Genomic DNA, 144,179 nt, shown 5'->3' on the forward strand with positions numbered 1-144,179 from the left:
CTTAGGTATTTAAAAATGTATGTTTATGTGTATTAGTGTTATGTATTTGTGTATACTGTGTGTACATATATTCTTTTAATACAGTAGTATCAATGAGCTTCTCTCAGAAAGAGAAGAAATGCTCCCTCTCCAAGCACTCACACATTGTACCTGAGATAAGAGATGTGAGTGGACACTACTGCCACAATTGTATATTTGAAGATAAATAATTATCAGTTAAAGCAAGTCAATCTGATTTCCTGTTCACATGGGTTATTTTATGTGCAAATGACTTTATATCACTATTATATAGGGGAATCTGTTACTGCTCAAACTGCCTGTGAGTGTGGGTGTAGGCATACATTGTACTTCCTTTTCTGTAAGCCCCTCCGGTTAAAGGGTTCTTTAAGGAGAGGTATTCAGAAAAGGGAACATGCAGAAAACGAGGCATTATTAGGGTGGGCACAGAAATGGGGGCACTATCAGGAGGGGATTTCAAAAAAGAGGGCACTAAAATGCGGGGTCTGCAGGAAAGTGGGCAATATTAGGGAACAGCTGCAGAAAACATGGTGGAGGGGGGAGGCACTATAAGAGGTGGGGCAGTAGAAAAGCCTGCATATTATAGAGGTTAGGTATAAGATAAGGGCAGGACATACGATTTTTTTCAGGGACCATGAGGGGAAGAAGCTTGCCCCTACTGGCCTTGCAGTCAGTCCTCATTATAAAAGTGTGGGGGACCACTGTATTAGGAACTTCTGTGCTATTACCATATAAAATGTACAAATTGTTGCAATGTGCTATGCTGTATTTTAAAACAGTACAGCAGTACACTACTAGAGTATTTACTGCTGCAATACTTCCATGTATAGCACAAGGAACTAAAGGTGACATTAGGGCGGGCACCTTTCACAGTTTAAAATGTTCAAGGGTATAAAGACCATCAAGAAGACCGGACTCATGAGATCTTTGCCCTAGGCATATATTTTTTTTAATCTGTTCTGTGTTTCTGTGTCTGTTCTGAAACAACTTTGATTTTTTTCCTAATGTACTGGACACTGAGCAAGATATAGTCTCAGTATTTGACAGAATATCTTTAGAGAGAAGTCATTGCATTTTTTCTTCCTTGTTTTAGAAATAGCCTGATAAGAGGAAGTCTTTTATCGACGTGATTCAAGAAGCCTATCCTCGCTTGTAAGTTCTGAAAATATCCCTGTTTGCAAGATAACAGCGTTGCCTTCTGGAAGATGGGAAAGGAAGTCTTTATGTCTACTCTTTACCACTCAGACACAAAGAAAATGCCAGAGTCCAAGAATAGCATTGTGTTCATTACTAGCTCAAAAGTTGAACTCAGGGAAAATCAGTAACTTGTAATTCTCTTAAGGCGATCAACTTTTGCTTTCCTCTATACTTTTGCCTTCCGAAAGACCTGAGGCTGTCTCATTTTAACCCATTCATTACAATGTGCGATTTGCACATTGTAATGAATGAGGAAGAAAATCAATCAGACACCCTAAGGTTAAAGTACCCTAGGGGGCCAAAAAATTGTAAAAATAAAATTATGATAGGAAAACCTAAAAATTTAAATCACACCCCTTTCCCATATAAGTCATATAAATATAAATAAACAAAAAAATCATAAATACATTAGGTATCGCTGCGTTAGAAAATGCCAGATCTATCAAAATATACTAATGATATTTCACTGTGTTTAACCCCGTTACGGAAAATAGTGCACAAATTCGTTATTTCCACTTTTTTGCCATTTTGAAAAATAAAAAAAAAAGTTCAATAAGAAGTGATCAAAAGGTTATAAAAAGTCATAAAAAATGACACCTTTCACAGCTCTGTACACCAAATAAGTATGGAAGAGTTATTAGTGCCAGAAGATGGCAAAATGAAAAATAAGATTTATTGTACAGGTTTTCATTTTTGTAAATGTATGAAAACATTATAAAACCTATACAAATCTGATATCCCCGTGATCGTGACAACCAAAAAAATAAAGCAGACATATGATTCGGGGCGCACAGTGAACCCTGTAAAATCCAAGCCCACAGGGATACGGCAAAAATGCTTTTTTTCACCATTTTCACTGCATTTGGAATTTTTTTCCCACTTCCTAGTACATGGCATTAAATATTAAATACCATCACTATGAAGTGCACTTTGTTATGCAGAAAAACAAGCTTTCACAGAGTTTTTTACGTGTAAAAATAAAAAAGTAATAGATGTTTGAAAGTGGGGAGTGAAAAATTAAAAAAAAAACAAAAAAGGGCCAGGTTGTTAAGGGGTTAATGCCAGTTGTCATGTTAAATCCATCTCTAGCAGCAGAGACACCGAGACTGATCACAAAAAATTGTGCAGGTTTCTGGCTACCTTAGGCTCCAATGTATTAGCTTTTTCACACCTAAACCTTTACAGTATGTCTTTTCTCCGTCTTCTGCTCCTATTAGCTTTGTTTCCCCCAATTTGAAGTCCTCTCTGAAAAACAACTCTGGTGCAAAGGTTATCAAACTAATAATAATTATTATCATAATCACCATCATATTCTGTAGCACTTTACAACTCATATGGACATATACAAATAAAAGTCATATGTACAAACAGTCATATGGAACAATAGGAGTGAGGGCCCTTTATTAATAAAAAAAACTGCTGCTGCTTGAACTAGCCATCAGCCGCCATCTTACAAACATAGTCCAAAGTCAATGGGACTGCAGAGAAGCCTGGTGCTTAGTATCTATCTGTTGTTTGCCGGATAAAAGGCAGGAGATAGGAAAAAGAATGAATTAGTAAAGGGAGAGTTGAGGTTTCATGCAGTTATCGAGTGTGATAGGCTTGCCTAAAGAGATGGGCTTTAAGAGCACGTTTGAAACTTTTGGATGGATATTAGTCTGGTTGTATATTATTCTAAAAGTGCAGGGATGAGCATTGCAGAGAATTTATGCAATTTGGGAGAAGTCCTAGAGACGTTAGTGAGAGGTTCGAATTAATGTTGAGATTAATCTAAGAATACTGACAGATCAAAGAGCACAGTTTGGAGGATAGACTGAGATGACATTGGAAAGTTAGGGAGGTGCAGCATCATGCAGAGCTTTGTGGATGAGGGTTATTATTTTAAACTGTTCCTGTCAAGTTTTCTTATGGTCAGCCACATACAGCAGTAGCTCTTGACAGTTTTTATAAGGCATCTATCCAAAACCTGATAAACTATGTTTAAGTCGGGAGGATATAGGACATTGGTGCTACTTAGGGAGGGAAAAATGCTACTAAGGGAGAATATATTCTTTTATTCATATTTTAGTTTAATGATAGGTGCACCTTAAAGGGAATCTATCACCAAGTTTAGCAATGTAATACTACAGACAGTGTTAGGCTCCATGCACTAATAATGCATAAAAAGAATGCATTAGTTGTGCTCCTATTTTGAAATAGCATGATATTCAGTCATGACGACCTTAATATTATAGGAGTATTGGCTTACAGCGGGAATATGGAGCATAAACACATCAAAGTTAAATGCACAAGCAGCTGCTGTAAATTTTCCCTATCAGAGTTTCAAGACAAATGTTGATCATTATCACAGCAAAGTGCCGAAAATACCAATTCCGCCCCAGCTAATATGAAATGATTTTTCAAGTTTCCCTAAGGCAATGTTAATTCACTGTTTCAGGTATCTCCTTCGAAGTGTTTAGAGTGTGGAATAGTTATACTATGGGAAAAGAAGAAAAGAAAAAAGCAAATAGATGGCCTGTTGTGCCACAGTTGAGACAAGATGGTATTTTCAGTTGTATCCTTGTATTCAGCAGTTACGCCGCAAGGATATTTGCTACATAATTAATGTGTCTGCATTGTTATTGATTCCTAACAAGCTGGTAATCTCTGAATAATTGTGTTCTGTAGTTTAACTATATGTAGATTATATCCAGATGTAATGTCAGTGTAAACACAGGGAGAGCCCTGTCTTCTAATTACCGCCACCAACTGATCATTTTACATACAGTTCTTGATCCTGTCATTGTTTTCCACTGTAAATATTAACTCCTTCAGTTATAATATGATGTTTAAATTAATTAAGCCAAACTTGTTGCTGCGGTTTTAGAAATCAAACCCTGTAGGGTACCTTACATATCACTGAATATCTTAACAAGTTAATTTTTAATACAAAGAAAGAAAGAAAAAGAATGCATTCTCTGTAAGTAGACGGTTTGCTTTTAGGGTCAGAGAGCTTGCAAAAATAAATTAAAGCACTCCACACCTCCCCTCATCTTCTCTGCTGCCTTGCTGTTTCTAACTCTCAAGAAAGTAAGAATGTCTCTCAGGATGCTGCAATGCAGACCATGCACATGCACAATTTGGTTACTTTAGGTTACCAAGGCCAGGTTCCACCATGGCATTTAAAGGTACTCTGTCACCAGCTTTTACCTCATAACTCTACCAGCATCCTCGGGTGAGGTGTGAAATATTCTTTCTAATGTCCCCTCTTTTATTTTAAAATCTCCAAAGTCATATGCAAATGTGCTGAAGAGAGTAAAACAATTATTCTTTCATTATCTTTTACAATTAATTTGTTTTGTTGGCACATATACTAGTCAGCAGCACGGTTACTAGTTGCTTTTGATACATTAAACGTGAAACCGGTGACCTTATGTTTTTAAAAAACTGACAATCTATCAACGCTGCAAAAATGTTCATTAAAGAATTATGAACAAAGTTGTCCATCAGACAACGGACGTCGGACAACCCGACTGATTTGAAGAAAAGCGCGGAATTTAAAAACCAAATTGTGTCGCAAGATCAGCACTCACATGCACCAGGAAGAAGAAGGTGAACTCCGGCGGACCTCAGTGGGGGAAGCGACACATGCGGGAAATTGGACGCACGATCTTAGTGAATTGTGACAGACCCGAATCCTCGTTGGACATTCCGGATCGGTGTCGTCAACGGGACGGGTAAGTAAATGTGTCCCAATGCATATTAGCAGTTTGTTAACACATTGGGGCTTATTTACTAAGGGTCCCACAGATCACACTTTCACCGGATTTTAGAAATTTTGGGGGATTGCACCTCTGGGACAGGTATTTAGGAGGGGATTGTGTCGCACGTGATCAGATTTTGGCGTATCAGTGCCGGCTTTCACGTGACAGAAATCGGGGGGGGGGGCATCGGACAATCTGATCTGACTGATTCGGACTGAGTGCGGGATTCAATATTCAAATTGTGTTGCAACCAATGCACTTGCATACACCAGGAAGAAGAAGATGGTGAACTCCGGCGGACATGATCGGGAAGCGACAGATGCAGGAAATTGGGCGAAATGGGGCACATTTACTTACCCGGCCGACGGAGTTCTCGAAATATAGAGAGTCGGACTCCAATAGACTCTGGTGAGATTCACAAAGATTGTGTGCCCGATGCGGAACAATTTGATTGCGAGCGAAACAATCCCATTAAACAATCAACATTAAATAGCTGTCCCAGTGGCGCAATCCCAAAAAATTTCTAAAATCCAACAAAAGTGCGATCCGCAGGACCCTTAGTAAATAAGCCCCAATGTGGGAACACAGCATCTACATTGACATAGAGAGATCACACACTGTCACTCCACCGATTGGACAGTAAAAGAGAAGATTAGCATTACACATGCCCCCTCCTCCAGCACCTGCTCCTCCTTTTTGACAGAACAAATATTAGAATGGTCAGATAATGTGACTGATATCTCCACATCAGAGGTGGATAGAAAGAAAATCTAAAGAGCCCCTGAGTTTGTGTAGCATCCCCGACAAAGTAGTGTGCTACTCTCCTAATGTGTAAGCTGATGAGAGGTCCTCTTTAATTGAGAATTTTTGCTTTAATCTTTACTAATTTTGCTTGTGCTGGAAGATTTACTTTAACCTAATAGATTTAATATTATATATTCATTAAATTGATGCAAATCTTTACAGAAGTATATACTAGCCCATATCTATCCGTGGTGCATTTCTTAACATATAACACCAACACATATAAGTGCACCTCATTCCAGTGATCTTCAGTTTAGGAACCTGAACAATCACAAGTCTCTCAGCCTATGGCAGGCAGTGACATATTTGGTCACTGTGGTCTCTACTCCCATCAGGATGGAAATCTTCTCTTCCTCCTTCATGGAATAGAAGTCCAGGAGCAGATCTGAGAGTCTCCTGAAGTAATGAAGTATTTGGAGCAGTGTAGCAGGAAGTGGACCTAATCCTTGGTCCTGACACTACTGGCACAGTCTGCTCTCCCAGGACACGAATATCTTGTCTGTGCTGTCTGGACTCCACAGCCAGTTTGTGGCGTGCAGTCTGTTGCGGCTCAGGCTTAAAGGTCTCTGGGGTTTGGTAGCTTCTTCGGGTGTGGGGCTAGTCTTTAGTCTTTCTGTAGACTCTGATAGATGGTCAGCTTATGGGATGACTGTATAATGGTCCTCTCCAAGCAGCTTCCCCATCTGTTTTTGTAATATAATGTCCTAAAATAGATAATCTTATGCACATGATTCTCAACATAAAATGTGGTCCAGTATCTGACAAAAAAATAGATTACAAACACTTGAGCTGCCACCTACTTTTATAGGCTTATGATTTGAACATACAGTATAAGCATACTCCATTGTCTTAGTACAATTGGAGTTCCGATACCAGCCAGAAAGATTAACTAGAATGAATGCAGCAAAGGAAAATTCTATATTCAGCCCCCAGGAGATGCACACACTTCTTGGAACCATTGTAATATATGCACAGTATACGCTGCATAATCATGTTTTCTACCTGTAATAAATCTACATTGTTGGAGGTAAAGCATCTTCTAGTTACCTTTAATTAATGCAGTGTGATACCTTCGTAATATGTTCTCTAGAAGCAATAAAAATACTTGTTATGTGATTCCCCATACCCTATTATTACTGTAGTTTTTATCACAGAATAACAGACAAATCTGATTGCCCTAGTGTACACCTATATTTAGAGGCCAAAGCCTTTTCCATATATCAGACACATGCAGGGGGTAAGGTTACCCTCATATGATGCACCAGCCATGTTAAATCCCTCCATGTGCACCGCTGAGGTGTTCATATGTTGTACCTAATAGGATAATTGCTTACATTCCTTATATTCCAATGTTTAAGGTATGGGAGCAGCTGACCTTTTGATCAAATTTTATTTAAATTTTTATGTGAAATGGCGAAAAAGTGATGATTCTGACATTTGGATCTATTTTCCAGGGTTCGGCATAACGAATAACTCTTTTTATATTTTCATAGATTGGGGCTTTTGGGATGCAGCAATACCTGACATCTTTATATTTGTTTATTTTTATTTGCATTGTAGGGAAAACTTTAGGGTGATTTGAACTTTTTGGGTTTTTCAAATGTTGTAAAACTTTTTTAAACTGTATTTCTAGACCCCCTATTACTGTATTGCAGTATATTTTAAAATCCTTTACAGATACTGCTATGACAGGTGCATAGTCCTGTCCTGACTGTGGTAACAACAGAAGGTGACCACTGTGGACATGGGGGGGAGAGGGGAGGGACAGTCAGATCAAAGTGTTTAAGTGTAGCATCACATTTAAACATACCTATTCATTCCCAGCAAAGCTAGATTGTGAAACAAATGTATACATATGATATGTTACACACAAATAAACCTAATGTGCTCACTAGGTGTAAACTCAGCTCGTACGTGTTTAGCATTGACAGAGGTACCGTACATCCACCCATTTTTCTACGATTGATATGGATGACGGCTCTTGCATCCTTCACAGATATTTCAAATTCTCAAACTTGCACTTTACAGCAGGAGCTGGCTCATACACATTGGGAACCCCCTGTTGTGAGTTACGGTTTTCATTACATTTTTACACGTGCACTGGTTCCAATTTACACTTCATACTAATTTGCATATGATTCCATAGACTTTATAACTTCTTATGAGTTATCTGTAATTAACAGCAGGTGACATCCTGCAATAAAGCTCACATTTAGAGATAACTCCAAGTGCAGGTGTTGACCCTTGAGATGCCTTATGTATTTGTTATTGCTGTATCCGTAAGACCTAGTTTTATGAACTTTAGAAAAGTTAAGAGCTGCGTTCTTCTATCTCTGACCATAGTGTATAACAGATATGGTGCTGATTGTAGGTGTTATACCCCTACTGCTTAACTCTTATTGCACACAAACCAAGAAGGTGAACACACCTACCTTGAGATCCTTTTATTGTTTTGCCCTGTCCTGTGCACTATGGATTTCTCGCTTAAAGTTTAAAAAAATTTTTATGGCCGGGCTGGGGAGGGCTAGTTAAACATAATAAACATGTACTTACCTCCTCCGGCGCCGCCAATGTCCCGCGCCGCAGTCCCTTCGATCCGTGCCCCTGTTTGTTTACAGGGGCACGGAAGCTGCGCACAGGGAGCTTCCGGTCCGCGATGTGGACGGCTCCTCCCATCCGTCCCTATCTCTCAGAGTTGTAAGCGCTGGGAGATGGTGCGCATGGGAGCTTCCGGCCAGCCGGAAGCTCCCTGTGCGCCCTTGTACTGAAACCGGTGCACGGAGAAGACGGGCCGCGGTGCGGGACATGGGCAGCACCGGAGGAGGTAAGTACATGTTTATTGTGTTTAAATAGCCCTCCCCAGTCCGGCCATAAGAAATTTTTTAAACCCGGATAACCCCTTTAATGAAATTTGAAAGGCTTCACTTCCTTTGGTTCAAACACAATCATCATTTTTCTTTTATTTCTATACAATGATATGATATTCACAACAAATTTTATAAGAACTATACTAACATATGCTTACTAGTTACTGATTAATACATCTGTTAGAAAATAAAGTAACTCAAAGAAAAGAAACCTCGAGAACTGTCTTAAGCATCAGAGACTTACTTACCCCTTTACATTCAGAGGAATGCCGTATTTAAAGTGGTCATTGATATAGGGTAACATTGTTTCCATTGACTGGTGAATGAATGTCTTGTCTTTACTGCTTATTGATCCATCCTGCCCAGAGCAATATATTTTTACCTATTCCGATATATTACATTACACATATTATCAGATATTTTTATTTGTACTGTTAAAACATTAGATAAGTCATTGGTTAATGGATTGTCTGATCAATGTACTTTACTCAGGAGTGGTTATTTTTCTATGCTGGAGTATACTGTACCATACTTATCTAACCAACGGCTTGGGGTGTAAGACAGCCATCCCCTGACACATTGCTACAAATTTTTGGACTGAGAGCTATCATTTATATTACAGTATTAATGACCTCTAATGAATGATCACATTGAAAGACTCTCAATAAAGTCTGAGAACTGTAGACCTGTGGAGCCATGAATTACTTTTATATGTTTGAATTGTACCTGTTATAGATCAAGAAAAAATGCACTAGATTTTAATATTGCTTTTCATTAGAAAAATTGTTTTAGGCTTTAGACTTTGTTTGTTTAATGTCTTTTTTTTTGCAATAAAGGGCGATTCAAGCCACCTGCTTAGCGTGATTTACCAGCTAAAATTATCAGCATTCTTGCTGTATGAGGGTTTGCTTTTTTGCAGGTTGAGTAGAATATTTTAAGCACAACATTTTGTGCTACATATGAATTATTGCTGACCTTTTATTAACTCTTAATTGGTATCATTGATATTTTGTCTTTTCTGACTTTTACCATTCAGAATAAGAGACCCTGATTTGGGTACCTTCATTAGATGCCATCCAATATTGCAGTCTGGGGCTCTGGTCGAGGTAAGTGAGTTACTTATTTCTACCATAGAAGTTCTTTAGTTGCCATCGTTACTATGCACAAATCTTGCAAAACGTTAAACACAGGTTCACTCTCTAACCCCGCTCCCTGCACACTTTGAAATTTGAAACACTGAAAGGAGAGGAAGAGGGGGGCACAATATTATGGGGAGATGAGGGTGGCCAAAGAATGAAACCGGAGATGAGGAACCACAATGGGGGGGGGGGGGTGAGGCCATAATATGAGGGGGAGATGAGGGGCCAACAATTTGATGGGGGGTTAGGATGGCCACTGTATGAGGGGGAGATATGGGGCCACAATATGAGAGGAAGATGAGGGGCCCACAATATGACGAGGAGATGATGGGGCCGTAGTGTGAGGGAAAGATAAGAGGCCCCAGATGTCCTTTATAATGCTGGTTCTTAAATATATGTTCATACAGTGTGCTACAATTTCATTTAAGATTCATTTCAAGTACCTCTGGAGTATCTCCTGCCAGAACACAGATGTGTTTACACATAGATCCTTGTGTATTATAAAATACTTGTTGCTACTTACCAGAAGCAGGCATTTAGGTCTATTAACATTTATGTTCAGTGAAGAGATACAATGAAGGTCCTTGAAATTCATTTTAAATATAATTCAAGTGCATTGTGTGAACATAGACTTAGGCTGCATTCACACTTTGCATTGCATTTTAAAACACATTACAAACAGAATTTGAAAACTCAACGTCATTACAGATGCAGCGCTGGTTAACATGACTTAAAGTGTGTTAACACTACTGCGGCCGAATGTACAGGTTATATTTCCGCGTGGGCCTCTAGAATCGATTTCAGTGGTGCGCTCTAGGTCTCCCAGTACAATACTGAGTAGGGAGCCGGGTGGAAAATGATTATGCTACAGATGGACTCTGTTTCACTGATCTGTGTGGAATCTCACATTTCCTTGAGAATGAAGGACTCAGTGAATCTGTTGGCAGAGAAACAGTATCTTAAGCAATATATTATACAAACTTAGCTGTCAAGTTACTAAATGAGCCAATCCACTGACCATATGGCTGCAACCAATAAATTCCAACATTACCCTTGAAATTTGAAGTTGTTTTTTTTTTACCTTAACTTATCTATCAATCACAATGTTTGGTATTTAAAATGAATCATTTATACAGAAAATACATTCTTATCTTTGTTAGAGCAAGTGTAGCTGAGAAGATTTGTAAATAGTTTTGTTCCAAAGATTTCAGAAGAGTGTATCATTTATTTACTTATATATCTGCTATTACAAGTTTAGTCCAGTGGGTAATCCCATCTTCCCTGTAAGAGACAGATTTCCCAGCATGAGTTTGTATAAAATCAGCAATTAGGACCCCACTGGACTATAGGCCCAGAATGAGCAGTTTCTGAAGAATATGCAGAAAGCAATTGTCACGATGCGCGAGGATTTTACTGTCTGAAAGTCTCATTGGAAGGATTCTGTTGACCCTCTGGACCACCGCGGGAGTTGTTATGGGCCCCGCGGTGGCAGCCAAGGTATTAAATGCAGGAAACAGTCACAACCTAAGATGACAGCAGGAACGCAGAGGAGCACTGGTAATGCTGGTACGGAGTGAGGACACCGCTGGGCTGGGACCTTGGATGGCACGGCAGAAGCACAGGAAGGCAGGAGGTCACCACTGTGCTGAAACCCTGGATGGTAAAGCAGGAGCACAGTCGTACGGGAATGGACCACAGCATAAGGACCACAGGATACGGAGCACCGGACACAGACCACAGGATACGGACCACTGGACATGGACCACAGGATATGGACCACCGGACACAGGACACAGGATATGGACCACAGGACATGGACCACAGGATATTGACCACAGGATGAGGACCACCAGACATGGACCACAGGATACATACTTAGGATGCGGACCACCAGACACAGACCACAGGATACGGACCTCAGAATAGGGACCACCGGACACGGACCACAGGATAGGGACCACCGGACACAGACAACAGGATACGGACCACCGAACACAGACCGCAGGATGCGGACCACTGGACACAGACCACATGGTAATCACAGGAACAGGACCTCGGGAAACACACAGGAACGGGACCTCGGGATACACACAGGAACGGGATCTCGGGATACACACAGGAGGCTTTCACTTCAGTTGGGAAGACTTGAAGATCTGGCAGGGAGTGAAGGAAACCGCCGGGTTACCCTAGGTCACCCTAGGAGAGGGAGCACGCACCCAGGAAGGCAAGAGACGTGCGGCCTGCATGCTGAGGACCAGGAGCCAGGAAAGGGAAGTCCGGGATGGGGCAGAGATGCCGCCATGGAGGGGAGCGCAGGTGTGCCCGCGATCCGTGACCAGGATCTCAGGGACACCTGTGACAGTACCTTTAGGGGCCCCTCCTCCTCTTCTTCGGTCCTCTACCAGAGCACAGGTACAGCAGGAGCACAGTTGTATGGGAATGGACCACAGGATAAGGACCACAGGAAGCGGACCACAAAATACAGACCACAGGATAGGGACCTCAGGATGCGGACCACAGGATACGCACCACCGGACATGGACCACAGGATACGGACCTCACGATGTGGCCCACCAGACACGGACCACAGGATACGGACCACAAGATGCGGACCACCGGACATAGTCCACAGGATGCGGACCACCGGACCGGGACCACAAGATAAACACAGGAACAGGACCTCGGGAAACACACAGGAACGGGACCTCGGGATACACACAGGAACGGGATCTCGGGATACACACAGGAGGCTTTCACTTCAGTTGGGAAGACTTGAAGATCCGGCGGGGGGTGAAGGAAACCGCCGGGTTATATAGAAACCCGGAAGTGACCAGCGCCAATGGAAAGAACTCTGGCTCTTTATGTTCAGAAGAGTCACTGCGCGCGTGCCCTAGTAGCGTGAGCACGCGCCCAGGAAGGCAAGAGACGTGCGGCCTGCACACTGAAGACCAGGAGCCAGGAAAGGTAAGTCCGGGGATGTGGCAGAAATACCGCCACGGAGGGGAGCGCAGGTGTGCTCGCAGGTGTGCTGGTCTCGGATCACGGGGACACCTGTGACAGCAATTAACTGCAGAACAAGTAGAATTGAGGCTGTTAAAGGCCCTGATCCATATGAATACTAATAACTGTGAGGCAAAATAGAACTCATATTGTAGTTATTTGAGTATTGAATAGAAAACAGGTTTCTTACGGAGAGAGGGGTTACATCATGCAAAAATCAATTGCTATGATTAGCTAAAGTTAGAAAGCAATTAAAAGTTGTGCTACCTCCCATACCAAAAACACGCGCTAGGTCAGTGGTTTATGAATGCATTTTAAGTAATACTGTAGTGTTTGAGTGTACTCTTATCTTATAAAGAATCAAAACCCACAGCCACACAGGCAGTGATAGGATAAATTACAGAAAATCTGTTTTTGTCATTTATTACAGCTGCTGGTACAGGATCTGTCTTAAATCTTACACAAGAAAAGATCATGTCACTTCCACAATTCCCAAGAAGTTCTATTCTCCACAATATTGTTATACTCACTACCAAAGGCATAAAGTCTGTCCAGAACAGCTGTCTATCATAGTAGCAAATGACAGGTTTGTTAGTAAGAGATGCTAGAAGTGGTTTACACTTTAACAGAATGGTCATTAAGGGTAGGGATGACTGACTTCTCCTTGGAAAGGGACATTACCTCTTGTTGCTCTTGGTAACAGCAAATTGATTTTTATTTTAACAAGGGGTTCTAAAGAGAATATGCAGCTGTTTTAAAACTAAAGTGAAAATAAAACTGCCAGATTTAGTATCAATCAACAGTACTTTGCTTTTTTATGAGTTTTTAATATAGTTTACCACGTAGATGTATACTGAACATTTTATGTGCTAGAAGCTGACATAGCAACCTTTTTCAGAACTTTGCCTTTATAATTTCCAAAATGGGCGAAGTGTCTCTACAATGCACCCCTAAATTACAAAGCCGGAAGGCATTTAATGACCACATACAGTTTGTTGTAATGCTTAAAGGGGTTGTCCGGCATGTTTAAAAAAATTCTATGTGACAGGAAGAGGGCTGCATGAAAAAATAAACATTTACTTACCTCCACAGTCCCTCCCGGTGTCCTGTGCCACTGTCTCACCAGGCCATGTCCTTCTTTGTTTACAGGGACATGGAAACTCAGCTGATTTTGGCTTCCAGCTGGCTAGGTGGCTTACCGAGCCCACCTGTCCCTATTCCCAATGTGTATCATGCGCTGAGATATGGGGATGGGTGGGTGTGGCCAGGCCCCTCTGCCAGCCGGGAGCTGAAGTTAGCCGGCGAGAGGCACCATGGGAAACTGGAGAGACCGTGGAGGTAGTTAAATGTTTATTTTTTATGCAGCCCCCTTTTGGCCACATATATTTTTTTTTAATGCAGGCGGTGAGTACAGCATTGTTTTTTTTTATAAAATCCCTCCCAAGCCCGCCTCCAGAATTTTGAAAACTATGGTACAACACCTTTAACAGCCATGTCGCAGCGCATATTCAGCATGAATCTGGTGCCTCCTCCGCTGTTCTGGAAATGAACACTATGATTTTTGGTGCACTTTTTCATGCTGCAGAATTGTGGTGCAGACACAATTGTGGCGCACGTCGGTCAGAATTTTGGTGCACGGTCCGACTTAGCACTAACACGCCCCTTTTGGTGCTCAGTTTTTCTGTCTTGTTGGACACAAAACTTGCGCAGACACTTTATTAATACATGTGCAATGTGCAAACTGCTTAATGTTTGCTCCAGTATTGTGTAATATTTAGCAACTAAAATGGGTGCACAGTCGGACCATACAAAACATTTATCACTTTGACTCGACAGAATTGTGTTGTGCGCTTTATGTTGAAGGTGCACAAAAAAAAGTTTTGGCACAACTTCTGAGCAGTGCAGTGTGCAGACCATGTGCCAGTATTCTATAATTTGGCATACTCTGCAAATTAGAGAGGCAAACTGCACTCAGTGCAGGTTGCACTACTTTTGATAAATGTGGCCCACAGTGTTTTTATTTATATTACTATAATTCTGTAACTGTTTCATCAAAAATTCTTACCATACCAACAACTTTTATTTTAGCTTTCTGGCTCCTCTCTGATGCACCACAAACTATACCAATGTGTATTGAAATAGAAACCTTGTAATATATTAATTATAAACAGGTTTTAAAATACCAAGTTAATGGGATTTATGTTTGAAGAAGAGTTTAGGAAAATATGCCAACAGATGCATTAAACTCAATATTAGAAGACTCCTGACTGTTTTGCAATGACTTATGACATACTAAAAGCTGTAAAGGAAAGGATAGTGGAAATGTTTGGCCATATTATTTTTAACAGCAGTTCAACATTGTTGACTATCTCATGTGAACTATTTTTTTAAACTCTGCTTTAGATCTTAGTTTTCAAATTTTTGAAATCATGCTCCTATATGTAGTAAAAATGACCTTCTTAGGTCACTGGAGCAGTGGGAGAATATTCAGGGACCCATTTTAGATAGCTGGTGAACTCAAGCGCGTTCCGATGCTTTTCAGCACAGCAGCGCCACCTGGTGGACGTTGGAGGAACTACCTTAATAAATCCCGTCCGGACCCGAATCCAGCGCAGAGAACGCGTCGCTGGATCGCGAATGGGCCGGGAAAGTAAATCTGCCCCATTGTGTTGGGGTTTTCCATTTAGCTATTTTAAGAATTCTAGCACCTAAAGCTATAAACTGTATCAAATAATAAGCTTTGATATATACCCCACAGGGGCATGGTTTGGTAGCTGACCTTAATGCACATGTTGGGAGCTAGCTCCAGCTGAGACCTCCATATTTATCAACATACAGAGAAAGAGAGTGATCCAAAAGTCGACCTAGCCGACTGGGAGTCTCAATATGACCAGGAAGCAAGGCAACATTCCAGGAAGCAGAGCCCCGGAAACTGATAGAATTCTTGTTTTGCTGGGTGCCAGAACAGGCCCAAGATGATGCAGACTGGGCACGTACATATTTTCCCTGCATGCAGCTCAACACTGCTACTGCATGAAATGATAAACTAACCCTTTTTCAGACAAGTCAACCTCTTCTTCTGCATCTCCTATATTGGAGGGAAAACAGCGTGGCTCCCGAGTGGCACCAGCCTGTCACTTAATACACAGCATTGGCACAATAACATAGCAGACACTGCAAAGTTTTCTGCATTCTCCTTCTTCCCCATGTCAAAGCCCTGCCAAACAAAAGTTGCGGGTGCGTGGATACTCCAACTCTGCCGGTGGGGAAAACATGCCTATGGATGACAGGGAGCCGGCTAGCGAAAGCTGTGATGCCTTCTATAATGTACCTGTCTCACTAATAACTGGTAATAATTGAATTGGTTATGAAGGACATACTAATATCCATATACCACCAAGGAGACATGCCAGATATTATTAAAGCTATAAAATCTGAGCTAAATAATATGGGCACTAGGGTGAAATATATTGAGGCTAAGATGAGCAAATGTGCTACCTTCCATAACACCCTAATGAATGCCCACAGTATTTTTGAAAGCACTGATTTCATAAGCAGATTTTGTCTAGATATTTGGAGGATCTTATGAAGGTTCTCCTCCATGAGGGACTTCAGAAGAGCTGGAGCTGGGTAGAGCTTATAGGCTACATCTGCCTTAGTATTTAGACAATTTCATTCTACGAGATGTGCTAGCTAGATTGCATTTTTTCAATACCAAGGAGAAGTCGATGAAAGACTCTAAGAAAAAGATCCATTATAAATGGGGATTCCTAGTACGTATCCTGGTTTTTCAGATTGTCAGGGTCCATGCCATCAAAGAGAAGGAAGAAGGTAAAGACCTTCTGCATTGTTAGGCATTGAGATTCCCAAGACAAGCTTGGATAATAAAAAGCTTCCCTGGATCACATTGAAGAGGACTGGCATGCTTCTGTGGCATACAAACAGATCATCCAATATGTGGACAGTCTTGGAATCAATAAAACACATTGTGCATACCGCTCACTCACGTGGACCTTGAAGAGCCGCAGGAAACACCTTTGTGAAGTCCGGTGCACAGATCCCAAATGGGCTTATCGGAACGCCCCGATGCAATCAGAAAACAGGAAAAGGTAGAGATCGGCACTCCAGGCTTTCTAAAACATCATTCTTCTTTATTCAAAATCCATAAAAATACATGAGGTAGTCATAGTGCATAGTCCATAAAACCTTATGGACTATGCACTATGACTACCTTGTGTATTTATATGGATTTTGAATAAAAAAGAATGATGTTTTAGAAAGCCTGGAGTGCCGATCTCTACCTTTTCCTGTTTTCAGTCTTGGAATCATGCTGTCATTAGTTCTGTTTATTTTTGGTTTCATTAAATTTTCCACCTCCTCATGGGTAGCTGCTTTACTAGGTATAGGTAATTTTTTTGGGAAGTGTGAACATTGTTATTATTATAAAGCCTATGTGCAACTCATCTCAGCATCTTACTACATGAATGCTTAATGTGGATGAAAATAATATCTACCAATGTTAAGGGGTTTAACAGCCCATTTGAAAGGAGTTACCTGTAAAAAGTCCATGGCCTTGACCCCTTCAAAAAAATTCCAAAGGTGGTGGAATTGGAATTAAAACACAAGCCATATTCTGATGGACTTTATTTGTACAGATTTCAATGTGCAGTGGAGATGACACCTCTCCATTATTCTTTGGATCAGTACGATTGCAAAGAAACCAAATGTATATAGTTTGATTTATTTTTTAAAAAAAACCTTGCATTAATAAAAAAAACCCTTGCTTCTCCATATTCTAAAACTTGTAAATGTTTCATACTTCAGTATACGGGTGGTGTAAAGTGTCATTGTTTGCGTGTCAGTCCATAATGGTTTTTATATTTTAATAGATTGGACATTTTAGGACATGGGGATAACTAATATGTTTATGATTTTACTTGTTTATTTATTTTATATGTGTTCTAAGGAAAGGGGAATGATTTCAATGTTTAGGTTTTTTATTTTTTAAATATTTTTTTAAATTTTCTTTTAACTATTATTTTGGCCCCCTAGGGTACTTGAACCCTGGGGGTCTGTTCACTGATCACTGTCACAGATAGACTGTAATATAGATATCTAAGCAGAAAACAACAAGAAGAAAAATGCCACTTTACAAGATAAAAAATATACTTTTAGTAACATTGCTGGGCAGTAGAATATATTTTTAAAGAATATAAAGCTAAAGTGCATACAATATGGCAAGTGGCTGCTCAATAGAAGTAATAGCAGTCTAAAAAATAAAGTGCATATGCTTTATTTAGATAGAACAAGGAAACATACCTACGGAATCAGTATGTCACTGAAGAAACACGCTGCCTAGCACCAGCCCCGACACATGTTTTGGCCAATAGACTTTTGTCAAGGGGTGGTGCTAGGAATTTCCGCCTATAAAAATGGTGAGCATGTCTCCAATGCTGCATCGCTCCAGGGTCCCCTGAAAGGGAAGAATTATGGGGCCCAAAGGAAAGCTCCAATGCTAATCCAGCTCTGTCCACACCTTCTTATTCTTCCAGTAGTCTTAAACAGCCTTGGCTTCCTCAATCTGCGAGAGGAGGCCTTGAGTCCTGTCTGGCTAACTCAGTGAGGGGGAACAGCCTGAGTGCTAAAAGAGAGGCCTCTGACTGCCACCTCAACCAACCGTGCCATAGGTTTGCCACCACTGTAAAAGCTTAATCTTTAGCATATGAACTTTATTTGTTAGACTGGTATTCCTTGTATTGTGTTGCCACTTGCCATATTGTATAAACGTTGGCTCCATATTAATAAAAAATCTTATTCTGTTGCCCAGCACCATTTGTTGTGTACTAATTTATGAATTCATCATGAATTTGTATTTTTATCTAATGTTAATAAAAGTATATTTTTTATCTTGTGTGGCATTTTATAATTTGTTGTTTTCTGATTAGGTATTTATGTGCTTATTTGAGAGGTCGCTTAACATTGCATTATAGAGCTGTCAAACACTAAGATGTGCACACTAATGACAGCTATGGGAGCCTTTCTTAGTACCAACCGTGGCAATTTCTGACAATTGTCAGCTGTGCAATACAGCTGACACCTGCCGCATATGGAGAGGGCTCCTTCCGTAGTCCATAAACCCTCTCCATACTCCTCTTCACAACTGCCTGACCTAAACATCCATCTTTTTTGCGTATATATTTTTCTCACTATGACAAGTAGTGCAGGGGTATATTGATAGCAGTTAAGAACACAGTAGCATCTCAGGATATCAAAATTGTAATAGTTACAGCAGGCAGGTAAACTATACTAGTATGTCACATTAACATTAATGTTTTGTTCAATTTATTATCAGTCTTTTCTCCTGAATAAGATTTACGAATAAGATCCTTAGGATTGCTTCCAAGTATAAGCAAAGTGATCTCATTCTTGGAGGCGATTTAAATATCACAGCTAATCCCCATATTGATTGGTCTTCCTCTTTGACACACCCACCCCAAGATCTCCCTAAGATTATGTGTCTGCATGACTGTCATGATATAAGGCAGATCCGACATGGATTGGAGCTAAATTTTTCATGCCATTCAACGGTCCTGACGCACTCCCCGAAAGTGCATTGTCAGGCCGGAATGCTCTCTGCCGTGATTCACTAAGATCATGCACTCGATATCCTGGATGTGTCGCTTCCCCGCTCAGGTCCGCCGGAGTTCAACTTTTTCTTCCTGGTGCATGAAGGTGCTTGATCTTGTGACACAATTTGGAAGTTAAATCCGGCGCTCAATCCCCAGTTAAATACTTGTCTCAGTGGTGCAAATCCCAAAAACATTGGAAAATCTGACAAAAGTGCGGCTGTGGCCCATTAGTAAATAAGCTCCCATAACTCTTTTTAAAGAATAGATATGTTCCTATTACCTAGTAACAATACTGAAGGGGAGAGAGACAGGGAGCCTCCAAATAGAGTTTAAATTAAGTTCCGAACTTCTTGAAACAGTAGGGCACATTTACTTACCCGGTCCTGTCGCAATCCCGTGGTGTGTTGTCCGACGAGGATTCGGGTCCGGCTCAATTCACTACGGTCCATGCGTCCAATTTCCTGCAGGTGTTGCTTCTGCCCCGAGGGCCGCCGGAGTTCACTTTCTTCTTCCTTATGCATGTGAGTGCTTGATCTTTTGCGACACATTTTGTTTTTTAAATTCCGCGTTTTTTCTGAATCCATCGGGTTGTCCGATGGCCACACCCCCCATTTCAGGCGGGTGCAAGCTGGCACCGTTACGCCACAATCCCATCGCGTGTGCCAAAAACCCGGGGCAATTCTGCGCAAAACAGAAATATTTGGGAAAACCCGATGTAATCGCGGTCCGTGGACCCTTAGTAAATGTTTCCATCAGTGTTTGAAAACAGTGCATTCCCACCAAATGTTATAGATACTCCCCCTATCAGGGAGAGTAACTCTGGACTTGACCCATAGGTCAAGAGACTGGGTACATAGACTCAAAATGGTTCCCAAAATTGGATTCCTTTTCCGTAAATTAATAATGAAAACCATCTCTATATCTACAGTGTCAGAAGGAAAGATCTAGAACAATTTGCAATATGAATAATGTTCAGGTTCAACTGGATCCCTGTATACCAGCTCTGTTCCATGCTATATTTTTAATTCCAGATTAAAGAGAGATATCACTAGTTTTTAAGTTAAAGCAGGTGACAATTTGGTTTAGGTATAAAAGTGATGGGGGCTTGATAGGACTCTGCCACAATCTGCTCACTGTGTAAGTATGAAGAATGAGTGGGAGTAGGGTATGGAGAAATCTTTTATAATAGGCTGATAATAGGTCATCAGGCCCAGTTGTATTCCCTGGTTTCCTAGGCAACTACTTTAAAGTGTCAGAATGCAGTACAGAAGCAGTGTGCAATATTAACTGAGATTCATAGACTTGCATCATTCATTCTGTAGTGAATGATTCTTTTTATATTTTATAACAACTAACAGTATTTTTGCTTAAGACCAAATTCACTCGTGATATTTTTAGCCGCTATAAAAGGCAGGGGATGTCATGTAAATACCTGTCTTAGGATGGTGTCAGAACCATTCTGTTTATATATATGATGATTGTATTCAGGGTCCTCGACAATTAGGAATTGATGCATATGTTCCAGCACTGGCAAATTATTGTCTTTTTCCTCTAAATTTTCATCATTTTAAATACATGATTACAAAGACATTTGCCTTTCTAATGTATATTCACTGGTGTAAGCATATTAAAATATTATGTGCCATAATTCTCCTTATGTATAAACATAAAGCCAATGTGCCATGGAAGTAGCAACATTAGATTATGAAGCTGTGAGTTTTGAATTGCTATTGGCTCACATAAGTCTCTGTAAATAGTATTTACCATTGAAAAAGACAGATACCCAATTTGTTCCAAAATATTTGTAAGCATTGGCATAAATAGGATGACACAATCAAATCATGTGAAATCACCATAACATAAAGTTATTTATGCTTTATGATATTTTAACTGAATGAATAAAATAAAAAGGTTACATTTTAGTCTTGGACTCTTTTTGCCTTGAGAAAAATCTGGCTACTCTCCATTTCTCCAGCAGTGTCAGAGAAATGAGCCATTAAATGTCCCTCATTGATATCAATTGTATGTCTTTGTAATGCAGACACAAGCCAGAACCTCAAGAGATAAACACACAAATGTGACAGCTCTCTTTTCTAATCAATTAGGGGGAAGACAAATGAGGTAATTTTTGTGTTGAATTCCTTTGCAAATGAAGCATATGCATAATATTTTTTTGTTAAGCACATACCATCAGTGACTTCTCCAATGACTATCCCAGAACAGTGCTATACTTATTGCATTGCAATAATTGGAAAACTTAGTTTTAAGTCTAGATAACCCCAAGTGTAGTAACATTGTATGTTTATAAATACCCCTCAATTGGCAATAGGCCATCACACATTTTTTTTTGGTTGAAAAGAGATCTCAGATCAAATGTAATCTTATACTTTTTCATATTTGGTGGATATTGCTTAATGGGATTTTGAAGGAATCATTTTTTTATTTCTTCAAATTCTGGCACAAACAGTGCCATCCTGACCAATGGTGCATGCTGCTGTATGAGTTTCATTGCGGAGGTGAATATAAGCTCTTTGTTTTTTTTAAATGTATTCCTGGACAACCCAATTAAGTAGTTAATGTGTTGGACTCATCAAGGGCATCTGCATTCCTTGTGAGGTGAGCCCCAACATTCTACTCCTTGCAGAAAGGGAGCAGAGAATCCCCAATCAGGCACTGAAATTTGATTCATTCATTCTTTTTATAGGTATGATGGCCTGTAAAATAAATACTAATCCCCTTCCCATCTGTCTCTACCTACTTGCCAAGACTTACATAACTGGCAAGGTACAACTGGAAGTGCATAATATAGAAATGACAACAAGACAAAACAAACAAAGAAAAATCGTCACCAAAGCCGGGTCACACAGTGCAGAAGTGCAAGGCAGAAAGACAGTCTGATTACAAAAACATTTGAATAATTAATACAGAAATACAGGATACCACCCAGAGCTTGATGTGGGTTGCTGCCTTTCAGTGGTTTTAAAGCATATAACCATATTTAACCTCATTTCCTAATATTTATTTAGTAGTCCGGTGTTCAAGATCTATCCCTAATAATCTATTCTAATATACAACTCTAACACTATTTGATCTGCTCAGGCAGGGATAGTGAATGAGAGACAGGCAGGGAGAGTGAGAAAATGACATAGAGATAGTAAGGGAGAGTGACTGAGAGGGAAACAGGCAGGGAGAGTAAGTGACAGATAGACAAGTATGGAGAGTCGATGAGAGACAGACAGGGAGAGTGAGTGGAAGACAGGCAGAGAGATTGAGTGAGAGACAGGCAGGGAGATTAAGAGATAGGCAGGGAGAGTGAGCGATTGACAGAGAGACAGGGAGAGAGAGTGAGTGACAGAGACAGGCAGGGAGAGTGAGTGAGGGACAGGTAGGGAGAGTGAGTGAGAGACAGAAAGGGATAGTGAGTAAGTGATAGGCAGGGAGAGTGAGTGAGAGATAGGCAGAGAGAATGAGTTATAAGTAGAAAGAGAGAGTGAGGGATAGACAGGTAGAAAGAGTAAGTGAGTGAATGAAGTCAAGCAGAGAGAGTGAGTGAGAGACAGGCAGGGAGAATGAGTGAGAAAAAGAGAGACAGGCAGTAAGAGTGAGTGAGGAACAGACAGGAAGAGACAAATACATAGATATAAAATATTATTTAGTAAAAAGATTGTATTTTGTTATAGCGGAGATCAGTTTTAATTGTGCTACCTGCAAGGGGCATGTACAATTAGGACAAATCTATCCATAAGGCAGTCGTGAAGGTTAAAGCATGCAATTTTATTATCATGAAGGAGAAAATCCTTTGTGGTAATGGCACATTTCCTCATTTCCAAGCATGAGACTTATATTTTTCTACCTGATCTTCAAACCTGCTTTTAGGGCAGATCTATCTATCTAAATGTTGCAAGTTTATGTACAATGGGCAATTTGAGTATTTTTGTGACATTTGAGGATGTTTTGGTGCATGCTAGTGGACAAGTCACAAAAATTGTGCAAAAGCTTATCTGCTTGGCTGGAAGAAACAGAACAACTCTTTTTTGTGCTCGTTTAGCATATACATCAAGTAAAATATCAGTCTAGATCAGATGGGTCTGAGGAAAACTACTGCTATATAGATTAAATCTACCATTTTTTGGCACGTCTTATAGTCCAGTGCGCCTTATATATGCCTTGAACTGTGCACAGGTCTGCCACCTGCTGGTCATTCATCCTTATAATCAGGTGTGCCTTATAATCCGGTGCGCCTTATATATGAACCTAGACGGTTTAGCAGGTATGTATTCATGGTGCGAGGTGTTTGGCGTTTTTTACACTGTTACATGCGCGCTTTTTAACTCCACTTTGTGAGTATATACAATAAAATATCCTTCTTAAACCTTGGGATTCTGCACTATTTGTTCGTTTATCTTCTGGCACAGGACTAAGAGTGCACCACGGACACGGGAGTGGTTCAGGGGTGCATTGGAATCCAGTGTTCAGGAGAACGAAGAAAAGGCAGGAGAAACCTAGGAGATCCTCAATTTCTAACTGAAGGGAAGGTGGTGAGATTACCTACTGAATGTGAATTGTGACTTAGAAGAGTTGAGCACTGACCTTTTTTATCTATGTATTCATGGTGCGCCTTATAATACAATGAGCCTTATAGTCCAAAAAATATGGTATATACATTAAAAATTACAAGTGTGCCGGAATTTGTGGAGTGACACTTTTTAAAGAGTGCAAAGAGTTGGTGGAGGTGGTAAAAGGATTAATGTCTGATCTATTAGAAAGGAACTTGACGTAAAGTGTAATAGACATAATTTCCTTTTGGGGACTGCATCTGTGAGATAGAAACTCCAATCTGATACTCAACAGTGTGTGTGACTACTACAAATGACTGAGCATGAGTGAAAAGGGACCGTAGGTTAATTTCTAAATGCATCATGGCCACACCAAAGAGACTGTGTCAGTTGGCGAGTCCAATTGGTGGTAACATAAAACAGATGAGGACCAGAAGGAAAGGGGTTGACTCCTTATACAGACACAGATGATCTTTACTTCATGGATATCACCATAAAACAGTAAAAAAAGATTTTTGGTTTATCCCCAAAGCATGTTATTCTGCAATGCCCCATATGCATTCGCTGTCTGCTCTGGGTACATTAGGGAGGCCTGGTAAGTTAATCTAATGTATGTGGCTACCTTTAATTACAAAAAATCCCACCCACTGGAGTTATAAAATATGGAGGACACTCCAATTACAGTAAATCAAAGAATTTCATTGTTCCATCTTCTTAGATCCTATGCTAATTATCCAAAACAGAGCGCCTTTCCTACGATAAATATTAAGTAATTATATTCCCAGAAATTAAACATAGAAATGTTCTATGCTCTTCTAAAAATATTCACAGCCAGTAAAACAATTAAAATACAAAAAAAAAAATCAATAAATCATATCTAATTTATAAAAGAAATGAACCCACAAATAATAAACAGCTTGAAATATATTTTATTTTAAAGACAGAAATGAAATCTCTAGGCACAGTATTAGGCATTAAAAGAACACAGAGGCAATAGGTTAGTGTGTACTGTTCTGTACAAAAATACAGTCTGAATAAATTACATTGCTAGATATAAGATTGGACTTCACTGACCAGTCATTTCATTGCATGTTTAATATTATACAGTCACATGCTATTCCGTATATATATCAGTTTTAAACACATAATTCTCTCTATATTTTTATCTTTACTTACAAAATTTGAACATAGTTGTGCAAGAGTTTAAAGCAGAATATGCAATACTGGCACATAAACATGCCATAGAAATGTTCATCATTTATGGAGCCCTGATGGCATACTTGTGACAATTTGCATGAACTGTATAAAACTAATTAAGAATCTGATGTGTTTTAAACTCTAAAAATCATTTTTCATTTTTTTGTCAAAAACAAGAACAAGACCGATAAACATACCAACTGGAAAAGTTACAAGGAAGCATAAAGCTAATCTAGTGTAGCACATACAGTGGCTGAAAGGTCAAGATACAACAGTAGTTACATAGGGGGGTTCACCAGCCACTCTTGTCTTTGCATACTATCTAGGTTTCCTCAATCGAAAACAAGTTATCATTTTTCCAAATATCTTACTTCCCTTATGTTTTCGACTCTATATCACATAGATTGAAGGTTTAAAAAACAAACTATCTTCACTTTATATTTTATTAAGTACCATATTACTTGAAAAACTAAGTAAATGTACCAGGTATATGAATAATTTATAATTTTTTTTATAAAAAATGATACACAGTAGTGCTATAAGCATTTAAGTGAATGATGCCTTGAATTTATAACAACAAAATATTTGATGATTTGTGTCTATATCGAAATTTGAAGTTTTCCCTAATAGCTTTTTGTTCTCCTGTGTAATGGAGTTGAAAATGGCTCTACGACAGTAAGTAGTAAAGAGGAGAATAAAACAACTCTGTATAAGTAAACAATGAGCAGAAGATGAATTATGATAACAACATATAAAACTATAAGATGTTACCCAGATGTGAGGTAAATTGACTGTGGTTTGTTTGATTTAACATAGTATAATATAATAATTGTGAAGCTACAATAAGAAAAGCAATCGAGAAACAAGACTGAAGTGTGTAATCTATTTGCTACATCCTACAAATCTGACACATTTTACACATATTTATCATCCTTACAACCCTTTACACATACAACACTTTCTCAGAATTGCAATATATTTTTCCAGTATTCCTTGAAAAGGGTCATAATTACTCTATATATCTTGTAGTGAGAGTTATGTCCTCTGTCCTATCTCATATTATATACTCGTCCCATATCTATAGATTTCTTATAGCAGTTCGTAACATCAGATTTATTTCTATAGCTTTGCTAAAGTGCCTTTTACAGCCAATACTGTATGTGAAAGATATTTAGTAATATGTTAAATGGGTGAGCTATGCTAATATAGAAATGAATAATTTGCTCTAGCCTTAACTAGTTCTGTGTGAACCCACAAATGGAGCTCAAATGCACAATGTAAGCATCTAGTGGTTTTTAGCTGCATAAACTTTGTAACTTTGTAACATTATGTAACATTACAGTGTTCTTTATGTTGCCTTGACCTCCAATATCTTCTCTTAGGGGCTAATAAATATGTGTTAAAAAATATTACCTAACACAACTCAATTCCCAGATAAATATTCTGATTAAATACTAATAAAAGTTTAGCACATTACACATTAACTACTTTTGTTATTGTTTTATATGTAGGGAAATAAGTGTTATGGTTTAAGATCATTTTAAGTAGATAGAAAATCTATATTAATTGGGTTTTTTACTCTTTTTTTAGCTACCCTATCTTTACAAAAAATAAACATTCCAATATATAACATTATGCAATATTCTTGTGAACGTTTCACTGTATTTGCCCCATGTATTTAATGGCACAAAAATAAAAGCTAATTGTATGAAACTAGAAGCTAAGCTATAGCTATATGTGCTTTGTCTATTTTAACCTATATTTTTTCCATAGTCTCTGTATTTGGTTATTCCTACTGTACAACAACATGACTAAAATGTCAAAATAGTCTGTGCTTATTCATCTAGGGACCCATATAAAAGGAAACATGGGGGAAACAATGGGAGATTTATTAATCTTTATATGACAGAATTCTCTAGCAGTTTGCACTAAAAAACTGAACCTGAACATTTATAAAGGGTTTTAGACAGTTTTATGGCTCTCCTACGACTAGTTCAACAAAACGAATGTGGTGTGTGAAAAGGGGGCATGATTTTGCGCCAAAAAGGTTCAGCATTAGACACTCTAGTGTCTAGTGTAACTCTGCACTGTCTAACCTTAGGACACTTTATATAAATCTGGCCTATGTTTGATATATATGGCATAACACTTACCATAGCCTCCAAACCCACATCCTCCAGATACAAGTGTTTCTAAAAAATAAACATAACATTTGCTACAAGTATATGTGTACTGAGGCTTTTTGATGCCACCCCACAACTTAAATAAATAATATTATTCATGAGTTTTACAGATGACAATGCCGAAATGTTTTTATTACTTATGCCTAAAATGAAAGCAACCAAAGACTAAAGGGAAATGTTGTCAGATCTGGAGATAAGTTATTCTCTATAATGTAATTTTAGATTTTCTAGTGCAAAAATTGAATTTATATTGCAAACTCAATGTAAATTGTAAAATCTTTTGAGACCTCATTGACATTTCAGAAGTAATATTTGTTGGGGATCTTTGACCAAAGGCTTTTATTGGCTTTTACAATGTTGTGTTATTTAATTGACTGTAAACTAGAACATACTGTGCCCTTGTTTGCAAAATTTCATTTGTAAATGACAAAAGTTCAAATATAAGTGACTACACACGCTGAAATAATGTATGACCAGATAGTTATTTGGCAGAAGTTCTTATAAAACATTTTCCATATATCTATGAGGTAAAAAAAATAATTATTTTGAAAGAAAGAAATAGGTAGCTAATATAATAAGTATATATGTGGAAGGACTCTACTTAAAGCCAAGGTGTCAGGTAGTTTCTGTTGCCCTACCTAAATGTTCATAGGGTAGATATGAAGGATGGAAGGTCCATATCTTCTGAGCAGGATTTGAGAGTAGGTTTAAGATTAAACCCTGCCAGGACTAATAAGACAGTAAAAGTGCTGTTCATTCCATGCACACAGCATTACTGACTGCTTTCAGAAACGGACAGCTTTTAGATGTTTTAGAAGCTGTGTCTCAGTGGAGAAATCAAGACTCACACTGTTTCTCTTAGGAGTCCTTTCAGGATTTAAAGAGGACCTGTCACCCATAAGAAAAGCACAAGGAGCTAGCAAACACTGCTGTGAAGTATAGAAATGACGTATTCATGATGGAGCGGGACTAGGGGCGGTGACTGCCACATGACGCTCGGCAGTCACCGTCGGCTTATGGAGTGGGTGGAGAGGTCCTGGGAAGAGGCAAGGCCTCCAGCATTTCTATTGTACTTTGCTAGCGTTATCGGTGGTTTTCAATAACGCTATCAGTGTAACACTTTAGTAAACAGCTTCTAGAGCTTTTGTTATGGGTGACAGGTCCTCTTTAAGCAGCTCTTTACTCAAAACCCCTGCAGAAATACATATACCTATATACATTACAGCTCAGCTTCTCTCTCTCTATCTCATTTTATGTTCAGGTAAGGCAGCAGACACTTGTCACCCGATAAATCTAGCAGGTGGCAGGTTCATGTTAATATTTATCACATACATTATTTAGAATCATTTGACAAACAAGAGTTATATTCATCTTCAACCTCAAATTTACAGAAGTTGTTAATTTCTGTGTTTTCCTTTGATGATTAGAAAGATATATTAATTTTTCAAGTAGGAAAAATGTTGAGTTAATTTGAGTACAAAAGCTATAATGAAACTGATTTGTCAAGGCATCCAGTTTTTAAACAACTTTATAAAGATGTAAAGAATGCATAGGAAAGCAACTAAAATAAAATGTTGTATCATTACTTGAAATTTTTGTTCTATTCAATAAAGGTGGAATTTCAACCCATTCTAATTTGACAAAAAAGTTAATATGGATACTAAAAATGGGGATATCCTACTCTGACTTTTAATGAGTACCCTACACACATTAGGCTGCTGACAGGGAATGGTTTAGCTCATTTGCCTATCGCTGATTGATTAATTTACATGAATCCTTACATTATAAGGATTTATATGGTTATCGTAAACAAAACTTAACTCCAAAAGAGTTAAGAAAATGGTTTTCATTTACACTTAAAGTAAATGACTCATTCTACAACATTATTTCCTAATGAAAACATGGTCAAAGCAGAACTTACTAAGGTCTTATGAAATTGACTCAATCTTTATTTACTTTTGCGCACAGTATTCAAGTTCACGTCTGAAAACTGTTTAGAAGCTCCATTTCAGATTTTGTTATTGTGTGCAAAGCCCATTACCCCCATTATATGTCACATGATGGACCTGTCTTTTTCAGTCTGTGAATGGTAAGGCAGGTGTGAACTCAACACTTGTTCTCTATTTAGCTTTCATGTTTTTCGAAATTTACTGATTTGAACATTCACTTAGAAAAGATCTCTTTAAAGTGTATTTGGAAAAAGCAGAGCATGTACTAACATAAAATTGATTCATTCAGAAGGTTTAATGGTAGGATACGATATGGTTAGTTTTCTCATTAGCATTAAAGCCTAAATTGGGGTTTCTAGTAATTATAAACAGTGTGCTCTAATTGAATTAATAAATTATATATGGTTTAAGAATATTAACATATATTCTTTTAGGAAAATGGTACATCAAAAAATGGTAAAAGCTAACAACTTCCAGCTATCCTTGAAGGCTTAGCTATAATCCTACTATCATATTCACAGTTCAAAAGAAGCTTCTAAATCTAGTTTTATTTTATTTTCATGGAAAACAGATGTCCATTTTGAATACTCTGTGTGAAGATGAATTTCAGCCACTAGTTACAAGTATGTTCCTTCAGATGTCATTGTGGCCAAGCAGTGTAGGGCTATTCGGTAAAACCTTCCAACTGGTGTACTCTGATTCTAAGTTTATTCTGCCCTCTGTAACTTCACAGCAGTCCAATAAAAGGGTGATCTCAGCAGGATGACATGGGAATATAATTCTTCTTTTCTCTTTCTGTTGCATTCCAGGGAAAATCAGGCATCCATATCCACATTCATTTCCTCATACAATTTAAGCAGTACTTACACTTGTGCAGTTTTGTTACTTTACCTAACGAGTTAATATTGGAACAAAATGCAGCAAGTAGATATAGTTTTATTGATATCACTTATTCTAACCTTTTAAACTTTCTTTATTCTGCAGTTTTTTTTCCTTAGAATGGATGTAAAGCTGGCTATATTATTGGCAGCCAAAAGGCATAGGGAGATCAAATTAATCAAGCTAACTGTTTGATGCTCCATGTGTCTTCTAGAAAAGGGTGGTACAAAAACTTAGGTAAATCTATTGTTTCTCCAGACAGCTAGTAATAGTCCTCGTAGTTCTTCGGGTTCAAACAGTAAAGAATTGCGCCTCCAAATGAAAATATTGTTGCTCCCCAGGCCAAGCCATAGCCCCAGTTGAATTCATGATATATTTTTAGCGTGACGGTTTCAATGAATTTGATTGGATAAAGCACAAGACCACACACTTGAAGGACAACTGAAAACAAAAGAAAACAAACATTTGTGTTAATACAAATACATATTATACAATGTAAACTTTCAACATTTTCTATTATAAATACACTTTATATAAATAGAAAAAGCATTTTATCTCTTTAGGTTCCCAAGTTTGTTCAAGGTCCATTTGTTGTGACACAGATCCTATATACAATACATCTATAAAATGCTATACTAAAAGAACATCTCGTGGTTGCATGTGTATGAGCAACAATAGTGACTAAAATACATAAAGGGACAAAACTCCTCATAACAATGCAACACTAGACTAATGTATATACTTTATAGCACATTTAGTAATAGTTTAATACAGTATTTATGACAAATGTTGGCTTCACTGCAAATGGGGATTGTTTTGAGGTGTAATATTGTGCAACATTTTTTGGTGTGAAGTAACAATTTGTGAGCCAACAATTTTGTGCTGTAGTCTTGGACTAGTCACCTGTTCCAAAGATATCTTCATTTAAGATGCATAAAAAAGCAAAATATGACACAGACATTCAGGTATAAATGACCATTGGTACTGAAAGGGTTAAGAACCCACAAAGATTCCTTTTCCAATTCCCTTCTTGTTCATGTCTATTGACCATTTCATTACCATTGCAGTGAAGTGTGGTTTCTGCCATGTTTTTCAATGAAGTTGTTTTTCAAGGCTGCACCTAATACTCCTGATGTATCTTCTATAGAGAGGATTTGATCACAATGTTTTCATCTATTGTACCAAATTAATCTGACATATGCTTTACAAATGATCATGTGTTAATAGAATTTCTCTGGCGCTGTATAGGAAGTGACATACATCAAAATAAGTTGATCATTATTGGTCCTCATATGTTTTTGGACAAATCCATTATTAGTATTGTATAAGCTATGACTAAAGGTATTTAGCCTGAACCACTAAACACATATGACATTTTTCTAGGCTATTTTCAATTATGGAATGAAATAAGGAATTTTCTCTTACTTGTGGATGAGTAAAGAGGTTGGTAAGAAGCATTTTTGCTTTTTGTCTATATATGCATCAGGTTACTTAGTCTCATAATATCAAATGCCAATCCTTTATTCTTTTTAATACATCACTACCAGTTCATAATCATCTACAATGAATAATTGTTACTCAATTTAAACTAGAACAGTAACAATGGCCCGATATTTCATTAAAAACCTAGTGAGCAATGATTTACCACAAATCCAGCATCTTATTGCAGGAATTCACGATGAACCAAGTTGTAAAGTCTGGACAGTCTGGTTTTGCCATATTATTGCTCTATTGAAGTTCTCAACTATTTTCAATTCAAATTTGAGAAGATGACAAAAAACTTTATAACTAAAACGAGTCTCAACCTGAAGTGGAAACTTTTATCGAAAAAAATATACTTATGGCCTACAGAAGCTGAACTTTGCAATGCAGAATGGATTAAAATAGATAAGCTCTGACTTTCCTTGTATGTTGACATATGATTTTAATTTGATATGGCATTCTAATAACTCACTCCTCTGCTTCTCAGCGTTATCTAAAGAAGCTTACCGAAGTTGTGGGTATTAAAGTAATCTCCCAGTGTCCCACATCAGTTTTCACTTCTTCACTGATCAGCTCTAAAGTTCTTCATGTGCTTATTATAGGTAATAAAAGTTCTATATTGAGTAACATGCTGACATCTATGTAATTTATTAATCTCGATTTTATTTCAACTTTTTGCTTAAAATGAAGGATTGATGTTTCAAAAGACAAGAGGCATAACTATAAGCACATCATCACAAAAAAGTAGGCTAAGTATAATCTTCACGTAAAAACTGGTAAAAAGACTAATATTCAAATGCTCTATTAGGGAAATAAGTGACACTGAGGTTTCTGGTATAAAATTTTCATCTACTAGGAAGAACTGCTAAAAACTTCACAAGTCCTGATACACGCAACTGTATCTGTGTGTCGTGAACTAGTCACACAAATGGCTCACCCACCAATATCAGACAGGATGCAAGCAATGAAACACAACCCGTTCCTTGCTGCCTAGAAATTGCACATGGTCATGTACATGAGGCCTAAGTGACCAAGGACACTTTCCCCTATATATTTAGTTAATTATGTTTTAATATGTAGACATATATATGGTTGAAGGAAAAAAAACCCTTTCTCAATTGTTTCGATCTTTTACAACATGGGAAACCAACTTACAATGTTCTCGCTGAAAACAAAGGGGGAGATTTATCTGAAGTGTCTGAGGTAAAACTGTTCTAGTTTCCCATAGAAACCAATCAGAGCTGAACTTTCATTTCCCACAGGTGTCTATAAAATGAAAGCTGAGCTCTGATTGGTTACCATGAGCAACTAGAACAGTTGTGCTCTTAGACAATTCTGATAAATCTCCCCCTTTGTTTTCAGTGAGAACATTGTAATAGTTGTAGTTGTAAAGTTTGTTTCCCGCAATCATGTTTTAATTTGTAGACAAGTATAATTTTAACATTTTGCATATTTAACTAAATATATAGGGGATGTCTGTAAGCCAGGTGACCTTAAATGAGGCACTGTTTGTATGGTACACTTGTTCTAAGTTCTGAAGTTTGAATAACTAACTGGGTACAAGGGTGTTCCAAGGTCACAGAAACATATATCTAAAGATGAGTGTTAAAAAGTATTTTCTAAGCAATCTTGTAAATAGGATTTTTAATGATATGAGGTAATCCAAGAGTACTTTACTGGGATTAAAAGAGAAATGTAATAAAAGAAACAAAATCATGTTACCTCTATCCAACTGTGAGGAACATTTTAAAACCGCTTGAAAAACAAATTTATCATGGCTTGTGACTGTCAACATGGTTTAAACTCACCATGAACGAGAAAATTATAAGTCTGACTGATAAGAACTGAGTGACACAAAAGCATTTCATGTAAAATCTATTAAAGACAGCTTTTTATTCACACCTGCAAGTTCACATTAAACATAATTGTCTTGTTTGGGACTTTTCTTGTTAGCAAAATACTACACATGCTATTTTTTTGTTTACCTATTCCTTAACCACTTAGTGAAGCGCCTTGAAAAGGCTCTAGTGATCAGGCATTTTTAGCAAATTTTCATAAGTGCCATAACTTTTTTGCCTGCTACCTTAAATTTTTTTTGCAGTGCTTCTTTTTTTGGGGACACATAAAGCTAGGTAAAAAGGTAAAAAAGCTTAAACATTTTTTCATTTTTATTTGCGGCTAAAAGTGGAAAAAATGCTTTTTTGTAATTTATAGCTTATTTTTTTAATTTTCAAATTAACTCAAAATGAACATTATTAATGAATCCAGGTTTTATGCCAGCCTCTGCCCAGTTCCTCTTATAGTGTACACATTTACTATTTCCACTTTGTCCGGGTTCAGACTGTTTCTGTTGGTCTCCGTGTCTTACCATCCATTTATGCACTGTATCTTGTGGACACCCTTACATTGGGACCACTATTTTGTCTTACAGTTTGTAATTTTTATTATATATTCTGGCACTAATAAAGATTATTATTGTAATTGCAAGTGTGCTGTGATTTCAGTTGTGCCCTCCTTCCCTTCAAATGAAGGGTAACTTTGGTTTCTCAATGCTTTTTGTAGTGTAGCATTTTTTTAATTGTATGGTGAAATGTAATTGTATTTTAATGAATATTTATTAATATTTTGTGTGTGTGTATTTTTACTTTATATGTCCCCCACAAGGTCATAAAAGACCCCTGTGCGAAATTTTCACTTCTTTTTTTTTTCTAATTTTACTATTTTTGATTCTTTACAAGATTTCCCCTGTAACTGACACGTAGAACAGTAGTGACCACACACTTAATATGGGGGTGGTGCTCAATGTAGGATTATCAATCCACATTCAATATATATGGAGAACATGGCACACACCAGTTTTTGGTCTTTTCAAATGTTTTTTATTTTAGTAAATATATAACATAGCAAAGCCTTCACTGTAGTGTATGCAAATACAAGAGTAATTTTTCACAGATCATAAATATTTAACACAACATTTCGGTCATCTCAACCTATGTCAAGTAGGATCTGACCTAAAGTAGAAACATATGAGATAAAGATAAGGCTATAGCATGTAGTATAAAGGGTGAGGAAGGTATATTATAAATATTTACATATATACATAACGTCCTGGTATAAAGATCATCAAGAAATGTGAAGCTGACATAGCATAAGATGTAAAAGAGGCAGAGAGTACTAGGGGCATATTATATGGCTCAGGGTATTATATGTTAGAAACGGGTAGAGGTAAGGAGAGAGTGGTGGTAAATGGGTGTTAGAGGTAGAGAATTTCATCGCTACCCTAATTTAACTGCTTTTACACCTCCCCTTTACTATCTCCAGGGCTACTAGAGACGCGACACATCACAACCAGTGCCACTTCCGGTACCACGATGTGCTGACGTCTCTCTCTGCCTCAAGCGTTCCGTCGCTATGGCAATTCTGACGTCACTTCCGGTCATGCGCACATCGCTCCATATGACGCTCAGACACTATTTAAGCCGAACCGCAGTGATACACGGAGGCAGCCTCACCATCTCTCCACTTAACAAGCTCCTTATGTGAGTATACCTGGCCCATCCCCTCTTTATCTGCCCAGACCCTTCCTCCTTTACCTCTACCTAGTATCCTCTACCTCTAACATCCTTTTACCACCACTCTCTCCTTACCTCTACCCGTTTCTAACATATAATACCCTGAGCCATATAATATGCCCCTATTACTCTCTGCCTCTTTTACATCTTATGCTATGTCACATTTCTTGATGATCTTTATACCATTTTGATTTTGCTGCAATCTTACTATTCAGGACGTTATGTATACAGGCAGTCCCCGGGTTACATACAAGATAGGGTCTGGAGGTTTGTTCTTAAGTTGAATTTGTATGTAAGTCGAAACTGTATATTTTATAATGGAAGTTTTATACAATTTTTTTTCTTTTGCCCCAGTGACAATTGGAGTTTCAAAATTTTTGGTGTAATTGGACCAAGAATTATCAATAAAGCTTCATTACAGACATCTTACAGCTGATCATTGCAGTCTGGGACTATAGTAAAGCATCCAGAGAGCTTCACCAGAGGTCACATGGGGCAGAGGGGTCCGTCTGTAACTATGGGTTGTCTGTAAGTCGGGTGTCCTTAAGTAGGGGACCGCCTGTATATGTAAATATTTATACCTTCCTCACCCTTTATACTACATGCTATAGCCTTATCTTTATCTCATATGTTTCTACTTTAAGTCAGATCCTACTTGACAAAGGTCGAGATGACCAAAACGTTGTGTTAAATATTTATGATCTGTGAAAAATTACTCTTGTATTTGCATACACTACGGTGAAGGCTTTGCTATGTGATATATTCACTGAAATAAAAATCATTTGAAAAGACCAAAAACTGGTGTGTGCCATGTTCCCCTGTAACTGAGGCATCTATAAGAGCCTCAGTTACAAGGGAAATGGCCACCTGTGAGTGAAGATTCTGATCAGAGCTGGACTGGGTCTAATTAGACCCAGCACCTCCGTTTAACCCCTTTAGATCCAACGGTCACATTTAAAGACGTCGCTGCAAACTATGGATCTGTGCCAGCTGACGTCTAAAGTCAGCGGGCAGTCCGAGAGGAGTAAAATTGATAATGGTGCAGACTATTTTTAATATTTTTTTTCTATTCATAAACTTTTCATTTTCATAAGAGAAAGCTACATGCAGGCTTGTTTTCTGTGATGGCCTCATTTTGAGGTACATTTACTGTTTAGCTAGAACTCTTTTCGAACAAGCTTTTTTATATTTTTTATTACTGTTTGTAGTACTGTGATATGACTTATCAATTACATTTTGGGGTAGTTAAGGTGAGAGCATAGAGCATTCTAATCTTTTTTTTTAAGTGCTCACTATAAAACATGGATAATTTATCTCTGTAGTTCAGATGTTTTTATATTTTGAAAAAAGTTAGCAATATGACAATAGTAATATAATGCTCAAAACCCTTTTTAAATTTACAATGCACTTAATTCTAGGCAATAAAAGCTAATTATTCATACAAAACAGTTTTAAGCGATTGTCTGATAAAAATATGTTGGTGCTTGACTGCATGACAGAATGAGAAGAAAGTTATTTACCTATCAGTTCCCCTGCAGGTCTGATCGATTAGTTGTGGAGTAGGCCATCAATGGTTAAACCACTAACCTCAGTGATGGTCGAACCATGAATGGTAAATCTGAGGAAAATTATTGGTACTTAAATGGTCCTTATGGAGGACCTAGAGGAAACAGCTAGGTTTTTATCAGTATTTTTTAATTTGCTGGAATACATTTCAGCAGCAATGTCTTAGTTGAAAACTAATTTTAAACACCAAATATGGTGTATGTTACAGTATAGCATTAAGCTACACCTTAATGACATGGGTTTCACACAGTTTCACACCTTAAAAGGCTATTCCCATTTGGGTGTTCACATTAAAATTTTATTTATATGCCATGTATATATATAACATTTCTTCAATTGTATGTTATTTAAAAATGTACCTTTGTGAAGATAACTCCCATATGTAGCCATGTTGTCCCTTAGAAACTAGATAGCTGTCCTTGGATATGACCTCCCCGTTCTCTTCCAGAAGTGGCCAGAAATGCATTATTTAGGCGGCCAATCACCAGGATTCAGCATTCATTACCACCAGGGGTGCACCTCCCATGAGGCGAGTTGAGATTCTCGCCTCAGGCGGCGCACCTCCTGGTGGAGACAGGGGGAGTCGTCGGGCTTCCGCCACGTTCACCTGTCGCTGGCCTACACATAACCCCGCTAACCTGCACATCATCTTGCCCTCTACATTCACCCGGCTGGCACTTCCATCCATCAGCGGGTACAGGTACCGGTGGGCACAGCTCCCCAGTCACCGCTCCCAGCTCCCCAGTCTCCACTCTCTGCTCTCCACTCCCAGCTCTCTGGTCTCCGGTCTCCACTATTCGCTCCCCAGGCTCCACTCCACGCTGTCTGCTCTCTGCTCCGGCTCACCACCCCCTGGCTCCGATTCCCCCCAACTCTGGCAAACATCCCCCACCCCCCATGCCAGAGGACAAGGCCGAACCTGCCAGAACAAGAGAAAAAGAAAAAAGTAAGACAACTTCTATGTATATAAGTGTGTATGTATGTACATATAGGTGTGTGTGTGTATGTATGTATGTATGTATAGATTTGTGTGTGTGTATGTATGTATAGATGTGTGTGTATATTTGCTCTATATACTGTTTATATATGTGTTTTTGCTGTATGTATACTCATTATGTGTGTAGATGTTGTATATACTGTATGTGTGTGAATATATGTTTTATGCAGTATTGGTGATATTTATCAGGGCTTCTGCGCCATGTCAATTTTAGTTTTATACTACATGGCGGAACGCTGTATGCATATAACTCTACATGGCGGTGCACTGTATCTATTTTATACCACATGGCGCACGCTGTATTCATTTTACACTACACGGCAGCACGCTGTATGCATTTTACACTACATGGTGGTATGCTGTATGCATTTAATACTACATGGCGGCACGCTGTATGCATTTTATACTACATGGCGGCACTCTATATGCATTTTACACTACATGGCGGCACTCTGTATGCATTTTACACTACATGGTGGTACGCTGTATGCATTTTACACTACATGGTGGTACGCTGTATGCATTTAATACTACATGGCAGCACGCTGTATGCATTTTATACTACATGGCGGCACGCTGTATGCATTTTATACTACATGGCGGCACGCTGTATGCATTTTATACTACATGGCAGCACTCTGTATGCATTTTATACTACATTGCGGCATGCTGTATGCATTTTATACTACATGGCGGCGCACTGTATCTTATTTTAATGCTGTATCTGATATATCACATATATGGGGGCGTCACCCTCAGACAGCAGAAAGGCTTGGTTCACCCCTGATTACCACAGGGTGTGTGGGACATGCAGTAGATCACAGCTATGTCATATGACTGAAGCAGAGGTGGTCATATCAAGGACAACAATCATTTTTCTTAGGGATAACATGGCAACATTTATGGGATATTATCTTAACACATATAGACTTTTTTAACAGAATCAAATTGACATAGATGTATATATATGGCAGATGAATTAATTCAAATGTCCATGCCCAGATAAGAATACACCTTAAGGTTGTGTCCCTAATCTCCAGACATCATCCCTAGACATCATTTGGGAGTGACAGTCAATGACAGCTGGGAGTCTCTAATATGAGTAACAAGTATCTTCTAAAAAAATTAATGTAATTATCTCATATGTTGGGTCCCTTTTAATAAAAACTACAAATCTTTAACACAATGCTTTTCGACAGTAAATTAAAAAGTTGTGGACTTTCGAATGAGAAGAATACAAATTGCAAATGCAGAAATGGAAATGGCTGTGGTGTTAGACTCTAGCACACATGTTTTTAATCATGGGCTGGAAGCCAATCTAAAAAATGTAAGCAATTGATACTAATCTAAAGTATAATGCATTCATCTTGGTGTAAAGAAGCTAAGAAAGATTTAGCTAAACCAAAGCATGGAAGCATCAAGATATGTTTATCAATTCATTTTATCATCGCTGTCCATGTGTAACTGGCAATTGCCTTGTTACATTGCATCATGTTATTTCAGAAACATCATAAAAGAGAATATACACAGAAATATTCTGAATCTGTGAATCCAAAACATTTCAGGCATGATAAAGGCCAATGTTAGTAATCCCTTCAAGGAAAATAACCAGTCTTTTATTACAATATGCATTTAATACACAATTTCACTGGACAGATACATTTACAGATACACATTTGCTCAACATGCATAAAACTGAATATTTCTTCACTTAGCAGTGTATTGTGCCACTTTCTGACATTTGATTTTCTATCGGGAAAGCAAAAGATAAGTAGAAGAAACTGTGTTCATTCTTAATAAACTATGACATATTTGCATAAATACATTTATCTGCAAATATTGCAGATAAATATTGCTCTCTAATATCATTAATACATCTCAGGCATGGTAGCATTTTCTTTTATGACCCCAAAATCTCCTTGGCAACAACCAACAAAGCCTTTCCATATATAAATTAATTTCCTTAAGAATAGCTTACATTAAATGGTCAAGTACATTTTTGTATGGTGAAATCTAACTGCTACTATGCTACTAGGATTACACATACAGATGTCCCCTACTTAAGAACATCCGACTTACAGATGTGCCCTAGTTACAAACAGACCACTGGTAATTGGTAATTTACTGTACTTTAGCCCTGGGCTACAATAAACAGCTATAACATTTATCAATGGTGTCTACAATTAAGCTTTATTGTTAATCTTGCTTCTTATGACAAATTTTTAAATCCAATTGTCAAAGAGACCCCAAAAAATTTGTCTGGAGTTACAATTATAAAATATACAGTTACATACAAATTCAACTTGAGAACAAACCTACAGAACCTATGTTGTTCGTAACCCGGGGACTGCCTGTCAAAGTGATTTAATAGCCAGAACAAGAGGTCAGATTTTCTCAAACAGTATAAAAAAGAATGTAAAATACTTGCATTTTTGTGGACAGTTTGACAGAACCTACTTGCGGGTAACTATGACTTAGCCAGCCTCTATCTCAACTCCCTCATTCCCCCTCCCTAATTCCTTTTTTTTAATTGATCTAAAAAAGATTAGAGCTTTTTAAAATAAAAACTGAATGAAAAACTGTGAGAAGACATCTGTGGGAGATTGTCATTACAATAGTATTGTACTAATGCTACTGAGCAACAGAGGTGATAAAAAAAAAACATTTTATTTGCTTCAGCAGCTTCTGTCTTGCCTACTTCTCTGCTTGCCCCTACCCTCTTCAAAGACTTCTTTAGTTTTCCTAAGTTCTCAGAGAAAATAAACATGGCTGGGTGCAGGAGAGAGGATGGGTGAGTGTTCCTCACCCTTTCCCTCTCCATAACACTGCTTTTTAGTGGGTATGGTATTTTCTGTAATCTCAATTTTCTACAAGCTCTGTCTCTAATTGTGCTCCCTGAGTTGGAGTATGGTGACTAGTTGCTATGGTGTCTTCCATGCCCTGTACATTGGACATTGCTGTGTAAGGATCATAAGGCCACTACCTTTGGTGGAAGTCTTGATATGAATATCTGCTGGTCCAAGTGGGTCTGTAGACGCTGGTGCAAAGCACCAGGAGTCCGGAAGACACAGTTACAAACAGTCCAATATTTCAAATATTTGTGATCAAAACAGAAATCAAGCAGAATCCAGGTGACAAGCCCAAGGTCAAGGACAAAGACAATTAGTCTGAGTACAGAGAACAAGCCAGAGTTCAGGACAGGAAGATATGCATCAGACTAAGGTCACTATGGGGCACATGGAGCAGAAACTGAGTCAGGATAAAGAGACTAGGTAAAAAATGGAGAATCCAATACACAGCACACATATGCATGGATCAGTAGAGCCACAATGCTCAATGGCCAGCAGTGGAGGTTACTTTTTTTTCATCACAGTTTTGAACTGGGAGACAGGTTAGATGTGTACGTAATGTCTCTTTAAAAACTCAGGCACTGACCAGGTGGTGATGACCAGGGGTAGGATGGTGAGTGAGGGCCAGAACACGCCAAGAAGCAAGGCAAGCAGTAAGAACAGCAACTGGGCAGTGTATAAAGAATATCCAGGCACTAAAAGTTTAAGTTAATGAACAAAGCTTTATTGCGATAATCCCAAGTATAACTGCATGGTATTGCACGTCTGTGCTTGTGGATGACGCTTGAGAGAGCACAGGATCGGGGAGCTGGAGCAAAGTATGTATACTTTTTCTAACACCAGCTCCGACCCCCAGGGATTTTTTGAAAGTTGTGCCTAATATTGGACTCAACTGAACTATTCTAAGGCCCTACTAAGGAATACAGTACATGTTGAGCAAAATATACAATGATGTGGAGTTTAGCACATCATATAGTTATGTTGTTCCTTAACAATTTTGCTTTTAAGTGGAAAAAGATTGTGTTTTGCTACAATCACAACAAGTGAGGATTTGGATGTTGAGTAAATAACAAATGATTTATATAGATCAATTTTCTTGCTAAGGAGCACCTGCAGTGATTTATATCAAATGAAATTAATCAGAAGCACAGACGACAACCATGCGCTTGTTCAAAGAATAATTGAAGACATTTTACCACCAGCTGCCTTGTAGTGCTTACTAAGTGACATCATGTATATATCTTGCTGTTTTATAGCTATTACAGCTTTTGAAGGACTGCATATCAATACAAAGCACAAGTATGTATAGGATCCATTTACTTCTTTTTTATATAAAAAACATCTCTGAATTATGAATTACAGGTCATTTTTGTTTGTGATAATTTTATCTATTCAACATTCCAATGTCATTATAAGTGTTTTCATACTATACTAGATGTTAAAGTCGTTCAACATCCCCTGGTTATTAGCTTATATGTACATGCACAAGGTTTTATATAATATTAGTCTACAAGTCTAGTCCATCTATTCCTAGCTGGATCACTGAACGGAATTTATAACCTTAGATATGTGGCTTGCTTAATCACTGGAGATAATAAATACATGTATACAGGAAAAAGGGTTAAATAACAGAATATTTATGAATATTTATGAACTGAACTAGAACAGAATTGAGGGTTATCTAAAGTTCCATATTGAACATTACTCTGCTTGTCTGATTTCAAATCCTGGGCTAAAGAATTGTAAATTGTGGACTATGCTCAATCCGTATAACTAAGCATGGTTTACTTAATATATAATTCATTACCTAACAATCCATGTCAGCAAGTCATTCAAGGACAAACCCGAATTTATTTATGCTGTGTGAAATAAGAACATGCCGCAGAACAGACATTTGTGTCTTTTCATCATTGAATTTCCCATGAAACAGTTTAGGGAAAAAAAATGTCATTGTACTGCAAAGAAACAGGTTTAAGAGCAGATTGGAAAGAGATATTGCCGTGCTATAAGATTCCTCAGGCAACACAAAAAACACTTAAACCTTTAATATAAAGGTAGATTGGATCCTTTATGAGACTGTAATTATCTTCATTAACGTAACTGGCAATGTAATTGACCAGTGAATAAACAATAAGATAATGGGATATGAATCTATAGGAACATTATTTTTTAAATGACGCTTTTGCAGCAAATTATACAATAAGCTAATTTGTAAAATTACCGTATATAGTTGAGTATAAGCCGACCAAAGTATAAGCCGAGGCCCCTAATTGTACCACAAAAACCTGGTAAAACCTATATTTTTAACTTGAGTATAAGCCGAGTTTGTATACTATATACACAAGTCAGTCACAATACACATCTGACAAGTAAAATTAATAACACTATTTTGTTTCAACGGCACCTGCTATAGGAAGCCAGGGTTCAGCGATGCAAAAAAGGTCTTATTACATAGATGCTGTTTTGGTGGCAAAAGGTACATCTAAAACAATTTTACTATAGAAAAACATGTGCAGATAGCACCCTAACAGGTGTGTGTTCAGCTCACCCCACAGTGTGATGGTCCACAGTCCTCTGGTATTAGCCTTGGTGCACGAAAAAGGAAAGACCACCGCCGGGTCCCAAAACCGCAAAAGGTACAAGGAATCTCAGCACTCACATGAAGCCACCAGGTTTGGTTTAAATAAATTTCTTCCTCTTTGTTCACATCTCCGGAACAACATGAAGTTACAGATTAAAAGATCGACGCGTTTCGACGCTTGTGCATCTTAGTCATGATCAGTTTCTATATTACTGTTCACTAAGCATTAAATTCTTCCTCTGTTTTTAGAATTCCTGTTTTTAACTTAAACATTTTGTTTACGTAAAGTTTAATGTAACGTTTATGTAAAGTTTAGCTCACCAAGGGTTAAGGTCATTTGGAGAGTGATTGGGGAGTATCCACCCCTTTATGGGCAGTCCTGGGATGACGCCATGATTCCAGGTAATTTAATGCTTAGTGAACAGTAATATGGAAACTGATCATGACTAAGACGCACAAGCGTCGAAACGCGTCAATCTTTTAAGCTGTAACTGCATGTTGTTCTGGAAATGTTATATTTTGCTTTAATTTTATGTTTCAGATATATTTTCTATATCCTGGACCCCATATAGCAGTGAAACATTGTATACAATTTTATTTTATTCAAAATGCAAATAAACATTACCAGCACCAGCTGATTTACCACTCTTTCAGGAATTACATCACAGCTCAGTGTAAATCCATTGTCCAAGCAGTATAAAGCCAATCCTGGATAAGTGTGATTAATACTTGAAATGTCTAGGAAGCAGCTAGAAAAGAATGAATGGATGTTCTTTATGTAGGAAGGAGGAAGAAGGCTATTTTTAGAGCCAGTTCTGCTTGGCATTGTTGCTTCAAGGGCTTGCACTTACAAATTCATTTCTCTGTCTCAAGTGGTTAAAGAAGTCACAACAAAAGCAGAAAATATGTGAATATAAAATGAGAAATACTGTCAGCTACAGAAATGTCAAGTTAAGTAGAGCAGTATATGTATCTCCAGTATGTAGAAATCTGCAGGATTTCTTTTTGATAGTCTTGGGTTATATGAGGTTGCCTTTTAAATTGCAGCAAACCCTGTTATTAAGTTTAATTAGTTTGCCCATAGCTGTTACATTAAGCAAAATAAAATTGCTTATATTTTCAGACTATTAATCTGATATTGTTTTTAAAAAAGGGGCAGTTACAAGAAAACTACGCACTGCTAATGTGATAATTTCAGTAGACTTGCTTTCAACACAATACTTACATATGGTACTAAAGTTGAAAATATATCACTTATATATTACCATAAAGGTGTCAAATATGTGAAATGGAAATTGATAAAAATGTAATATTTTATGTAACTATGCAGCAGTATAAAAAATGCGAAAAAATACACAATCTCAGATAATAAAAAATATAAAATAATGGGAGAAACTGAAAGTTTTATTCTAAATATTTATCTTATATATAAAATTATTATGAATTATTCTGATGTAATCATTATAAATGGTTGCATTTCAGTGCTTTCTGTTCCATGAGATGTAGTTTTACCCCACCATAAACACCCAGCAATTACCTTCCAATGAACGGAAGGATCTTCACTTATAATTTACAGAATTCGCTGCAATATTAATAGCAAAAGGTTGTCTAACAGGCATATCTCCATTAATTTATCTTTTTTTAAAAATCGTATAATATTTTGAGAATTGTGCAAAAGAATAAGAGAAATGAACACATTGTACTTATATTTTTTGTTGTTTTAACTTAAGTATGACTGTTTTTTGTTCTGTATTTATTTAATTAGTACATAGGAAAATGGAAAGTGATTCCCAGCACTGAACCTATCAAACTGCCCCTGCATACATAATAACCACCCTAAATGATCACCCATTTCCCTATAATAAGTAGTGTGCAGGGAATGGAGAAAGTACTACAACAATCATCTAGCCAAGGTCAGTAACAGGATTGTACATCAACAGACAAAAAACTAATCAGGTCCAAACTAAATGTAACAACAAAAGGTTTATGCCATAGCCAAATTAAGTCCAAAAGAATAGTCAAAAATAGCCAAAAGGACAAATAGAAATCAAATCCAAACAACACATACTCAAAGCTTAAGAAAAAGGTCAGGAGGGAATTTATCTGGCCAGTTATAAGCTGAGGGCAGGTGTAAGGCACATCTCAGTTTTAAACCCTTACTGCCTCTCATCCACACACTGTCACCACAAAACATGACACTTCACAACATGTTATGGTGTTAATATAGAAAATATATGCAGTCACACTTTAAACTTTGTATTACATAGAAATATCCATTGCAGCAAACAATTCAGAACACTGATAACTGCTGACACATGGGCTGTAAACAATGGTCCACGGTTCTGTTGCTTTTGTCCAGTTAATCTGCACTTGTCGTCTGCAGGTAGCATAAAGTTACATGTGTAATTCTTGTGCCACAGGAGAAACTTCTGACTATCCGGGGCATGCCCAATTATCAACAATTATATGCTCTTGTAAAACTACGTTATTTCATGTTATTTTAAATTCAATACATCCAACATTTGGTTATATACTATGTTTTAATGAAGGTCATTTTAACCATTTTATCAATATTATCTATGCTAAATAAATAAAGTACTTTTGTTAAGTCAACCGTGTCACAAACTTACCTGCAGCAAACAACATGACAGCAACTGGTCTGTAGAACCGCCTACGGGAACCCACACAGATGGAGACTAAGCCAATAAGGAACGCAATAAGTATAATGGCAGCACCACCAAGTAGTAAGGCAAGGGTTGCGATCTGCCAATCTAGAGAAAAGAGAAATGTAAAGAATGGTTAGAACAATGTTAAAAGTGTTAACAATACTATTCCATAACATTTGGTTTAAATGTAACCTGCCACTATATAACTGCAGTCTTTTCTGTATGCTGTATGGTTATGAACAGGAGAAGATGAGCAGATCAATACACAACTCTATGGAAAACGTCTTAGTACAATTTCATTTATCTATTTATTTCCTAGGTTTTTTCTTTAAAAGAGCACAGTTAGCATTAACTTTCTGTATTGCAGTCTACAAACACTCCCTTCCCTATTTTGGGATGCATACTATGTACTCTGCCACTTTGTAAGATTTTGTACTGATTACAAGTGTTATAATCTTATATTTTATTGACACTTTCCTGACTTGTCTAAAAGGTGAATGTGTGTTTAAAAATACAGGCGGTCCCCTACTTAAGGACACGCGACTTACAGACAACCCATAGTTACAGACAGACCCCTCTGACCTCTGGTGAAGCTCTCTGAATGCTTTACTATAGTCCCAAACTTCAATGATCAGCTGCAAGGTGTCTGTAATGAAGCTTTATTGATAATCCTTGGTCCCATTACAGCAAAACATTTTTTTAACTTCAATTGTCACTGGGGCCAAAATTTTTTTTTGTCTGGATCTACAATTATAAAATATACAGTTTCGACTTACATACAAATTCAACTTAAGAACAAACCTCCAGACCCTATCTTGTACGTAACCCGGGGACTGCCTGTACCAGAAAATAGTCATAAATGTACAATAACCCTAAATGTGATGCTTCACTTTATAAACACTCTATAAACTGCACATTAAATAAATACACAGTAAAAAATATATATGATCTATATAGTTCACTTTTACTGTATGGAGACACAACGCATAGCTATTACTTGCTTTTACTGTTTCAATTTTCAGTATGATGGAGCAGAAAAATGAAAACTATTAGACCTCATTTCTGGGAAAGAATTTACCATGTAAACTATGCCAATTTTGCTCTGAATAGAAGTAAATCAATTTTAAGCAGAGGTGCATTCTGGCAGCCTCAGACAACTGGTGCTTGTATGAGTTATAACAGGCAGAAAACAAAACAACAGAGGCATTATTCCTACTGAAACAGAATTCTAAGAAAGAAAGAAGAGTCCCTGAAAAGTGTTAAAGGCTTTAGTCTACAAATCCCCTGCTGAGAACATGTGCTGCATGGCTTCCTGAGAGACAGAATAAGTGGCGAAGTCTGCTTTTAACTGCAATCAACAAAACTGTAATTTAGAGTATGGGAAAAAACTATCCAGTATTATATTTAACCCCTTCCCGCCAAGGCCCTTTTTCGTTATTCCGTTTTCATTTTTCCCTCCACACCTTTAAAAATCCATAACTTTTTAATTTTTCCATTTAAAGAGCTGTGTGAGGACTTGTTTTCTGTGTAACAAATTGCACTTCATAGTGATGGTATTTAATATTGAATGCCGTGTACTGGGAAGCGGGAGAAAAATTCCAAATGCAGTGAAAATGGTGAAAAACGGTTTGTAATTTTTTTGGCAAATTAATGTATTTTTGTAAACATATATACATACACATTCAAGGATAATGCTGTACATTAGTACAGGGTCCTTGGGCAGGCCACACATTACACCCAGGTGTTGCAGTAGGATGGATCCCCTTTGCAAATGGCGTGGGGTCTGATCCTGATGGAAATCTGCCAGAATGCAATTACACACTGTGGGTTTGCTACACTGCGGTGTGTAAGGGGTTAATTAATATTATTTAGAATTATTTCCCTTGGCTTTGCATTAGTACCATTAAACAAAAGCATACCAAATAAAATAGATTGCCTCCTAAATGATTTTTTTTAAATAAATGCATTCCAGTCTCATCGTCAAATAACAGGTGCTTATAATGGAAAGTAGCTTATAAAGGAAAATAGTTACCGTATTTTTCGGCCTATAAGGCGCACCGGACTATAAGGCGCACCTCTAATAAATGCCTGCTAAGACATCTAGGTTCATATATAAGGCGCACTGGAGTATAAGGCGCAGGATCAAATGCAGTACCTAAAAATGACCAGCAGGGGGGACAGACCTGTGCACAGTTCAAGCCAGCTACACTTCCCGGGAAACTTGTCTTCAGCATGTCAGAGAGCTCCGATCTCAGAGGTATGGGCTGCTGGGGGTTAATGCAGGGTGATGCAGCAGGGGTTAAGCGGTCTCCCTCTGCCCCTTCTCCTTCCCTCCTCAGCCAGGGTGTTATTCCTGTGGGGTTCCTTGTGGCTCCTTCTCTTTCCCCTGTTACAGGGCTGTCAGGTATGGGGGATTGTTTACTGATGATGATGATTGCCTCGTGGTCGGCACTATGGCAGCTCCGCTCTCTCCGTGCTAGGGGAGGGCAGGATGGGCACAATGTTAGTTGTGGTGCCAGGGCACTTCAGGAGCTAGGGACCCTGTATACTGTGTGGGAAGGTGCAGGAAATTTCTGGGGATGGAGCTATTAAACACTGGTAAATGTACAGTACATCTTGTCTGTAGTACCTTTCTGTATAAGTTCATATATAAGGCGCACTGGCCTTTAAGGCGCACCTTTGATTTCTGAGAAAATGAAAGGATTTTTGGTGCGCCTTATAGGCCGAAAAATACGGTATATTACAGTATTAATCATGTCACATCAAAGTTGGTTGAAACAAACCATTAACTGAGACAAATCAATCTCTAAATACCAAGGAATTATACAAATTGCAATTATTTAACATACAATCTTGCAAACACAAGGTATCTGGTACGTCACTGAAAATCCTTCAACGGTATATAGGATTTGCTAACAGCAGTCTTCATTCTGCTTCTAGAGCAGCACATACAGTGGATATGGAAAGTATTCAGTCACCTTTACATTTTTTACTCTATGTTCATTGCAGCCAATTGTTAAGATGAAAAAGTTATTTTTTTCTCATTAATGGACACTCTGCACCCCATCTCGAAATGTTATTTTTTCTAATTTATTAAACATGAAAAGCTGAACTATAAAATGAGATGGTTCTACTCCTTCATTGGAGTCCAGCTGTGTCTAATTAAAATGATCTGACTTCATTAGGAAATGCACACGCCTGTCTATATAAGAACTCACAGCTCACAGAGCATGTCAGAGCACATGAGAATCATGAGGTCTAAAGAACGGCCCAAGGTGCTCAGAGACGGAATGGTGGCAAGGTACACATGTGGCCAGGGTTACAAATGAATTTCTATAGCACTCAAGGTTCCTAAGTGCATGTGTCCTAAGACCACAGCTCTTCCTCCACCTGCTGCCCAGCCAAACTAAGTAATAGTGGGAGAAGAACCTTGGTGAGAGAGGTAAAGAAAAAACACAAGATCACTGAGATTGAGCTTCAGAGATTCATTAATGAGATGGGAGAACCCTGGGTTCTCAACCCTGGGTTTTGCCTGCACAGCTTCTTCCAGGGCTGGTTTTAATTCTAAGTGGTACAAATGGAGAAAACCAGGCACTGTTCATCCCTTGCCAAATACAATCCCAACAGTGAAACATGGTGGTAGCAGAATCATACTGTGGTTACAGGACGACTGGTAGCAATTGAAGGAAAGATGAATACGGCCAAGTGCAGAGAAATTCAGCCAAAGGTTCACCTTACAACAAGACATTGGGGCATATTTATCATACGCTAGTGCTCGTGCGGCATGCATGCCTCTCGATGTATCGGGGCAGCCGTCTGCGCAGCGTTTATCCTACGCAAGTCGCCGGCAGCTGCGAGTGCGCAGGCATGGGGACAGTAACGCCCTGCGCCGGCCCACTCCCAGCCAGCAATGCCCTCCACTCGGCCGGCCGCACCCCCCTCCCTTCACGCCCTACTGGCAAATAATCACAAAAGCTAGCAATAAGCTAGCATTTGCGATTATTTCAGGGCCTCTGCGCCATTGGCGTTGCGCAGAGGTCCTGATAAATATGCCCCAATGACCCTAAGCACATAGCTAAAATAACAAAGCAGTGGCTTCAGAACAACTCAGTGACCATTCTTTACTGGCCCAGCTAGAGCCCTGACCTAAACCCAATTAAGCAACCAATGTTAACCATCCAATCTGAGGGAACTGGAGAGGATCTGCAAGGAATAATAGCAGAGGGTCCCCAAATCTAGGTGTGAAAAACTTGTTGCATCATTCCCAAGAAGACTCATGGCTGTACTAGTTCAAAAGGTACTCAATGCTGAGCCAATGGGCTGATTACTTATGACCATGTGATTTCAGTTTTTTTTGTTTGATAAATTAGCAAAAATATCTATATTTCTTTTCTGTCCAGATGAAGTGCAGAGTGTACACTCATGAGCAAGAAAAATAACTTTTTTTTAATCTTGCCAACTGTCTGAAATGAAACAAAGAGTGAAAAATGTAAAGGGGTCTCAATAATTTCCACTGTAATATAACAGATAACCTATATCTGCTGGGGAAATAGTTGCTTACAGTTTATCACTATAATGTGATCTTTCTGTCTGTTGATGAGGGTGTTTTCCATGATAAGTGCACATGCAGGAAATATTATATATTCAAGGGTCTAGTCATCTCACTTTACACTTCATGTTGCATTCTGCTGGTTCAGTTGCTAGTTTACTTGGTTATACAGTTTAGTCGGGTAAGATCACACTAGACCTGGGATGATCTTCTAAGAGATATTGGTTTACAATTGGGAGGAGTGAAGATGAAATGGGAGTTGGTCTGAGAGAGGGTATAATGTTCTGAAAAGGGGACGCAGTGAGATAGTTGGGAATTGCTTTGTTAATGTATATAACATATTATTCTCAGGGGGAGAGACAATCCTCGGCAAGATGATGATGACGCCCATGCGCCACCATCTTTTTCGGCGGCGATCGGTGATAACACCCGCGATCGGTGCAATATGCAGAAAATACTTAGCCCTCTCCATGCACTGCCACCCGACGTGGGCCGTACTATTATGGCGCGTGTCGGTATGATGTTAAAGCCCCCAGCACTCAATACCAATACACTGATAATATCCACTTTAACTAAGGAATGTAATTTTACATAAACCTAATTCAACAAGATTTCTTAACATAATAAAAAAAAAATTCTTGAATTAGTGCACACCTCCCCCTAACCTGCAAGGGAAATACTGAAGTAGACTAATCATCACAAACTTTTGTGTTAAAGGGAACCTATGAGTCAAATCAACTCCCCAAAACTATATATAAACTGCCATTAGAAAGCATTGCCCCTATATTGTCCCTCTCCATGCCTGCAAACTTAAAACATTCCTAAAGCTGTATGCAAATGACCGGAGGTGATTCCGATCAGCATCTTCCCTGAAGCCGAGTCCTGCTTATTCATGGCTCTTCTGCACAGCCCAGTACTTTATTAACAGCCCATATAATGGTCTGCTGCCGATGAGGGAAGGAAGTCACAGGCCTTCCCCTCCCCTGTGACTTTTGAGAGAAGCAGAGATTCAGATGCTGACAGTGTTAGGGAAGATAACAAAATGCAGCCCTCTGTACAAGTTTGTTTAGCAGCTGCCTACATCCAGCTCACATCTCCATTCACTTCTTTGGGCTCATGCATAAGGCTGTGGATTCCCTGGGCCCTGTGCATGCATCCACTATCTAAGATGCCAAAAATAGAGCAGGTCCTATTCAGATTTGTGTATGCGCCCCATGGGGTCTTTTTCAATTGTCATTGCCGCATGAATGCCACTTACCCGCTGGGACTGTTGTTTTCGTGCCATATATCTGTATGTCCTGTGTGCAGAAAGCCCTACACAATATCATAAAACCAGTTAATGGATTGATGTATAGTATTCCAAGTGTCTCTTTAGTCGGCTTTGTGCAGGTGATCTGCTTTTGCAGAACAAAATTCTATCCATTGTAGAAAAACAAACTGAAACATATATGTACAAATTTTCAGCCCTTATTTACAATTTTTAATCGTAAGATCAACCAAACATGCCATACTGTGCATAGAATTTTATTTAGGGATCAATGTTGTTAAATTGTCAGAACCATTAAGAGTTTGAATACTGCTGTACTGCTTGAATACTATGTACATCTTTAGGGTGGGGGAGTGCTAAGTGAGTTTTCACACTGTTTATAATGGTATCCCTGCTGAAGAGACTATGCTCATGTCACTTTAGATGTGTGCTCGAAAATACACAGGATCTTAGGAAAACACTGAAGGGAATTCATAAACCCCCTTCACCACATTTCTATCTAAAAGCCAATATAAAAGTAGAAATCGACTAATAAACTGTGATAGATTAATCAACACTATGATGAATTTGGCGAAGCACTGGACTAGTATTGTTGAGGTCTGCACTGTTGGAGCCTGTGACACATTAATAAATTCACCCATTTGTTTCCAGGATATCAAAAATATTTTTTGCATAATATCAAAAACCCTTGATTTAGGTTACCCACACTTATCGGTGTGTATCTGTTTATACCAGCCTAATAACTACGGCCCTGTCTTATAACCACAGCTCAGAAAAGAAAATACATCCTGTGTACCCTTTCTATGTGCTTACAAAAACCTAGAAGCAAAATGTTTTCTGATAACCACCTCCTGGAGAATTCATTTTATTGATCTACTTATATGAAATTAATTATCTATCTAGGAAATTTTATATATAAATGTCAAGTAAAAATATTTTATTTGCTAATGCAAGTAAAACAGAATTTAAAAAGATTTGTAATATAACATCTATTCAACATCTATTTTTCCCACTAAATAGCTCAATAGCCCCAATGTGGCTCCATGTTATTTTCATTGTACAATAACTATAATTGAGCAGAATAATGGAAATTTAATTTGGGTGTGAATAGAGCCTTAACCCCTTACCGACATTAGACATAGTACTACGTCAGGAGTGCCTTCCCTCCATACAGCAGGTTACCACCACATATGAGGTATTGTTATATTCGGGAGAAATCAAACTTTGCGGAGCATATGGGTATTTTTTTATTTTATCCATTGAGAATTTATGCAATCTGAATGATAGGATCAGGTATAAGGGAGGCCTTGACGGTCAAATACACATAACATATGTGTCCTGTCTTGCTATCATAGTTAGGCCCCCTACCTAGTAGCGCACCTGGATAGTGCCAAGTCAAGTGCTCAAATAGAATCCAAAATTGCCCTTCAAAAGAGAAGGGAAAGAAGGCACTAATGCAATACACAAGTAGTTTAGTTTTAAAATGTCAAAAAACTTTTATTAATGCTACAATACATAATACAGTTTACGCGCGTTTCGGCTCTAACTGAGCCTTCGTCTGGGGGGAAAGGCTCAGTTAGAGCCGAAACGCGCGTCGGGGAGGCAGCCTTCCCGGGCAGTGGAACAAAATCACGGGCATTAGGTAAGAACTGGTAGCCCTATTCTAGGGGCCCTGGTACACTAGATTCACATCCCAGTGGCCATCTTTATGCTGTGCACACCTGTGCGGACTTGGGACAGCTTTAATAGGGTTCATTCCCTTTGGCAACCAGCTCACCATACTCTATATACATACATATTAGTTCCACCTAGCCCAATGCTAGACCTCCCTTTCTTGTCTCTGTGTTCCATCACCCAATATTGTGTTGTACCCTGTGGACACCCTCAACGGTGAGGCCACAATTTTGTCTCCATGGTTTTTAAACTGTATTATGTATTGTAGCATTAATAAAAGTTTTTTGACATTTTAAAACTAAACTACTTGTGTATTGCATTAGTGCCTTCTTTCCCTTCTCTTTTGAAGGGACATTTTGGATCCCATTGAGAATTTGTACATGTTTTGAAAACCACATTCTTTTAGCCAAAAAAATTGAAATTTCAAAATTGCACATGATTTTGTTTTAACACCTGTAAAACAATTAAAGCAATAACAAACTTCATAAAAAATGTTTTACATACGTTGAGGGGTGTAGTTTCTATAATGGGGTAATTTATGGGGTTTTACTATTATTTAGGCCTCTCAGAGTGACTTGAAATCTAAGCAGGTCCCTCAATAGCAGGATTTTGTGTTTTTTATGAAAATGTGAAAAATCACACCTAAAGTTCAAAGCTCTATAACCTCCTAAAAATGACAGGACTCATAAAACATCAAGTCAACATAAAAAAAATCAGACATTTGGTTAATGTTAGTTATCAAGTATTTTTGCTGTTATGACTATGTGTTGAAAAGAAGAACATTTTGAATTTAGAAAATCAAAAAAATTTCCAAATTTACAACAAATATGTTTTTTTTCATAAATAAACGCAAAACATACCACACAAATTTTTCAACTAACATGAAGTACAAAGTGTCCCAGGAAAACACAAAATCACTTTGATATGTTGAAGCGTTTCAAAGTTATAACCACTTATAGTGACACAGGGCAGATTTGAAAAATGGGCTTCGGCGGCAAGGGGTTAAAAAGAAAATAATGTGCTTTTATGAAAATAATATCTAGTGTATAAAGCATTAGAAAGATTATATTATTGAAGATCTAAATCATTTTTTCATGCAATTCACATTATAAAGAAAGTAATTGGAAAGTAATTGGAACAAAATGTTCACCATTAATATCCAGATGGGTCTATACTATCACATATTCTCATTAGTTACAGCAATAATTAGTAAAGTGGAGATGTGTATTTGCCTCATGTAATGTTAAGGTCCTTTTTCAAAGATAATGTAGAACTCCTGTCATTCTGCTCACAATGAAGCAATCCAGGACAAGAAGAGGTTGGCATTCAATGTATACAAAATGTAAATGCTAAATAGCTGATCTAATAGCATGCAGTGACCCTAAGAAGGTAGAAAATACAAAAAAAAAGGAAAGACAAAAAGAAAAGATCAAGACAGAAAGTCTATATAGGAGATAGTTCTACAACTTAATCAATTACCACATTGCCATGCTCATCAATAACGTTAAAAAGGTTTACAGAGAAAATAGAGAGAAGTATAAGGTTCTAAAATTCGGATGGACAATGGCACCATAACTCAGAAGTATGGATGTGTCCTACCTTTAAGAAATTTTCCCAGGATATTGAACTGATGACCTTTTCATAAGAAAGACCATTTAACTTAGATCAGCAGTGGAACGCCATCTGGTTAGACCAGCAATAAGTTGTTCCCATTAGCATCTGGTGCTGAAACTGGCTCAGATAATGGTTTGATGCACCTGGCTACACTCTTTGCCGGTCATTTATTATTATTGTTGTTATTCTTTCCTTTCTCTCTATTTGCACCTTTTTAAGTGATTTTTCCCTTTCTAGTGCCTATTTCAATGGTTTACAAAAGTGGAGAAGTTTTCTTCTGTGTTAGGTTTATCTTAGCAGGATAGATGTACCTGCTTAATTTGAGAATTTTTGGCTCAAATCAGCTTACTTGCGCCGGAAATATGCACAAAACTAAGCCAGAAAGTTCTTGTTGTTAGCAAGATTCTTTCTGTGGACTTTTTATCATAAAAAACTGTGCAAATTGCACCAAATTAAAACCAACACATCTAACACACCAAAAAAATTAAAAAAAACTCATGAAAAAAAACAATAATAAAACAGGATAAATGCCATAGAAAGTTACCATAGAAATATCACTGATGATATTTTGGATTGAATATCAATATTAATAATTCAGAATCCCATTTTATCTCTATCCTATAGGACAGATCATTCCTAGGTTAGTGACCATTTTACCTCTTCAAACATGACCATCCAGAAAAAGGGAGGTAAGAGTGTAGAGAACAGACAATAAAAGAACAGATCAATGTAGTTTATCTGCATGAGGTCATCTTCCAAGATTCAGTGGTGATTCTACTGGGGAAACCATTGAAAAATTGGGTAGGCTGTTCTTAAAAACTATGAGAGGCAAACTAGAGTGTCTTTTTCGGATCAGATTTTGAAGTAGATGACAGCTTCAAAATTCCTTCCAAACACTGTATGAACATACCGTTATCTTATCCTAGTTCCTTTGGAATCCCAGAATCACAATGATTATTCATTGGAAGTATACACTTGTAAGAGAAATACAGTGCACTTCCTGTCTACCTTTAAGATGTCCTCAGATAACTTTCCGCAGGGCTCATTTCACACATGGGGCATTTGTTTCTATTTTGCTCTTCTCTTATAGTAGAATATAATGGAAGCTAAATAGTAAATACATTCCATGATACTTTAGGTTAAATGCACAGAAGGGCAGCTTTGATAGAATGGTATATAGTAAACCCCTGAATACAGTTGTGAGCTAAACAACATATAATGCATACTTTTTTTTATAGTGGGTCTAGTGGCACTTGTTGATCTCTGTTAGACCGGTTTTGGGTGCAGCCACAGTAGGTCTTAACACCAAAAAGACCCAATAGGGAGGTTTGACAAAATTTTTTTTGTGGATGTGGGCTGTTAGAAAACCCTTTCTTTCAGTCTTCTACTTTGTATCATTTATCATTATTTGTATATATCTTCGTTCAATATTAATATTTTTATTTAACATTGCACAGTCTATAATTTATGATTTATCGCAATATATGTATCGCAACAGTGAAACACTATCCGAAAAAGAACATAAGCAGACTTTAAGTAGATTGGTCCAGGTCAGGTTTTTTCAACTTAACCCAGTCCGTGGAAATCCAAACCAGACAACTTCCAGCCCGGAAGGGGTATTTAACAAAATGTATCAACAAGGAGGTTTTCATTACAAAAAAGCTACTGAGGAAGAAGCATTGCGCTTCGAAACGCGTCTAGCTACAAGACACATATAGGATTTGAACAGATCCACTAACATTATTGCCCATAAAAGGAATGAAAAGACACTCACCTGGAAAGCGCTTGTAAATCCAAACCCATCATCTGGAGCTCTGGCTGGCACGACCGCATTCATTAACGTAACACCATCTACGACACATTGCAGTCGCTCGGTCTGAACTGGAGGAGGAGAGGCCACGCGACAAAGTGGAGGTGTGTGAACTGACACCTTACAACACCTTCTGACCACGTTCCCGAACGGCGTACACAGACTCCATCACACGTGGACAGCCGCGGACTCCAGCATACGTAGATACCTGGACTTTGCCTACCTCAACATATTGAGAACAGCAACACAACCTTGAGGACATCTATGCTCATCGTTGCCAACTAATCGTGAGTGCCCATACTTCCATTTAAGATCACTTACAAAAAGATAATCAAAACGATAAAAGAGTCTTCACAGGTGTAGGGCCCTACATCCTGTTTAATAGCGAAACCTCCTGGACACCAATCTACTATAGAAAGTCAAAATCCTCGATTTCTAAATATAATTCTGATACAAATTTTAGACCTCGGATTTTTTGGACTTTTATTTTTTGGACTTTTTATTTTTATTTTTATGCATGCATTTTTTAGATCTTTCATATCTTTGTCATATGCCCATTAGAGGTAGTAAGTAATATCCAAGCCTATATATTTTATCAACATATAAGCGTGCGCACGCCATATATTTGTCAGAGATATTGAGAAATAACCAAGCCTCTATTTTTCAATTTATCTAATACATAGATAAATTAGATTGTCTTTATGAAAAGAAATATGGTATATATGTATTATATGTAAAAAACAGACGAATCTAGTCCACATACCGTATGACCGAAATATCAAAGTATATATAATATCCATCTGTAAAAATACTATATTGTCTGTTACAAATTAAGATCAAGTATCTGTTCCTATTGTAAGGAATTTTATACTTGTTTTTTATTCATTTATTTCTGTTAGAAATTGTTATTAAAAATTATTATTCACTTCCGAAACCGTCTTTTGAGCGTGCCCACATCCACAAAAAAAATATAATGCATACTGGCCATCTTCTAATGACTAGCCCACAGCAGACCCAATTCTTTATGCAATCTTTGGTAGGTATTTAAAGAGAACCTGTCAGGCAAATTAACCCCCTAAACTAAATATATTTTTTTATAAACTGCCATTAGAAAGCATTGCCTGTATCCCTTGATTGTCCCTCTAAATGCCTTCAAACTTAAGCAATGAGGTTCTAAAGCTGTATGCAAATGACCTGTGAGATGTCCAATGAGTCATTATCATATTCAAGCTGTCCAGCTTATTCATGATTGGGAGGCACAGCCACACCCCCAGTGCTTGACTTACAGCCTGTATAATGATGTGAGGTATAATGGTGTAATGGCTCCACCATGTGCTTCCTGGTGCTGGTGTGTGTATAGGAGAGATACAACAGCTCCAGGATGCAGCCATGTTATAGCAGAACATGTCAGATACATGTGCAGCTGATGTCTGTGTCTCACGCATGTGTATTAGGAGGGACAGCATGTCAGCAGATAAAGCACAGACACTAGCAATGCTTTACAAACAGACATGAGCAGGGGGAGGAGAGGGGAAGGATACCAGTGGTGACATCACTGCCTCTGACAATGTGACCAGCCTTATTTACATAATAAAGAAAAGATGATTTTATAATGATAAATGTATGAATTATCTAGATAAAGGCTGGGATGGGATCCTTGTGAGCTGCTCCAACAGGTAGTGGTGACAGAAATAGTGACAGAGATCTGATGACAGGTGTCCTTTAAAGAGGACCTGTCACCCTAAAAAATGCTTTAGGAGCTGCTTACTAAAGTAACATTGTGATAAAGCTAGCAAACATTGCATTGCCATAGCCTCGGAATGACAGTCCAAGCTTACAGCGGTCCAGTGTATTCATGAGGGGGCCGAGGTGCTGCCTGCTCTGTAGCTTCTCCCATGACCGCCCCTACCACACCAAAGGCCGGTGGTGACTACCAAGCTTCATGCTGCAGTCACCACCTCCTTGGACCACTCGCTCATTAATAGGCCGGACCCAGCGTTTCCGAGGTTATGGCAGTGCACTGTTTGCTAGATTTATCGGAAGGTTTAACACGGCTACATATGGGGTAGGGCTAGAGTGTTGTTTTAGGGTGACAGGTCCTCTTTAAAGGTTCTGCTGGAATTTAAGATTTCAGCAAGATTTCCACGACAAATAATATACCAGTAAGGGAAAGGAACTTATATTACACTACTGAGTCTGATGGCAGTCATATTTAACTGGATTTTACACAAAGGTTAACTTTTCAGATAAGAACATTTAACAAAATTATGATAGCATAATGTGTCCATAAAGAGAAGGGCATATGCCAACTTTTCATGTTATTTGTAATTTAATGGAATATGATCCTCTTGAGCCTATGTTAATGTTCAATGTCCTAGACAGATATTATGTGAAGGCTTGTCCATAATTTTGTTCATTCGTTTTTCATTCAGCCTCACATCTGTCTCTTTTATACTGCAAAACATAAAACGAACAGGAAAAGAGCTGCACATTTCATCTACCCTAAAGCTTTTCTTTGCAGAATGCAGTTTGGGAAAAATTCAATAATTGGTTTACGTGCTGTTGATTAGATTTTATTTTATTGCATTTTGGATCATTCTTTCCACGTCATAAACTGAAACAGATGATGTAGACATAGCTACTTTTATGCTGTGCAAACAATATAGCAATAAAGGAGGCAGAACAAAGCGTTCACAATGTGATCATTCTGAAACAAAGAAAGGGAATTAAGAAATAATGGGAATCATTCAACAATCAGCATCTGAGTGACAAAATGCATTACAAATGATTCCACCCTTTACTTTGTTTTTGTGGTTGATGAAAAGGCATTTCTATTGAGCAGAGACCAAATGTAAAGCATTATTAAAGTATTACCTTTAAATGGAGGTCTAGGCAGGTTTTATATCTCAAACTTGGCAAAATGTGCAGCGGCCTTTGAAAGGGACACAATCATAGAGGTGCAATTATGGAGAGCTTTTTGTTGTGTGACAGTGTGATCTCATTATCTACCTGCTGGAATGCCCTGTGGACTTGTGTAAGAGGCTGGATTACAATATCATGCCCACAAGTACTAAGAGAAGAGAAAGGTGCATTAGAAATGTGTAACATTAAATCCTGTATCACTACATGATTCAGGAGGCTGCAGAGTAGTCATCTCAGCTGTACTGCTGTGCTTTGGAAAGCATCACATTCTTTTCCTAATAAGTAGATAGAGATGGTAGTATAATCAGTCTAAAAAGGTAGAAAAAATAGCAGAGCTCATGCATGTATCAAAGAAACTACTTAAGTGGTTAGAAAGATATCAATATGGCTTTGAGGCTGGTAGGCAATGGAGGTGGTTGAGCAATGTTTCAAAGCTTATAGGCATCAGAATGATATAAAACGTAACATAATATAGTTTAAAAGTAATATAAAACAGTCAAATGTCTTCAAACTGTTGTTTTTATGTTTTTGTTCTGCTTTACTATTTTTTAAAGAACAACATAGAGGAAAATTTCCTTTGATGTTCCCATTGACTTTAATGTTTCTTATATTTTATGATAATCGGTCCATTATTTAGATAATTTTTTTACCTCTTTTCCATAATTTTTTTCTTTGTTAAAAAGATTTTCATTTTTATTCTACCAACAATCTAAAAAAATGCTCCACCAACTAACTTGGAAGGGGTCCCCACCAGCAGCAATGGCAGCAGGCAAATTAATCATTGGCACTAGCACCGGACTCCAACCTGGAGCTCCAACAGCTCCAATGATGAGCCGGTTTTGGTATGTAATCATTTGCATGCATATCTCTTTCTGCAGCCAGTACCAGCAGAGGGGTATAATACACACCTCTGGCATGCAGCCTCTGTAAGCCGCAGGAGATAAATACATTTTGTTACTTTTAATGCTGCATTGGGGCTAAAAATAACTAAGAAAGGGTGGGAGAAAATAAAGAAAGGCATGGTTGAATTCAATTGAGCAACAAGACAAATAAACAGTGCAACCTGGCAATTTGATGTGGGATACTGAGCAATCAATGTCCCAACAATGGTTGCTTAACACAATGAGTTGATGCAATGTTTTAACCTATGTGACATCTTTGTTGTACTTTATGGGGCACATTTACTTACCCGGTCCTGTCGCGATCCAGAGGCGCGTTTTCCGTCCGGTGATTCACTAAGGTTGTGCGCCCGATGTCCACCAGGTGTCGGTGCTGCAGCGAGGTCCGCCGAGGTTCGCCGGAGCTCACCAACCTACTCCCGGCGCATGTAAGTGCATTTCAAGCGACATATTTTTTTTTTTTAAATACCACGGTTTTTCTGAATCCGTCGGTTGTCCGACGGCCACCCCCTCCGTCGCATGCATGCTGGCGCCGATGCGCCACAATCCGATCGCGTGCGCCAAAAACCCGGGGCAATTCAGCGCAAAAAGCTAATTTTCAGGAAACCCGACGAAAAAGAGCCATTTAGACCCTTAGTAAATGTGTTTGACAAAATACAACTTAATGTTTAAATAAAATGTAGCCTAAATATTTTTTTCTAAATCTAAAAAAATTGCTGAAAAATGCACAAATAAGCTGAGATTTTACTGTAAAACTGTGGCTAGTAGTGACAAAATATTTTTAACTAAAAGGGAACTTGGATAAACAAACTTATAATGATTGTTACTCCACAATCAAAAATGTGGCTGCTAACTTTTATGCAAAACATTTGCCTAAAGATGAACCTAGGAAAATACACAGGGGCAGATTTATCAAGCTGTCTGAAAGTCAGACATTTATTCCTCAATCCAAGACTATCAAGTAACATATCTATGAATGTAGCAGAGAAAGTATATTTACTGAGTTGGAGAATATATGAAGTTGGCTATATTATTCATGAGATCTCAATCTCAAACAGTGAGATTCCCTGCAACTATTGCAATTCTGACCACAATTTCAGCTGATTGTTGTGGAATTGTGAACCGTCAGATAACTTTTACAACCTGGTCCATTTATATGACCAAACAGACCAAACAACTTTTAGACTAATGCTATTTGAGTGGTTTTCCATGTCCCAAAAAATGTTGACACAGAAGTCAACAGGTAAGCACCACCCCAGGAAATTGAAACAACAACTGGTCCACAAACATCGAGACAAGCTGGTTATTTGGGCAGCAGAAATTTGCTGATCTTTCTGACAAAGAAAGTTTTCAAATGTTAGCTTACTACCAAACAAAATCATGTAAAGTGTTAATGACATCTAACATAAGTCTTTTGGTCATTTCTTAAGTTGACACACCAGGAAATGCTCGCCCCTCATTCCTGACATCAAGGACCGTCTTCTCTCAGCACCTTCACTTCTTCAGAGATGCCGACGAATATCACAAGCAATTTTAAAATATGTATCAGGACTTTTACTCTGACTCTTGGTATTAGAGGCAGCAAAATGTATGGTTAGCAAAATACCCCTCTGTTATTAATCAGAGGATTGTCTTTCACTAAGAGCCACATGCAACCTTGTTCATTTCAGGTATATAAAACTTGTATAGGGAGATATAACTAGAAATTGCATGTTATAATGGCTATGATAATCCTCACTCAACAAATAGTACTCTTTGTGGCTGAATATGTTGTTGCGTCTGATACCAAGGTCCCTGGTTCAAATCCTTGGTTTGTGGACAAGTGGTTTGTAGCATCAAAAACTAAAAACCAAAAACAAATGTTCAATTGCCCCAGATTATTGTTTCACAAAGTACTGAAGCCAATTATAGCAGTTCTTTGCATGCTGTTCTTTAGGAATTAAATTATTAAACATATTTGGTTGCATTTAGTTAGGATTATGTTAGTTATTACTTTTTCTTGAGATTTAGTATATACTAAATCCATACCATATAATTGGCTGGAAAATACAACTGTGATCCAGCATGTTCATATTAAGTCGCCTTCATGCTCACTTAGCTATGTTTTCAACAGCCACATTTGGTTTACTGCTCATTTCCCAACTTTTAAACATAAAATTATTTCTCAACAGACATTGAACTGAAAAGTGACTTTAATACTGACAAAAATCTGTGTCAAGTGATTAATGTGTCAATGAGATTTTGCAGGGTCAAGTCTTTTTGAACTAATATCACAAGGTTTCATAGAGGAAAATATAGATTATAGATGATATCAATCAGTTTGCTGAAAACCAATATTCTCAGTATAACGTCTAGCTTTCTCAAGAAAAAAAAAAAGATATATATATAAATATATATATACTGCTCAAAATATATAAAAATATAAACGGAACACTGAAACAACACATCCTAGATCTGAGTGAATAAAATATTCTCAAAGTTGAATGTGCTGAGAACAAAATCACAAAAAATCATCAATGGAGGCCTGGATTCGAAGATACCCACAAAATTAAAATGGAAAAACACACAACAGGCTGATTCAACTTTGATCTAGTATCCTTCAAACAAGCCAAAATTAGGCTCATTTTTGTGATGCGGCTTCCACGTACCGGTATGACCTCCCTACAACGCCATGCTCCTGTTGACTTTGCGGATGCTCTCCTGAGGGATCTCCTCCAAGGCTACCTCTGGTGAGCACATGGAGGGCTGTGTGGCCCTCCAAAGAAATGCCACCTCACAGCATTATTGACCCACTGGCCAAAAGGTCATGCTGAAGGATGTTGCAGACAGCACTCTCCACGACTGTCTCCAAACTACAGTCACATGGAGAGTGCTGTGTGCTCAGTGTGAACCTGCTTTCATCTCTGAAGAGCACAGGACGCTAGTGGCGAATTTGCCAAACCTGGTAATCTTTGTCAAATGCCAAGCGTCCTCCACAATGTTGAGCTATGAGCACAACCCCCATCTATGGACGTTGGGCCCTCATAACATCCTCATGCAGTCGGTATCTAACCGTTTGTGCAGACACATGCACATCTGTGGCTGCTGGAAGTCAATTTGCAGAACTCTGGCAGTGCTTCTCCTGTTCCTCCTTGCACAAAGGAGGTCCTGCTGCTGGGTTGTTGCCCTCCTCCGGGCCCCCTCCACATCTGCTGGTGTACTGGCCTGTATCCTGGTATAGTCTCTGGACACTACCAAACAGACACAGCAAACCTTCTTGCCACATCTCACATTGATGTGCCATCATAGATGAGCTAAACTTCCTGAGCTACTTGTGTGGGTTGAGAAGTCCATCTCATGCTACCAACAGGATTGTGAATGCACCACCAGCATTCAATATTAACCAAAACATCCTCCAGAAATCAAAGGTACTTGTGTACTCTGTGGTTCCCACCTGCAGAACCACTATTTTATAGAGTGTGTCTTGCTAATTGCCTGTCATATTGATTGTCAATCAGTGTTGCTTCCTAAGTGGACCCTTTGATTTTACAGAAGTAAAAAAGATTTACATGGAGTTATATTGTGTTGTTCCCTTTCTTTTTTTGTGCAGTATAATTGATCTAGAGTATGATCCAATACTAAAAATGAATACTAAGTGGAGCTAATGGAAGACTATAATTGTGTTCAATGGGAAATGTATATATCTGTGTTCAGTAAGATGCACCTAATCTTGCCGCACAAAGAGATAGATGTTGTGAAATATTAAAACTAACAAACCACCAACTCTACTTCCCATTGAGACCACTACAATAAGTTTTGGTCACTGACTCCCCTGCTAGGAAATCTATAGAAACTAGATAAATCCTTTTTTTTTTAACCCAGTCCTTTACTATATGGTTGAGGATGAACAAAAGGTCGCTCCGAGCAGGTTCTATGCCATGTGGTTGTGTCAACGGTGGAACAAGAATATGATTTGGTTCTGTGTGTTACTATTGGTGATAGGTAGTGGGTCCTTTGTGTATGTGTATGTCGAATTTAGTTATGTAGTTATAGAGCCTGGGAATGATGTTATGATCAGACTATGTCAACTTATCACCTAGATTCTCTTGTACAGGCAGTCCCCGGGTTACGTACAAGATAGGTTCTGTAGGTTTGTTCTTAAGTTGAATTTGTATGTAAGTCGGAACTGTAAATTTTAGAATTGTAACCCCAGACAGAATTTTTTTGGTCTCTGTGACAATTGGATTTTAAAAATGTTTGATTGTCATAAGAACCAGGATTAATTGTCATAAGAACCAGGATTAACAATAAAGCTTCATTACAGATACCTTTAATAACTGTTATATCTGCTTATTGTAGCCTAAGGATAAAGTACAGTAATTTAGCATTATCCAGAGGTCCGTTTGTAACCAGGGGTTGTCTGTAAGTCGGGTGTTCTTAAGTAGGGGACCGCCTGTATAGTATCTATTTTAATAAAATGTTGGCTGCTGTCTGCAAGGTTGTATTGTATCACTATATAAGATCATCAAATAAACAAGTATAGTTTGGTGGGTTAGTTGATGTCCTGACATCAAAATCCGGATTGGCTTACAAATTCACCTTCCAGCGTCCCCGATGCTTGTTTTGGCTTCCTGGTGCTTGTCGTAGGTCCTCTTCTGTCGTCTTTCAACAGCCGACAGAGCCGCGGCTATGTGATCTGCCGGCCGGCGCATACTATGATGTGGCTGCTGGTGACATCATAGTATGTGTCAACCGGCAAATAGCATGTATGCGTCTCTGCCAGCTGTTACAGCAGAAAGAAGACAGAAGAGTAGCTGTGACAAGCATTGGAAAGCTGAAACAAGCATTGGGGATGTCGGAAGGTGAGTATGAAAGTTTATTTTTTTATGCCGACTGGCTATATACTAAAGGGGGCTGGCTGGCTGTATACTTAAGGGGGCTGGCTGGCTGTATACTTAAGGGGGCTGGCTGGCTGTATGCTTAAGGGGGCTGGATGGCTGTATGCTTAAGGGGGCTGGCTGGCTGTATACTACTGGGGGCTGGCTATATGCTACTGGGGGCTGGCTATATATTACTGAGGGATGGCTGGCTATATACTACTGAGGGCTGGCTATATACTACATGGGGCTGGCAGGCTATATACTACAGGGTCTGGCAGGTTATATACTAAATACTATTAGTCAGAGGAAAGGACATTCGACCACCTGATTGATGGTATATGTAACTGCAATGGATTTGTACTGTAATATGCATAGCTGTTGGGAAGTCTTTTAGGCCTCACTATTAGTCCTAATGTGTGAGACCTGATCATGTCATTTAAGTACAGGCGGTCCCCTACTTAAGAACACTCGACTTACATACGACCCCTAGTTACAAACGGACCTCTGGATATTGGTAATTTATTGTACTTTAGTCCTAGGCTACAATGATCAGCTGTAACAGTTATCACAGGTGTCTATAATAAAGATTTAGTGTTAATATTGATTCATATGACAACCCAACATTTTAAAAATGCAATTTTCACAGAGACCAAAAAAGTTCTGGATGAGATTACAATGATAAAATATACAGTTCCGACTTGCATACAAATTCAACTTAAGAACAAACCTACAGACCCTATCTTGTATGTAACCCGGGGACTGCCTGTAATTAAATTGCCACAGAATCACAGCTATATGTTAGAGCATAGCAACATGTCACTTATTTCTCTTATATGTGTAGGGCATATACTGTTAAAAATTCCTGATATTGTTTAATAGGAGATTTTTTTTAGCTTTTATTAAAAATCTACCTTTAAAGCTTCTCATACACTGTTCTATGAATACCTATTGCTTCGGAAAAGCCATCTTCATCCAGTGCTGTAAAGAATGATGATGGCCCATTGGTATGTCTATGTATAATGTGTTCACTTCCTCCTGCTGCCTACATGTATATTTACAACTAAATCTTTCCCTGCCCCTAGTAAACTATTTTTTGTTTATTTAGACTGTCAGCTCTGATAGTCAACATTGTCACTTCACACACTAGCAATCTGCCAGGAGATAGAAAAGCAGGACAGTCATCAGTGGTCACTGTGTATCGGTCAGGGGGAAACTTCTGATTTTCACTGACATTTTATAGTAAATCTGAAGTTTAAATCTGTTGACAATGACATGGACTCAGCTCCTTAAATTTATGCATTCCACTTTACATGCAAGTACTTCCCAACAATATCATACATTCACAACGGATGTCACATGACAGACGAGGAGAGACCAAGTAAAAAGTGATATACTTTTTAATTTAGGGTGAAATGCTTTTAATAATACAAACAGAGGCAAATAGAATTAACTATAATTGATCATGAGGACAGGTATAAAGAATATAAAACCTAGGCGGTTAATGTGATATTCAGACAACTCCCAACAAAGTAATTATGTTATATATAATATAACAAATGCACTTTTATGCCATTTCAAATATTTGATGTAAAACTGGAAGCTTTACCCTATCTATTTTACACATCAATTTACTAAATGCTTTTTAGGTTGTTGCCAGCATAATGATGAATGAACTGAAATTATTTTATTCCTGAAATTGGTTTTCTGCAGGGATAAATCAGTGAGGTTACAATCAAGGTTTATTGAATATGCATGAAACTTAGATGTAAAAAATTCAGTGACAGATAGTATAAAATAATTAGAATCCAACTATTGAAATATAGATGAAAACAATATAGAATGACAAATATACAATTAAAATTTTAATTTCTTTCATTCATCAGAAAGAGGTTAAAGGGGTTATGTCGTTAACAATAATGGGCCTCTATCTTAAGGAATAATGGAGTTTTGAAGATTTTTGTAATACAGGCGGTCCCCTACTTACACTCGACTTACATACGACCCCTAGTTACAAACGGACCTCTGGATATTGGTAATTTATTGTACTTTAGTCCTAGGCTACAATAAACAGCTGTAACAGTTATCACAGGTGTCTGAAATAAAGCTTTAGTGTTAATATTGATTCTTATGACAACCCAACCTTTTTAAAATTGTCACAGAGACCCAAAAAGTTGTGGCTGGGATTACAATGATAAAATATACAGTTCCGACTTACATACAAATTCAACTTAAGAACAAACCTACAGACCCTATCTTGTAAGTAACACGGGGACTGCCTGTATATACCTCTCTCCAATGTTGCCTAGTGCCTAATTTAATTTTCTGTTATGGTCGACCTTACCATCAGTGTGAACAGACCTGAATGCAAATTTTAAAGATGTGTCTAGGTTTGGGCACTATATGAGTATAGCAGAAGGGGTCTTCCTAACACCTTGTCAACTCCCAGTCACATATCAACTAAACACATTGGGGCTCATTTACTAAGGGCTCCGCGGCCGCACTTTCGTCGGGTTTCCCCGCTTTTTCCGTTTTGCGCCGAATTCCACTGGGATTTTGGCGCACGCGATCGGATTTCGTCGAAATCGCGCAAACCGGCTTTCACCCGACAGAAATTGGGGGGCATGGCCGACGGAAAACCTGTCGGATTCGGAAAAACCATGGAATTTAAAAAACAAAGTAGGTCGCAAAATCAAGCACTCACATGCACCGAGAAGAACCAGGTGAACTCTGGCGGACCTCGGTGCAGCAGCGACACCTGGTGGACATCGGGCGCACAACCTTAGTGAATCACCGGAATCCACGTCGGAGAAAACACCGCTGAATCGTGACAGGACCGGTTAAGTAAATCTGCCCAAATGCCTCATAGTTGAAGCTTCCTGCTTTCAGATCATAATTTATATTCATACGCATATGAGCATATTCCCTCTTTCCCTGTTCCACCTTCTCTATCCCAAATTTACCATCCATCCCATCCTCCTCCAACATGATTGAAACTGGGAGAGGGCGCAATGGATGTCATTGCCATGCTAATGATGTACAAAATACTCACTTAATTAAAAGGAAAATTTCTGTGCTTACAGGATATAAGACTATAGTGTTGCAATATATTGTATAAGTGATCAGACTCCTTAGGGTTAAAGTAAGCTGGGGAGTCTAGAAATACAGTAAAAAAATAGGTTACAAATATTTAAAAACCCTAAACGTTCAAATCACCCTCTCTCCCTAGAAGTGATTAAAAAATGTAAACAATTTAAAAAAAAAATCATAAACATGTTAGGTATAACTGTGTCCCTAAAGGGTTATTCCCTGTGATGAACCCTGTAATGGAAAATTATGCCAAAATCTCTGAAATGCCACTTTTTTGTCATCTTGCAACACATAAAATAATAAAAAGTGCTCAAGAGATCAACCAGTTCCAAAAATGCTAGCAACCAAAATATCCTTAATGTGTAACCGTCATTTCAAAAAAGTAATCTGAGTGACTGCTCAGATGTCTATTACTATGGACATTCCGTCTTCATATGGAACAGGAGACACGCCCCCCTCCCCCTCACTGCAGCCAGCTGATCACCTCATGTCTCCAGCACTCAGTCATGTGCAGGGAGAAGCCCTGACTAATACAGTGACAAAACACCTTCACTTATCTAACCTGAGCTTTCCCTACACTTGTGTATAAACAAATAATCCACACAGACAGAAACTGCAGCCCCCCCTCCCCCATCACCTCACACAAGGAAGAGGCAGGAGACAATCTCAAAGCTGTGCCCTCATGTGCTGTGCTGGAGCACATGATAGGTAGATAGATAGATAGATAGATAGATAGATAGATAGATAGAAAGATGTAAGATAGCTCTGGTGTCATTGGTCAGCAGCAGGCGCTTGTGATGAGGTGACAGGAGGCAGTTCGCCCCTCCATCTTGCTGATTGTAGTTTTTATGAGAGCTGGAAACTCTGGTTGCTATGGACAAAAGAGGTACTGAATGAGAACCGAGAGGCAAAATACTTTGAGGAATTATTCCCAGGGACACCTGGAGCAGAATTATGAATTTTTGTTTGTTTTTTTTGCTCAGAATCACTTTAAGTTTTGCAAAAATTTACACCTTTCGCCATATGCCAAAGTATGAAACCAAATAAAACCTATAGAAATTTTGAAGCTCCTGATTGCACAGACCCACAGAATAAAGGGAAGTTGTCATTTGGAGTACACAGGCAAAGATATGAAAACAGAACAAACAAAGAAATTGCACACAAGAGTTTTCGTCAAGTTTGCATTTGAAATATTTTTCCAGCTTCCCAATGCACAGCATGGAAACACAGTGTGTGCACATCCTATTGATTAATTTGGTAAAGTAACCTTAGTGAAATCCCTGCCCACTTTGTAGTGCAATAAATATTTTCCTTAAAGGACCTCTAATGGACCCTTAATTGGTCCATTTCTTGGTATTTTCTTGGTATTTGTAAAATACTTTCCTCTAAGCTAACATAGTTTACATAGTTTGTACAGTTCAAAAAATATACATTCCCATCAATTTCAACCTTTTGCCCTTTAACCCTTTATCAGATTCTGAGGGCTGCAACTTAGAGCGCAGCATCTGATATATTGGACAAAGAACTGATACCGGCTCAGAGAGCCAAGCCGGCCTCTGAAAACACTAGGCGTCAGCTGTAACTGATAGCTGACATGTCAGTGTAACACCTGTAATAGTAGTTGGCTCCAACGCGGGTGTTTAACTGATGAAATGCTGAGGTCAACTCTACTGTGGCATTTAACTTAGCTGACAGGAGTCTCTTCCCCACGATCACTCCCGATCTTTGAGGGGCGCCGATCGCTCTAATGGCAGCTCTGAGAACATAGAATAAACAAAACATGTTTATAAGGCTATACAGTGAACACCAAAAAAAAGGAAAAAATCCAGGACAGACTTGATGCTTTTCTACTCCTGCCCTCCAAAAAAAGTTAATACATTTTCAACAATAGGGGATACCAACTCTAAAATGGTAACACTGGAAAAACATTACAAAAGGGGCCAATGAGAAATTAAAATTCTGGCAGCTGCATTTCACTGTGCACCCACAAAACAAGTAACAGCCATTTGTGGGGAGGGGGGGGGGGGTTCACTGTACACGAGAAAAAATTGAATAACAAGTTTTAAGATAAGTTTTATCTTTTGGAAATGTGTACATTTTAGGGCTAAATAAATGTATTACCAACAAAATTTGACCATTATAAATTTCACCTCCATTTTGATTTAATTACTATGAAAATCTTAAGGGCTTAACAATCTTCCTAAAAGCTGTTTCTGATAGTTTGAGGGGTGCAGATTATGAAAACGTAAAGCAGACATATGGGAAACGTTAGACAGAAACTGATTAGGTGGTAAAACTATCTGCCTGGAAGCGCGATGATTTTGAATTCAAATTTTGAAAATTGCTAATTTTTCAAAATATTTATAATTTTTCCTTTTTTTTTTTTGAAAAATAAACGTGTAACTTATCAGCCAAAATTTACCACTAAAATTAAGTACAACATGTGAAGAAAAAAAAAATCTTATAATCGCTTTGAAGTAACAATGTTAAAAAGTTATAACTATATGAAGCAATGCAAGTCAGAATACAAAAAATGGGGCTGAGCCTTAAGCTACAATATGGCTGCGTCCTGAAGGGGTTAAATAACAATATCTCTGGAAAAGCTTTCCATAGCACAACAATTTTTACTTAGTTTTTCTTCATGTCATGTGAGACTTGATATGATAGCTTTAATAATAACATATGTTTTTTCTTTATAAAATTTGCCAATAATTTCAAATGTGGAAAATTAAGCTCTTTTGTCATTTTTCCAGTCAAAGTCTTTTAATAAATAAGTACTTCTACCAAAATATGTAATAAATATGTACAGCATTATTCCATCACCCTTTCCAAGGTTCAGCTATAGATGCAGAGAGTGCATGTACATCTGCAAAGTGAAAGTCTCCTGCAGCACCTTCTATGTTCTGCCTTCAGCTCACAGCCAGGAGGGGAGCACACTTCAAATGTCTATATCTCCTGAACCCTTGCACATTGAAGCACACTCACATATTAAACAGGATAGTCTATTCTTTAATATGATAAATGGATTGTGCATGGATGCTTAGCAGAATCGGAGATATCTACTCTTAAATTTAGATTTGGGAATAGAAAGCTGTGCAAAAAAATAATTTTTTTAGTGCAACTTTAGGGGGGATATCTCTGGTTCTGTTAAGTATCCATTTATAGTTACTTAAGACTAAATAAATCTAGTTGTTTTAGTCTTTCCTCATAACTGAGACCCTCCATACCCCTTATCATTTTTGTGGCTCTACGTTGAACCCTCTCCAGCTCCAGGGCATCCTTTTTATGGACCGGCGCCCAGAACTGAACAGCATATTCCAGGTGAGGCTGAACCAATGCCTTGTACAGTGGTAATATTACATCCCTATCCCTACAGTCCATATCACTCTTGATACATGACAAGATCTTGCTGGCTTTAGAGGCAGCTGATTGACATTGCATGCTGTTATTTAATCTACGATATAATAGTGCACCTGGGTCCTTCTAAACAAGGGAATCTCCCCAAGGACATATTTTGCCTTTGGATTATTGGCCCCCAGGTGCATAACCTTACATTTATCCACATTGAATCTCATTGGCCAAGTGGATGACCAAACACTCAGTTTGTGCAAGTCACCCTGCAGCTTATGAACATCCTCCATAGACTGTATTACACTACACAGTTTGGTGTCATCTGCAAAAATAGACACAGTGCTATTAATTCCTACCTCTATATCATTAATAAATATATTAAATAGTAGTGGGCCAAGCACATAACTCTTATAACTGGTGACTATTCTGAGTAGGAATCATTGACCACAACTCTCTGAATACATTCCTTCAGCCAGTACTTCATCCAATTGCAAATGATTCTTTCCAAATCAATAGACCTTATTTTACCCATCAGGTTCCTCTATCCAGGCATCTGCTCACCTTTTCATAGAAGCAGATCAGGATAGTCTGACAACTGCTACCCTTAGTAAACCCTGTATATTTATATTTACCCTTCCAATATTTTCCCCACAATTGCAGTTACGTTTTCAGGCCTGTAATTGCCTGGCGAAGTTCTAGAGCCTTTTTTTTTGTTGACCCCACATTTGCCTTGGGCCAGTCACCGTATCATCACCAATACTATAAAGAAATTCTTTTTGTAAGTAATTTGGCAAGTGTTGGGATTAAAAAAAATAAACCACAAACTGTATTAAAACTAAAAAAAAACCCTAGTAACTTATTAATACAAACAGTGTGATCTTAAAAGTTTTTTTTCTCTGCAAATTTTTTATATGACTTCTCTTCTACTGAATTTTTATAATAGACTGTTGCAATAACAAACAATTACACAAGTTGCAATTATTACGTATTATAAATTATACAATGCTTTGTGATTGTAAGAGGAAATGTCTAAAGGCTACATTTAAAAAAAAATCTATATCCTTAGTATAGTGTAAAGGCGACTAGCATGCATGTTTTTCTGAACTTATGTGTACGCATAACATAGAAAAATATCTGTACTGCATTATTTTCTATTAAGATAATATGTACCCTGTAAGGTCATACTATTTGACTGGACCCTTTGTATGTCACAAAAACATTATTACGGTAAGTTTTAAGAATATGCAGGCAAATATTAGCATGATGACACAAAAGTGTATTGTTTATTATGAATTGCTATTCAATAGTGTCAAACAAAACTTCCATTATGGGATGTTTTTTTTCCCCATTTTTAAAGCATGCTCAATGAGCCTACTAACTGTGTGCAAGTGACAGTAAGTTTATAAGGGTTTTCAGTGCTCTCACATATACAACTCCTTCCTGTCATGGATAATAGTCATTCTTTCTTTCCTACTTTTCAACATTTTTATCTTTCCATTGCCATACTCATCTGAGGGAATTGTTTATTTGTGGGACAGGTTGCATTTTTAACTTTTACTTAAAGTAGTATATGTGCAACATCTTTATTTATGCTGAATACCTTGATTGATTTGCACCATGCACGTCACTCTCCTGTGGCACTGCTCTGATTTGTCCAGAGTTATCACGCTGTTACTACAGATTTCCCATTCACTCACCAATCCAATCCCTTCCTTTGCTATTCTGTTTGGTCTGAATGTCAAAGCTCTGCTCCAATCATTGCTGGGGCTGGGACTCTGACATCACATAAATCATCTGCTGGCATTTAATCTTGTGACTACCTTAGACCAGTTTGTAGCAAGCTCCTGGTATCTAGGTATTGCGTTATTTCTGATATTTGTATTCTGGTATCTTGACCTTCTGCCCGTATTCACAATTTCCTACTGCCTTGCTCTTTGTTGTGACCCGGTACTGGAGATTAACCCCTTGGGGACGTGGCCCTTTTTCGTTTGTGCATTTTAATTTTTCACTCCCCACCTTCAAAAATCTGTAACTTTTTTATTTCTCCATGTAAAGAGCTCTGTTTGGGCTTGTTGTCTGCGTAACAAATTGCACTTCATAGTGATGGTATTTATTATTCCATGCTGTGTACTGGGAAGCGGGAAAAAAATTCAGAATGCAGTGAAAATGATGAAAAAACGCATTTCCACCGTTTTCTTGTGGGCTTGGATTTAACAGCTTTCACTGAGCGCCCCAAATCACATGTCTATTTTATTCTTTGGTTTGGTACGATCACGAGGATACAGGTTTTACAATGTTTTCATACATTTAAAAAATTAAAACCTTCTGTACAAAAAAAAAAAATCTTCATTTTGCCATGTTCTGGCACTGATAACTTTTTCAAACTACAGTGCACGGAGCTGTGGGTGGTGTCATTTTTTGCGACTTTTAATGACATTTTTAATGCTATCATTTTGAGGACTGTATGGGCTTTTGATCACTTTTTATAGAATTTTTTATATTTTTCAAAATGGCAAAAAAGTGACATTTTCGACTTTGGGCGCCAATTTCCGTTACGGGGTTAAACGCCGGAAAAATTCGCTAATATATTTTGATAGATCGGACATTTTGGGACGTGATGATACCTAAAGTGTTTATGAATTTTACTTTTTATTTATATTTATATCAGTTCTAGGGAAAGGGGGGTGATTTAAACTTTTACTTTTTTTACTATTTTTTCATATTTTTTTTACATTTTTTTTTTTTTTACCATTATCTAAGATCCTCCAGGGTAATTTAACCCTGCAGGGTCTGATTGCTTATACTATATACTGCAATACTGTACTATATACTGCAATACTGCAATTTATAATAGCCAGCAGAGGGCAGGCTATTAAAAATCATTGTAAAAGCCTGCCCTCTGCTGGGTATTATAAATCATTGCAAATGGCAAGCCTACGAGTCTCAATGAGACTCTAGGCTGCCATAGCAACCGATCGCCGCCCTCCGATGACATTCCAAGATGGCGCCATCCAAGATGGCGGTACCCATATAACGGTATGTTATGTGCCGTGGTCGGATTCGACCGCGGCGCTTAACAGATTAACTGCCGCGATCGGTGCCAGCACCGACCGCGTCAGTGACAGGCGGGTGTTGGCTGTTTTATAGAGCCGTTACCCGCTGTGTATGGAGAGAGCTTAGCTCGTGAGCTCTCTCCATACACCCCTTGCCACACGAGGACGATATAGTTCGTCCTCGGTCGGCAAGGTGTTATTCTTCTGTGTTTGTTTTGTCTTGTCTCTGTGTTTTGCACTTTGGTAAAGGGATGGAACTTTGTCTAGTTGTCCCTTATTTTCTGAGGTAATGTGAGGCAAGTAGGTAAGGACAGATGAGTAGGGCATTAGTCTGAGGGCTCACTGTCTCTGTCTTTAGTCTGTTCCTAGTTCCTGTTTTACAATATGATTCATTACCTTTCATCTATTACAAAGATTTATGTGAATGTTTTATCTATCTAAATAGATCGTGTGTGGTTGCTATTAAAACAACCCCATTTCCATGCATTTAGCCAGTTTTCATTTCTCAAAATTTTTGCAAACAATTCATTCACTACATGAGTGATGGAACAGTTTGAGGTGAAATATTGAAGAATAAAAGATCTGACAAAACTAATTTTCAGTACTTAAAAAGGTATTCTCATCTGTGCTTTCACATTTAATTAATCTGCTATATATAGATGTAATCAATTGGATTGGATTGGAAGATAATTTCCCATAAATGTTGTCGAGAGTCTCTTAGAAAAAAAGATTTTTGCCCTTGGATATGACCATCGATTTTGCAAATTATTTGACTGCATGTTCCACAGCCATAAACTCTGTGATAATTAAAGGGGTATTACCATCTTGGTATTCACATTTAATTCAATTCATTTTCTATCTGTAAATATTTCTTCAATTGAATTTTATGAAAAAAAATGTAATTTCTCATAAATGAGATAATTCTCATAAATGTAGTCATGTTGTCCCTTAGAAATCAGATAGCTTCCTCAGATACGACCACGTCACACTCTGGCAGCGGTGGCCAGACTTGCGCTATAGAGTCCTGCCTGACCACCTGGATTCAGCAATCATTACCACTGGACAGCTGTGCGAAATGTAGTAACTCCCAGACATTTTATATACAATAACCTTTTGTTTCTTTGTGCAATCCCTCCAGCAGAGGGGGCCGTAACCAAGGAAGCAATCTCGTTTCTAAGGGACCATATCACTACATTTATGAGAAATTATCTTCACACATGAACATTTTTTTTTAATAACATCTAATTGAAGAAATGTTTATATATGGCAGATTAAGGAAATTGAGTCTGATTGCCCAGACGAGAATACCCCTTTAACTCTGAATCCAGGTTGTTGGGCAGAGCTCAACAATGCATGTCTGGCCGCTTATGGAAGATCCTGACGGTGATCATATCTATGGACAACTATCTATGGACAACAAGGCTAGATTTATGGGAAATTATCTTACCACAGGTAGATGTTTTTAATAACATGTAATTGAAGAAATGTACATATATAGCAGATAAATTTAATGTAATGTGACTGCCCAGATGAAAATCTCCCTTTAATGGTTATGTCCATTTGAAATTAAGGAATATATAAAAAGTTTAACCATAATTGTTTCTTGAATTGGTTTAAAGTAATCTCAACCTACGCAGGCTGCATAGTCATCAATTTTTCCCTAAAGAAATATATAGAAAAACACAAGTAACACGATTGCTTAAAAAGCATGTAAACGTCTTAAATGTGGTTGTTTCTAATTATCAAGGCATGAAATTGCTACTTTGCTCAAAAGATCATTTTCTGCACTTAGTCTGTAACCGATTTCAAAGATGGGTGAGCAATAAATGCTAATTTATGCAGCAGACATTTTGTATAGCATTCAACTTTATTAATTCATTTTATGATATATTTTAATGAATTGCGGTGTCAAATGTAATCTCATAATTTAAATATTTTAATTTTTCTTGCTACAATGTTATACATTGATGTTAGAATTTACTGCCAATTAAATTATAATTTTACATTTTCATCCAAAAACAGATTTAGTTGAACAAACATAAATTATGTAGTTGTACGCCTTAATAAGTAAAATACCAGGAAATTAGAAATAAAAAGGCATCAAGCTTGATAAAATTTAATTCAAACCGTAACAAGTAGCAAAATATCACAACTTTTTAGCAAGAGATGCCTACAGTACGTAATGTTCATAAATAGTATTACATTTTTAATGGCTCAAACATAAATGTTGTACATATCTTAACTCAACCTTTACACATAAAGGTTTAGAAATCATATTAAATTAATTAAAATAAATATTTTCATCTTTTAGGTATTTTTCCATCATAATAAAGTCACTTTGAAGTGGTTAGTGAGTAGACAATTAGTACTAAGAGCCTCGTGTCTAGATCCTTAGATGTCCTTAGATCCTGTGTTCTCTAAAACCCCAAAATATCGGGGAACATTTACTAAGGGTTTTGCACCGCTTTGCGAGTTACTTTAGTCGGACTGTTCATGCTCTCAATGGCTAAAACGGCTTGCACAGGTATTTAAGAAGTGTGGCGCAGCTGGGCTGGCTTCCATGCGACACTTAGTTGGCGTGCTGTCGGATGGTCCGACTGATTCTGACTGAGCACCGTATTTAACTTGCAAATTGTGTCATACGCCCTATGTTAAAGATGCACCACAAAAAAGATGGTGAACTGTGTCAGACTTGTGCGGGGAAGCGACACATTTGTGATTTCAGGCGCGCGATCTTCGTGAATCGCTGCACACTGCATTATAGACGGACAATGCACTTTCAGTGAACTCAAGTGACCTGGTAAGTGAATGTGCCCCATCATGTCTTTAAAAAAAGGCCAGTTCTGATGATGCCACTTGGTTGTATAGTTCACGCGCTTTTTAGACACTTGGGATTTGTTCTTTACAGCTCAGCAACTCTTTTACAAACTTTATTAATTTAAACTTTCAGTTATGGCTCAGTTATGAAATTTGGCTTACTTGCATTACACCATGTTGCTCCTATTCTGGGTCACATCCCTACTACTTAATCTCCATTCCAATTTAGACTCTATTGTAGACATACAGTAAAACATTTGTGTGGGTTTCCTCCAGGTCCTCTGGTTTCCTCCCACACTCCAAAACTTACTGGTAGGTTGATTAGACTGCGAGCCCCATTGGGGGCAGAGACCGATTTGGCAAACTCTGTGCACCGCTGCGTAATCTGTGTGAGCTATATAAATAAAGAATTATATTATTATTAAGTATTGAACATATGGATCCTCCTTTATCTTTCTTCTTGATATCCTGAGATGAGTGAATCAATTTAAATATATATTAAGAATATGCATCATTCTATTAAATGCTATTGTTTCTTCTTCATTGCTGGTCACCTTACACCACTCATCTTCTTGCAGTATCTGGGGGTATATGGAGCTGTAGAGGTAAATAGGACAGATATGAAACCAATCATAGACTATAGGTTCTGTAGGTCTGTTCTTAAGTTGAATTTGTTTGTAAGTGTGAATAGGTATATTTCTAATTGTATCTGTAGTCAAAATTTATTTTGTCCCTGTGACAATTGGATTTGGAAAATTGGATTGTTGGATTGTTTACCATTGCAGCCTAAAGTCAGAGTTCAGTAAATAACTCTCAACTCTTCTTGACCTTAGTTCAGTCTTTCACTTAAATGAAGAAAATCAATTTAAAATAAACCTAGATATCCAGCGGCTAAATATTCTATAAAGGATACAGCCTATTCCATATTTCTGAATAATAACCCTTTCTGTTACCCTCAAAGCAAATATAAGAGAGTGTATTTCTCAACTTCATATAAAATTTTAACCAGATTATAATCAAAGTACATAAGGGTTCACTTTACAGTTCTGTCACAGGAGTAGAACTATACTGTATGTTGATACTGATGGAAGAAACTTAATTTAGTTTTTGTTTAATCGACTATAATAAAACACCATGCACAGATATCTACCTGCCATCATGTTTCCCTTATTTATGAAGAAAAACAAATAACAAAGAGGTCCTGAACTGGACTGTACGGAGGTACAACCTAAGATTATGAGGTGGCAGTTAAATCATGCAAGACGACTAGAGATGAGCGAACATACTCGTCCGAGCTTGATGCTCGGTCGAGCATTAGCGTACTCGAAACTGCTCGTTGCTCGGACGAATACTTCGCCCGCTCGAGAAAATGGCAGCTCCCGCAGTTTTGCTTTTTGGCCGCTGTGTTTTGCACTTAGTGACGCACATATCCATCGCAAAGACCGAAGTGGGAAAATTTATTAGGGGTTGCATTTCAATTAGGCACAGTCTGCCATTTCCTTTTTTATTTTACGTTTATTTTTTTAATAACTCAGCGTCATCTCATCTGGCATAGTAGTGTGCTTTCATACTTGGCTAGAAAATAGCCGTAGGAGAATCCAAACGGCTTACTTACGCCTACAGTAGCGTTATATATATTTGATTTCTGGTTGATCTGCTGGTGGCTGTACTTGCTGCAGTGCATCTACTAGCAAATTGTGAGCAATTTGTAGTGAGACTTGCGACCGCTGTGTTTTGCGCTTAGTGACGCACATATCCATCGCAAAGACCGAAGTGGGAAAATTTATTAGGGGTTGGATTTCAATTAGGCACAGTCTGCCATTTCCTTTTTTATTTTACGTTTATTTTTTTAATAACTCAGCGTCATCTCATCTGGCATAGTAGTGTGCTTTCATACTTGGCTAGAAAATAGCCATAGGAGAATCCAAACGGCTTACTTACGCCTACAGTAGCGTTATATATATTTGATTTTTGGTTGATCTGCTGGTGGCTGTACTTGCTGCAGTGCATCTACTAGCAAATTGTGAGCAATTTGTAGTGAGACTTGCGACCGCTGTGTTTTGCGCTTAGTGACGCACATATCCATCGCAAAGACCAAAGTGGGAAAATTTATTAGGGGTTGGATTTCAATTAGGCACAGTCTGCCATTTCCTTTTTTATTTTACGTTTATTTTTTTAATAACTCAGCGTCATCTCATCTGGCATAGTAGTGTGCTTTCATACTTGGCTAGAAAATAGCCATAGGAGAATCCATACGGCTTACTTACGCCTACAGTAGCGTTATATATATTTGATTTCTGGTTGATCTGCTGGTGGCTGTACTTGCTGCAGTGCATCTACTAGCAAATTGTGAGCAATTTGTAGTGAGACTTGCGACCGCTGTGTTTTGCGCTTAGTGACGCACATATCCATCGCAAAGACCGAAGTGGGAAAATTTATTAGGGGTTGGATTTCAATTAGGCAGAGTCTGCCATTTCCTTTTTTATTTTACGTTTATTTTTTTAATAACTCAGCGTCATCTCATCTGGCATAGCAGTGTGCTTTCATAATTGGCTAGAAAATAGCCATAGGAGAATCCAAACGGCTTACTTACGCCTACAGTAGCGTTATATATATTTGATTTCTGGTTGATCTGCTGGTGGCTGTACTTGCTGCAGTGCATCTACTAGCAAATTGTGAGCAATTTGTAGTGAGACTTGCGACCGCTGTGTTTTGCGCTTAGTGACGCACATATCCATCGCAAAGACCGAAGTGGGAAAATTTATTAGGGGTTGGATTTCAATTAGGCACAGTCTGCCATTTCCTTTTTTATTTTACGTTTATTTTTTTAATAACTCAGCGTCATCTCATCTGGCATAGCAGTGTGCTTTCATACTTGGCTAGAAAATAGCCATAGCAATAGGATAGCATCGTTTGGTTTTAAAAACTAAAAAACACAAAAAAAAACAAAAAACACAAAAAAAAGTTAAAAAAAAATTAAAGTTATAACTCTCATTTTCAAAATGTTTAACCCGAGGGCTAGGGGTAGAGGACGAGGGCGGGGACGTGGGCGTCCAACTACTGCAGGGGTCAGAGGCCGTGGTCCTGGGCGGGGTGAGACACCACCTGCTTATGAGGGAGCAGGGGAACGCCGCAGAGCTACACTCCCTAGGTTCATGTCTGAAGTTACTGGGACTCGTGGTAGAGCACTGTTGAGGCCAGAACAGTGCGAACAGGTGATGTCGTGGATTGCCGACAATGCTTCGAGCAATTTGTCCACCAGTCAGTCTTCCACGCAGTCCACCCATGTCACCGAAATCGCCACTCCTCCAGCTCCTGCACCTCAGCCTCCTCCCCCCCAGTCTGCCCCCTCCCAGGAAAATTTGGCATTTGAACCGGCATACTCTGAGGAACTGTTTTCTGGACCCTTCCCACACTCACAAACCACTTGTCCGGTTGCTGCTGAGCAATTTTCCGATGCCCAGGTTTTCCACCAGTCACAGTCTGTGGGTGATGATGACCTTCTTGAAGTAGTGGAAGAAGTGTGTAAAGAGGTGTCCGACGATGAGGAGACAAGGTTGTCACACAGTGGGGAAGTTGTTGTCAGGGCAGGAAGTCCGAGGGGGGAGCAGACTGAGGGATCGGAGGATGATGAGGTGACAGACCCAAGCTGGGTTGATAGGCCGGGTGAACACAGTGCTTCTGAGACGGAGGAGAGTCCTCGACCAGAAAAGGTTGGAAGAGGCAGTGGTGGGGCCAGACGGAGAGGCAGGGCCAGAGCTGGTTCATCAGCGCCAAATGTGTCAACTAGTGAAGCTCCCGTGGCGAGGGCTCCTGCGGCGAGGGTTAGATTTTCAGAAGTCTGGAGGTTCTTTAAGGAAACACCGGATGACCGACGGACTGTGGTGTGCAACATTTGCCAAACCAGGATCAGCAGGGGTTCCACCACTAATAGCTTAACTACCACCAGTATGCGCAGGCATATGAATGCTAAACACCCCACTCAGTGGCAACAAGCCCGTTCACCTCCGGCCGTGCACACCACTGCTCCTTCCCCTGTGTCAGCTAATAGTCAGACCCCTGCCCAGGACCCTGCCACAAAAACCCCATCGTCGCCTCCCCGATCCTCCACAGCATCCACCAGCGTTCAGCTCTCCATACCCCAGACGCTGGAGCGGAAACGCAAATATAGTGCAACCCACCCGCACGCCCAAGCCCTTAATGTCCACATCTCCAGATTGCTTAGCCTGGAGATGCTGCCCTATAGGCTAGTAGAGACCAAGGCCTTTCGCAACCTCATGGCGGCGGCCGCCCCTCGGTATTCGGTCCCCAGCCGCCACTACTTTTCCCGATGTGCCGTCCCAGCCCTGCACCAGCATGTGTCAGACAACGTCATCCGTGCCCTGACCAACGCCGTTTCTGACAAGGTCCACCTGACCACGGACACGTGGACGAGTGCTGCCGGGAAGGGCCACTATATATCGCTGACGGCACATTGGGTTAACTTGGTGGAGGCTGGGACCGAGTCTGACCCTGCGGCTGGTCATATACTGCCGACGCCGAGGATTGCGGGGCCTACCTCGGTCCAGGTCTTTAAGGCCTACTATGCCTCCTCCCACCCCTCCTCCACCTCCTCCTCCGAACTACCATCCGTGGGCATGCCGCCATCAGTCGGTAGCTCTAGGCACAGCAGCATTGCCGTCGCTAAGCGACAGTAGGCGGTGCTCAAACTGCTGAGCCTAGGCGATAAAAGGCACACCGCCCAAGAACTATTACAGGGCATCACGGCGCAGACTGATCTGTGGCTGGCACCGCTGAACCTGAAGCCAGGCATGGTTGTGTGTGACAACGGCCGTAACCTGGTGGCGGCTCTGCAACTCGGCAGACTGACACATGTGCCATGCCTGGCCCATGTGTTAAATCTGATAGTTCAGCGTTTCCTCAAGACATACCCCAATCTGTCTGATTTGCTCACGAAGGTGCGCCGCATCTGTGCGCATTTCAGGAAGTCCAGCACAGATGCTGCCACTCTCAGGGCAGCGCAGCGCCGCCTCCAACTGCCCGCTCACCGACTGTTGTGCGACGTGCCCACGAGGTGGAATTCAACACTGACCATGTTATCCAGAGTTTACCAGCAGCGCCGAGCGATTGTAGACTGCCAGATGTCAACTTCCACCAGAACTGGTAGTCAGGTCAGTCAGCTTCCTCAAGTCTACAATGAGGAGTGGACGTGGATGTCTGATATCTGTCAGGTGCTGAGTAACTTTGAGGAGTCAACACAGATGGTCAGTGGCGATGCTGCCATCATCAGCCTCACCATCCCGCTGCTTGGCCTGTTGAAAACCTCTCTGATCAGCATGAAGTCGGAAGCTTTGCGCTCGTCACAAGAGACGGGGGAAGAAAATTCCCTTGTTGATAGCCAAAGCACCCTTAGGTCTGTTTCTCAGCGCATATCGGAGGAGGTGGAGGTGGAGGAGGATGAGGAGGAAGAGGAGGAGAATGTTGGCGAGACACAAGAGGGGACCATTGTTGAGTCCTTCACTGTTCAGCATGTATGGGCAGAAGAAGAGGAGTTGGAGGAGTTGGAGGAGGAGGAAATGGACAGTCAGGCTATTGAGGGGAGTGAATTCTTACGCGTTGGTACTCTGGCGCATATGGCAGATTTCATGCTAGGCTGCCTATCCCGTGACCCTCGCATTCAAAGAATTTATTCCAGCACCGATTACTGGGTGTTCACTCTCCTGGACCCACGGTACAAGCAAAATCTTTCCACTCTCATCCCTGGAGAGGAAAGGAGTGTGAGAATGCATGAATACCAGCAGGCCCTGGTGCACAAGCTGAAACACTATTTCCCTTCTGACAGCGCTAGCGGCAGAGTGCGTAGTTCTGCGGGACAAGTAGCGAGGGAGAGTAGGCGACCAGGCAGCTTGTCCAGCACTGGCAAGGGTACGCTTTACAAGGCTTTTGCCAGCTTTATGTCACCCCAGCAAGACACTGTCACCTGTCCCCAGTCTCGGCAGAGTAGGGCTGATCTTTACAGAAAGATGGTGAGGGAGTACGTAGCTGACCATACCATCGTCCTAAATGATCACACAACTCCCTACAACTACTGGGTTTCAAAGCTGGACATGTGGCACGAACTGGCGCTGTACGCCTTGGAGGTTCTTGCCTGCCCTGCCGCTAGCGTCTTGTCCGAGCGGGTTTTCAGTGCAGCTGGTGGCATCATCACCGATAAGCGTACACGCCTGTCGACTGACAGCGCTGACAGGCTGACGCTTATTAAGATGAATAAAGCCTGGATTTCTCATAATTTCCAATCTCCACCAGGTGAAGGAAGCTCAACCTGAATAATTTATCCACTCCTCCTCCTCCCCATTTTCCTCCTTCTCCTCCTCTTTGTACAGTAAAGCAGAGGAAACTGGCTATTTTTTGACAGGGCCCACTGGCTCTAGCTATAGTACTTTATGCATTTAATTTTTCTGGAGGGCCACCGACCCGGTGCTCTGTTTTAAACAATTTTTGGGAGTGCCACATACAGGCACTCAATCTATTCAATTTTTCTGGAGGGCCACCTACCTGCTCCTCTGGTTTGAAAACTTTTTTGGACTGCCACATACAGGCACTCAATCTATTTCATTTTTCTGGAGGGCCACCTACCTGCTCCTCTGGTTTGAAAACTTTTTTGGACTGCCACATACAGGCACTCAATCTATTCCATTTTTCTGGAGGGCCACCTACCTGCTCCTCTGGTTTGAAAACTTTTTTGGACTGCCACATACAGGCACTCAATCTATTCCATTTTTCTGGAGGGCCACCTACCTGCTCCTCTGGTTTGAAAACTTTTTTGGACTGCCACATACAGGCACTCAATCTATTCCATTTTTCTGGAGGGCCACCTACCTGCTCCTCTGGTTTGAAAACTTTTTTGGACTGCCACATACAGGCACTCAATCTATTCAATTTTTCTAGAGGGCCACCTACCTGCTCCTCTGGTTTGAAAACTTTTTTGGACTGCCACATACAGGCACTCAATCTATTCAATTTTTCTGGAGGGCCACCTACCTGCTCCTCTGGTTTGAAAACTTTTTTGGACTGCCACATACAGGCACTATCCAAATTAAATTGTCTCCATAGCAGCCTCCACACGTTGTCTCCATTGCTACCTCCAAAAGTCGTCCATATAGCTGCCTCCATACATCGTCCCTTTATCAAACGAGGTGTGTCAGGCAGAAATTTGGGTTGTTTTCATGGATTCCACATCAAAGTTGTTAACTTTGTCGCCACCCAGCTGTGTTATCCACAAAATATACTGGCAAACTTTTATCATTTACCAATATTATTTCAGCGCTTCTTGCGCTTCTGTTTACATTCCCCTCACCCGCCATATCCTAAACTTATAAGAACGCTACTACACTTGATCTTATACAAAAGGTTCTTAGAAGTGCTGTTTGGGGAGTAGCCTAGAGACAGGGGCTTGGATTGGCGAAAGCTCGCCTGGCAGCGGAGCGCCAGCTCCATGCCAAGATCCAACTAACATAGTTTTAACTGCAGCACCTTTAATCTACTACTAGTTCACTGCCTCCATACATGGTCCCCTTATCAAACGAGCTGTGTCAGGCAGAATTTTGGGTTGTTTTCATGGCTTTAATGTTAACTTTGTCGCCACCCTGCTGTGTAATCCACAAAATATACTGGCAAACTTTTATCATGTACCGATATTATTTGAGCGCTTCTTGCTCACCTCCTTTGGTTCCTCTCTGCCACCCATTGGTTTGAAGCCTGAGTCCATTTAGGGTATGTCGCCATGCCACTCTCTAGCCTGCCGCTGCTGCCTCTGCCTCTGCATGCCGTCCCCTATAGTGTCAGGGTCAATTATTGGATGTTTTAGATGCTATCTAGCTTCATTCTGTTACTCTGTCATGGCCATGCTGTTGCCCATAGTTTTGGCATAATGGTGCGATTAAGCAGCCTCAGAGGCATCCATGCATGCTGCCCCTGCTGTTTCCTGTCCATTTCCGTGGTGTTTCCATCCTTTTCTGAGGTTCCCAGGTGTTTGGCCAAGCTTCCCTGTGCAGAGCCTTGGTCCCCTTGAAAAATGCTCGAGTCTCCCATTCAATGGGGCTCGTTATTCGAGACGAGCACTCGAGCATCGGGAAAAGTTCGTCTCGAATAACGAGTACCCGAGCATTTTAGTGCTCGCTCATCTCTAAAGACGACCCCTAGTTACAGATGTACCTCTCTGCCCACTGTGCCTCTTGTGAAGCTCTCTGGAAGCTTTACTTTAGTCCTGGGCTGCAATGATCAGCTGTAAAGTGTCTGCAATGAAGCTTTATTGATAATCCTTGGTCTAATTACAGCAAAAAATTTTGAAACTCCAATGGTCACAGGGACAAAAATTTCGTCTGGATCTACAATTAAAAAAAATATACAATTTCAACTTACATACAAATATAATTTAAGAACAAACCTATGGAGCCTATTTTGTACTTAACTCAGGGACTGCCTTTATACTTATCCTGATATTTTAATATGCCACTGTGTGAACTATTAACAGAATAAAATGCTTAATGGACTACTCAGTCCCGTATGTCAGAATCAGTTTTATAGCTGTAGACAAAAATAAATTTGATCATGTGACTAACAGACATCTATTTAATGAAAAATATACCTAGATATTCCTAATTTACCATATACAGTAGGAATTAATGAATAAAACATAAGGAAGGTAAAGTAAGAGAGTTTAAGATTTCACTCTTTATTGAAGTAATAAGATCCATATCCTTTACAACAGTGTGTATCCCAGGTGAATTCTAATTTTACTATTTGCTTCTGTATAGCTGATAAGTCTACTTGAGATTAGATCAGAATTTCTTTAGTACATAAATTGTAATATGAGTAACAGAATTAGGGTCAAAGGACCCTTGATCAATTAAGAAATACAATCCGCTAGCCTGTGCACTTTCAGCCAAACAGTCTTGCTGTTCCAAGAGGATTTACTAAATCATGAGCTATGGATGTAAGCAGTCTTCTCCAGACATATTCCTTGTAATTGATTACAGTCTTCCTTGGGCTCTTCACTTTTTATCTCACACAGCAAGGACTTCCTTCTATAAAAAGGTAGTTGACTAGTTTATGTCTGAAACATTCTATTTTAACCACTTTCGGAGTCGTGGTAAGTTTGCTCGTTTGGAATAGTTGTGACTTCCTGCTTTCGGAGGAGCATAATTCAAAATTCACATTTTTGTGCTTTCTACCTCATCAAAAAGTCAGATGTACCCCCAAAATAGTACCAATCAAATCATTATCTTATTCCTCAATAAACAAGCCCCTTGAGGAGTAAAAAAGTAATAGCTATAAGACTTTGGTGACACATAGCAATATGAGTGTTCCTCAAAAAGATGATCCCCATCAGTGTATATATATATATATATATATATATATATATATATATATATATATACACACACAAACACATACTTTGATGCTGCGATGTGTTCATCTTTTTATCCCTACATAGGTGTTTTTTAACACTAATTTAACATTATGTTAACACAAATGAATACATTTTGTAAACACAATGGGATACATTTACTTAACCGTCCGCGTCGCGACAGTAAGTAGTGTCCAATGATCATGGATTGTGTCGCGATTCAATACAAGCATGCGCCCGATATCCTACATGTGTCGCTACCCGCTCAGGTCAGCCAGAGTTTACTTTCTTCTTCCTGGTGCATATAAGTGCATGGCTTGCAACACAATTTAAATGTTATATCCGCGCTTAGTCCAACGGCCCGCCCCCCACGATTTGAGTTGCATGAAAGCCGGCCCCAATGCGGCAAAATCCAATTGTGTGCGCCAAAAAGCCCTGCTAAATGCGGCACAAAACAGAAATCGTCGGCATATCCGACGATAGTGGGGTCTGCAGACCCTTAGTAATTTAGCCTTAATGTGTTAACAGCTATGCAATCAGGCAAATCTCATCTTCTCAGCTGTTCTGAAGCATTTGAAAACGTATGTGTTAATTCCACACGTGAACACACCCTAAATATATATTTTTCTTTGTGATGTAGTAGATAGCTGTATGATGCAGAGATACAGTGCTCTGTTTCTCTCCTGTCTTCTTCAGCACTGGATCTCTGTATAAGCAGTATCACTATTCTGCATCCTGATTGGCTGAGCTGTTTGTTCATGTGAAGGCCCTGAGTGCTTTTGGCATCATTGCCAATAGATGGAGTCACAACTAGGAAGTCCCGCCCACTTCAGGAAAAGCTAAATGGATATTGCAGATAGCCTTATATATCTATTAGCCCTATATTTCAGGATATCAAATAGAGCAATTACAAAAAATATATGTAAATTAATATGACCAGATCCTTGACTAGATAGCAGCAAATAGTTAATCAGTTAAAATGTTCTAAAATTCTAAAATGTAGCTATCACAATTATTGCTCACACCAAAGGATACAGCACATCCCTGACCATTCCGGTACAGGGGTAACCTGTAAAGATAAGGCTCACTTAGACAATCATTACATAGATAAGTTGTATGTGCTAGCAACTGGAAGCAGATTATATGTATATAAGTAGTAGGATATACCTTCCCCAGATGTGGTACATATATCTGATCCGGACTGGATCTTTCTTACCACTATGCTTATCCAGTGCCAGTCAGTCCAGTCAGCCAGGGAGGGTGTCAGGCCCTAAAAAAACTTCTCCTGACCCCCTAAAAAGACTCCCACCCTTACAAGGGCAGTCCCAAAGTTCTGTCCCTTGCTCTTAAATATGCGTCACACCTCCCTGACGCGTTTCGACAATAGTCCCATCAGAGGGAGTAGAGTTATTCATAAGTAGCCCATGCAAGGACCCATGAAAACATCAGAAGTGGTTTAGACACAGGGAAGGAGTGCCTTCACCCATTCTTCAAAGCCTGCTGTTCACAAATGATGATGGCGTGTGATGATAATCTGGTTCCAGTTGTTAGCACATACAACTTATCTATGTAATGATTATCTAAGTGAGCCTTGTCTTTACTGTTTACCCCTGTACCGGGATGGTCAGGGTTGTGCTGTATCCTTTGGTGTGAGCAATAATTGTGATAGCTACATTTTAGAATTTCCTTAATAAAAGTTTGTATTTTAACCCCTTAACGACTTGGCCTTTTTTAGTTTTTTCACTTCCATTTTTCACTCACCAACTTCAAAAATCTATAACTTTTTTATTTTTCCACATAAAGAGCTGTGTTATGGCTTATTTTCTGCGTAACAAATTGCACTTCATAGTGACGGTATTTAATATTCCATGGCGTGTACTGGGAAGCGGGAAAAAAATTCCAAATGCAGTGAAAATGGTGAAAACACACATTTGCGACGTTTTCTTGTGGGCTTGGATTTTACAGCTTTCACTCTGCCTCCTAAATGACATGTCTACTTTATTCTTTGGGTCGGTACGATTACGTGGATACCAAATTTGTATAAGTTTTATAATGTTTTCATACATTTAAAAAAAATAAAACCTCCTGTACAAAATATATTTTTTTTATTTTGCCATCTTCTGGCGCCAATAACTTTTTCATACTTTGGTGTACGGAGCTGTGGGTAGTGTCATTTTTTGCGAATTTTGATGGCGTTTTCATTGAATTTTTTTATATTTTTCAAAATGGCAAAAAAATGCAATTTTCAACTTTGGACGCTATTTTCCGTTACGGGGTTAAACGCTGTGAAAAAACTTTATTATATTTTGATAGATCGGACATTTTCGGACGCGGCGATACCTAATGTGTTTATGATTTTTACTGTTTATTTATTTTTATATCAGTTCTAGGGAAAGAGGGGCGATTTGAATTTTTAGGTTTTTTAATTATAATTTTTTTTTTAACTTTTTTTTATTTTTACTTTTACTATTTTTCAGACTCCCTAAGGTACTCTAACCCTAGGTAGTCTGATTCATCCTATCATATACTGCCATACTACTGTATGGCAGTATATGTGGATTTTACTCCCCATGCATTACAATGTGCAATTAGCACATTGTAATGCATGGGTTAAAACGAAGTAGCCTCGGGTATTCGGAACACCTGAGGCTACCATGATGACGGATCGCCGCTCCCCGTGACATCATCGGGGAGCGGCGATCCACGACAAGATGGCGGCGCCCATGTGGCGCCATCTCTTTGAAGCCGCCGGCAGTGGGTGTTACCGGTAAGCCTTTGCTGCAATATGCAGCAAAGACTTACCGGCTATGGAGAGGGATCAGCCCGTGAGCCCTCTCCATGCGTCGGGAAGGGGTTAACTGATGACCTATTTGCTGCTATCTATACTTCAGGATAGGAAGAATCCAGCAGCATGATACAGGTGTTGTTGGAATTGTTGTCAAAGACTCTCTCCAGCTGTGCTTACACTTTTTTTTGTTAAGTAACTTTACAGTTACTCTTTAATAAATTTTAATCATTATGTTATTTTCACTAAAGAATGAGCACATTGGAGAATAAGAATCTTACTGAACATATGTGTGGATGAATTTAGGTTTTGTTAGTAGCTATTTGGGAAATGCTGAACTTCAAATGTATGGGTAAACTATGTGACATTGCTTCTACGGCAGATGATCCTCCTACAACAATATGGCATAAAGACAAAGGTTATTATTTTTTTATTTTTATTGATGTTGTAAACCTTACTAAATGCTCATTGTGCAGTAACTTACCTTGGTAAAAATAAGTAGAAAGATTTAGAAACTATTTTTTGAGAGTACAGGTATGCGTACCTCTAGATCATATATTTCCATGATCTAGATATAAAAAAAATTTGACTATATGTATAATCTGCTGAGCAAGCATATTTCTAGTCTCATGCTGCATCTGTATGTAATACATTTTTCATAGCTGCAAGAATTGGTATTTATTTAACACTATCCTTACTTGTATGTTGATCAATAAAGTAATTTATAGACATTTAAAATCCATGTGTCACAAAATATAACACAACTATGAGATGCTGCATCTGGTATATAACATACAATAACAACCTCTACTGTTTATAACAAGGATAATAACAATTAACATGTGAACCAATGAGGGGTACATTATGTCATGCTCCAGGCAAAGAGTGATATTTACTTATCCAATTATTACAGAGTACATGGATGTAATAAACAGCAGACACACAACATCAGTGTGCATTAGAGAAAGACTAATACAAAAAGAGATATGATGACTTTGAATCGGAGGCTACAGACAGCTTTAACCCTAGAAGAACCTGGTGACATTATGTACTTGCTGGGAATGATTCATTAGGTGAAATACTATAGCAGGCATGTCAGGAAAATGCTAACTTTCCATTTCTCAAAACCTTTGGTCTCACTTATCCTTTTGTATTTTTATTCATGACTCATTGATGTCAGGTCAAAGTATACAATGTAGTGTCTTTTAAACTACAAGTCAATTCATTTAACTAGTTCAGGAGCAGACATATATTCAGGTTTTGTTGCTACATGCGTTTTAAAAGCTACAGTATAATTTCAGGTCTAAAAATTATTTTTGGGCCTTGTTTACAAGGAACTTGACAGCCTTTACCCGAATAAACTACTAAGCCTCTCAGATGGAGTATGAAATATCCACTCTAAAATACCCTCTTTTTGTGAATACTTAACCCTATACCTATAAAATAAAATGTATAAATTTGTGTTTACATTTTTTATGTAAGCATTGTAATTCCTATAAAGTCATAAATAACAAAGAAATATTATATTTTATTTTTTATTGCTGAATTCCCTGAAACTGGGGCTCATATACAGATGTAGCCAATTTATAGTTTGACACAACCATCTAAATGGACTGTTGCAATCTGTATAAATAAACCAGGAACTCCATTTTCTATATAGAGGCAGCTTGAATAAGCTGATTGGTAGGGGTTTCCAGTGTGAGACATCCAATCTAATATTTTGACTTTTCTCATGGAATTGGCAGAATTCATTTTGACTTCCGTTCTTAAAATTCTCCCCACTGGTGATCAGATAAGCATATCTACTAAGGCACTATGGGCCATTAGTAAATGCGGGGAAAACACTGCTAGTTTGGGCCTGTAAAACAGTTTTTTGCTATAGTCTTATCCCACTGGAGAGTGGGAGACTTATGTGTCTTCTGCACCATAAAATTGTCAGAGAAGAAATAATGCATTGCACTATATCCTAAAAGCATACAAAAATTTGCCAGCTGTAGTGAGTGTGCAGGTGCATGGACAAGAACGCCCCATGTCGGCCCCCTTCCTGCCGACTGTGACCATCACGCCCCGCTGCCAGAAAGGGGGAAATAATCGCCAGTGCTAATATTTGTGATTATTTCACAATGATACAGGTGGACAGGTGAATCCACCAGCAGGCCCCCATGCCCTGCATTTGTTATGGAGGCCCCTCACAGTATTTCATACAGACATTTAGCATAGAGCATTCCATAATCATATGAGTAAATTATCTAGCAAACTCTCCAGTTTATTTTTATATACTCTAGATGCTTTGGTTAAGTGAGATGGCATAAAATGTCTAGCCAACTAGTATCCTTCCTCCCTGAGTCTTCTCCATCACACTGCAGAGCCAAGTCGCAATGCAGCATCTTTATGCTCCTCGAGGCCTGTTACTTTATGGGCTTATAGAGCTAAGATGGTTTAAGTTAAAGGCAAGGGCAAGCAGGTCATTGACGGGGCTCCAGAGACCATAACAGACCATAGTAAAGGCTTAAAAGCAATCTATGGGTCAACTATGTTTTAGAAATTTGCAAAAGGTTATTTGCATGTAGCTGTGGGCCCCACAAAAAAATTTACATGAGGGTACACTGTCTTAGAAGCTCTTTTGCACATCAGATTTCTTAATGTGTTTTAGGCTGCTTGATATATTTGGCACCTGAGGTGTTAATGTCGACAGATAAAAAGTCATACAAAAGTTTCAAATTTTGTCACAACTAGTTCTAATGGTTTTTTCTTTGCCAGAAGGGGACTAGAGTGGAATTGTGCCTATAAATTTATAACTTTCTAAAAAACAGCACTTCCTAAATCTGTCGAGCACATCTAGAATCACTTGATAAATGTGGAGTAAGTTGTCTGAAGTGAAAAGTGGAGTAGGTTGGCAAAAAGTCACAAATTTGAGACATTTTGAAGACAGAAAACTGCAATGATTTAATCCCCTATGTTACCCTGAACCAGTTAATATAGAGAGAATGTTTTTTCCGCTATTTTTCTGCTACTTAAATAGTTTAAAAAATGTATGGTATGTCATGTGAAATGCTAATATGTCATGTTAAATATTTTTATTCGTTATCCAGAAAATAATATTTGCCAACTTTAAGCATACAATACTTCATTATACCCTATGAAGGGGCCTTTGCGTTCAGTAAAATGACAAGTGAATGGCTAAACCTTTAAGAGATGTTTCACCAGATGTATGTAGCGTGAAACTTTATTTACACAAGCCAAAACTAAATTGTGAGGTTTTTGTAGCTATAAACACCCATGAGCAAAGACTCATAAGAGGGTCAGTTTTAAGTGGACTTTGACCCTGAAACAGAGAACCTCACTGAAGGAACACACATACAACAGTAAATTTAAAGCCATTCAAACTCCAACAAAATGGCTATGGCTATGTAGCCAAAATGGCTACAATTTAAATAAGGTTCCAGGATTATTAAATTACAGATTAGGAAAGAGAGAGGCAGGAGGAATCTACCATCAGATCTAAATTTCTCATGGTATGTTTCCATTAAGCTCCTAGGGTAGCTATCACGAGGGAGATTCAGCTACTTTATTTAGTTGAAAAGCAATAGCTAGATCCATGTCAAACTGTCCAACACCCAACCAAGCAATATAAGCATTGTGCAGGGCCAATCTCTATGGGCTCCAAGAGGAACTTAAAATAACAGAATATGGCAGACTATAGTGGTTTAGCACCCCTTAGTCATTGGTCACAAATATCATTATTTTCTATGTCTTAGTCACATGTAGAGGTTCTCTCTGGGAAGCCACCAGAAATCAGTTTAAATTTAGCTAAACTGAAGCCCAAAGCAGGTTAAGATGTAAAATACTAAGAAATGGTTCATCACCCATGTGACTTACTGACCACAGGCAACACAGAATACTGAAAGTAATTTATCGCAGCTTTATTCAGTTTTATGTTGTTACATGTAACATTTTTTGTACAAACAGTAATGGTCATATATAGTTTGGCCCAACCGTGGTAGTGCGTACATATAGTCCCGCTGATTGCTTGTTCATCATAATACCCTGCAATACTGATGTATTGCAGGGTATTAGCTCTGTCAGCCTATGCACATGCATAGGCTGACGCTGTGCCTTTGAGATGACGTCATAGACGCCTGCAGGCAGCCCTGGGGTCCTAGGCGGACCTCAGGGCTGCCCGGGGAACAATCAACACCCCCACCCTGAAGATGGCACCGGGGGAGGGGGGGGCGCTCGTGGGGGAAAGACCCCCAGAAGGAAATTTAAATGCCGCACTGACTGCGGATTTCAATGGGTTAAACACCTGTGATCGGAGCCCACACACCGAGATGTCGGTTACTGACTGCAGCTGACATCCAGTGTATCCCGCCACTGGCTCGATTCCAATATAGAACTGAGCCAGCATAAGCTCTGCGTCTGATATATAGTACACAGAGCGTTAAGTCGCTGCGCTCCGTGTTGGATATATCAGACGCAGAGCGCTAACAGGTTAAATGAACCTTGATGATAGATTTAAATATTGCTCATTATAGGGTTATTTTAAGAATAGCATGGAAAAATGTCTGAATTCAATCTGAAGTTTCAAGTATATGGCCCAACGAATGAATATAACACAAGGATATATTGCCCTTTACCAAGACACATTTTACATGCCTGTACTACAGCAGACTTGCTCCCGATATCATCTTTCTTGCCCTTCCACCGGCAACAACAACCTCAGCTTTATTGCTTTGGCTTGTTTTAATGATGTATCACCACAAGTGAAATGTTTTTGTGGAAGACCATCTAACATCAATTATGTTCTTTATTCATCCATTTGAAAACCAGCCTGAAGAAGGAAGCCTCTTTAATTTGAAAACCTGTAAACATCATTTTTCTGTTAACTCACAAAATATATCAGTTCTATAATACTTTTACAACATATCTGTTCAATCGGTGTGTAAGACCCATTTCACACAGGCATTGGGATGTATATCCTATATAGGTGTCCACAGACGCCTATGGCACCTGATGTCAGTACGTGACCTTACATGCGTGGCACCGTACCGTGCATGGGGAAAAGATAAAGCATTCTCTATCGTACCTCGTGTTTAAGGCCGGGCACCATGCTTTGCTTTGATCAGCACACTTTACAGCAAGCACACGGCTATGTGAAAGTAGCCTAATGCATAGTATTATGAGGAAGTGATGAGGAAATGTAACAAAGAAGAAAAGCTAGTATGCATAGGCATAAAGTACATTTATTTTATTTATTCCAAAAAATTCCTTTTAACAAATACCTTGCATCAAAAGTTACTTAAAAGCAATTAAAAAGTGTGAGAACACATGAGAAAACAACAAGTGGCACAAAACCGTACAAGTCGATCCACACTCAACCACAAGTACTAAAAGGTACACAATCAATTCCCACTGATCAAAATAACCAATACATAACAGTACTGGATGGATAAATAGAAGATAGGAGGACTCCTGCAGTAGTCCCTATATCAATCAACATGGGTCCCTAATTCACTGAGGTACTCAACAATAAAAGGATAGAAAACTAGCGAGTAATAGGGTTAACCCATGAGTATGAACAACATCCTGGATATTCAAGTCAAAAAAGAGGTCACAGAGTCAAAGAGTGGGAAGATTCGGTCAAAGTGTTACTTGTGACTGGAGGCACCCCAAGTGTTCCGTCGCAGTCCTGCGACTTCCTCAGGGGTAAGTGTGGATCGACTTGTACAGTTTTGGTCCACTTGTTGTTTTCTCATGTGTGTTCTCACACTTTTTTAATTGCTTTTAAGTAACTTTTGATGCATTTATTAAAAGGATTTTTTTTTAATAAATAAAATAAATGTACTTTATGCCTATGCATACTAGCTTTTCTTCTTTTTTACATATTATATTTAGTGTGCAGGCGATTTTGGGACCATTTGGTTACCACACACTTATCCACCTACTGAGCACAGAAGTGATGAGGAAACACATCAATACACTAGTTTGCCTCTGGGTGGAGTGGCATGAAGGGATCTCTACATCAGCAGGAAGATCAAACACTATCACTGTCCAAACATATTTACTTATAAAGTCAGTGAAAATAAAAGACTCTCAATTACAACGAGAATCACTGTTTTATTACCGTGTATTACTCTAATATAAAGGGGGTTATATTCGTATGCAGCCTAAAAAAATAAAGGAAGAACATATCTTTGTACTGTTAGCTTTATTCATTTCAATGTTTGCTACTAAAATGCTGCATGTATCATAAACAATTTGGCCCTGTCAATCTAAGTATTTAACACACTTTGTTATACATCAGCAAGTCAGAATAAATGAAGCTAAATGTCATGGCCTCAGGCTCTTTTTTAATACAATTCTTGTTTTATGTTGGTATTTCCTTTCACTGAATACTATACTCTGTGTGTAATTTATCAAGACTACAAGAACAAATTCAATAACATTGAAGTTCTGTATGTTCTCAATCACATGTCATTTGTAAAGACCCATAGTTAATGTGGCTTACACTGTTATGTACTCATAAATTGCTGTCAATACCGGGCCTAGTCCACATTCTGAATGTTTTCATAGGCAATTACCCTTTTTAAAACAACGCTAGTCAGTCTTGAAAGCTTTCTTTGTCTATAAATATAAATGGCTATGTTACACTGGCTCTGGGATAACACTACAGAGGTTACGATTAAAGTTAGTAAACATGCCAGTAGTTTAAATTTAAGAATAAACTGAAGTTGGGATTGATGACTGAGACTTAAATACAATATTTACTATTGCAATTAATGCAACCTCCACCACAAAAACAATTCTGAAATCTGCTCATTCCTCAACCCTGTCCAAAATGTCTCTTACCTACACTACTCCTAAACCCTTCTCTGTGGCCTCCTATCCAACACTTGCTCCTATCCCAACCCTTCTACTCACTACTCCTTTGCATCGCCCTTCTTCAGCCACTTCCTACAGTTTGGAGAATTTGATTCAAAACACTCCATTAAAGCACAACTCTTTATAATAATGCACTATTTTGCTATCCTCCTCAGTTAAGCCCGACTCTAAATTAGCTGGATCTCCTGCCTTTTCAGGTTACTGTTATGAACCGTACATTTGTAAACATACGATAAAGATACAGAGTGAAAGAGGGAAGGAGCTGCTGCTCCCTTCTCATAGAGGAGGAAGGAGAGTGGGTGACTGTGCTCTCTGTGTTTATAGCAGAGCTAAATGTGTTCAGTTACATGGATACAGATGTCTCCTACACAATACAAGATTTGCCCTGTTCCCTATCAGTTCCCCCAGTCTGTAATTATACAGAATTTTTTCTGTCTCTCTCTGCACCGCATGCTATGCCCCTTCCTCCACCTTGTAGCATTTTCTGCACAGTGCAGAGAATCTATTAACCCTTAGTGCTCACACAGCACAGATTCTACTAAATTACTGAATGAAAGAACACAAGGTATGACGGGAACTGTGGGCAGAGTGAATTGGACTCAGCTTCAGGGCAGGCACAGGAAGAGGTTGTATGTCAATTTGGTCAAATCTTTATAATTTTGGAGTTAAGATTTAACAAAGACACACACACTCATCTGTCTTTTGTATGGATTACTAAATCTCCCAATATCTCCCAATATGTAATTTTTTGATCCACTAAGCTTCTTTGTCTACTTACCTGCTGTTCACACAACTTTATCAAATATTTTTTCTGTCTATCATCTATGCTCTGGAATGTACTACCTCAATATTTCAGATTGTCTCCCATTCTGTAAACCTTCTAAGCTAACCAGAATAATCTTTTTGTTAGTTAAGCCTACCATATACCTGTTGCCATGAAACTACTATTTGAGCAGCTCCTACATATTTCTACCTATACATAGGTTATAAGGGGGTAATACCCAGCACTTCATAATTTTTTTAATACATAGTTCATATAAAATCAGAACACACACAAAGCATGTAGCAACCAAAATAGAGGTCATGCACTTATTAACAATATAAGTAACACAAAAATGGAAGATGATGTATAGCTATTTAAAATGAGATACATACCGGTATACATACTGGTCACTTTCTCCTTTATGTTGGGTTACCAGCTCCTACATATTGTCACTAACCTCACAGATAAAAATAAGGTCACTTGCTGCTGCTATTATCTCTTTTATAAATAGATCATTTTATATCAATGAAAAAAGTTACAGTCACAATTTTATTTTATATCATATGCAGATTTGAGTAAATATGCTGTAGTTTGCTTACACAAAATGAAAATTGTGGCCACACAATATAATTGGTTGAAAAATTTGTCTCCCCAGGCATGTTCAAATATACTGAAAACAAACAGGCAACTTTTCTCCATAATTACAAAATGTACCATATTCCTTTATATACTCCTAGTGACTTAATAGGTTGTGCTGCAAGCTACAACAAGTACTCCACAGGGAAATCAAACTCCCTGCACTGTAACATGTGGGAAATCTATATAATCTATAACAATGGCCTATGACAATCTATAACAATGGCTGTCTATAGTTTCCCATTGTAGTCTATAGTGTAATGCAGTAAGTATTGTGTTGACTTGCAGCAGGTGAGAAACAAGAAATTAAATTCTAGTTTCAAGCTGAAGATTAGTACTGGGGGACATTTATCATTAGGCAGGCTCCTTGGGACAGTTCTATGACTGCGTCTGGAGCTCTGCTGCTTGTTCCGAATTAATCAGCAGTGTCTGAAGCTTTTTAACCCCTTAATGACCGCCATATCGACATCGGGTCCTGCAAGTGCCGGTGTCAGGCTGTGATCTCACACCCTAGACCCGGCACTAACACCCGTGATCGGAAAAACTCAGATCTCGGTTGTTTAACCCCTTACACACGTGTAAGCGTGTCCGACATGAATAGGACCCCCCCGGTGTGCTTACCGGGGGGATCCGATCCCTCCTGCCGCAGCCCTGAGTTACGACGAGTGACCCGAGGCAGCAGGCTTCTCTCCCTGCTGGGTTCAGCCTCCTGGCGGATCGGATGATTGCTTGTTCAAGCCAAGAAGTAGAAAATGTAAAAAAAGTAAAAAAAAAAAAAAAGTCAATTTATAATATACCGGTAATTAAATATATAAATAAAATAAAAGTCCCATAATCTCCCCAGTTACACATAAAATTCAAATAAAGTATATAAAACACAAAAACAGGTACACAGCAGTCTGTACAATAAATCTAAATCAATATTGAACTCGCTCAGTGAACAAGGTAAAAAAAAAAATTCCCGTAATATACAATTTTTCATCAAACACCATCACCTAAAATGTTCTAAAAAGTGATCAAAAAAAGTTACGTACCCTAATATCATACGACTGAAAAGAACAACTCTTTTCGCAAAAAATAAGCCCACAACCAGATCTGACAACAGAAAAATACAGAAGTTGTGGCCCTGAAAAGTTGTCAATAGTAAAAACAATGGGGCAAATTTATCAAGCTGTCTGAAAGTCAGAATATTTCTAGTTGCCCATGGCTACCAATCACAGCTCAGCTTTCATTTTACCAGTGCTCATGAATATTTTAAAGGGGAGCTGTGATTGGTTGCCATGGGCAACTAGAAATATTCTGACTTTCAGACAGCTTGATAAATCTGCCCCAATGTGATTTTCTCCAATATTGGTTTTGCTCAGAAAAAAAGATAAGAAAAACTATATAAATAAGGTATCACCGTAAGCGTAGTGAGCCAGAGAAAAAAGATATAATAAATATTTTTACATTGCGGTGAGCAGACGGGAAAAAATGCTAAAAATCCAAAATAAAAATTGATGATTTTGTTTGTGTCCCCCTTGAAATAGTTAATAAAATCTCATGAATAAGCTTTAGACTCCCAAAATGAATTATCTATACATTGTAGCTCATCCTGTAAAAAATAAGCCCTCATATGTTCGCATTACCAAAAAAAAATAAAAATTTATAGGTCGAACAATGTGACAATACAAATCTGCTGTGAATGGCGCCTCCATTCATTCTATACTCGGCCATGTGCCCGTACAGAAGTTTACCACAACATATGGGGTATCAGTACACTCGGGAGGAATTGGGCATCAAGCGTTGCCGTGCATTTCATCATTTAATTTATTCTGAAACTGTCAGTTTTGGCCTAAATGAATGTATTTTCCAAAAAATTCAATAGTTTCTAAATCGCAGGTCCATATTGTTTTAACCCATGTGAAACACTTAAAGGGTTAATAGCCTTAATGGAAGCTGCTTTCTATATGTTGAGGGGTGAAGTTTCTAAAGTGGGGTAATTTATGGGGTTTTACTATTAGTTAGGCCTCTCAAAGTCACTTGAAAGCTGAGTTGTCCATCAAAATGTGAGTTTTGGCAATTTGCATAAAAATTAGAAAAATCGCACCTAAAGTTCTGCGCCTCATAACATCCTAGAAAAATGAGAGGATGCATAAAATATCATCTCAACATAAAGCAGACATTCCGTAAATGTCTGGAAAGCAGAACATTTCAAGCTTGGAAAATGAAGAATTTTTAAAAACTTTTGCCAAATTTTCACTATTTTTCCAGAACGAAACGCAAAACTTATCACTTAAATTTTATAACTAACATGAAGTACAATGTGTCACGAGAAAACAGTCTCAAAATCACCAGGATATGTTAAAGTGTTCCGAAGTTATAACCAATTATCGTGAGAAATGTCAGATTTGAAAAATCAAGTCTGGTCATTGAGCTGAAAACTAGTGTCGGTGATAAGGGGTTAAAAAAAAATAGCTGAATAATCGCAAAGTGATAAATTAATAACAACGCATGCACATAGTGTGCACTAGCAGTGGTTATATGTGTAAGCAACTATTTTTGCGAAGTGCAAAGAGGCCAGTGTGATTTTTTTTAGCACTAATAGGACGCAAAAAAACAATGCAAATTTTTTTCCTACTTTCCGATTCTAACAAGTCAAGAAAATCCAATGCAAACTGTCCCCATTTGTATATAGATAATACAGTAATACGTGTATAACAATGACATACTCATGTACTAGATTAATCACTACTAGAAAATATATTCAATATATGTTTTGTAGATAAGTAATGTGCCCAGGTTAACCTGCATAACATAAACTTATTATTATTTTTTTATCTTAAACAACTTAATCGGAAACTGGTTTTGTCTCCCCAGTATTTGTAGCATCAAGTAAATAGTAGAGTTATTTCCAAGTTGCACTATTCCCTAGGCCATGGATGTCAAATAAAGAACAGTTCCGCTGTCCCTATGCTGCACAAGGGCATTTTGAATTGACACAAATGAAAATTTTTGCTGCACAAACCAGCACAAATGTAGCACTAACGTTTGACACCAGTTTTGTTTGATTTGGTTAATGTGGGGGGGGGGCAGTTGAACTTTTGACCTTTCATTTTTTGTTCATTTATTCAAAACAGAAGCAGCACAAACGTAGCAGAATTGTTCGGCACCAGTTTGGTTTTGTTTGGACAATGTGGGGGGGCTGGTTGACCTCTGGAAACTTTCATGAATATCTTAAAAACGATAGCGGCACAAACGAAAATTTCTGCTGCACAAACCAGCACAAACGTAGCACAAACGTTTGACACCAATTTTGTTTGATTTGGACAAGGTGGGGGGGGGCAACTTCACTCTGGAGGACACACTGGTTGCTGTGTGAGGCACTCTGTGGGGGAACTCTGTCTGGTGTGAGGGGCATTCTGACTATTGTCTGATGTAGGGGTACTCTGAATATTGGCTACTGTGTAAGGGAAATCTGACTATTTGCTACTTTAGGGTCAAATGACAATATGTTCATCTTTGGGGTTGCCCTCAAAGGATTGATTGTAATAATAATGCTGTTGAAATGTAACTACTTAACAGCTCGAGTACATAGAATTATACAGTTGTAAAATGACATTCAGGCCTTTTAAGGCAAGCACAAGGCTGATGTGGTTTCCCATGAAAATGAGTTTGACACACATTGTTCCAAAAAGCATTTAAATCGCAACTTCTGGGTTTATGTCGATATGAATGATAGAAACGTAGCTCAGCTCACCAGCCTCCAATCCAATCTCACTCCTGTGTCCACAGACATGACGCAGCCCACAGGTAATATACTTAAAAAATGAAAAATCCTGCACAATCGACTGACCTAACGAGCCGAATTTCCATTTGTTGGACTTGTTTATGTGGGTTTCTAAGCTTGTTAAATAATCATCGCAGCCCATGTGCTACAAAGACCTAGATTTGTACAATAATTTAATAGCAGTTCTAACTTTTGTAGGTTGAAGATATGCTCAAAAAAAGTTACTGAGATACAGAACAAGTTATTAGATCTGTGGTAGAAGCTTATGATATATTTATATCCATTCAATCCTAGTGTTTAGCTTCTATGCGTATATCAATACACTTTTAAGACTGCTATAGTAAACTGCCAACATTTTAGAAGCTCATAGAGAATACTCTAAATACCACACATATGGTTGCAAAGAAATGCCAAGAACTGCTAGTACGGCCTGAGGGACAGGGAATAGCCTTTTTTTTTCTTTGAATGTCTATGTAAAATACAAGCACTACTGTATATTTATACAAGGCAATGAAATCATTCACTCATGAATGTTAACATATTTTAAAATAATAAAAATAAAATAGCTTGACTACAATTTCCCCATATGAAAATATGTTGCTGATTAGGGTATATGTCAAATCTTTTCAACATTTTGTGTATATAGCTTCAATGTATAACCATGGTTGTCAATGGTAATAAAATACAAACTATGGTCTGATACTGCAGACATTTTCCTTTCTGTCTGTCCTAAACTTAATTATAACTTACTGGACATATGTAGGGTGAGACTGAAGGCGATGTGACAGCAGGATAAGACTACACATTGCTTGATATGTTACCATGGGGACAAATAGATCTGCAAAAAAGGCTGGAGCTTCTATTACGTTATGGCACAGCAGGTATGGTTTTTCAGTAGAGACCAACGTATTGCTGGAGTGACTTTTCTAGGTAATTTGCATGTTACCCTGTACTTATAACAAGAGCATTCATTCCAGAATCAGTGGAGAACCTACATCATTCCACCATAATATAAAGTTGTCCTTCTGTGACGGATCCTTTTTTACTGTAGCTCCTCATAACTGCACACATAACTTTGAAGGAGGTATTAATGTCATCATTATTTTATAGAACTATGACCAGGACACTCTGCTATGCATACTAAATATCAATTAGACCTGGCTGTATTCATCATATACAGAATTATCTGATGGAGCAATATTTCAGAATATGTGTGGGTCAATTAAATACAAAAATGTTAATTAGTATATTTAAATAATATACATTTTCTGAGAAAAAGCAATCCACATTTATAGAAGCAGAAAAATAGTAGAATGGAAAATTACCATCAAAATCCATCATGATAAACCAGGACCACTTACTCATAGATCCAGGCACTGTCGTAATCTACTTATATTTGTTATCCATGGCTGACTTCTAAAATCAACTTTTAACGTTATGCTTATGGGGTAAAATGGCTTGTGGGAAAATATGCTCTGGTTTAACAGGCTATTACACTGTGCAGAACACTTCTCCCACTCCCATCACTGCTGCTGTGAGATTACTATAGGCAGAGGGAGTAGGACGTGCCGAGGGAGCTGGGGGATGGTGAGACAGTGAAACAGCCTGTGAAACCAAACAACGGAGGAACTCTGTTAGTGCCCTTATTGCCATTGTGGCTAATTAGAATGGTTTTAGAAAGAAGAAGGTCAGGAATAACAAACAGAAGATTACCACAGTCATACCTGGAGATATGTGTAAGTGTCCCTGCGTTATCATATTTGATTTTGATGGTAGATTTCCTTTAAGGGCACAACAACATGTTCACACAGTTTTTCAGATGCAGTTTTTGGAGCAAAAAAAAAAAACAGGTGTGGATGATAATGGGTTGTGACAAATAATTTAAAGGTGTTGCTCCTCCTCCTACTTTTACTCCATTCCTGGTTTGGGCATCCAAAACTGCATCTGAAAAACTGAAAGTGTGGTTGCACCCTAAGTTGGAGCTTATTATAACTAATATATAATAGAAAATTAGGAGCTTAATTTTTGTTTTTTTTATTTACTAATTTTTCATATCCATTAGATTATCTGATTAACTTATTAACTATTTTAAAAACTGTTTGTAGTATATCATATACTGGTACAAGATTTTTGTGCCTTTAACACCTCCTTCCCTTTTTATCTTTCCATTGCCATACTCATGTGAGGGAATTGTTTATTTGTGGGACAGGTTGCATTTTTAACATTTACTTAAAAGTAGTATATGTGTAAAATCTTTATTTATGCTGAATACCTTGATTGATTTGCACCATGCACGTCACTCTCCTGTGGCACTGCTCTGATTTGTCCAGAGTTATCCCGCTGTTACTGCAGATTTTCCATTCACTTACATCACTTCCTTTGCTATTCTGTTTTCTTCACAGCAGAAAAGCTGTTAACCCTTAGTGCTCACAAAGGACTGACTACGAACTTAATTTGACTATTTCACTGCCACTTATTATACTAACATTGCTTACTGAAGGCAAATTACAAGCTGAAGAAAATTTCTGACAAGTGTTTTTGTAACAGAAAAATCCCATAACTCTTGAAAGAAAAGCACAAACAGCACAATGTGGGCATCAATTTGTTTGTTCTAAAAGGGAGAATCAAATACGGTATGAAAATTTGGTAAAAATCATGAAGAAATTTGAGTTACATGTCTATTTCACTATATAAATGTTGACTCATTTTTCTAATTAACTATGGCCACTTGTCTAGCAAGTTCCAGAAATACATAATAAATTATGAGCAAGTTACATACACCAGTTTTGTCATGCATATTGGTCAGAAATCTATTGATTTTTCCCATTTTTTTCTCTACACTGTAGGTTAATTAATCCAATGCATTAATTTTGTATGCAGATACGTTATGCTCAGACAATAATCAGGAAGACTTCCTTCTTATCTTTATACTAATATCCTTCCACCAGCTACCAGTGTAAATCAGAATGGGGCACAATTACAAGGGGCTTTGCGCCAGTTTACTGGTGGACTTTGCACTTTTTTTTAGGTGTAAACTGCTTGCACAGGTATTTAAGAAGTGTCTGCACCACAAATGTGTTGCTCAAAATGTTTTATGGCGCAGCTGCACTAAGCATCATGGGACACAAATTAGGGGGTGATCCGGTGCTCAGTTGAAACCATGCGCCTGATTTAACATGTCACACGCCCTATGTTAATGGTGCACCACAAAAAAAGTAGGTGTTGTCTATTGGGCCAGTGCGGGGAAGTGACAGATTCATGATTTCCGGCATATGTTCTTAATGAATCTGTCGCACCCAGCATTATACACAGGCAGAGCAGTTTTAGTGCAGTTTCCCACATTCTTAGTAAAAGTGCCCCAATGTGTTTTACAATTCCAAAATTGACTACTCCTTATCTTGGTTTCAAGAAGGATATGTGCTAAAAACTTTATGCATAAATATAGTAGTAATATATCTATTATGAGTTTTCAGTACAACCACAAGCTGCATAGGACAACTCTGTGATCAAACAGGTGGCAATCATACTCCCTTATGTTTCTAGTCAGTACCTCTTTGTGCTCCACTATTCAATGTACCACGTGACTCATGCCAGACACAGCTCAGAACAGCCTGCCCCTGTCCTCTTGTGTTTGTTTTGCCAGGGATAAGCTATTTCACAGACCTGTCAATGTAAAGTGTTACTCACAGAATATACACAATTGCTACAGGGTACATGGGTTTCTCACTGCTCCATAATCACGAGCTGAAACTTGTGAACACGTGAACAACAGATAAACAGCTTTAGTGAAATGAAATACATCTACTTTTACATCATAGAGATACTTGAGATTTTGGTGTTTTAAAGAAATACAGGTGTTCCCCTACTTAATGACACCCGACTTACAGACAACCCCTAGTTAAAGACGGACCCCTCTGCCCACTGTAACCTCTGGTGAAGCTCTCTGGATGCTTTACTATAGTCCCAGGCTGCAATTATCAGCTGTAAGGTGCCTGTTATTAAGTTTTATTGATAATCCTTGTTCCTATTACAGAAAAAAATTTGGAAACTCCAATTGTCACTGGGGCAAAACAAAATTTTGTCTGGATCTACAATTAAAAAATATTCAATTCCAACTTACATACAAATTCAACTTAAGAACAAACCTATGCACCCTATCTTATGTTACCCGGGGACTGCCTGTAAAGTAAATAATGTCAGATAGATAGATGCGTGATGTCTGAAACATCCTACAACCCCAATGTTCGGGCCAATTACAAAGAGATGCAGGCATGGTATCAGCAGAGTGCATTGTGCTGTCAGCTGAGCAGTGATCTGTAGAATAGTGAGTCAGTATATCCTTGGGAGTACTCGATTGGAAAGTCATTGACTACAGAGTACAGTTAGAAATGTGGAAAAGATTGACATATATTACATTAGAATAGCACAAAGGTAGTAGAATGCTAAGATTGAGTAGCTACATCTCATGAAAGTAATTGAACGCCCACCTTCTTTGTATGGCAGTCACTTCCTCTGATATTTTTGGGAATTTTACCTATCCTAACAGTCATTGCATGGAGAGGTTCTATGTGTGAAGTCCACAAGATGAAAGATTGAAATCAGCAGAGATTTCTTTGTCACAAAAGGGAAGGAATATAACAAGTAGTAATGAAGTGAATATATGTTTCCTAATTGCACCTCTACTATTTATTCATGCAAAGTTTTTGAAAAAGTTAGTGACCATTTGAAGGGAACCTATTGTGAGAATTTACACCAAGCTGCCAGCAACAGGACAGTCACAGGAAAAGGCATTGTATAGGATAGTCACAGGATCACAAAGGTTTCCTTCTATATTCTGGAAGATTAAGCATAATAAAAAAGATTTTTGCACACGGCATTTAAAGGACACCTGTCATGAGGTCTCTGTCACTAGTTCTGTCACCTCTACTTGTTGGGGCAGCTCACAAGGGTTCCATCCCTAGTCAATTCATACATTAATCATTGTAAAATCATCTTTTCTTTATTATGTAAATGAGGCTGGTCACATGATCAGATGCAGTGATGTCACCCGTTACCCCTCCCCCCCTGCTCATGTCTGTCTGTAATGTATAGTAAAGCATTGCTAGTGTCTGTGCTTTATCTGCTGACATGCTCTCCCTCCTAATACACATATGTGAGACACAGACATCAGCTACACAAGTACCTGACATGTTCTGCTATAACATGGCTGCCTGGAGCTGTTGTATCTCTCCTATACACACAGGATGCAGGGGCGCCAGCACCAGGAAGCACATGGAGGAGCCATTACATCATTATAACATCACATCATTATACCGGCTGTCAGTCAAGCACTGAGGGGTGTGGCTGTGTCTCCCACTCATGAATAAGCTGGACAGCTTGAATATGCTAATGACTCATTGGACATTCCATAGGTCATTTGCATACAGCTTTATTGCTTAAATTTACAGGGATGTAGAGAGACAATGGGGGGATAGAGGCAATGCTTTCTAATGGCAGTTTATGAAAATATATTTAGTTTAGGGGGTTATTTTGCCTGACGGGTTCTCTTTAAGTGACCTGTAAAAAGTCACAGTGGCAGTGACAAAGAGGCAAGCTCTGATGTCCCCTCTTGGCTTTATGAATTTTCTGAAGGTACTTTGTGTTGATGTACTAATTCTGTTGAAGATCATTAAAGCTAGGAGGGAACATCCGGCTTATCCTGTAGAAGGACATTATAGTGAACCCATGGTGGTACTCATTGCACATCTGTGGATACCTATGTATATCAGCAAGACCAATTTCTTACATTTCCAAATGTATGTTAGTTTGTGTTAGTGTAAGCTTTCCAGCTCACACTGCTAAGTTTGTGAAGTAGACTACAATGGAACAGCCATTAAGGCCCTTTGGTTCCCTTTAGGCACTGAACCAATTTATTTGTCTGTTACAGATAAAAAGATACATGACAGACAGATAGATACGTGACAGTAGATTTTTTTATTTTGTGTATGGAGGATTTCAGCAGATAAAGCAATAAAACAATGTAATAAATGTGCCTGAAAGGCTGAATGGAGACCACATTTAGGTAATTGGATGGCTGGACTTTTTCTTATACCTGTATACTGTAGAAATATTATTACTGTTTTCTAATTATCCACTAGCTGGGAAGTTGAATCGCTAAACAGACATAAAAGAACAATGTTTGTGAAGCATTGCATTATTAATTTCATATTATCATTTAAGCTTAGGGCACATCTGCTAAAACTGTATGTTAACTACAAGAATATTAACCAGTACACATGATAAGAGTTTTCTGTGCCACATAAAACACCCTAAGAGAAGAATAAGGGCCCTACATATGTAGCAGCGCTAAGCGTGTCAATTTATTACATTAGCATCTTGTCAATTCTCTCTTCTCTCGTCGTCCATGTTAGCACTACACACACTGGAAGGAGAGGGTAGTGAAGCTCCTAATGGTGACAAGTAGGGGCTTTACTTGGGGGGATGCAGGAGGTGAATTTGCAACCGGGCCTAAAAGGCTTAGGGGCCCATAAAGTGTATATTTCCCTTATGAAAAGACTATTTCTATAAATAATACACTGTTATTGGGTGCTGGGTGAGATTTTGGGACCCAGCTGCTGCATGTGACAACAATTTTTGTCATAGTAAATTAAATAAATTAAGACCTAGTGATAAAAGAGAACACTTTAGAGCGAGGTATTTAAGGCATGGAGTAAAAAGGTTGGCTGAGAAGCTTGCCTTTGGATGATAAACTATGTGTAAGGCCCTATTCACACAGCCATAATTGTGGCTGTGATTTGGCCTGACAAGTTGCAGCCACAATATAAGTCTATGGCACCCGGTGACGGTGCGGTGAGCATGTGGTGTCTCACCGCACTGTGACTATGAGTCTTTCAGGAAAGGAGTTAAGGAGGGCTCACACCTCCTCCCTTCTCCACCAAGCCCTGTGCTCATTGGGATCCTTGTGAATAAGGTCGTACAATGGCCGAGTCCTGGCCCAAAACATGTAGCAATTAATAAAGGACATAGATCTTTTATCACATCTATGCCATACACTGCTGTTTATTGTATCTCAGCCTAATACCTTCCACTGTAATCACTGGGTCATAATTTTGCATATGAATGATAAAGTAAGTGACATTTGTCGAGTACATGCTGTAAATGCACTCTACTCTCCATGAAATTGCTCAGTTGGTGTAGTGATTGTAGAGGATAATGAAGACTCACCAATCTGATATCGAGGTCTTCATTTTTATTTTACCCACAAAACAACCTCAATCCATATCCTATGCAATACTTTAAATATATGACTTGCTTAACTTGTTATCCAAATATGATACATCAGTCTATGAGATAAGCTATACAGGGGACCGACCACTTTCTGAGTTAACTAAAAGAGTCAATGCACTTTCAGTCATGTTAGATGTATGGTGTGAAAGTAATGGATATTTGTACCAGGCTGTACATTAACAACATGTACATGACACCATTTCAATAGGAGAGCAGGCAAGTCCAGTGCTGCCTTCTTGAGTTTTTATCTTTAAGAAGAGTGTGTAGCACTCATTCTCACTAGTATTGATGTGCTGCTTTTTCATTTTTCATCTATCTATTTAGCTTCTGTTGTCTTGCTATGTCTTTGTTATCCTGACCCAGCTCCCCAATATCCTGACTAGATTATATACAGAGTTTTGTACATATAACATATATTTCTTTTGCCATCTGAGACATGCTCGTTATAAAAGCTAATGTGGCCGGCACACACTAAATATGTAAAGTGCTTACTTGCAGTCAGGATTACATGAGATGTGTTTTCAGAGCAGCCACAGGAATCTGCCTCCACATAGCTGTTTCAGGACATTATTCCGCAGCATACCAAATGAGAAAACAACTCGCACAAAAACACCACTCCAAAGGCTTCAATTACTGTATGAGAACTTGAATAGCATCCAGCTAACAAATATGTGAACCTTCTCAAAGCTACCACATGAGGAGCTTTGGTTAAGTAAGAAAGGAAATACACTGTGGTAACCATAGTAGGGACAGTGCTGGCTTTGGTATGTCTCTAGTTGTATAATTCCATTTTCATCTTCAGATTATCCATACTCATTCTTTCAGTGGAAAGTTACACTGAGAGCATTTTCTAAAGTGCTGCAATTTTTTCTCCTATCATTAGGATAAAATGGAGCTTGATGGGGGCATGACAACCCCACAACTGCCCCTTTATGCACTAGTAGAAAGCCCCAGATGTCAGACATAAAGGGTCTGTCCAAGCATAGTTATTCATTTACTCAAGAAATAGCTGGCGAAACCTGGGATTGCCTAATGACCTTGAAACGTCCAAAATTTTTCTTAGCTAAAAAAAGAAGCAGCTCAGAGTGTAAACTTTCCCAAAAGTAAACCACAAAAGAACAAGGACACATATAACAGGGTGTGGATAAAATCACATCTGCTTCTTATTTGTGCCGTAAGTGTGTGAGAAAAAGGAGCACTTTTCATATTGTCTAACAATTCCTTTGTTTGGCAGCACAAAAAGCAGACAGCTGACACAGATTCAGCCTATGGAAGTAGCATGAGGCACCTTGTATTCTCCACAACAAGCTTTGTCATGGCCTCTCAACTTATTCACATCCAGTCTTAAGCACACAATCCCTCCAACATGCCTGCAAAAATGCAGCTGCTAACAAATGCAAATGCTTCTTTTTAAGTCCATTCCCCTCAGAAGTAGAGAGAGAAAAAAAATGTGTCTAGGGACTATGGATATTAAAACAGAAAGTCAATGAACTGTGACAATGGATGACACTTGATAAGGAGTCTTTCTATGATACATTTGTCTGTAGATAGAATCCAATGTGATCTTTACTATATTCAAGCTATGGGGACAATGTCTGAAATAAATAACTTACAGCAAACATTGCAATAGCTGCTTGGAACATAAATAGTGATGGGTTTGGTAGTAGTAACTAAGAAGACGGTTGGATCGGATAAAATAATATCACGTTATTTCAGCCTTTTGCTAAACATAATAAACATTATGTATATTATGAGCCTTCTATAAAAACTAATGATGCAGAAGCAGATGAAGAAGGAACCATTGCCAATGTACAGAGCAGAGATAACCCTGAGTGTTCTGCTGATAGATGTATCCAGCCCTAATGGCAGCCTGATGGCAGTGCTCTGGATACATTCAGGATTCATGCATAATGTATTTGCCTTACTATTAAAACAAGCACTTTTGTTATTTTATTGTTACAATCATATTCTTTATATCTGAAAATGAAGGTTTAGATGTGAGAGTATTATAACCATTCAGTGGCCCTGGCTCTAAAGTCACAAGGGGATGTGCTATATCTGGCTGATTCATCCCATTCAAATAAGAATGTATAATATATTGGATAGGGTTATTCAAAATACTGAAAAATATGATTGTGTTCACAAAAACATACACATTGTTTATCAACACATTCAATGAAGTGATATTCATCATTGTGACAGGAAATAAACAATTGAGTGGGAGATGATACACAAAGAAGATTGCAACCCAGCCAAATATCTGATACCAAGCTATCGCCAAATGTATTACTGTATATGTATAAGCATGTGATAGTCATTGCAGAAAGCCCACTGATTAGGGTGGGTATATGACACTTTTCTTACCCATGAAAACTTATATTTACAGGGATACCATGGTCAGGACTGGATATTCAGTATTACCATATCAGGTCAGTTCTTATGTCGTGATATATCACACCCTGAAACTATCTGATCTCCGTATGTAAAATCCAGCACAAGAACAACACAAAGGTAGCAAATAATCACTGGGAAAAGGGAACTGACTGGCATCAGCTCCATCACATGCACAATATCTGTATATGCATAGTCTGGAACTTTCTACAACAGATACATTGCATCCCTATTATCTGGAATACATTGTGGTACATCTATAGTAAGACCATCATTGTGCTCTTATAATGTACAATAAGTAGATATCAGCCTGACTTGTGGTATACAGAAGAGTAAGATGAGACCCCAAAATAGAAATCTGTAGACTTTTATGGAGGGAGAAGAATGTGGAGATGTGAAAGGAGAAATATAAAGATATGTGAAGGCAGAAGTATGTAGACAGGTGTGGAGGAAGAAATCTGTAGAGATGTGGAAGGAGCAGTGTGTAGACAGCTGTGGAGAGGGAAGTAGGTAGACATATGAGGAGGGAGTAGTATGAAGAGATGTGGAGGGAGAAGTATGTAGAGATGTGAAGGGAGAAGTATGTAGACAGATGAGGAGGAAGTAGTATGAAGAGATGTGGAGGGAGAAGTATGTAGAGATGTGAAGGGAGAAGTATGGAGACAGGTGTGAAGGGAGAAGTATGTAGACAGATGAGGAGGGAGTAGTATGAAGAGATGTGGAGGGAGAAGTATGTAGAGATGTGAAGGGAGAAGTATGGAGACAGGTGTGAAGGGAGAAGTATGTAGACAGATGAGGAGGGAGTAGTATGAAGAGATATGATGGGAGAAGTATGGAGACAGGTGTGGAGGGAGAAGTATGTAGACAGATGAGGAGGGAGTAGTATGAAGACATGTGGAGGGAGAAGTATTTAGAGATGTGAAGGGAGAAGTATGGAGACAGGTGTGGAGGGAGAAGTGTGTAGGTAGATGTGGAGAGAGTAGTATTTGATACATTAGGGAGAAGCCAGATGAGTAGGGAGAAGTATGCAGAGATGAGGAATGAGAAGTGGGTTGAAGAAGAAGTATCCAGGGATAAGAAGGGGAAGTATGTAGAAATATGTGGAGAGAGAAATATGTAGGGATGAGGAGGGAGAAGTTGGTAGAGGGAGAAGTATGTAGTCAGATGAGGAGGGAGAAGTGTGTAGGCAGATGAAGTAGGTAGAGGGAGACGTATGCAGTCAGATGAGGAGGGAGAAGCATGTAGTCAGATGAGGAGAGAGAAGTGTGTAGTCAGATGAGGAGAGAGAAGTGTGTAGTCAGATGAGGAGGGAGAAGTATGTAGACGGATGAGGAGGGAGAAGTATGTAGACGGATAAGGAGAGAGAAGTGTGTAGTCAGATGAGGAGAGAGAAGTGTGTAGTCAGATGAGGAGAGAGAAGTGTGTAGTCAGATGAGGAGAGCGAAGTGTGTAGATAGATGAGGAGGGAGAAGTATGTAGTCAAATGAAGTAGGGAGAAGTATGTAGACGATGAGGAGAGAGAAGTGTGTAGTCAGATGAAGTAGGGAGAATTATGTAGACGATGAGGAGGGAGAAGTGTGGGATGAAGTAGGTAGAGGGAGAAGTGTGTAGACAGATGAAGTAGGTAGAGGGAGAAGTGTGTAGACAGATGAAGTAGGTAGAGGGAGAAGTGTGTAGACAGATGAAGTAGGTAGAGGGAGAAGTGTGGAGACAGATGAAGTAGGTAGAGGGAGAAGTGTGTAGTCGGATGAGGAGGGAGAAGTGTGGGATGAAGTAGGTAGAGGGAGAAGTGTGTAGACAGATGAAGTAGGTAGAGGGAGAAGTATCTCACCGCTCTGCAGGGTGGTATCGCACTTCCAGTCGGTGCCTAGTTTCTTACAAGACTCCCACAAGGACAGGTAGTACTGGTTGTCCGCCGTCACCCAGGCTGGGCTCAGAACGGCTCCGATATCCAGACACAGGGCCAGGAAGATGCACACGAGTCCCACCAGCTTGAGGGGGGTGAGCACCGAGGAGCGGACCTCCTCCATCCCGCTTGCCGATGAAGCCATGCCGCCGTGTAGGGGCAGAGGAGAGGCTGCTGGGCGCTGGGGCTTATCCTGGATGAGCGGCTCGCTGCCTCCTTCCTCGCTCACTTGTCTCCCCTGATGCTGCTGCTGCTGGCTGCTCCTTGCTCCAGGACAGAAGAGAAGTGTTACCCAGTGACCTCCGTCTTTGCATAACTCCCTCCTTCCCTCCCTCCTTGCTCTGCTTCTGTGGTCTCTCTCCTTCTCCTCCTGCACCGGCCAGGCTGCTGACGTCACAGGCTGCTCCAGAGGAGGGACGGGCAGGGGCGCCTGGTGACAGCGAGCGGCTCCCGGGTCTGGCTCCAGCCTCTCGTGCCGGAGCTCCTATTGTCTATAGCGGTGCACAGCACAGCCGCTCATATTCACCTGCACCGTGTTACACCTATTGTTTCTTTCTAAAGTGAGAGGGGTCACTTCTAGATTGTGTCACCTGGGGAATCCGTATTGTATTGTGATGCATCAGAGTGATGCATCAGCGCCAATACATGTGGGCTACTTTTGACATGATTTCTTTAAAAGGTTTTTAACCATGAAGGAAAATACTCAAATTTCAACCCCCTAGTGATATTTGCACATTTTAACCTGTTACTTTACAATTTGACTCGGTTTTATTGCTGTGTTAGCTCCTTCCACTCAGTGATGGTCAGTATAAAATTCCAGAATGTGGGCGGGGACTTTCTAAGCAGACACTTCATGATTCCTCTGTGATATGAGATGCTGTGTGCTGACAATGTCCTTAGATTCAGGGTAAAGGGTTTACCTACACTTCTATTAAGCTTCTGATCAGTCTACTAGTATCTGACACAAAGAAAAATAGAGATGAGAGACCAGAGCTACGAGATGGATATAAGACACAATGGGGGACATGTTTCATTATTTCTGCTAGTCAAATTGTCTCATTTTTGTGGTTTTTCCAATTTTTTTGCGACTTTATACTTGTTTTTCAAGTACGCCTTGGTCTGCACCTTTTCATGGACCCTATTTTAACATGTAAATTGGATTTTTTTCACATGCTTTAAATGTTTAACTTTTTGCACAGTAACTTTCCAAAATTTTTGCATTTACATTTTTTTTAAATGTATTGGTCACTTCTGTGGGTGCATTCACATGTCGTGTTTAACGCATGCATTTAAAAATGCATGGCAACACCTGAGATTTGCCTAATGAAACAGATGTTAACACATAGTTTACACACGCATTAACATTGTGTTAACAAACACATGCATTAACACAATGTTAACTCATGTGTTCACATCTCGTTTACTATGCGTTTTGCAAATGCAAATGTTAACAGTAATGTAATTAGGCAAATCAACTCTTCTCAGCTGTTGTAACAGGTTTCAAAACGCAATCAAAACGTGTGACCTCACCCTTAACACCACGTTTGACCACAGCCTCATCTGTCGTCATCTCCCTGGAGTGTGACTACAGTGCTTAAAATACAGGACACAACCTCAAATCCCAAATTAACAGTAGTGCCCACTCCTGTATATAACCCCCTCACGTGGCTTGTATCCTCTCCTGTATATAACCCCCTCACGTGACTTGTGTCTATGTGGCTTTGAGACATTTGCAACAAAAAGTCTCAAAATGTCTCAAAATAATCACCACAGAAAGACAAAAATATGATACATGTGCCCCAATGGCCAACATATGTAAAAAGTATTACAAACTGCACTATGTGCTGTTTGCCTTACTAGTGTGCAGAGAGCGCCACATTATTGAATTATGGCGCATGCTCCTCATTAATCTGTTGCACTCTGCACTGCTTGGGAAGTGTGCACCAACTATTTTTGGTGCACCTTTAACATACAAAGTGCAACACAATTCTGTCAAGCATCTATAATAAATTAGCTTGATGGTCCGAACTGGCAGTGGACCAAAAACTCTACCTTGCTCGATACAATACTGGAGCAGACACTTCGTAAATATATGTAAAAGCAGTTTGCACGTTCTTTTCAGTGCAAGTCAGATAGAAAACTTGTGAAAATGCTGTAATAAATATGGGCCATAGTCACACTCAGCTCTGCCACCTCACCTTATTAAAAAACACACAGTCACACTGCTATGTCCCCCTCCCCTCAGATCAAGGTTTGAATTATGTCTGTGAAATGCTGTACTTTTCTAATAACAGTGAATTAGAGAGTGTGCTATTTTTTAATCTTTAGTATATGTAAAATATTGTCTTTGTCGAAATACCTCTTCAAGTAAAATAGCTTCTTTGTAACATTTTCTGCCTCTTTTTCCTTTAGTGATAATAAAGACCGTTATCTTTAACTCTTTCAGTTACTAGAGAACATTTCCTTGATGTTTCAGCTTTCAAGATCAGACTATCCGCTTACTGGGGCACATTTACTAAGGGTCCTGCGGTCGCGATTCTGCGGGTTTTCCCGAATATTTCCGTTTTGCGCCGTTTTGCGCTGAATTGCCCCGAGTTTTGGCGCACCCGACAGAAATCGGGACAACCCGACGGATTCGGACAAACAGTGGATTTTAACCCCTTCCCGACGCGCGCCATACTAGTACGGAGCACGCCGTGTCCCGGTGCATGGAGAGGGCTCGCGGGCCGAGCCCTCTCCATAGCCGGTAAGTCTTTGCTGCATATTGCAGCAAAGGCTTAACCGGTAACACCTGCGATCGGTGCTAGCGATCGGTGCTTTCACGGCTCCCCGATGACGTCACGGGTCTCACGAAGGCCCGAAGCTGTCTCGTTTTAACCCATTCATTACAATGTGCTATCAGCACATTGTAGTGAATGAGGAGTAAAATCCCCATATACTGCCATATTGCAGTATGGCAGTATATGGTAGGATCGATCAGACAACCCAGGGTTAAAGTACCCTAGGGAGTCTGAAAAATAGTAAAAGTAAAAGTAAAAAAAAAGTTAAAAAAAAATTATAATAAAAAAACCTAAAAATTCAAATCACCCCCATTACCCTAGAACTGATATTAATAGAAGGTAAAAATCATAAATACATTAGGTATCGCCGCGTCCAAAAATGTCCGATCTATAAAAATATAATAATGGTTTTTCACAGCGTTTAACCCCGTAACGGAAAATAGCGTCCAAAGTCAAAAATGTCATGTCCTATCTTTTCCCGTATTACGGCGCCGTGGCCCATATGTTCCTATGGAGAGGGGCAGGGGTGAGCGGCGCTCACCTCCTACTCCTCTCCCCGCGCTGCCGTGTTCCCGTCGTAATACGGTGCGGCTGGCACACGGCAGTGTGCATGTAGCCTTACAGTGAGTCCCCATAATATTCTAGGGCAGAGTTTCTAAAGTGTAAACAACTTTTCCAGACAACACCTCTCATTCTAAAGGTCAATCTGTCTGCTTGTCTGGTAAACAAGTCCGTTTTCCGTCTGCAAAAGAACCTGTGGAAAAATACTGGCTTCTGAGAGATATACACTCAGAAATGTCTCAGTGTACTACAGCGGCTTCATTGCATCACTGTGCAGACACAGAGAGCTCTGGACCATGGTTAATATACAAGTGTGGGGTTTTTTGATGCAGGCCTGGTGGGAAAAACTTTATTCAGATTTCAGATGCTAAACCACCTGCCCATTAGCATTTTTGATTTCTGAAATAAATTGTTATATTACAATTATTTATACTGTAGTAAATCTGGAATTACATGCCTATACATGTAATTCACCCCTCAAAACTAAAAAGCCAAGCATAAAGTATAATTTTTAAAGGCTATCTAAATCAAGCAGGATAAACTAGGGACACTTACTAATAGTCCCATAACATGACTGTGGCAATCTTATTTGTTATCCATGACCTCCTTCCTTGTAAAAATAAACTTTCAAAATCATGCTAAGGAGCCAGAATGGCTCTGGAGGGTGTTACCACAGCCCCTCTGTAAGTTATCAGGTTACACTGTGCGAGGAGCAAAGCCCTCGTCTCACCTGCTCCTTTAGCAATCTTTCTCTCTGCCTTCTGTAATAACACACAGTGGAAGGGAGGAAGTAATCATGCACAGTGTAACAGCCTGTGAAGCTACAGTAAAGAGGGGCTCTGAAACTATCATTAAAAAGAAATCCCCTTTAGGCAGCTATAAATGTGTTAAATATGTGTGTTATTGATATAAGTTTGTAGAAATTGAGGTTGAATTTTGGGATGTCAGGGCAGTTTGTTATGAGCTGCTGATGGAGAAACTGAAACTAGGTTCCCTTGCGCCTTGTGGTATAGATGTATAAAAAAAAATTCTACTGGCACTTCTTGTTCACCAGCATAATTTTAAAAGTTTATTTTAGAAGGATGGAAGCCATGGATAACAAATACAAGAAGATTACCACAGTCACAGTGCCTGGATCTATAAGTCAGTTCATGATGGATAGGTACAGATATCGTACTGGCAAGTATTAGCTGCTAAAGCATCAGTACTATATCAAACTACCCATGTAAAGTCTTATCATTGATTTTTATAAAAAAACAAAATGCTTAACATTATTTCAGTTTAATGCCTACTTTACATAAGGATCTATCTATCATCTATCTATCTATCTATCTATCTATCTATCTATCTATTATCTATCTATCATCTATCTATCTATCTATCATCTATCTATCTATCTATCTATCTATCTATCTATCTATTATCTATCTATCATCTATCTATCTATCTATCTATCTATCTATCTATCTATCTATCTATCTATCTATCTATCTATCTATCTATCTTTCTATCTATCTATCTATCTATCTATCTATCTATCTATCTATCTATCATCTATTTATCTGTCTCTCTCGTCTTTACTCAGCTGGGATTTTTTAACTGTGCATTCCATTTCCAAGGGGATTGCACCATGGAAACTTGAGCCAGGAGTCTGAATCACTGCCAATTGTAAATAAATCTTCTACTTTTCTCTAACACTCCTTTTCTGGATAGCCGAAAGAGAATTGCACACCACTAAGCTATTTATATATTCTAAAATTAGGCACAAGCATTCATTGGTGGCCCGAAAACAATGAAGCAATAACGAGAAATCTTTTTAAGCTAATGCTAGGCCACCTACACTGTGACAGAACTGATGTGGTAACTCTCCTCTTTAGTTGCCACCACCCATAATAAATGCCCCCCATTGTATGGCTCTACCGGTGTCATGGCTGTTTGTTGTAAATATTGCACCTTTATTCAATGACTTTTCCATGGTTAATTCTATTATTATGGGAAGCCTTCAATAATACTTTACTATCCATGCCCAAGCATTTGAAAGATAAGTACATGCACAAAATTTCTATACAGAAAGATGTTATACAGGAGATGCCTAGGAAGCTAAATCACTTAATTTGAGTTCACCTATTTTTCATAAATAGATTTAAAATATATCAACCAAAATTTCCCAATAACTTTAAGTACAAAATGTCACGGAAAAACAAACTCAAAAACACTTGGGTAAGTTAAAGCCTTCTAAGGTTATAACCGGATAAAGTGACACATGCTGGTTTAGAAAAATAGGCCTTGGTCATGAAGGCGCAAATGAGCTTGGTCACTTAGGGGTTAAACATCTTTTTATGTTTTATTTTAGTTGATGGAACCTTTTAAAATACTGTATTTTCAATATATAGTTTCCGTATAAATTGTTGTATATACAGTAGCTTCCAAAGATTGACTTGGAACAACTCTCAGGATAATTTCTCTCTTCTTCACAGACACAGTTATGTTCACACTATATTGTTCTATTGAACTATGGTCTGAAGGTAATTATTTCATAAGCGATGACAGTGCCGCCAAGAACACATCTGTTAAGAAGACTTAACTAAAGTGATGTTTAGTTGTCAAAACACATTTTCCTTATTTTACTGTGAATGTTTCATTGTCATTGCACCATTGTAAGGCACAAAATAACATTTCTTATAACATGCTTTAAATGCTTGACAATTATTTATCAATTTTTGGCAGCATTCCTCTTCTTCTACAGATTGTTAAATCTTTAACTGTCATTTGAATTTAATAGAAGTTTTCATATTCCGTAGAATAATATTTACACTGATATCACTTTATCTGTATACTGAATAGCTTTGTGGAAGAGAAAAAAACATACTTTTTTTCTAATCCAAAAATAACACAAATGGAAACAATTTTGAGTTCAAGGATCTTTAACACGGACTGAAAGACCAGTGATAATTAGAGCATATTCTCAATGCTTTAAAGGGAGTCTGGAGGCTAATGGATATATAAAGATAAAAGATCTTTTAGAAGATACACCTCTGTATACCAGTACATTGAGCTTGTCTATCAGTGTAACTCTATGGAAATTTGTAAAAATCTTTGAGAAAATCCTTTGGCTGACAGCAGGTAAATGTGTAGCTCAGAGGTATTACTAATGCCTAAAGAGAGTGAAGGTTGTTGGTTTAATTCCTGTAGGACGCAAAGCAAATTATTTGGATAACATTAAATTATTTAGAGACCTTTGTGGTGATTTGTTATGCCTTACTGGTGAAGAGGGCATATATATCTCACCCTCCGCAACAGTTTTGCTTTTTCCCTAACCCGCACACCACTTTAGGTATGTCAGGGTGGGGAGCAGGGGAAAACTGGCAGAAAATACAGCAAAAACAATGCCAGTTCAGACCTAGTCTACAGGTCTGAGCTGACAGAGTTTACACCCGTTTTAACTGGATCATTATATTGGATATGGATCCAGAAAAATGGGGGATCCTGCACAGCAAATATAAATGGTGGGTATATGGACACTGTTAACAACTCATGAACAGTTCCCAAGAAAGATGTGCCATTACCACCCCACGCGTTCCGTCACTCAAGGTGACTTCATCAGGGGAATGAAGCCCAGAGTTTACATGGCATCCTTTTATGTGTATATGGAGGGGTCCCCCCACCTACCAGAACCGCGATCCTCACCTGTGCATCATTGCGGCCTGGTCGGCAATCATGCCAAGACGGAGCGTGTGAATGATCAAAGCTGGAAGTGCGCGTGCGCACAAATCAGGCCGCGGGAGGTTACTGTGGCGCATGTGCATCAATTCAGTCGCAAAAGGTACTTACTGCGCATGCGCACAAATCTGGTTGCGAAAAGTTCCTCCTAGGTAGTGCGCTTGCCCACATAGTACAAGAAGATGGATTATAAGCACCGCACAATAAGGTAATCAGTGAGATGTTATTGGTTAAAAATTCAAGTTGGAAGATGCACTAAGTGGTCGATAGTGCCTCACCAGATAGAGGGAAGTGCATAGGTAGATGGGATCCATGTAGTACCAAAGAAAATGTTTACAAAATATCCGTGAATTAACGGCGCAATATATAAATGCCAAAATAACAAATCATGAAAAAATGGGGAAAGTGTAAAGAACATAATATGTTTGATCAGATAATTGGTCAAGTCACATAAATGAAGGAGGTGTTTGTAGAAACACCATGTATCGAAAGTGATAAAAAAGTAGATATATGAAACACATTATATTGAATCCCACAAAGTGCATGGCAGGTGTAACCCCAAAGGGCGTTGAGCTATAAGGATGATACCATCTAAAGAAAAGAAGCGTTATAGTCAAGGATTCATGTTCGACAGGCGTAAGTACATAACCCTACAGGGTATTTAATAAAGAGATCGAACGATGAATATGAGGTACAACTTATAGCATCCACAATGGTGCTAAAAAATGCGGCACAACCTAAGAAAAACCCCCAAAAACAAATCCCACATTTATGTCAAGAATACAATGTCAAGAGTAGGATTATGAGGGGGGACCCTCACACATACACACAGATGCCAAAAAAGATCAAGATATAGAAATATCTGGTCCAAAGGATAGTACCAATGCAAGTGCTAAGTACTGGTATCACATACAATTAGTAAATATATAGATCATTTGATATATCAAAGACAATTTGGTCTAACAGAGTGTCAGTCAATCTCCATCAGAAATGGAATCGGGTTGGCCACCGGACAACGATATAAAACAAATAAAAATAGATGAATAGAGGAGAAGCCCACGTCCTGAATGTACTGAAACATTGCAGGTAGGTATCAGAGTTTCGATGGATGAATCTGTCGGTTTTTTTTTTAAAGTTTTTTGGTTGTTGTTAGTTGTTTTCAGCTTGGTCTTGAAGAGGTCAAATACGAGGATGGTGGATCAAGCAATATCAAAGTGGCCTAGTGAAAAGGAAAAGAACAATTTATACTTACCATACTACAATAAGGAAGATGAATGTGTGTGAATGTGGACCCCCACATGACGTGATGTGAGGTGATTAAGGGTATATCTAAATACCTGACTAAAGGGGGATAAGTAATCCCTGGGTGTGTCAAAACAAGGGAGAGAAGTGATTGGTATATTGTATATTGGATATGGGCGCAGGACTGCTCGCTTGGGAATTTTAAGACTGTCATTAAAAATGCCAGTCTTAATTCCTCCCCTTCATCTCAGACATGAAGGAATACCATATTTGGACAGTAATAGGATTCCCCTACTGGCAGAGCCAACAAGTTTACTCCCTTGCACTCATCTGCTGGACATCTTTTCAGAGAGGATTTCCTTGCAGGAACGAACAGCTACTACTGAAAACAGAAGCCACTGTACAGGGTGAAAGAGAAGTGTAAAGAAAGAAGTCACATGAACGGCTTTGCAAGTTGGAATTATGTAATTTGGGGACTTCCTGTATTATGCTTTGCAAGTGCAATGTTACCCCACCGGGGCCTGACCTCTGTGTGGGGGCAGCTTGGTTCCCAGGGACCAGAGTGGCGAACTGCAGTGTAGCTTAGCACCAGAAATATGTCATGGTAGTTTGGCCCACGAGAGTAGGTCTTGTTCACGCCAATCAGGACCAGGGGAATGCAAGAAGTGGGGTAGGTCACAGTACAGAGAAGGGATCCCTCTTGAGCACTCCAGTTATGTGTGGGGTAACAGATCTCTAGGAAGGTGGTGAAGGGAAGGCCGCAGGTCATGGATCACCCTTGGATACGAAAAACTTGAAAAATATGAAAAATTACTCACAATCTTTTTAATTACACTCAGGCCAAAACAGCAGCAGGTAACAGGCTGTAGAATGGTCCTTCCTTCAGGCACACACAAGGCAGTGGATTGGTTGGCTGTGGATCACAAATTTGGAAAGTACCTCAGCCTTAGTCCTGTGGTCAGAGGTCTAGTAATAGGCGGATTAGCTCTGCTGTTTGGGCAGCAAGGTGGCAGTCTCTGTGGAATTAGCGCACACAGATGTAGACTTAGGAAGCACTGAATCTTTCTGAAGACTGAAAGGCTAAGACTAAGCAAAAAGACCCAGCAACTTTGAATCAGACCGAAGGAAACAATTTGTGTAAAAAGTGATCAAAAGCTCATTTTTTTTACATTTATTAAAACATAATAAAACCTGTGTAAATTTGGTATCCAGGTAATCGTACCGACCCAAGGAAAAAAGTAAAGGTTATCATTTGGAGCACACATTTCAAGCCGTAAAAACTGTGTCCACAATTTCATCACATTTGGAATTTTTTTCCTACTTCCCATTGCACGGCATGGAATATGAAATGCTCTCACTAGGAAATATAAGTTGTCACACAGAAAACAAGCCATTCTACAGCTCCATAAACAGAAAAATAAAGTTATGGATTTTTAAAGAAGGGGAGTGAAAAATGGAAACACGATCAAACAAAAATGGCATCGTCTTTAAGGGGTTAAAGAGACAGGACATCTAAAGGGGACATAGGAGAGCTGGCCACGCTCCCTACCACCAGGAGACTAACTGTCCAGTAGGACATTACATATGACATTTTTACTGTCATTAACCTCCATTAAAACCATGTATTGCATCTGACATACTCCCCATGTTTAAAAATCCATAACTTTTTTATTTTTCTGTTTACAGAGTTGTAGGAGGGGTTGTTTTCTGTGTAAAAAATTGTACTTCCTAGTAATAGCATTTCATATTTCATGTCATGCACTGGGAAGCTGTTTTTGATGAATGGCTAAATACCAGCAAGCATTATATTAATTAATGAAGTCAGTTGTCATCATAAGCCAAAGAGTATCTCGAGAGTTTGGTTCAAAGGAATTTGGCAAAAATATGGAGCTTGAAGGGGTTCTCCAGTCATAGCAAGTGTTCCAGTAAGACTGACTTCCTGAGGCATGAGAAAGCCAGTATTACTAACAAAACATGTTGGGGGTTAATTTCTTGTGTTTTTACCCATCAGATTGACACATTTAAGCCAAAAATTGACATGTTTAAGACAAAATGTGATTTCTTTTATGGGCAAAGGGCAAGTTCAAGCATTAAAGAGGTAATGCTGAAAATATTTCATACCCTCCCTCACGTTGCTAGTAGTGGTGTAAAAGCCGTTGAATCCAATTAAGCTTACATTTTGTATATGGAAAGCTCAACAAACAGCTGGAATATCAGCTTTTTAGGAAAATACATTTCACTTTCATTTTTGGTACTTCTTAGTTATCATTTACTGATTGTTAGCAGCTGTTTTATTCATCTTTGGTTTGCATATTTATACCTAATATAAATGAAAGTGAACCTGTAATTTTTTCCTCCACACCATCCTGTCTGCCTGCCCCTGACAGGAAGTGGGGAGGGGTGAGGGAGTTGGATGAGTGTGCAGGAGAGAGGACTGACACAGGCACACACAGGCTGCAGCTGCCCTCCCTCTTTTGGGACTCACTACATGCTACTGGCAGGAGGCAGGTAATGTAAAGTAAACTATTATAAACTACTGAAATTATTCAGAATGCAATGCTGACAAAGGCATTTTTAAAATCAGCATTGCATAGGCTCTTGGAACCTGTCGCCAGTTGAGGATGACATTCCTGGTGACAGGTTCACTTTAAGCTGCAATTTTTATTACTCTGCTTAGTAAATATCAAGGCCACAATAATGCCTCAAGACTTATCAGACTGAAAATACATAATGAAATATTTATTAAATCAAGAACAAATATAATTTATTAGGAAATTATATAACATTGAGGGTATGTTTTGATACAAAGGATACAATAACTTTATTATAAAGCATTTGATTTCTTGTGTAGCTTTTATAACAGTATATATGTTTTCCATTTATGTTTTTTAACTATACATAAAAATGTGAGAGAAATAGTTGGTAGCTGACATAGATTCACGGGGAGGGGGAGAATTACCATGGTTTTCATGCCAGTTTTCTGAAATACAAGCCATGAAAAGGTCTCAATTCCTGATGCATGATTTCCCCTTACCTGCACCACATCTAGGCTAAGCGGTCAGGAAGTAGGAAGAACAGAGGCAGAGTGAGATGAGGCGGTGCAGGTTATAGCACAATTCAGACAATGGCATAGAATTATTCCAGCCACTTAATCTTAGAATATCTGTTGCAACTTGTGTATAATATGATAAATTCCCACCAGAGTATATAGGCAAGAGCAGAGCCAGGAACATAAATAGCGGATTGTCAGCTGTAAGTAATACCTTTTACACTGCTCCAAACTTGGTTCAACAGAAATACACGCTTCATAGTGTTTACTGGGGATAACCCTAATTTGGTTACCTATGCCGCAATTGTAGTGAAATTAAAAAATTAAGTGTCAATGACTAACTCCACTTTGAAAACTACATCCAACATGGAATTTATTAAGGGGGATTTTAACCCCACATATAAGACATAGGTGTAAAATGAAAATTCCAAATGTACTACAACTGAACAATGTTATTGCTCTATATATTGTGCCCTGATCATGACACTTTGAGAAATCTGCTCTATAGTTACCATGATCTGTTTCCAGATTTTAGAAACACACTACATGTGGACCTAATTGTTTGTTTATGAATACATTGGTTTCCGGTTTTGAGTCTGTTGGGGACTGTGGTGTTCCTGTGTGGACTGAGCCTGCTGCTGAAGCAAGGCTACACGATTTGAACTCCTAGTGCAAATATTAGTGTTGGTATGTTTAGTTCTCCTGGTGAGAAGAGTTATTGCTGCATCGGCTTCTTAACTTGTTCTGCAGCTCTTTCAGTCATTCCATCGCTATCAGAACTATCATACTCTTCTATTTTAACCTGGGCTTTAGAAAAGCCACCCTTAGCCTTTAAACCAAATTGACTTCAGGGTTGATCTCTACACTCTCTTCAGAGGTAGTTTCAGCATCAGTCACTGGACATGACCTATCACTAACATTTTCCACAATGTTGCTTTTTCTTATTCTATACTTATTGGAAAGTCTTCTACCCTCAGTAGGCATTGGTTGGCATCCACTCCATTGCAGTGGGGAGTCTGCACTAAGCATATCTGTTTCACTGATTATATCATGTTTGACAATTGTTAAGAAAACAGTTTACTTGAACTCTTTGCTTGCAGGCTTAATGGATCTCAGCACATCTTCATCCGAAAAAAAGAGGAAGGATAACTGCTCTCCAAGATTTCAAGGTATAGTTCAGTTTCTAAAGTCACTGGAATTTCCAGTAAAGTCACCAGTCATTTCCTCCATTGAAAGTGATGCTTTTGCTTCCACACTGCAACTCTGAGCTTAAGAGAAACCCCAACCTTGAATCAATTCATTATGTTTAGACATTTTTCCCCCTAAGCGTGCAGTCCTCACAAAGCCGATAAGCTCAGACCACAACCGCCGACCACCATCATTCATTCATCTATAGATCACTACGATTACGCTGATACCTGACCACACGCTCAGTGTGTTACAGCAGAGTCCTGCTAGAAGCGTGACCCTGACAAGCGTGACCGGGGCATGTAAGGGGTTAACATCTGAGATCAGAGGAATCTCCTATCGCGGGTGTTAGAGGTGGGTGCCGGCTATAATATACAGCAGAAACCCGGCACCAGAAACCCGCTTCTGGTGCCGAATCCATTCTGGAGCTGGTGCCAGAAGCTTGACGTTATATAACTACAAAATGCAGGAACACACATCCCACCATGCAGTACAATTACGCCAAATGTTGGGAAGGGGTTAAAAAATGAAAATCAAAACAGTATGATGAATGGGAAAATCACATCAAGTTTGGATAAGAATTTGAAATCAGGGTTTTTCAGTATCACAGGAAGTCACATGTACCATACGCAAGAAGAAAACTATAAATAAGGTAATCACATGTTTGAAAACTCAAAAAAATATCTAATATCTAAGACCAGATGGATGTTAGGTTCAGAGTGCAATGGGATGTATGAGATAGACCAGTGTGGATAAAGGTAATTTTAAAAACCAGGTAAGATATACAAATACAGAAAGAAAAAGAGCATAACAGAGCTTCAATGCTATTAGACCTCTGCAGTAATGAAGAAAGAGTTAGGATACACATATATAAAAAAGAAAACAGAAACACAAGTGATGAGATGGGAAATGGAGTTCAACAAAATTGACTTTCTTTATATTAGATGTAAAGCTGTTGGACACTATCAATAAATCTCTTCCGTTAGACATGTATCTCCATGTATATACATCTGTACCTTTGCCTCCTTTGTGAGCTTCATCCTTTCCGTGTTCTCACAATGGTGCTCTCTGCACACATAAACAACTTCCTGTTTCTGTCTACTTCACCCACTGTGCCTCTTTCTCTCACAGTCCCCACAGTCATCAGTCTTTAAATATGTAAACAAAGATCCATGTAGTGTTTGCAGACAGCACTAAAGTAAGTAGGAGGAAGCTGAATCAATTGATGAACATTCACATTAAGAGTGAACAACCCGTTTAATTTTTATTCATTCACTTTGCATTTTGTTAACCCAGGTCTTCAACTTAAAAGCTGTTTGATTGTTTTCAGATAATTTCCATGTATTTTGGTGTGTTGAAAATCAAAAAATATTAACATCAGGACTTGCCAGAAACATTCGTTGTATTCTATGTTATCGGCATACTTTGTATACTTTGGACTAAAACTTGGAGATCAAGATAAAGTTTGGGTGCTTCATAAAGTGTGCACAGGGTGTGTTGAGGATGTCTAAAATTGGTTCAAGGGTAAGAAAAAAGCTTTCCTTTGTGGGATTCTCATGGTTTGGTGTTATTTTTGCTCATGCAATGTAAAAGGGTTTAATTCCAAATGAAATCCTTTCATTTCATATCCCAATCTTTACTCTGCAAGTCATACCATTCCTTATGGCCGGAAAAGCAGAAATTTATTATTACCATGAGTGTCTTTTTGATGGTTCAGGCATCATAAAAAGGAGTTTGTTACACACTTTGCCCAGTAAGACAACTTGGTTTAGTTGGACCGGACATTAGAAGTTGGTGTATTTATCGGCACAGACATTAGAAGTTAATAAAGAGTTTGTTAATAACATGACAGATCCTCAAAAAGAAAGTGAAGTACATTAAGGGAGGTTGTTTTAGGCAACAAAAAAGATCATGACTATGAAAATATAATCGGAAGAATGAAGAAAGCATTCAAACTTTTGTTTGTCTGATGAGTTTGGAAGTGCATTTGTCCATTCCCACCTAACCTACTTCGCTAAAAATTTGGCATCTGTGAGCGAAGAGCAAGGTGAACAATTCCATTAGGACATTAAAGAGATGGAAAGAAGAAGGGAAAATGGAGCATTACAATGATGGCAAACTACAAAGACATTCCAGATGCTACTCACAAGCTTAAATGTATCAAGAAGAGCCTCACGGGAAAAAAATTATGTATTTTAGTGAGTCTTAGTGAGCTTTAACATGGAACCAAAATTGTCAAGAAATGTGATGTCATTTGACATACCGTAGGTCTATTTTTTGCCTTTGGCACACCAAAATAAATAAATAAATAAAAAATAAAATAAAAAAGCTCCTGAATTTTTTTTTGCAGACCAGTGTATTTCATGTAATACATGGACACTTGTATTAATGAAGGATTATAACTCTGTAGTATTTTTCCTCAGCTACCTAGAACTTTTGCTCTGCACATTGTAGATCTGATGTGAAGCATCTCATCATTTTATTTTATCTAAGTAAATACAATATTACCGTATGTATTAATGTTTTATCATGAATTTAATTTCCATACTTTTCCATATTCCATACAGTACAAAATTCATTTTTTATTAGATGTAACATTTATAAACCAATTGTGTTATATTATTTTGGCAGCTTAAGTGAAGGAGAATGATGTTTTATGTACCCTATGAATTTACATATTGTGATTGCTGCAATGGTCATGTTTGACACCCTGGGTATTACATAGTCCCATTTACCTACAGTGAATTCCTGTTGAAAGACTGTGCAATGATCATTATAATTTTTCTTTTGAAAATGAAAATTGAAACTGTATGCACTGTTGTTTTTCAAAGAAAATTAGACAGATGTTCCAACTGTGATTTACAGAGCAATGTACTTACAAGTTACAGGAAGCCAACAATTAACATGCAATGCATATGTCAGCTTAATGAATGACTTCAGTTAACATGTGGCATTTGGCCTGTGATAAAAATCCAGAACACTGTCAGTAAGGGATTTTAAAAGCTTGATATGAACATGCTTTATATAAATGGAAGTCTATGCAGGATGTATAAGATGTGTATACTTCTATACATAATGTACAGTATATGTAATAGGTAGAATCTTAAAATGATACAGAAAATATTCAGACCCCATTACATTTTTCAATCTTTGTTTCATTGCAGCCAATTGGAAAGATCAAAAAAGAGCAAATTCTAAGTGGTATATGTGGAGAAAACCAGGCACTGCTCATCACCTGCCTAATACAATCGGGTGCTCTGGACTTCAGATGCCAAAGTTTCACCTTCCAAAAAGACAATTTACTTACCCGGTCCTGTCACGGGCCCTGATCCGGACGGTCCGACAAAGATGAAGTCCGGCGCGATTCACCAACATCGTGCGGCCGAGATCCTGCATGTGTCACTTCCCCGCTGAGGTCCGCCGGAGTTCACCTTCTTCTTCGTTGTGACACAATTTGCGATGTTAAATCCCATGCGTTGTCCGCATCTGCCAGATCGTCCGAAGGTACCGCCCCCCAATTTGTGTCGTGTGAAAGCCGGCACCGTTGCGCCAAAATCCAATCGTGTGCGCCAAAGACCCCTGTTTAATGCGGCGCAACACGGAAATCGTCAGGAAACCCGATGAAAATGTGTTCCGCGGACCCTTAGTAAATGAGAACCAATAATCCTAAACTAAGCGAAGGATCACAAAGCAGTTGCTTCAGAACAAATCTGTGACCATACTTGACTGGCCCAGCTATAGCCCTGTCCAGAACCTAATTAAACGTCTCTAGAGAGACTTGGAAATGACTGTCCACCAGCGTTCACCATCCAACATGAAGGAACTGGAGGGGACCTGCAAGGAGAATGGCAGAGGATTCTCAAATCCAGGTGTGAATCTTTCCCAAAAAGACTCATGGTTGTACTAACTCAAAAGGTGCTTCTACTCAATACCGAGCAGAGGGTCTGAATACTTATGACCATGTGATATTTTAGTTTTTATTGTTTACGAAGTTAGCAGAAATATCTGTATTTTTTTTTTCATTTTGTGGCTGCAATGAAACAAAGGATGAAAAATGTAAAGGGTCCTGAATGCTTTCCAGACCCACTGTACAGTTCAGTAAAATTCTAATTCATACATTTCTCTCATTTAATTTCTCATCCAGAAATAAATCAAAAGTTTATGTACAACTAAAAGTTTATGACCTACTATTTGAAAATTCTGAGAGTGTGTTTAAAGGAAACCTACCATTTCAAATGGTAGGTTTAAGCTGCAAACACCGAGCACCAGCTCAGGGTGAGCTGGTGCCGGTGCTTAGTTTCGTTAGTGTTAAAACCGGACGGCCCTGATCCGGACGGTCCGACAAAGATGAAGTCCGGCGCGATTCACCAACATCGTGCGGCCGAGATCCTGCATGTGTCACTTCCCCGCTGAGGTCCGCCGGAGTTCACCTTCTTCTTCGTTGTGACACAATTTGCGATGTTAAATCCCATGCGTTGTCCGCATCTGCCAGATCGTCCGAAGGTACCGCCCCCCAATTTGTGTCGTGTGAAAGCCGGCGCCGTTGCGCCAAAATCCAATCGTGTGCGCCAAAGACCCCTGTTAAATGCGGCGCAACACGGAAATCGTCAGGAAACCCGATGAAAATGTGTTCCGCGGACCCTTAGTAAATGAGAACCAATAATCCTAAACTAAGCGAAGGATCACAAAGCAGTTGCTTCAGAACAAATCTGTGACCATACTTGACTGGCCCAGCTATAGCCCTGTCCAGAACCTAATTAAACGTCTCTAGAGAGACTTGGAAATGACTGTCCACCAGCGTTCACCATCCAACATGAAGGAACTGGAGGGGACCTGCAAGGAGAATGGCAGAGGATTCTCAAATCCAGGTGTGAATCTTTCCCAAAAAGACTCATGGTTGTACTAACTCAAAAGGTGCTTCTACTCAATACCGAGCAGAGGGTCTGAATACTTATGACCATGTGATATTTTAGTTTTTATTGTTTACGAAGTTAGCAGAAATATCTGTATTTTTTTTTTCATTTTGTGGCTGCAATGAAACAAAGGATGAAAAATGTAAAGGGTCCTGAATGCTTTCCAGACCCACTGTACAGTTCAGTAAAATTCTAATTCATACATTTCTCTCATTTAATTTCTCATCCAGAAATAAATCAAAAGTTTATGTACAACTAAAAGTTTATGACCTACTATTTGAAAATTCTGAGAGTGTGTTTAAAGGAAACCTACCATTTCAAATGGTAGGTTTAAGCTGCAAACACCGAGCACCAGCTCAGGGTGAGCTGGTGCCGGTGCTTAGTTTCGTTAGTGTTAAAACCGCGGTATCGCGGTTTTAACACTTTTTAAACTTTATAGCATAAACTGCTTCGGCGCTGCGTGCGCACGATCGTGCGCGCGCCTACATAGGAAATGCCGCTGGCGTTGCGCGCGCACGGTCGCGCGCAGCGCCGAAGCGGCTTCTGCTATAAAGTTTAAAAAGTGTTAAAACCGCGATACCGCGGTTCTAACACTAACGAAACTAAGCACCGGCACCAGCTCACCCTGAGCTGGTGCTCGGTGTTTACAGCTTAAACCTACCATTTGAAATGGTAGGTTTCCTTTAATGTTTTAGGTGACTTTTTTGTATAACTTGCCATGTACATAAATACTGTAGACAGTAGTAGAAAACTTGTTTGCCCATTGTCACGAATGCACCCGTGCCTCTCCAGGTTCCGGTGCCCGGCTGCTCTCACCTCCCCCGGCTCCAGCGGCTTCCTCCGCAGCTCCCGCTGCTCGGCGCGCGCGCCGGCTTGCTGAGATTTATAGGGCCAGTGCACCAATAATTGGCGCTGGCCTGATGTAAATTCCAGCCTCTTCCTATTGCCCTTGCTGGAGCTTCAAGTCTTCCCATGAAGAGAAAGCTCTCCTGTGATTCCCGCGTTCCTGTGATTCCGGCGTTCCTGTGCTTCCTGTGTGCCAGTCCGTTCCTGTGATTCCTGTGTGCCAGTCCGTTCCTGTGGTCCTACGTTCCTGTGTGCCAGTCCGTTCCTGTGGTCCTGCGTTCCTGTATGCCAGTCCGTTCCTGTGTGCCAGTCCGTTCCTGTGGTCCTGCGTTCCTGTGTGGCAGTCCGTACCTGTGGTCCTGCGTTCCTGTGTGCCAGTCCGTACCTGTGGTCCTGCGTTCCTGTGTGCCAGTCCGTACCTGTGGTCCTGTGTTCCTGTGTGCCAGCTCCTGTGATTTCTGACGTGAGTGGTGTCTCCTGTATTACTACCTTGGCAGCCACCGCGGGCTAGTCGCACCTGTGGAACGACCTGGTGGAATCCAGCCGCAGCAAGTCCATCCCGCTTTGCGGCGGGCTCTGGTGAACACCGGGGTTCCACTTAGACTCCGGTCCCAGGTCGGCTAGTACCACCTCCCGCGGTGGTCCTGAGGGTCCACAGACTTCCGGCCCTGACACCCATCACATGACTTTAATTTATCAATTTAATTTAATTATGTTTGTTATATTAATTTTCTCTTTTACAGGATCAATCTTTAATTCTATGTTTTTCTGTGTTATTGGGTAGAGACTATCTATTTTTTTTTCTCCTTTACGATGACATAGAGAACACTACTTCAACACACGCCATATATATCCTGATCAAACATACACACACAAAGATACAACCTTTATACAGTATTGAGCCTCCCTGCAGAAGCTTCTCCTGTTTCTGTCCTTTATCTCTCCTCAAACTTCTATGTTGATGGGTCCCAAATAGATGAAGGGAACATTTATGGGCATGGTTTAGTGACCATACATTATTATCAAAACCCATTATGATAAACCAGGGGCACTTACTCACCGACTTGCCCGTCCATGCTGCCACCCACCAGTCTGCCTATGCTACTGCTGGAACCCCTACCCGTGCCACCTCTCCTCCACTCCGCTCCCTCTGTCCTGTTCATCTCCACTCCACTCCCCCCTCTCCTCCACTCCGCTCTGCTCCCTCTGTCCCTTTCATCTCCACTCCGCTCCCCCCTTCCTTCGCTATGCTCCGCTCCGCTCCCCCCTCTCCTCCACTCCGTCTCCCCCTCTCCTTCACTTCGCTCCCTCTGTCCTGTTCATCTCCGCTCCGCTCCCCCCTCTCCTCCGCTCCATCCACTCTCCTCCTCTGCTCCGCTCCCCCCACCTCCCTTCCACTCAGCCCCCTACCCCCCTCAGCTCCTGGAGAACCTTCCTGGAGAATATAAGAAAATAAAGTAAGTTTATCTGTGTATATGTATGTGATGTGTGTGTGTATATGTACACTCACCGGCCACTTTATTAGGTACACCATGCTGGTAACGGGTTGGACCCCCTTTTGCCTTCAGAACTGCCTCAATTCTTCGTGGCATAGATTCAACAAGGTGCTGGAAGCATTCCTCAGAGATTTTGGTCCATATTGACATGATGGCATCACACAGTTGCCGCAGATTTGTCGGCTGCACATCCATGATGCGAATCTCCCGTTCCACCACATCCCAAAGATGCTCTATTGGATTGTGACTGTGGAGGCCATTTGAGTACAGTGAACTCATTGTCATGTTCAAGAAACCAGTCTGAGAGGATTCCAGCTTTATGACATGGCGCATTATCCTGCTGAAAGTAGCCATCAGATGGCTACATTGTGGTCATAAAGGGATGGACATGGTCAGCAACAATACTCAGGTAGGCTGTGGCGTTGCAACAATGCTCAATTGGTACCAAGGGGCCCAAAGAGTGCCAAGAAAATATTCCCCACACCATGACACCACCACCACCAGCCTGAACCGTTGATACAAGGCAGGATGGATCCATGCTTTCATGGTGTTTTGCAGCAGAAATCGCAGCAGAAATCGAGACTCATCAGACCAGGCAACGTTTTTCCAATCTTATACTGTCCAATTTCGATGAGCTTGTGCAAATTGTAGCCTTAGTTTCCTGTTCTTAGCTGAAAGGAGTGGCACCAGGTGTGGTCTTCTGCTGCTGTAGCCCATCTGCCTCAAAGTTCGATGTACTGTGCTTTCAGAGATGCTCTTCTGCCTACCTTGGTTGTAACGGGTGGCGATTTGAGTCACTGTTGCCTTTCTATCAGCTCGAACCAGTCTTCCCATTCTCCTCTGACCTCTGGCATCAACAAGGCATTTCCGCCCACAGAACTGCCGCTCACTGGATGTTTTTTCTTTTTCGGACCATTCTCTGTAAACCCTAGAGATGTTTGTGCGTGAAAATCCCAGTAGATCAGCAGTTTCTGAAATACTCCGACCAGCCCTTCAGGCACCAACAACCATGCCACGTTCAAAGGCACTCAAATCACCTTTCTTCCCCAAACTGATGCTTGGTTTGAACTGCAGGAGATTGTCTTGACCATGTCTATATGCCTAAATGCACTGAGTTGCCGCCATGTGATTGGCTGATTAGAAATTAAGTGTTAACGAGCAGTTGGACAGGTGTACCTAATAAAGTGGCCGGTGAGTGTATTTGTTTATATGTGTATATATGTATTCCGTATGCATTTTATATTAAATGGGGGGACTCTGTATGCATTTTATGATACATGGTGGTACGCTGTATGCGTTTTTTATAATGCATGGCGGTACACTACATGCATTTTATACTACATGCATTTTATACTACATGAAGATATGCTACATGCATTTTATCCTACTTGGCAATATGCTGTATTGTCTTGGTACATCCCTGACAATGACTGTGGTAATCTTCTTATACAGACAGTCCCTGACTTAAAGGGGTATTCCTACGAAGACAACTTTTTTTAATTTTATACTACATGGGGGATGCTGTATGCATTGTATACTACATGGCAAAATTCTGTATGCATGTTATACTACATGGAGATATGCCGTATGCATTTTATACTACATGGCAATATGCTGTATGTATTTTATACTACATGGTGGGACGCTGTATGCATTTTATACTACATGGGGTGGATGCTGTATGCATCGTATACTACATGGCGATATTCTGTATGCATTTTATACTACATGGAGATATGCCATATGCATTTTATACTACATGGCAATATGCTGTATGTATTTTATACTACATGGGGGGGGGCTGTATGCATTTTATACTACATGGAGATATGCTGTATGTATTTTATACTACATGGCAGCATGCTGTATGCATTTTATACTACATGGCGGAGCGCTGTTTGCATTTTGCATTGCTTTATTTTCACACCAAACCAATATGATGGATCTGGTCCTGACACTCCCTGATGTATTACATATATGGGCAAGGGGGGTGGGCGTCTTTCTATGGCTCGCCTCAGGCAGCAGACAGGCTTGGTACACCCCTGACAATGACTGTGGTAATCTTCTTATGCAGACAGTCCCTGACTTAAATGTACTCAGCATAACAAAATAACATATTCTCTAATTCACTGTTACTACCAAAAATGCAGCATTTCACAGATATAATTCCAACATGTCTCTATCAGTCCTGGTGTACACAATTTTGGTTGCCCCTGACCTCGACCTTGTATCTTCTGAGTTTTGGGTGGAAGACATATTGCTCTCCTTTCTCACCCTGCATGATCTGCTCTTTCCCTCTAGCCTCAACCCTTGCATTGCAAACAGAGCTCATACAGACACACACACTGGGACATGTATCTTAGTTTTTTTTTTGGTGTATAATTGAGACATTTGGAAGGTCCTTTTTGCACCTTATGTATGATCATATCTTTTTTCTTGTTATACATGTTCAGTTTTTCCTATCCGGGCAGGTTCAAATTTTGGCTTCTTTTTGAAACTCTTTGTTGCAAATGTCTTAAATCCACATCGACACAAGCCATGTGAGGGGGTTATTTGCAGGAGTGGACACTACTGTAAATTTTGGATTTGAGGCAGTACATTTTTAAGCTCTCTAGTCACAGCCCAGGGAGATGACGACATGTGAGGCTGCGGTAACAAGTGGTGTTAAAGCATGCATTATCAAATGCATCACAACAGCTGAGAAGAGAAAATTTGCATACACGCTAACACAGGATTAACAAATGTGTTTATTAACACGGTGTGAACATTTGTCTTAACATCACATTAACAAATGCACTTTGTAAACACCATGTTAACAGCAATGTAATTGGGCAACTCTGCTCTTCTCAACTGTTGTGATGCATTTGAAATTGCATGTGTTAATTGCATGCGTTTAACACATTGCACAATCTGAAGAGAAATTTGACTATTTAAACAGCTGCTTACACTTGCGTTTACAAAACTCAATAGTTATTGCATTGTCAACACATGCATTTGTTAGCACATTGTTAACACATTCATTTGTTTGGTTAATGTGCAAAATATTAAACTTTTAAAGCATGTGAAATAATTCCAATTTACATGTTAAAACAGGGTCTATGAAAACAAATGCTTTCTTTGCACCTGCCCTGGACCAGGTGCAGGTTTGCACCTAAAAATTCACAAAAATAAGCAAAAAAAAAAATGTTACATATCTGAAAAGTCGCACAGAACATCTGAAAAATAAAGATACATAAAGCACACTGCACAAGGTGCAGACCAAGGCGTACTTTAAAAACGTCAGCAAAAGTTGCAGTGAAAGGTAGCAAAAATGACAAAAGTCGCAAAAATAAGACAATTAAACTAGCAGAAATAAAGATACATGTCCCCCACTGACTTCCTGCCTGTGTGTGAGGAGAGTAAAGCTACAAGCTACAGATAAGATCTTTATCCAGGGGATGGGAGGAAGGTATAGCAGGCCTGATAGTATGGGGGTCATTTACTAAGGGCCCGATTCGCGTTTTCCCGACGTGTTACCCGAATACTTCCGATTTGCGCCGTTTGTACCTGAATTGCCCCGGGATTTTGGCGCACGCGATCGGTTTGTGGCGCATCGGCGCTGGCATGCACGCGACGGAAATCGGGGGGCGTGGCCGAACGAAAACCCGACGTATTCGGAAAAACCGCCGCATTTAAAAACCGAAAATGTGTCGCTTGGGAAGCACTTACCTTCACCTGGTCCAGCTCGGTGTATTCCGGCGCGTTCAGATGACTTTCAGCGCAGCAGCGCCACCTGGTGGACGGTGGAGGAACTTCCTTCATAAATCCCGTCCGGACCCGAATCCTGTTCAGAGAACAGGATCGCCGCTGGATCGCGAATGGGCCGGGTAAGTAAATCTGCCCCTATGTCTTATAGGTGAGGTATTGCAGAGTTGTGTATGTTATGGCTGTGATAGTAGAGAATGTCATGTGTATTATACATCTCATGGATTTCTGATCTCTCATCACTGATCTGTCTCATGTCTCTTTCTATGTGTCAGATACTAATAGAATGTTCAGAAGCCAGATGAAAGTGTATATTAACCTGTACTTTGATAAGATTCTCACATTCTCAGAACACAGCATCTCACAGCACTACAGGAATCATAATGAGGCTTATTTACAAAGGGTCCCGCGGACGCATTTCCGTTGGGTTTTTTGACATTTTCGAGGATCACGCCGCTGGGACAGGTATTTAGTAGGAGATTGTGTCACGCGCAAATCGTGGAGGGGGGGGGGGGGTGAACCGTCGAACGATCAGATGGATTCTGACAACCTGCAGGATTTGACTTAAAAACTCCGGCTGACCTGAGCGGGGAAGTGCGGCACAGTGCATTGTCGTTGGACAATGCACTTTTGGGATCTCCTCCGGACCGGGTAAGTAAATGTGTCCCAATGTGTCTGCTTAGAGAGTCTCCTTCCACACTCTGGAAAATGACACTGACCAAATTATAGTAGCTAAAACAGAAATAAAACTGAGTAAAATTGTTATGGATTAAAAGAATATTTTTGGTGTAGACATCACTAGGGGATTAAAACCCTCTAAGGACAACCGGTGTACAGATGACGCCCAGTTACAGACGGACCTCTCTTGGACCTTTGGTGAAGCTCTCTGGATGCTTTATTTTAGTCCCAGGCTACAATGATGAGCTGTTATTGATAATCCTCGGTCCAATGACAGCACAAAATTTTGAAAATCCAATTATCACTAAAATTATTTTCTCTGGAGTTACAATTATAATCTATACCAGTTCCAACTTACATACAACTGAAGTACAAACTTAAAGAACCTATCTTGTATGTAACCCAGGAACTGCCTGTATTTGTGTTGGAATTTAAGGTTTGAGTTACACAACATCGATACAGCATGGATCAAAACGAAAAACTTGCAAGTCTCTAAACATTTCTTGGAAGCAGGCAGGGAATAAGGAAATAATCTTAAATGAAGAATTATAGACCATACACTATCCTTAGGGTACATTCACACGATGGTATGCCCGCGCTGGAGGCGAGGAGGAGGATGCAGCCCCTCCCCCCTTCAAAGGAAACAGCGGCGCATGGCCCCACACTCCGGAAAAGATAGAGCATGCTTCATCAGAGACTTTGCATTTATCATGCAAAGTCCGACAGAAGTGTGTCTCACGCCCCATGTTAATGGTGCACCAAAAATAGTTGGTATACTCTGTCGGGACAGTGTAGGGAGTGTAGGGATTCATGAAGACTGTGTGCCACAATTGATGAATATGACACACTACACAGGCAAACTGTGACGCTGTTTTTAGTTAATTTGCCCCAATGTGTTCTAATTTTGTGGCTTCTTTACAAGTTCCATGGAGAAATATTGTAAAATATTGTGTTATACTTTACACATTAATGATATTTTTTTCTCCAGAAAACCAAGAAAATGTTATCAAGCTCTCTTTAACCCGCATGAGGATATTCTGGCGCCAGCTCACAACTGGAGCTGGCATCAGAAGCACTGGGTCAGGTAACACCACGCTCTAACACCCGCGAGAGCATCACTGGTTCAAGTTCAAGTTTGTATAGGTAAAAAAAGTTAAAAAAAATTAAGTTTAAAATAAATTTTAAATTAAAATAAAAATTTTGCCCCTAATGTAACACATTCTCATACAAACACTTATTAAATTATAAAAAACACAAATAAACAAAAAAGCCCACATATTTGATATTGACACAAAATCTAGCAAAAATGGCGCCATGGTAGGTGGCTGCCTGTATGTCAGCTCCAGCTTTGTTTCCTCCTCTCCTTCCTTGAGTCCCCCTATTTTTGCCATTGTTTCCTCATGTTTCTATTCCAATTTCCCTCCTCTCTACCAACCATGTCTGGCATCAGTGAGATAATGCCAGGAATGGACCCCACCAGTAGCGGGCAACTCCAGCAGCAGCGGCCATCAGTCAGTGGCCACATGGACGGCAACAAAGCAGAGCATGGATCCATGTCAGGCATGACCACTGGACTGGGATGACATCGGAGGGAATCGGCATTGAAGTGATGGACACTGGCGGGGATAGGCAGCATCGGTGAAGCAGAAATCAGCATCCTGGCGGCATTATCATCATCGACCTCCAGTGGGAACGTGGAGCCCAACCCAGCTTCCTCCTTCCTCCACAGCCTCCAGTTCAGGTCAATGAGCAAGGCCCCCGATGATCATACTCCTGCCGCGATACACCCATCCCTCTGTGCTTGGAGCCTCTAGCTACAAGGAGCACCTGGTGAATCCCACAAAAACCCTTAATCAGATTAGCCAAAAAATAAAAAAGTTATGCATAAATTGTAAACATTTTCTCCAAATTAGTTTTTAGTCAGTAAATTTGGGAAAAAAAATAAAAAATCTATATAAATGAGGTACTTGCATAATCACGGTGACCCATTATATTATTTCTATGGTATGGTGAATGGCCAAATAAACAAAACAAAAACCCCTGAGGAAGTCACCCCGAGGTGACGATACGCGTGGGGTTCTCCCCCTCCCCGGCATCCCGTCCAGACACTTGACCCAGCCTTACTGGATCTCTGAGGATCATACTAAGGGTATTGTATGAGCAGGGTAGTTTATCAGTACTGATTTATGATTATGATTTTTTCATACCCTTGCCGTCCCCTATACTTGTGATTGTTACGTATTCATGGTCTTGGTTGGTGCTAGCTGGGGAGTACTGGGTCACATTTTGACCCAGGAGAGTTTGATACACGGTCAACGTGTATTTTTTAAGTGTTTTTATATTTTTGGTGTCTTGTCTTTTTCTTGTTGATGTAATAAAATAATTCTCACTATTTAATCCAACATACGCATCCACTCTCTTTCTTCTTGGTTGTTCACTTATTCTATATTGTGTCATGAAAAAGTCATTCTAATATGTTATGTTGACACTGCTGTCTATACTTACCTGTCTTTCGATTCTGCAATGTGATTCTCTTTTTGGCCTTTCTGACAGATGGACCCCCTTGTTTTCTATGAGCACAGTTCACTACTGGGGTCGAAATGTTGCTGCTAATATGGGATAAATCCACTGAATTCTTTTTCACCTGATTTTAAAGTGCTATTATTTCTTTTTTGCATACAATTTGTGGAGGACCTGAGGCCCTGCCCTAGATGATATGTACCTTTACTGTTTGTAAATGTGCTGCTTAAATTTATGCAGTATCATAGTTTATACGGTTGAAAAAAGACACATGTCCATCAAGTTCAACCAAGAAATGGAAGGGATTGGATGAGGAAGAGATTTAAAGGAAACCTTTCACCAGGAGACCCATTTTAGCACTCCCCCAGTCCCCACAGAGCATAGTACATACACTGCCAAAGTGTTTTTGTATTAAAATTAGGTTTTACAGAAAAAAAGATATGTTATATTGTACCTTTCATTAGCATGTGCTGTGTGACTAGGCAGTTGCCAAATGGGAGGGTCTGGAAAGGAGCAGTTCCCCCTCACCCTTGGGGAACAGCTACTACATGTGACCTTTTCAAATATATGAAAACACCCATCACTGGGCTTAGCGACGCCCCCTGCTCCTCTACAGCCAATCCTGAGTGTGGGGAGTTATTTATATATTTGAAATGGTCACATGTTTCCCAAGGGCAGGGGAAACTGCTCCAGTCCCTCCTTTTTGGCAACTGCCTAGTCACACAGCAGATGCTAATGAAAAACCTATTTTTTATACAAAAACACTTTGGCAGTGTATGTACTATGCTCTGTGGGGACTGGGGGAGTACTAAAAATGGGTCTCCTGGTGACAGGTTCCTTTTAAGGGAAGCAATTCTATATAACATAACCATCAATGTTATTTAGGTGTAAAAAGGCATCTCTACCTTGACCAACGCCTGAGGCAGGCTATTCCACAGATTGACAGTTCCCATAGTAAAAAATCCCTGTCGCCTTGTTTTCTCCAGACAGTGTTCCCTTGTCTTTTCATTTAATCTGGAACAACTTTTCACTATACTTTTTGTATGGACCATTCATATACTTATACACTTATACAAATAAATCCTGACCCCTCTTGGTCGTCTGTTTTCCAGACTAAACTGAAAGACTGTGACTCCTTGTCTCCGGATCCAGGGCATCCTTTTTATGTACCGGTGTCCAGAACTGGATGGCATGTTCCAGGTGAGGCCGAACCAATGCCTTGTACAGTGGTAATATTACATCCCCGTCCTGAGAGTCCATGCCACTTTTGATACATGACAAAATCTTGCTGGCTTTAAAGGCAGCTGATTGGCATTGCATGCTGTCATTTAATTTATGATCTACTAGTACGCCGAGGTCCTTCTCAACATGGGACTTTTCAAGATTTACTCCTCAAGGACATATATGCATTTGTATTAATAGGCCCCAGGTGCATAACCTCACATTTATCCACATGGAACTTCATTTGCCAAGTGGATGACCAAACACACAGTTTGTCCAAGTCACCCTGCAGCTTATGAACATGCTCCATAGACTGTATTACACTACAGCGCTTGGTGTCATCTGCAAAAATAGACACAGTGCTATTAATTTTAACCTCTATATCATTAATACATTAATGCAATAGTAGTGGGCCAAGCACAGAACCCTGGGGAACACCACTTATAACTGGTGACCATTCCGTGTAGGAATCATTGACCACAACTCTCTGGATACGATCCTTCAGCCAGTTTTCAATCCAATTGCAAATCATTCCTTCCAAGCCAATAGACATTATTTTACCCATCAAGCTTCTATGAGGGACAGTATCTCCTCCATCCAGGCATCTGCTCACCTCTTCATAGAAGCAGATCAGGATAGTCTTAAAAGTTCTATCCTTAGTAAACCCATGCTGGCTGTAAATTATTGTACCTTATGATGTCACATACTCCAATATGTAGTCTTTTAGCAACCCTTACAATATTTTCCCTACAATTGCAGTTAAGCTTACAGGCCTGTAATTGCCTGCAAGTTTTTTAAAGCCTTTTTTAAATATTGGCACCACATTCGCATTGTGCCAGTCACTTGGCACTGTACCAGTCATTAGGGAATCTCTGCAGAATTTATAAAGCAGGACAGCAATGACAGAACTGAGTTCTTTAATAACTCTGGGGTTTAACCCATCTGGTCCAGGAGCCTTGTACATATTTATTTTATTGGGCTTAGATTGGATTATGTCTAAATGCATCCAGTCTAGTATATTACAGGATGCATAACCCACACTGGCAGTCCCCACAGCCGAAGTTCCCCAACCACCGGGCCGTGGCCCAAGACCGAGCTGTGGAGCACCTGGTTCTGGGCCATGGCCCAACTCTGTAAAAAAAATACTCACCTTCCCCTTTCCCCAACAGCAGTCCTCTCTTCCTTTACTTCATTTCAATGTTAACACGCACTGGCAATGGAGCAGTGCATTATGTCATGACTTGTGTCTGCCGACAATGCAGAAGAGAAGTGAAGGAAGAGAAGACTGCTGTAGGGGAATGGAGAAGGTGAGTATGTAGGAAAGGGGACATTTGTGTCCCCTCCAATCTATACATTCCTGTAGAATTTATTGGAATGGGTAAGACAGAAGTGGGTACATTGGAAGGGGGGGGCATGCTACAGGAAATGGGACATTGGAAGGGGGCATGCTACAAGAGAGGGGACATTGGAAGGATGGAATGCTACAGAAGAGGAAACATTGGAAGGGAGCATGCAACAGGAAGGGAGGCAACTACATGAAAGGGGGCAGTGGAAGCAGGGGAGGCTTTCTATACAGGAAGAGGGGACAGTATAAGTGTGAGGGGTGCTTTTTCAGGAAATGAGACCATATAAGCTGGCCACACAGGGAGATATGGCGGCGCATGCAAACATACATTTATGGCTATGAGACACCACACCCCACCCTCCCACCAACTGGTCCCTGGAAAAAATTATGCTAACAGCTGGTCCCTGTATTGTATAAATGAAGCTAAAAAGTATCTCCACCTTCTCTTGGTCTCCAGTCACCAATGCCCATTTTCAGAATATTGGGGTCCAACCTGCTCTGACCAATTTTTTTTGCATTGGTATGCTTAAAAAAATTCTTAGCGTAGAACCACGAGATGCTGGGGGAATGGTCCCGTTTTGTTGGAGGCGCTGCTGTCGGAGTTGAATGAGTGTGTACACTCGATAGATTGTAAAACTTCTTTATTTGTTGAGAGACACTACGCGTTTCGGCCCCGGGCCGGGGCCTTCGTCAGGTGCAATAATATATATACATTTCCAAAGAACAATAGGCATTTAAATACATGAACGGTTGACGTCACTGATGACGTGGTCGGAAGTGACGTGAACCCCGTTAATAAAGATTGATTGTAAAACGGGGAAAAAAAAAAGAAGAAAAAGAAAAAAAAAAAAAAAAAAAAGGGTTTTTCTCCTTCTCCTTCTTTCTTCCTCTTACTTATAAAATAACGATAAAAAAGGATTTATATAAAAAAACAGATTAATTGCTTCATAAAAGAATAAGAACATCATTGTGTGTTACCTCGAGGCATAAATGATATGGTATGTAAAAGGACCTGAATTTGTGGCGCACGGGAATGTGGCGCACGGAGGGAGAGACGGTGTGGGTGGGATGCACCTCTGGGTGTGGAAGGACAGAGGGATCGTTGGATGTATATATATGTATGTATTTGAAATTGAAAGAGACCCACCTGGACTGTAGTAGCGTGTGGAGATAAGTGGCTAAAGTGGACTCTGAGGGGGAAAAAAGGATGTTTGTGTGGGAAGAATAATTCTATGAAATGATTATACATATTCAATGACTTCATTTAGTCCA

At 39.3% G+C, this 144,179-nt stretch overlaps 1 protein-coding gene across 1 annotated transcript; it reads right to left on the reverse strand.

Annotated features, from left to right (window-relative positions):
• Positions 1 to 24,864: 24,864 nt before the first annotated feature.
• On the reverse strand, positions 24,865 to 114,120 carry TMEM47 (transmembrane protein 47). The gene is made up of 3 exons (XM_072135928.1): positions 113,530 to 114,120; positions 45,839 to 45,979; positions 24,865 to 30,602 (listed from the first exon to the last, which is right to left on the reverse strand). Exons 1-3 carry the CDS (start codon positions 113,747 to 113,749, stop codon positions 30,424 to 30,426), a joined length of 540 nt encoding a protein of 179 aa, XP_071992029.1. The 5' UTR covers positions 113,750 to 114,120; the 3' UTR covers positions 24,865 to 30,423.
• Between the last annotated feature and the right edge of the window lie 30,059 nt (positions 114,121 to 144,179).

This window comes from Engystomops pustulosus, chromosome 2 (genome assembly GCF_040894005.1).
Source record: "Engystomops pustulosus chromosome 2, aEngPut4.maternal, whole genome shotgun sequence".
Taxonomy (NCBI): domain Eukaryota; kingdom Metazoa; phylum Chordata; class Amphibia; order Anura; family Leptodactylidae; genus Engystomops; species Engystomops pustulosus.

Coding starts and splice junctions, on each gene's coding strand:
- TMEM47 (XM_072135928.1), bottom strand. CDS start 113,749: ATGGCTTCATCGGCAAGCGGGATGGAGGAGGTCCGCTCCTCGGTGCTC. Junction 45,980..113,529: donor CGATACCACCCTGCAGAGCG/GTGAGATACTTC, acceptor TCTTTTCTCTAG/ATTGGCAGATCGCAACCCTT. Junction 30,603..45,838: donor TGTCATGTTGTTTGCTGCAG/GTAAGTTTGTGA, acceptor TTTTGTTTTCAG/TTGTCCTTCAAGTGTGTGGT.